Source organism: Lithobates pipiens, unplaced genomic scaffold (assembly GCF_037356315.1).
Source record: "Lithobates pipiens isolate NorthernLeopardFrog02 unplaced genomic scaffold, aLitPip1_a1.2 Scaffold_28, whole genome shotgun sequence".
In the NCBI taxonomy this organism is placed as follows: domain Eukaryota; kingdom Metazoa; phylum Chordata; class Amphibia; order Anura; family Ranidae; genus Lithobates; species Lithobates pipiens.
In genome coordinates, this window is record NW_027507789.1 from 29,524,375 (window position 1) to 29,668,553 (window position 144,179).

Sequence of the window (144,179 nt, forward strand, 5' to 3'; positions counted from 1 at the left end):
CTATACAGAAGTCGTTTTGCAAGTCGCCGCTGAAGTCGTTTGCAGGTCGCGTCTGTGAGTTGCGCTGCAAGTCGTGACGCCCCTGTGCAGGGCTCGAGTGCTGCGGGAACGTATGGGAACGGCGTTCCCGTACTATTTCCACAGCGGGAACGCCGTTCCCATTAGCTGTCTGAGCCGGGCTGAGGCTATGCAGCGCGTAGTCCGCGCCGCTCCTCAGCCGCCGAGTGACTGGTTGCTAGGCAGGGGCCGCTCCACATCTAGCAACCGGTCACATGACTTCGGCCGTGCACGTGGGCACGCACTGGCGCGAGACCGTCAGTCAGTGTGACACACGCTGCGCGCCGGACTGTCCTCCCGCTCCCCTCTACCCAGTGCCTCCTGTTGCCACAGCCGCTGCACTTTTCAAGTTTACTTCTTCTCCCCCCAGAACAGAAGGGAAGAGAATAAATACCAGGAGGTCAGTCATTAGTGTGTAAGTAAGTTGCATTCTGCAATACCCTGCCAAATTGCCAATACTCATCCATACCCTGCCAATACTCATCAATACTCTGCAATACCCTGCCAATACTCTGCAATACTCTGCAATACCCTGCCAATACTCTGCAATACCCTGCCAATACTCTGCAATACCCTGCCAATACTCTGCAATACCCTGCCAATACTCTGCAATACCCTGCCATACTCTGCAATACTCTGCAATACTCTGCAATACTCTGCAATACTCTGCAATACTCTGCAATACTCTGCCAATACCCTGCCAATACCCTGCCAATACCCTGCCAATACCCTGCCAATACCCTGCCAATACCCTGCCAATACCCTGCCAATACTCTGCAATACCCTGCCAATACTCTGCAATACCCTGCCAATACTCTGCAGTACCCTATCAATACTCTGCAGTACCCTATCAATACTCTGCAGTACCCTATCAATACTCTGCAGTACCCTATCAATACTCTGCAGTACCCTATCAATACTCTGCAGTACCCTGCCAATACTCTGCAGTACCCTGCCAATACTCTGCAGTACCCTGCCAATACTCTGCAGTACCCTGCCAATACTCTGCAGTACCCTATCAATACTCTGCAGTACCCTATCAATACTCTGCAGTACCCTATCAATACTCTGCAGTACCCTATCAATACTCTGCAGTACCCTGCCAATACTCTGCAGTACCCTGCCAATACTCTGCAGTACCCTGCCAATACTCTGCAGTACCCTGCCAATACTCTGCAGTACCCTGCCAATACTCTGCAATACCCTGCCAATACTCTGCAATACCCTGCCAATACTCTGCAATACCCTGCCAATACTCTGCAATACCCTGCCAATACTCTGCAATACCCTGCCAATACTCTGCAATACCCTGCCAATACTCTGCAATACCCTGCCAATACTCTGCAATACCCTGCCAATACTCTGCAATACCCTGCCAATACTCTGCAATACCCTGCCAATACTCTGCAGTACCCTATCAATACTCTGCAGTACCCTATCAATACTCTGCAGTACCCTATCAATACTCTGCAGTACCCTATCAATACTCTGCAGTACCCTATCAATACTCTGCAGTACCCTGCCAATACTCGGCAGTACCCTGCCAATACTCGGCAGTACCCTGCCAATACTCTGCAGTACCCTGCCAATACTCTGCAGTACCCTGCCAATACTCTGCAATACTCTGCAATACTCTGCAATACATACCCTACCAATACTCTGCAATACCCTGCCAATACACACCCTGCAATACCCTATCAATACTCTTCAATATTCTGCCAATACTCTGCAATATCCTGCCAATACTCTGCAATATCCTGCCAATACTCTGCAATATCCTGCCAATACTCTGCAATATCCTGCCAATACTCTGCAATATCCTGCCAATACTCTGCAATACATACCCCGCCAATACTCTGCAATACATACCCCGCCAATACTCTGCAATACATACCCCGCCAATACTCTGCAATACATACCCCGCCAATACTCTGCAATACATACCCTATTAATACTCTGCAATACCCTGCCAATACTCTGCAATACATACCCTGCCAATACTCTGCAATACCCTGCAATACCCTGCAATACCTTGCCAATACTCTGCAATACCCTGCCAATACTATGCAATACCCTATCAATACTCTACAATACACACCCTATCAATACTCTGCAATACATACCCTGCCAATACTCTGCAATACATACCCTGCCAATACTCTGCAATACCCTGCCAATACATACCCTGCCAATACATACCCTGCCAATACTCTGCAATACCCTGCCAATACTTTACAATACATACCCTATCAATACTCTACAATACCCTGCCAATACTCTGCAATACCCTATCAATACTTTGCAATACCCTGCCAATACATACCCTGCCGATGCTCTGCAATACTCTGCCAATACTCTTCAATACATACCCTGCCAATACTCTGCAATACCCTATCAATACTCTGCAATACCCTGCCAATACTCTGCAATACTCTGCCAATACGTATTCCTGTTTGTGGGATATTTTCTAATGGGCTGTGTAACAGAATTTGGAACAGGGTGTATTTGTGGTAGAAATTCCCTGCGAGGGAAAGATCATCACCCATTGTGTTGATTGTTTTGTTTGACACGTTATTTTGTTTTTGTAAACTGGCACTTTACAATAAATGTTGTACTGTATTTTCTGTGAAGTATATATGCATATGAGCGTACCTTTTTTTTTTTTTTTTTTTTTTTGGTGGGGGAATGGATCTTGGGTGGGAGTTCCCACACTTTTTTTCCCAGGACTTGACCCCTGCCCCTGTGTGAACCGAGCCTAAGTGAGATTTATTTACAATGAAACAAAATCTATCTAAACAAAATCCATCCAGCTCACAGCAAACATAAACATATAAATCAGTAATTCTCAACCAGGGTTCCTCCAGAGGTTTCTAGGGGTTCCTTCAGCATTGGGCAATTTCTGCCTCTCGGATAAGTTCCCACCGACACCATTGATCTTTTTAGCTATCTGTAAGGAGGCAATTCTTCCCAATGACCACAAGTGTAAGGACCATTCTTCCCACTGACCATCACACTAATGTATCATGAGTTGTAGATTTCAAATTTTTAGCAAGGGTTCCCCGAGACCAGAGAACTATTTCAAGGGTTCCTCCATGTTGAAAAGGTTGAGAAAGGCTGATATAAGTGTACCAAAAACTCAGTGACAGAATACCTAACTAAACAACCAAACAGAAAACGTAACAAATAACTATATACAATATGTACAAAATCGGGAACTCAAAATAGCAAGGGAAAACTGGAGGTGTAGGGAGCAGATTAGAAAGGGGAACCAAAACTGGGATAAGGAATAAGGGGGAGCAGGTACAAAGCAGCATGGTAGAGATACAGGGCAGGAGCACAATCAATGGCAAACAGAATCTGGCAGCAGCAAGACACTGGAGCACTAGTAGGGGAGGATCGAGATACTCTCCCAGCAGCCAGCATCAGGTGAAAACTGATAACTGGGATTTGCTAGCTGCTTGGAGACACCCGCTGGTGAACACCGAAATGACAACACTTCTGTTCTGGGAAACAGTGCCACCATCAGGTGATCCATGTCCTCCTCGTGCACTAGAGGGAGCTCTCAATGTCTCCGTAAAATTATTTAAACTTTATCTTAAAGTGAAACTTTACCTAGAAATTAAACATTTTCGAGGCAGGCTTTATATTGCAGGAGAGGTATGCCAGCTCTATGTAATGAAGCCTTTGTACCTGTCTGCAATCCTTTTCACAATGTACACTAATCTATGCATACATGGGAGTCATGTCATCCCAGGGCAGCCATTCCACATGGCTGAAGATCCCAAACCCAGAAGAGGACCAAGTGAAGATGTTGGCACCAGAGAGTGAACTCATGAATAGTACATTGTTGCAGGGGGTTAAATATATAATATACAGTAGATCGAAAAATTATACATACAAAGGAAGTGTTTAAAAAAGTTAATACGTAGACTTGAGGCACAAATTTTGAGGAAAGATCGAAGGGTGCTGTCTGAATACGTACTCTGCCATTGGTGACAGTCTAAAAATGCTAGTTCCCTGGCTGTTTGTGGCTTTAGTATGTTGAGTAACATACCAGGAAATTAGAACAGTGGCGCTGCATACAGTACTTCTGATAGGTCAGGGACTCAAAGCAATGGAGTGTTGTTGATCATTATGAAAGTCAGGCAAATAGCATTTTCTAAGGAGAGATCAGTAATGGGCACTTCCATATATACTTTATTCAGTGCAGGTTTTCTTAAAAAAAAAAAAAAGAAAAAAGGATTTGACCATTTCATATCATTAACACTTCTCCACTGATGGTCCAGTGAATGGTTACATGCAAACAGTGATGGCGCCAGCCATTCATTTCTACAGGTTACAAATCTGACAGCCACCGCAGACAGCTGCTGCTGGTTGCACACAGCGTGTGCATGCAGCGTTTATTACCACCAGCAAGAATACAGTGAATCTTGCAGGTGGCCGCATGTGCAAATATATCTTTAGTCTGTGCAGGGGTGGCTGCAGAAAAAATGTTTGTGTGTTGGTGCTGGGAGTATAAGTGGGGAGCTACCGCAGCGCAGTGTGTCACTTTCACCATTTCTATAGACAAATTAGGGCCTGGGGGCACAGTAAAGACATTTTGAAGTAAAAAAAAGCCCATTTACAGCAATGATAACCCCCAGCAAGCGCCTAGACCAGCTCTCACCCCCTGCAAGTTTAAGAGTCAGCAATAACACTCAGTATGTGTTAGGGCAAGCAATAACCTCCAGCACAGCATAATAATTAACCCCTGGCACGGAACAAAAATTAGCACCCAAGACAGCTAAATATCTAATCCCCAACACAGCACAATAATTAGCCCCAAGCATTGCACAATAATGAAAATCCAAGCACAGTACAATAATAAAACCCAGCACGGCACAATAATTGAGCATTAGCGTGGCACAATAATAAACTGCACAATACTTAACCCCCAACATTGCAGAACAATTAACCCTTTTGTATGGCACAACAATTACCAGCATGGCACAAAAATAAACCCCTAGCACGCACAGCAATAAACCCTCAGGAAAGTGCATTTTTAATCCTAAGAACTACACATTAATGAATCCCAAACATTCCATAAATAACCCCCAAGCATATAGCAGTCAGGGTGCCCCCATCATTGTGACACATAATTAAAGTGTATAGAGTGAAAAGCTCTGTACTATGAAGTGTATAGTGTGTGGGGGTCAGGACTGTGTACAACATTACTTTCTAAGTGTGCCCTCTGCATACTGGTGGTCAGCGTGCCCCCTGCATACTGGGGGTCAGTTACAGCAAACATTTGTTTATAATTTGGGATAAAGGTTTTACATAAATAAATAAAACTAATCATTTTAATTACTCCTGCAAGTGTTAAAAGAGAAGCATGGACAAAAAACAAAACAAAAAACTATTTATATACTTGCCTAGGTGAATGCAGCATTGGTCTAATGCTGTATCTATCCCCCTTGGCTCTGCACTGATAACGGAGCGATCAAACACTGCTGATTGCTCAGTTCTCCCCTTGCTCTGAGCAGAGAAGCAGCTTTCTGCTCCGCCCCTCCAGCGCTCACTGGAGCACAGTGCTGTGGAGGGGGGGAAATGACTGGCTCAGGCTCCCAGCAGTCTGAGCCAGGTGCCTGACCAGGCATCTGGAGAGGAACCTGACCATATGTCTGGGATCGTTTCCGCTCCTGGACTGGCTGAGTGACATCAGCTGAGAGTAGACTTTAGCCCACTCTCCACTGAAAACGGGTCACAGGTGTGCAAAACAAAGTGTACTCCTGTGACCTACAGGAGAAATATAGCTTTGGACATACTTCTCCTTTAAGTGTTTTGTCTCATAAATGTAAACTGATACATTCTGCTGCAGAGCTTGAGAAAAACAGACTTGCTGACTAGATCACCAGATGAAAATAGAAGAAAGAAAATCTAAAATAGAAAAAATGAATGCAGCCATCACATCTAAGCATTGTTAAGCTGCAATATAATACTGTTGCTTTTGAGTATAATACTACTGTACTTTAAAGCAGAGTTCCACCCAAAAATGGAACTTCCGCTTTAGGTGATGGTGACCCCCTCACATGCCACATTTGGCATGTCATTTTTTTTTGGGGGGGGGGGGGTATACCATCCAGCTCCCACTTCCTCCCGGGGCTCCGGAAGGAAGTTCACCTCTCCCCCTTCCCTCCCTCCCTGCAATCTTCTGGGACATGTCACAGGTCCCAGAAGATTGCCCAGCCATTCACAGCGCTGCAGCGTGGCTCGTGCATGCGCAGTGCGTGCCCTGCTGTGGCTTCACAGTAAGAATGGGGGCACTGTGGAGAGGAGCGGGGCTCCATACGCTTGCATCGGTGGACCCTGGGACAGGTAAGTGTCCGATTATTAAAAGTCAGCAACTACACTTTTTGTAGCTGCTGACTTTTTATTATTATTATTATTATTTTTTATTTCTTTTTTTACGGTAGAACTCCGCTTTAAGTGCCAAAAGTCTGCAGATTGGGCACCAGAGATTCAGACACGTTCACCACAAGGTGGTAGTAGACACACACACATAAACCGTGACCTTTTCAACTAAGCCCATCACCAGATATACAGATCCATTTTTATAAAATGTGATATAAAAGAGCAAAAGTCAAGTGATAAAAGCACTTGTTTTGCCATTTTACTGCAGGCATAATTATTACTTTTTCTTGCTTGTTTAAATAAAAATATTTTTATAGTTAAAATGAACCTATATTATGCAAAATCAGGGTAAAGCAACAGGCTCCTGCAGCAGATCATTCTACCTATTCATTATAATTGGAACTTACACAAGGCATAGAGATGCCCAAGAGCCCAATAACCAAATACCAGTCACGATGATGAAGATGATGATGACGAAGAGTCACATGGTCCGCTATACATGGAAGGAGATAATATATTTCTTCGCTGCCAGCAGCCAAGTGAAGGGAAGGCGAAAATAAAGTTTTGCAGGGGCCAGTATTAAAATAGCATGTTGATTTTTCTTGCATAGGCAAAGCACTGGTTCACTTCGGCTACTTTCACACTGGGGCGAAGAGAGAGTCGGCGGTAAAGCGCTGCTAGTTTTAGTGCCACTTTAGCTGCACGTTTCTGCCGCTAGCGCGCCGCTTTTAACCCCCGCTAGAGGCCGAAGAAGGGGTTAATACTGCCCATGTAGCGCTGCTCCTGAAGCGCTTTGCAGGGGCTTTGGCAGCGCTGCCCATTTCATTTCATTTGGGCAGGGTGGTTTAGGAGCGGTGCTTGCAAGACCTTTTCTAGCATCCTGCAAGCGCACCGCTCCAGTGTGAAAGCACTCGGACTTTCACACTGGAGTAACAGGAGAGGTGCTTTGCAAGTGCTATTTTTAACTCGAAAACGCCTGTAAAGCGCCTCACTGTGAAAGTGGCATTAAAGTGATTAGAAGTTTTTTTTTTTTTTTTTTTTTTTAAATAGCAAACATGTTATACTTACCTTCTCTGTGCAGCCCAGAGCCTCCTCTTTTTGGGTCTGATGCTTTTGCCTCCTCCCCCTGTCGGGTGCCCCCATAAAGCAAGTGGCTTGCTATAGGGGCACTTGTGCCCAGGGCTGTCATTAGAAATCTTGCCCCCCCCACCCCAAAAAAAAAAAAAAAAAAAAAAAAATTAAATGAAAAGAAAAAAAATTCCAATTAAAAAATAAAATAAAAAAGTGGTTACAAAAAAATTGTCACTTTAAATGATTTTTCAATATATATATTTTAAATGCTGTTGGGGGGCTTGGATAAAATATCAGGGGTCTGCTTAATTTCCCCTTTGAGAGGAATTAAGAACACATATTCTTCAGTTCCTTTCTCTGTAGCCTCAGCTTCACTGCAGATGAAGGAACAGGAGACAGATGCTTCCTGTTTATTCATAAGCTGAAGCATAGTAAGTTTGCTATGCTCAGTTATCAATGGACACAGTAGCAATTGGTACCGATCGCTAATGGTGTCCAGTTCAGGAAGGGGCCAGTAAATTACATGTTTACCAGCCCCTTCCACCACTCTCCATCTGCCTGTGCACCCACACGTATGGTATCCCCCTGCTTGTGGGGGCTCACTCCCTAGCTGGGTATGTGTCCAATGACACACAGAGCACCGCTCAGACCTGCCCCCCCTCTCTGCTCACAGCAGCTGTAGCCAATGGCTTCCTCTTCCTCCTCTATTTCCAGTGAGGAGAGAGAGAGAGAGAGAGAGCAGAGAGAGCCACTGCTCTAGGGCAAAAACACACCTCAGCCTTTACAACCACTTTAAAGAGGAATTGCCACACTAGTGCTGCCGCATAATCATGTGTTTTTATAGCACATTGCTATGAGTTTTAATGCTTGCTTCATGATTTCTTTTTAGTGTTGACTGGTTGTCAAACACAAAACCTTGCCAAAAATGCAAGTGTGTGTGTTTTTTTATGTGCTTCCATTGTAGTTAATCTGGTGATGTAAATGGTAAAAATAAATATTATTTGAGGGTGGTTACGGATTCCCTCTATTTATTGCATATACGTATTAACTTGTCTATTCCCATAGTTAGCTAGTCTATTAAAACTCTGAAAAGCACAATGATATAGGGTTAGCTATGAAAACAAACACACTGCTTAGTAAAACAATGTCTTATTTATTTCCCCCAAGACAATAGGAATATAAAAGTTCCTTCTATTGCTCTCAGTCTCCTCCAGATATCCAAATTACTTTTTACTGCTGCGATCAGACTTCCTGTTAGAGGGTAGCTACATTCTTTCTTCATTGTCCCATGGTCCCCCTGGATGTAGGTACGCAGCCACCCTGTCTTGCTTGCTCCTGAGATTGACTATGGATTATGGGATTTGTAGTGTGCATATAGCAGTGCACATGTCTGCAACTAACATGCACTGCTCATTCTAAGCAAAGGTAAATGAGTAAGTGAAAAAGAAGAGAAGAGCTCATAGAGGAAGATACAAGGAGGCAAAAAAGCACAGTAAGAAACAATTTAAATTTCAAACTGCAAGACCAGCACCCAGTAGTTTATGAAACATCGCCTTGGGTAAGGACACCGCTGGATTCCTGGACACGTAGGTGCTCTAATATTAAAGTGTTACTAAACCCACAGCAGCAAAATCAGTCTGTATATGCAGTAAAACATGTTTGTTAAGCCCCGTACACACTATCAGATTATCTGCTGAGTTTTTCCTTCAGATTTACCAGCGTATATTGATTGGTTTGCGCAAAAGTTATAGCGTTTACAAAATAGGGAATAGTTTTATGGCTTTTTTTATTATACATTTTTTTGATTAGTAATGGCGGCGATCTGTGATTTTTATCAGGACAGCGACATTATGGTGGAAACGTCGGACAATTTTGACACATTTTTGGGACCATTGGCATTTTTACAGCGATCAATGCTATAAAATTGCATGGATTACTGTAAAAATGTCACTGACAGTGAAGGGGTTAAGCACTAGGGGGCAGTGAAGGGGCCAAATGTGTCCTAGTAGGTGTTCTAACTGAAGGGGGGAGGGGACTGTGCAGGGGATATGACAGATCATCTGTTCATACGCTGTATGAACAGACAGACAATCTGTCTGTTCTGCCCTAAGAGAACCGGAAACTGTGTTTTTACACACACAGACCCAGTTCTCGGTATGCCCAGAGCGATCGCGGGAGCCCGACCGCCGGGCACTCACATCGACTCCATGGGTGAGCAGGAGGCACGTGCCCCCTAGTGGCTGTCTATGTTACCGATGATTCCCGCAGCCGAGCCATGTTGCCGCAGTACAACTGCAGCGGATAGTTGGCATGCGGTTAATTAACCTTTTTTTGGTTAATTCTCCTTTAAGGGGGTGTGGCAGGGGGCGTGTCCTATGTCTACATACATTTGCTAGTAGGTGTCACACATTCCCATCTCAAAATGTTGAGAGATGTGTGTATGGAATGACATTTTAACAAAATCAACCAGCCGCCTTAGCCAACGTTCTCCTCCTCAGCAGCTGCTAGACACCACCGACAGTCCACATCCATTTAAATGCAATAGAGGTATGAATGTAAATCATTGAAAAAAAGCACATATGAGTCAGAGCACTTGATCTGATTAAAATAAAAATCAATAGAGACTTCTATTTTAAAGAAGCTTTTCATTTTGTTAATGGCTCTGGGGGTAATGAAAAATGTGGGTGGCCTTGAGATGACAGGGAGCTTTATTAAGCACACAGAAGAAAGCAATGCATGGCTCCTGGAATGCAGCCACTTGCTTCCTGTATCTGGTGCAGTTAGATGAGTACAGGGAAATGCTTTCACTTTAACAGTAACTTTTTAACTAAACTCTGCCTATATACATATCTGATGGCAGCATACTTCCAAACCTTTATAAAAGGGTCACACCTTCTTAAAATTATATTAAAGAGGAAGTAAACCCTGATGGGTTTACTTCCTCTTTGTCTCCCTGCAAAGGTAAAGCATAATGGGCTACTATGCATTGCATAGTAGTCCATTATGTGTCACTTACCTGACACAGGAGCCAGCGATGTCACCGCTGTCCCCTGTAGTCCGGAGCGTCCATCTTCTTCCGGGTATCGCTGCACCGGCCACTCACAGCGGTGGAGCAGCGATGACATCACTCCCGCACGGGAGCCGCCACTAACGGCATATTGCCATTAGCAGCAGCATGCTGCTAACGCCGATAGTGCGCCTGCGCGCCGTAGACAGTGGTGCCTGTCTTTTTGTAAATATCTCCTAAACTGTGTAGGTTTAGGAGATATATTTCTTGGACCTACAGGTAAGCCTTAATCTAGGCTTACCTGTAGGTCAAAGTGGTTTGTAAGGGTTTACAACCACTTTAATCTTATTTTAAAAAAAATATATAATAATCCAGACTATGACCTGACAGCCAATCCAAATATGATCCTATGCCCAGATCGTGCGCACTAAAGCATTTCATAAGGAAGCAATAAAAAAAACTTTGAAACAAGCTCATTCCTCTCTGTATCAACAGTGCCTTGAAAAAGTATTCATACCCCTTGAAATTTTCCACATTCTGCCATGTTAAAACCAAAAACATAAATGTATTTTATTACACACACATTCATTTTAAGAGGGAAGTTTTAGGAAAAAAATGACATTTTAAATAAGCAACTTTGAAGCAAAATAAAAGGTCAGTGCCCATCTGCAGCCTCACCATTGCCATCAATGGAGCAGCCTCACCACTGCCACCAATGCAGCAGCCTCCCCACTGCCACCAATGCAGCAGCCTCCCCACTGTCACCAATGCAGCAGCCTCCCCACTGCCACCAATGCAGCAGCCTCCACACTGCCACCAATGCAGCAGCCTCCCCACTGCCACCAATGCAGCAGCCTCCCCACTGCCACCAATGCAGCAGCCTCCCCACTGCCATCAATGCAGCAGCCTCACCATCGCCATCAGTGCAGCCTGATCAATTCCCATCTGCAGCCTAGAGGGGACAGGGAGGGGGGTGGGACGAGCGCCGACAGATTACATACAGTGAGAATCTTCTATGATAGACAGAACAGTGGTCCAATGGTGGCCCAGGAGTCGGGACTTCCTATTACAGAGGCCGCCGAGTAAACAGGACATTCTCACTGTATGTAATCTGATGGCGCTAGTCCCGTCCCCCTCCCTGTCCCCTCTGAGGCAGCTAAAATTGAAGTATTGGCGTATAACACGCACACACTTTTTGCACCCGATTTTCACCTGACTAGAGACAGAGGCTCTAATAGGCTTCAAAATAGGGCAGAGCATTGCGTTTAGAGCCCACCCAGGTGTGTTAGAATAGCGAATGAATATTCACTATTCTCACACTAAATCGCCTCTCTGCCAATCAGGAAGCGTAGCTCTGAGACACGTTTTCTGATTGGCTGAAAGGAGATGCATTCCAATTGGCCTAGGATGAGGAGGAAGGAGGAGACTCACAGCAGAAGTCGCTGTGATACCGAGATGGAGAGCAGGGGAAGACGCCGCAAGTCAGGATGCGCTGCCTGCCATAGAGGGGAAGGAAAAGACACAGTGAGGACAAGGAGCAGAGCAGGGGAAGGAATCCGTTGCCTGTGGGAAAGCGCTGCCCACTATAGATGGGGTAAGTGCCAGGCTCCTAACCGACCAGACGGGGGGGTTGCAGGTTACTTGATCTACGCCCCCCAAAAAAATATTACAACCAGCCGCCACTGGAAACAGCCAAGAGGCCCTTGGTAACTCTGGAGGAGCTGCAGAGATCCACAGCCCAGGTGGGAGGATCTGTCCACAGGACAACTATTACCCAGATAGCAAGGATAACTTGCCACACATTTGTGGCAGTGTTTAAAATGCAAGTCTGTCAACTTGCTGCACATTTTCGCTGACAAATTGTACACTTGCAGAGCACTTGAAGTACAAGTTCTAGTTGACACATCTCCAATTTGTAGCAAATTTGTGAGGCAAGTCTTTAGCAAGAGCAAAAGTTGCAGTGGCGAGTCTACAGCAAGAGGTCTGCAATCTACAGCATGAAAATTCAGCCACAGTGACCCCTGTGGTGGGATGACTATTACGCAACATAATTGAACCAAAATTTGCAGCAGACTTGCAGAATGTTTGCAAAGAAAGTTGATGTAATGCAGACTTGATGCAATCGTGCAATAAACTTGTGAAGCCTGTCAAGTCTAGAAATTGCTTAGCAAGGCATTTTCAAACTTGCAGCACAATTGCCCGCTATCTGGATAATTAATCGTGCACGCCACAAATCTGGCTTTTAGGGAGGAGTGGCAAGAAGAAAGTCATTGCTGAAAGAAAGCCATAAGAAGTTTGCAGTTTGCGAGAAGGGGACGCAGCAAACATGTGGAAGAAGGTGCTCTGGTCAGAAGAGACCAAAATTGAACTTTTTGGCCTAAAAGCAAAATGCTATGTGTTGGAAAACTAACATTGCGCATCCCCCTGAACATACCATCCCCACCGTGAAACATGGTGGTGGCAGCATCATGTTGTGGGTATGATTTTCTTCAGCAAGGACAGGGAAGCTGCTCAGAGTTGATAAGAAGATGAATGGAGCCAAATACAGGACAATCTTAAGCTGGCCATACACCTATAGATTATCTGCAGATTTTCTATGGTTAGATGGAAAAAGTGCAACAGATTTCTCCATGTTCGCTAAATTGTGTGGCTTTTTCCATCCAACCATAGAAAATCTGCAGATAATCTATAGGTGTATGGCCAGCTTTAGAAGAAAACCTGTTAGAGTCTGCAAAACACTTGACACTTGAGCAGAGGTTCACCTTCCAGAAGGACAACAACCCTAAACATACAGCCAGAGCTACAATGGAATGTTTTAGATTAAAGCATATTAATGTGTTAAAATGGCCCTTTCAAAGTCCAGACCTAAATCCAATTGTTGTCACTCTCTAGATGTGCAAAGCTGATAGAGAAATACTCAAAAAAGACTTGGAGATTGATTTGCAGTGAAATATGGTTCTACAAAGTATTGAAACAGGGGGGCTGAATACAAATGCACCCCACGCTATTCACATATTTATTTGTAAAAAATGTTGAAAACCATTTATCATTGTCCTTCCACTTCACAATTATGTGTACTTTGTGTTGGTCTATCACATAAAATTCCAATAAAATATATTTATGTTTTTGGTTGTGACAAGACAAAATGTGGAAAATTGCAATATTGTTGTGTTGCTTGTAGCGCGAAGCTCCAAAAACTTACATGAACCTGTTTGGAGGAAGAATCTCTTGGTTTTGACTTTAACAGAAGCACCCAGGAAATGTGTTGGGGGCATAGAGTGCAACAGTCAGGATATCGCAATGTGCAGCTATAAGGAATATTATAACAGGGCCCCTTACATTGCCGGTCAGTGGAAGGTAAATATGCCCCAGTGTCAGTTGTTGGGGGGGGGGGAGGGGTAAGGCCTACTGTCATTGGGAAGAGGAGGATTCCCTGGAGTCGTTGGTCCCTGGGAAGAAAAAGTGCCCTGAGATCAGTGGAAGAAATAAATGCTCAATATTGGTGGCCAGAAGAAGAAAACAAATGGATGGTGTAGGAGGAAAAAAATGGCCACCATTAACGGTCAGTGGGAGGACGAAAGGCCTGGAAAGGGTAGCCAGTAGAAAATAAAAAAAATGCCGGTGTTCGTGTCCATGGGAGGAAGAATGCCCTGACATCAGTGGTCAGTCAGGCAAACAAAAATGGCATTTTTGTGCCAACAGGGCATGGTAGGGTCATTGGTGCTCAATGGGGGCGAAGGGGCAACACTGATGCTAAAGAGGAGTTAGGAGCACAACTGTGTTGAGCGGGTGGTAGGGGAAACTGTAGACAGCTATATCACTTATTTCTTGTATAGTGTAATAGAGAGTTGTCGTTACCCCCCCCCCCCCCGCACCAGAAAAAAAAAGGCTTAAATTAGGCTTTAAAAGTAGATGTAAACCCCATCTCCATCACATTAAAGTGGTTGTAAACCTCAGACATGAAATATGAACAAAGCTCATCTCTCTATAGTGTGTACATGTCTCAATTAGGAACACCAAGTGTCATTTCTATCTGCTGCTTCCTTCCTCTGTTATCAGCATGAATCACTTTTGACAAGTTTTCCTGACACCAAGAGAAAAATGGTGACGGGAAGGGAGCTCCAGCTGACTGACAACCTCAGCTCTGTTCCTGTGTGAAGGGAGTGTGTCCTTTCGCTGCAAGAAATAATTTCCTTAAAAATAGATTACAGGTCCATTAAAGCGGAGTTCCGCTTAAAAAAAAAAAATTAAAGTCAGCAGCTACAAATACGGCAGCAGCTGACTTTTAATAATCAGACACTTACCTGTACCAGGGTCTAGCGATGCGGGGGGGAATGAAGCCCTGCTCGTCTCCCCCCTCCTCTCTGCGGTGCCGGCATGGTCACTGTGGGCCCCCGGCTATGGGTGCCCGGCTGTGGCCCACGCACGTGTGAGCTGAGCAGCATGCTGTGACTGGCCAGGTAATCATCTGGGACCTGTGACGTGTCCTAGATGATTGCCGAGAGGTGAACTTACTTCTGGTGCCTCGGAGCCCCGGGAGGCAGTGGGAGCTGGAACCCTCTAAAAAGAGGGTTTCCGCCCCCCCCCCCCCAAAAACAAAAACCACTGCCCGTGTTTTTTCACCTTAATGCATATGATGCATTAAGGTGAAAAAAACACGAGGGTTTACAACCCCTTTAAGCAGTAGATGTGCATGGATTGTTCTTGGAGAATAAGGATCTCATTTAAAACAAATGTTGCATCCGCCATCTCAACATGCACAGATAAATGCAGCAGCGATACTCTGGTCACATTTTTAATCAATAACCTTTGAACGTCCAGGCTCTTAGTATAATTGACTTCTCGGAGTTGATTTGTACAAGGGCTCCTCTGGGAATGTGGCCAGTGGAATACCAATAAGGTGGCACATGGCCAGGACTTTACTAAGGTGAGCTGTGGTCGGTGGCTTCCAACATTTATTACAGCTAACCCAGCAGGATGGTAGTTACACTCCTGTATGTGCTTGGCCAATATTTAACTAGTAGCTGACAATTAATATTGAGAATGTCAAAACAACTGAAAGAAAATGCTAGCCTTGTCCTCCTGAGTGATATCCGGAGCCGGATTACCATCATTAGATCCTGCAGGCACACAGCATTGGAGCTCAAACAGCCCTCTATTAGAGTCACCCCTCTTTGCAGGGCTTTTTTTCTCAGGGAATAGTTGCAAGAACTCCCCCTTTCTGAATAAGACCCTTTTCTCTTCCCCCTACCCACCTCCGTGCACCATTCCTTGGTCACCCCCCCCCCCACCCACCTCTGAGCACCATTCCTTGGTTCCCTTCCCACCCACCTCTGAGCACCATTCCTTGGTCGCCCCCCCCCCCCCCACCCACCTCTGAGCACAATTCCTTGGTCACCCCCCCCACCCACCTCTGAGCACCATTCCTTGGTCACCCCCCCCCCCCACCCACCTCTGAGCACCATTCCTTGGTCACCCCCCCCCCCCCCACCCACCTCTGAGCACCATTCCTTGGTTCCCTTCCCACCCACCTCTGAGCACCATTCCTTGGTTCCCTTCCCACCCACCTCTGAGCACCATTCCTTGGTCACCCCCCCCCCACCCACCTCTGAGCACCATTCCTTGGTCACTCTCCCCCCCCCCACCCACCTCTGAGCACCATTCCTTGGTTCCCTTCCCACCCACCCACCCACCTCCGAGCACCATTCCTTGGTTCCCTTCCCACCCACCTCTGAGCACCATTCCTTGATTAGGGCCCGAGGCTCGAATTGGCTTCAAAAAAGATGGGCTCTGGGCGCAGAACACTGTGTGATAATAGCGAAATAACATTTGCTTTTGTCTCCTGCTTCTCCTCCCGGCCAATCCTGGCTCGGGAATTGGGTCCTGAGACCCGATTGGCCGAGAGGAGAAGCAATCCAATTGGCCGCCGAGGAGGAGGGAGGAGACGCAGGGGAAGCCACGCCACCGTGAAGCCGAGGAAGGAGGAAACGCAGAGGTCTGCCGCACCAGAGGAAGCCCCGACCTAGAAGGTGTAAGTGCTACATCAAATCTCAGTGATGCTGCAAAGGAGGCGATAGTGAACCGCACATGTGCTGGGGTTTAAGAGCTTGCTCCTGTGATGGTGGGGGTGAGTAATGGCTGGGAGTGTCTTAGCAACATCCTAGCAACAAGGATGCCACCTCTGGAAATTTTTCAGGAGGCATGTAAATGGCCTACACCTATAGCAAGGACATTATTCAACTTTAGTCAAAAGCTACAGTTTTGTGCTCATATGCTTACATTCATTAAAGGCACAGGGGGTGGGCCTGGCGGCATGTCATCGGAAGCTGGCTGCCGAAACACAGAAGGTACCGCCTCCTCCTGATGACTAAATGGAGGAAGGAGGAGACACAGGATCCAAATGATGGCAGCGGAAATGCAGATTGCGATAGAACAATGCTGGATTTGCTAGGTGGACACATGTCTGAATTAAGGACAAGCCAGCATTAGGTAAGCAAGGATTAAAAAGAAAAATGTGAAGTGTGTGTGTGTGTGTGTGTGTGTGTGTGTGTAGGGGGGGGGTTCCCTTTTAACATGCTGGCATCCCTATTATTTATGAAAGAAAGGAGTCTTAATTTACATGAGCTCCCTCTTAATCCAGCAATGTCTGTGAAAGCTGATCTTCTCCCAGGTCTCTCATTCCTTATTGGCTGTGATAGCAGTGGGAGCCATTGGCTCCTGCTACATTTAATCACAGCCAGTGAGCCAATGAGGAGGCAGGTCGGTCCAAGCTGCGGCTCTATGTGTCTTATGGATGCATAGTGTGGGGCTTGGGAGCGAGCACAAACACCAGTGCCCCCAGAGCAAGCGGCTTTGCTATTGGGGGCTCTGGCTTAAGAGGCATAAAAGATGACATCCAGCTTCATCTAGCACTTTCCTAACCTTACTGTCCCTGGCCTGCCCTTTTCATTCACTGGATTTTAGTTCTATCATGGAAGCTCAGTATTACATGTGGGCATTACCTTGAGTTGTTTACATGCCAATGTAGCCTGCCTTGAACACCCACTCCTCCAGAATGACAACAACCCATCAAGGCAAAACTTCTACCAAGAGCCAGCCCACAGGTTTGGCGGCTCTTAAACGGGTGGTAAACCCTTGTTTTTCCTTTATATATTTTAAATAAAAATAACAAACATGTTATACTTACCTGCTCTCCGTTTTGCACAGAGCAGCCCCGATCCTTCTCTTCTGGGGTGCCCCCCTAGCACTCCTGGACCCTCCTTTTCATTGGGGCACCCGTGCCGGCCGGCCCACTGCAGCGTCCATTGATGCAGACAGCTCGACTCAGCCCCGCCCCCCCCCCCCCGCTCCTGTGTCACTGGATTTGATTGACATCAGGCTCCTGCTGCTATCAATCTGTCCAATGAAAAGAGAGACAGTGGCTGGAGCCGCTGCGCTTGTGCACATCTCTGGATCGGATCGGGCTCAGGTAAGGAAGGGGGGGGGGTGGAGCTGCAGCACAGAAGGCTTTTCACCTTAATGCATTAGGGTAAAAAACCTTGGGGATTTTCAACCACTTTTTATAGAGTACTGAGACAGGATGCTGGGATGAGGTGGGGGGGGGGGGGGTGGTAAAAAAAGGGGCTGCATCCACCTATTTTTACCACTTCCAAATGGAAACTGACCTGTATAGATATGTTTCTCTTCTTCCATTTCTATTATTTACTTTGCCTTGTAGCTGTTCTGCATGTACTTGTCTTTGGTAAACATTTGTATTGGAACACATACCTCTATTTGTATCACTTTGTACAGAACCACAAAAGACAATCATATAATGTAACTTATGAAGGATGTGAATGTGATCGTTTCTGTGCTGACATCTACGATATAATTGGAGGACTGTTAGCAGTGACAGGTCCAACGCTGGATCACAATTCTGCAAAAAGGGTTAAAGCCGAACTCTGGGCAGTTAAAGTGAAACTCTTCTCCCCTCCACTTAAAGTGGTTCTAAAGTCAGAAGGGTTTTTACCTTAAAAAGTGTTACTAAACCCACAACAGTAAAATCAGTCTGTATATGCAGTAAAGCATGCAACCTAAGGGGTTAATCCTCCACATTGTGTAAAAAGGCTGTTTGATTCTGGCTTCTCTGATCCTGCCCTTCTGCCACAGTCCCCAATCCATCTCCTGATAGAACAGAGCCTTGGGGGGCACAGGCTCAGTTTGGTGTGTATTTCTAGAGAGGTTTTTTTTTCTTTGGAGACTGCATGTGATCGGCACAGGGCCAATCAGCACTGTCCAGACAGAGGATCAGGGGTCCTGCAGCCTCATAGGACAATCAGTGGAGAATGAAAACCCCTCCTACAAGCTTTAACCGGACACTGATAGAAGTCACAAGACTGCTCTATACTGCTGACGAGAAAAGGTATTTAGCAGTTTATATCTACCGTACTAAAATAATTGCATTTCCATGTTCTGTGACCAGATATAGTGAATGCAGGCTCCTGGGTTTAGTAACACTTTAGCATTAAATGCACTGCTTTCTTTCTCCTCATTGATCCTAATCGCAGCCAATGAGCAGCAGTGGCAGCTGGTGTTTATTTGTTTGGGGGGGGGGGGGGCGGAAAACAACCAACCCTTCCCCACCTGTGGCACCTCAAACCCCCTCCCCCCCAGCACTTAAACTCATCTAGGTGGCAGGGATCAGGCAGCGGCAGGCACATCGGGCAGTGGCAGGGAATGGGGCATCAGTGGACATCAGGCTGCATCAGGGAAGCAGCTTCTGTGTCTTCTCTTCCTCACCTCCGCCACGCGTCTCATCTCCTCCCCTTCTAGTAGACGTCCCATAGGATGGACTGTCCTTTCGGGCCAATGGGGTGAGGGGTATCAGACCCACTTCCAGATTGGCCTCAGAGGAGAATCAGTGTTGCAACAGCAAATATTCCTTACACTGTTTCAACACCTGGGTGGGCTCATGGGGCAATGCTCTGAGCCACAAGCCCACCCTATTTGAGCCTCTGGCTGTAATCAGGTGCTTAAAAAAAAAAAAAAAAAAAACACCCCCGCCGCTGGAATGCCTGCCATCCTATAAGGGGCCAGAAACATGCATAGGGGGTAGTGGCCGTGGATCATAGAGAATTATGATGTTGTGGCTGTGGATAGAGGGGGCACCCCTAATGGACAGGCAGTCACTGGTGAGCGGGGGGGGGGGGGAGGGGGCAGAGCTGGGCTGTGTGTGTGTGTCAATGGACAAACACAGCGTGGCTCGGGAGCAAACACACATACATGCCTCCATAGCAAGCGACTTGCTATGGGGGCACTCAGTAGGGAGGGGGGAGCCAGGCGTGCCAACAGGGGACCTGAGAAGAGGAGGATTAAGGCTACTTTTACCTTTTCACTTTAAAGTGTCGCTAAACCCCACGTCATAGAAAAAACTAAATCGATAAATGGTGTATTACACATTGTTCATACTCAGTCATTAGGGGATTCTTTTCTGTATTCTGCAAAAAAACTGGTTGATCCTGCTGCTCTCTATCTCCCCCTTCTGTTCATGTCCCCAATTGAGCTAAGGATTTTGCAGCTGTGGTGGCAACTCTGCACATGCTCAGTTTTCAGTGAGCTTCTATGCTAAGCATTTCCTCCCTATCACATCTCAGCATGCGACTATAGAGTCATACATGTGAGGGTACACACAGTGGTAATGACAGCCCACTCCCTCTCTCCTCCTTCATGACCACTAAGCAGCTAAACACAATGGGGGTGGGACATTACATGTAGATTAACGGAGGCTTCATCTCCCTGTTATTCTAAGATACAAGTTGGAGGGTCGTGACACAGCCTGTGACTGCCATAAATCCGTCCCAGCGTTGCCAACCGCCCGTAGATTTACAGGCAGCCTGCAAATTTAATCCCTTTTTTGGGCTGCCCGTTAAAGTCTGTTACGAGCATCGGTGACCGTAAAAAGGTTGGCTGCGAGCCGACCATGTAACTGCCCATACGCCGTTCCGAAGCTGGCCGGTCTCGGGAAAGCTCGTACATGCCCTGGCGGTGCAGTAACGTAATGGCGCCCCGCCAGGCGACATTTTTCAATAAACGATCAAGACCACAGCAGCCTGGCGGCTTGTGCAGTGCACTCGCCATAGGCAGGTGAGCCAAACAGGGGAGGAGGAGGAGGAGGAGGAGGAAAGTGAAACTGTGGGAATATCCTAGGAAAAAGGAGACAGAGTGAGAGGAGGACATTACTGGGAGCTGGGAGGGTTAAGCAGTGGCATGCAGGGGGCAGAGACCAATGTGCTCTGTCCACCATCATCAGTGTGCTGTGTCCTCCTCTCCACAGGTCAGGGCAGCACTGTGCAACACATAGCAGTGATGGTGAACCTTGGCACTCCAGATGTTTTGGAACTACATTTCCCATGGTGCTCAACTACACTGCAGAGTGCATGAGCATCATGGGAAATGTAGTTCCAAAACATCTGGGGTGCCAAGGTTTGCCATCCCTGACAGAGTTTCCACCTCATCCCTTTAAACCCGAACACCTTTGAATTACACAGGTTCTAAGGCTAATTAAATGCAGATAAGTGAGTGCACACGATCCGAAAATCGGACGATAGATTGTCCATGTTTTTCTTTGCATGCTAGTCGTAAATCGAACCTGAAGAGTTCACCAAAGTTATGAAAATTCTCGTACAACAGAATAAAACAATAACAAAAATATCAGAAGTGATGTCATGTGTTGTAGTGCATTTGTATTGTATTTTTGGATGACAACTGTATTGATTAAATGAAAAATCGGACGATCCGATATCATACAAGGAAAATTTTCATGCATGTCATATATAGTAATATCGGATGAACTGTTGTGATAGGCTCTTGAAAGCTCCGTACTAATGATCCGATTAGTGTACGATTGCGTCGAAAGCGGTATTTTTCGCCCAATTTTTGGATCGTGTGTGTACGGGCCATAAGTGATGGAAAAGGGGACACCTTTACTAGTCAAAAAAAAAAAAAAAAAAAGAACAAATAAAATCCGTGACCATATGTTTTGTGTACACAGCAGAGGTGACAGATAAGTGACATGTATACACAGATCTGTCAGATTTCATAGAGGCCGCCACACCCAGCAGGGGCAGTGCGCTCCTCCGGACACTAGGCGGCTCCATAGATGGCGGCGCTCAGCTCTTCCTGTAGCAGGCGGTGTGCGGCGCCCAGTAGAGGAGGAAGCTTGTGTACAGACAGAGCCCGGGCTCCGCTCCCAGAGGACACGGTGTCACCGCCGGCTCTCCTCATCCCGGGGACACTCCTCACACACAGGACATGACCGGACACTCCGCTCCCAGCACTCCCTACTCAGCATTGGACCTGTAGAGTTCAGTCTTCTCCCAGCAGGATATTCAGGGACTGAACTGACATAGAGGAGCATTGTGTGCAACTGCTAGGTGACATCCCCAGGACCCAGAGTGCCCCTCCATTACTTGCAGTTAAATAAAGCAACTATTTTTCTCTGTTGCATTTTTTTTTTTTTAAAGCACCTGTTCTTGTTCCCCTTTTCATTTCTATAGCATTTATTTTTCTCTGACTTTTCAAAGCAGCTGATTTTCCCTGTTGCATTTTTTAAGCACCTGATATTTTTTTTGCATTTGTTTTCTGTTGTATTTATTTTTCTCTGAATTTTTTTTCATGCCCTCTCTTCTCCCCCCCCCCCCCCCCCCCCCCCACCCCAACATATTTTTTTGAAGCAACTGGTTTTCTCTGTAGCATTTATTTTTAATTAGCCGTCTTCTGCAGCTATACTTTATTTAAAAAAAAAATAGCATTTTTTAATCACTCATTTTTTCCCTGTTGCTTTATTCCAGCATTTAAATTTTTCTGTTGCACTTTTAAACCACCCTATTTTTCGCCATTATATTTCCGTAACAACATTTATTTTTTCGTTTTTATATTTTTAAGAATACATTTTCCTAGGTTGCATTTCTATAGCATTTTTTTTTCCTCAGTTGCATTCTTTAAATCACCCATTTTTCTCTGTTTTTTAGTGTTTGTGTTTTTTTTTTTTCTCACTTCTGTCACCTTGTCCGTTATTCTCGGAGTTTTACCTTTTGTCAGCTTTTTTTTTTTAAGCACATTTTTTTTTTTTCTTAGGTTGCATTTCTATAGTATTTTTTTTTCTCAGTTGCATTCTTTACCTCACTTATTTTTCTCTGTTTTTAGTGTTTTTTTTTTCCCCACGTCTGTCACCCTTTTGACACCTTGTCCGTTATTCTAGGAGTCTTGCCTTTTGTCAGCTTTTTTAAAGTACATTTTTATTTCCTAGGTTGCATACTTTTCTCTGTTTTATTATTATTATTATTTTTTTAAACAGCAATTCTTCATCTGCACATTTTTAAAGCAGCTGTTTTTCTCAGTTGCGTGTTTTTGCTCACCTCTGTCACCTTGTGATTTGATAGTAGAGGCGTATTTTTTTATTTTTTTGGTGCTTCATCCATTCTGCGGAGTCTTACCTTTGTTGGACTTGTCAGTACTGTATAGTCATAATGTCGGCTCCTGAGATCTTCCCTCCACCCCCGGAGGTCTCTGCAGGGGCTCACATCCCGTCTTTTGAGAAGTATCAGGAGATGTACGAGAGGTCGGTGCAGGAACCCAATGGTGAGTAGAAGACCTTTTTAAAAGGGAACGTTAAGATTTATTTTAACCACTTCAATACTGGGCAATTTTAACCCCCCCGCTTCCTGCCCAGGCCAGTTTTCAGTGCTGCCGCACTTTGAATGGCAATTACGCGGTCATGCAACACTGTACCCAAACAAAATTTTGTATTTTTTTTTTTTGAGACCGATCTTTATTTTAATGGTATTTAATAGGGATGAGCTCGGGCGTGTTTGCATACTCCACGTGCAGAGCCCGCCAGGAAGTTGGCGCAGCACTGCGCTAATCACAGGCATTGAGACATTGCCTGATCTCTGCAGCTGCACATCCACCTGTGATTAGCGCAGCGCTGCGCCGACTTCCTGGAGGGCTCTGCACATGGAGAATGTGAACACGCCAGAGCTCATCCCTAGTATTAAATAACCACTGGGTTTTTATTTTTATTTTTTTTGCTAAAGAAACCTTAAAAAATATATAATTTAGCAAATAAGTATTTTCTTCTTCACTGATGGGCTCTGGCAGGGCGGGGCAGGACGGCGCTGATATTTGGAACACTGATGATTAGTGTTCTAAATATTGGTGTAAAGAATGTACTGAGAGTCTTGCCGTTTTTTATTGGCACTCCTTTCCTCCCCATGTGATAGACGGCAAGTCTGTGTACCTGTGACAAGCTGTGATTGGACACAGCTGATCCCGCTTTAAAAAAAAAGGCCCTTTACCGCGATCAGCTGTGTCCAAAGGACACGTCGCTCCTGGCCCCTCCCTCCAGCCCGTTGCTCCCAGAGCAAGCTTGAGTCCAAGCCCCGCCCCTCTCTCTTCATTGGCTGTGATTGACAGCTGTGTGAACCATTGGCCAATAAGGAGGGCGAGTCCTTGGAGAGCTGAGGCTCTTGTGCACATTGCTGTATCGAGATGGGGGGGATAAAATGCATGACGGTAAATAACCTTCAGCCTGTACAACCACTTTAACCCCCTTCTGATCACTCCCGTCATCCAACTAGTGTCGTCAGTACTGTATTAGCACTGATCATTGTATTAGTGGCACTAGTGATGTCAGTGTTCCTCCCATCCAGTGTCGGTTAGCTCCAGATTGTCCGCCACGCTTTTAAGTTGCTGATCACTGCCATTACTAGTATAGTGATATAGATACGGATCAATATCATGATCAGAACTATACTAGTGTCCCCAAAATTTATTTATTTTTTTACCAAAGACAAGTAGCAGAATACATCTTGGCCTACGTTTATGAAGAAGTTTTATTTTATTGGCTATGTTTTATAACAGAATTTTTTCTTTTTTCGTTTTATATAATAATAATAAAAAAATAAAAAAAAAATAAAAATGCAGTGGTGATCAAATACCACTAAAAGAAAGCTCCATTTGTGTGAAAATAATGATACATTTATTTGGGTTTATTTGGGTTGCATGACCAAGCAATTGGCAGGTAAAGTAGCGCGGTGCTAAATAGCAAAAAAAAAGAAAATGTCCTGGTCATGAAGGGGGGGGGGTAAAACCTTTTGGAGGTCAAGTTAAAAATACATTTCAAAAGCAGCTTCTTGTAGATCTGCCTGCTGGCGATGTGCGTTTTTTCTTCCCCCCCCCCCCCCCCTTTCAATTATTTGTACTCCAAAATCTTCCTCAATGTGAACTCGGAAAAAAGGAATTGTCAGTGGTAAAGGTCTTTCCCAGTGGTTGCTTCATAGAGCTCACTCACCGTATCACACGTGACTTGTGTTAATGCAATGTGCGGTTCACTGCAAAGGTAATTGCAGCCCAAGGGACATCTGCTGTAGTGGCCATGTGTATATTTCTATATGAAAATGCCAGTTGCCTAGCTGTCATACACGCACACAGATACAAACTTTCCCCTGTGCGGTAGCCAGGCAATTAGCATTTTCGGAAAGGTGGTCAGCAATGGTTTGACTGATGTATGTTTTTAAGCAGCCTTTCACATTTCTCAGCCTCATCCTGCAACCGGGGGGGGTTTCTGATCTTGGTGTAAAAATGTTGAACACAAAGTGTACAAAACTTGAAATTCACATCAATCATTACATGTAGGAAAACTTTACAGAATATTTCATAATATACTCACTGAGATCACTCCACTCCACCTCCTTGTTCATGTGTCCAGAGCTGGGCGAGCCCCACCTGTAGGGGGCAGACACTCCCATCAGGGTAATTGGGAGCACCTGCTAGGGAAGGGGGAGGGGCTGACCTGCTAAAATGTGCTGTACCTGTGATGAGACCATACCCTCCCCCCTACAACAGTGGTTCTCAATTCCTGTCCTCAGGACCCACTAACAGGCCAGAGTTTAAAGGGGTTGTAAACCTTTGTGGTTTTTCACCTTAACTGCATCAGCCCTGGAAGATTTTACCCCCTTCCTGACCTGAGCACTTTTTCTGATTTGGCACTGTGTCACTTTAACTGACAATTGCGTGGTCGTGCGACATTGCACCCAAACAAAATTGACGTCCTCCCCCCCTCCACAAATAGAGCTTTCTTTTGGTGGTATTTGATAAACTCTGCGGTTTTTATTTTTTGCGCTATAAACCAAAAAAAAGCAACAATTATGCATAGACGCCGAATGCAGGACTCGACCCCGGCGGGCGTGTCATTGGATTTGATTGACAGCTGCAGGAGCCAATGGCTGCACTGCTATCAATCTATCCAGTCAACAGCTGAGAACCCCCTTGCAGAGAGAAGACGCGTTCTCGTGGGACAAGTTCGAGGGCTCAGGTAAGTAAAACGGGGGGGGGGGCTGGGGGACCAGTCACTGACGGGTGTTTTTTCACCTTAGTGCATAGGATGCATTAAGGTGAAAAAAAAGAAAACTTTTACAACCCCTTTTAAGGCTATACAACTACTTTAAGGCCCCTTTCACACTTGTGCAACCTGAAAGTCGCACAATTTTTGCTGCGACTTGAAGCAATGCCTGTGTAATCTTGAGGTCTCTGGACCTCAATTCGCATTAAAGGAGGACCTAAGTAGTGCAGGGATTACTTCGTAGTCGCACAGATATGAATGATACTCATTGGAAATCATGGGGTACTACTTGTCATGCAACTTTGCAGTTCCAAGTCGCAAAAGTGTGAAAGGGGCCTAAGGGCCAATTCACACCACAGAAGCGCAGTCCAGAATCCAGATGAGTTCTAGGTGCATTTCTGCATGTGTGATTTTGATGCATTTTTAAAGTGTTCCTGTGTGTTTTACCTTTTGTTCTTCTCCCCTTTTTAATGCAATGCATTTAGGTGTGTGTTGTGTGTTTTTTTTTTTTTTTTTTTTTTTTTTTTTTTTTTAAGATGCATTCCAGTGCAGGTCTTTTACAGAAAAAAAAATGCAGAATGCACTGCAATAATGTGAACTGAAATCGTTGTAACCTTACTGCCTGTGTGTTTCTCATGCAGAAAAAAAAAAAACACCCGAGACTGCATGTGGTGTGAACTGACCCTAAGGCTAGGTTCACACTGTTGCAGGAATGGGACAGACCCTATTCCCACACCTGCAGCCAAGATGCACTGGGCTGTCATTCATTCATAATGGCACCCCCCACGTATGCTTTTGGTTGCTGAAAAGTGCATAGTGCAAAAGCACCAGATTTCCCTGTGGCTGCTTTTTTAAAAAGACGCAGGGTCCTTTTTTTTTTTTCCTGCATTTGTGGCAGTGCCCATGCAAATGCTAGCTGTAGCAATTACATAGATGTAAACCTAGTGTAACGCACTGCAACGGTGTAAGCTTGATGTTTACCCGTGCATGCATGTATGAAGTATTTCCCCCAAATGAAAAGTATTGCATTCAAGGAATGCAACATATGCGCATGCATGGGTAAGTGCCAGTGCAAAAAAGTATCCGTGTTTACACAAGTACAAGTGTGCACAGCCATTCAATTCTTCTGCGGGAAAACAATGGGATCTTTACAACAGATCCTGCATGCGCCTTCAACCATCCATGAAAATGAGGACTTGTAGATTTAACCAATCGTTTTGTGCGCTTTAATACTTTATTGTCCGTGTCGCAAGGGGTGTGATGGGTGTGTTTCCTTCACCTACTGACTTTGTACTAGGTAAGATAAGATCAGATCCAAACAATACAGCCCATCTGAAAGCCATGGTGGTCCATCTTTTGTGGGAAAAAAATAAAAATAAATAAATACATCCACATTGAAAAAAGAAAAGAAAAATTAGCATTTATTCATTTTTTTTCCATTGGAGTCTGCAGAGCATTGCCACTTTCCTCCTTAGAGCCCTGCAGGTGCATCCGCTGATTGAGAATTATAAAATCTCAAACAGATTCACTTGGACACAGACAAACCAACAGCTATTCCTTCTGACATATGCAACAAAAGGTAGGAATCTGCTACAAAGTTTATTAAAATCCCTGTGATGTACACAGGTTACCCAGAGGGGAATGTATTTTTCTCTATTTACTCTTTAAACAAATATGCATATTTATGAGCAGTAAGGAGCTCAGGAATGTTCGCACCTGCTAGCTAGAGCGATCCCACCAAGAAGCTGTCAAAGTCAACAGGCAGAGGAAGCATTACCCACAGGTATACACGCCCCTTGCATATGTCTGTGGGGAAGGGAATGCCTCCACTGCCTATGATTGGCTGTTGGTTTCGATAGCTTCCTGGCTGGATATCTCAGACGGGGTCAGACTTGTGTACCAGCACACCTGAGCTCACCTCTACTTATTAGCAATTTTCTGTAGCAGGTAGGACCCATAGCTTGAGTAGATTTAAAGAGTAACTCCACCTTTGTTGAGAAAAATACATTCCCCTCCGGGTGATCTCTGTACATTGCAGGGATTTTTAACAAACTTTGTTGCAGATGCCTACCTTTTTTGTTATTCTGAAGCTGTTTGTGTCCATGTGCATCTGTATGGGAGTGATTTTATAATTGCCAATCAGCTGCTGTGCAGGAAAAGTGGCACGGTCTGCACCCCTTTTAGATATTCTTTCCCCTTTGGGAGTATCTCGCCAAAAATGAAACTTTTGTTGCTGGGGATGCTCAAAATCTGGCTTGTATCTTAGTGCAGACTTCTGCAGAAATCGGTGAGCCAATCGCACAAGCAGGAAATGACATACCTAGGGGGCGTTGTGTACAGAACACCTCCAGTAGCCATATTGCCTTTTACAGAAAATGTCAGAGATGCAGATTGAAAAGGAAAAGTAATTTTTAATAACGTTTAATTACAATATGACTTGTGCATGCAATATCATTTATTTTTCTATTTGCTTTTTTTCCCCTCCAATCAAAGTGGAGTTACCCTTAAAAGCTGGCCACACAGGTGATTGATGATTGTACAGGTACCTTTCAAACAAGGCGCAGGAAGTTCCTTTAACCACATGCCGTCTTCCGCATGCCGATATACGTTGGCACGATGGCAGCGGTGGGCAGATGGGTGTACCTGTATGTCCCTTTTAATTGGCGTGCACGTACAGCATGGCCGTGCCCGCAGACTCTGTTTGCCAGTCTCCCGGCGATGGTGTCACGGAGCCGCAGAATGGGGAGATGCCTATGTAAACAAGGCATTTCCCCGTTCTGCCTAGTGACATTACAGAGATCACTGCTCCCTGTCATGTGAGTTGTAGCCCATCCACCCACAGTTAGAATCTCTCCCTAGGACACGCGTAACCCCTTGATCGCCCCCTAGTGTTTAACCCCTTCCCTGCCAGTGTCATTCACACAGTAATCAATGCATTTTTATCGCTGTATAAATGACAATGGCACCAAAATAGTGTCTGCCATAATGTTGCAGATCGCCGCCATTACTAATAAAAAAAATAAAAATAATAATTATAATAAAAATGCCATAAAACTATCCCCTATTTTGTAGACGCAATAACTTTTGTGCAAACCAATCAATATATGCTTATTCCTTTATTTATTATTTTTAGTAATAAAATGTAGAATACATATCGGCCTAAACTGAGGAAAATTGTGTGTATGTGTGTGTGTGTGTGTGTGTATATATATATATATATATATATATATATATACATTTTTTATTTTATTTTTTTAATTGTCGTTCTTTTTGTTTATAGCGTAAAAAATAAAAACCGCAGAGGTTAACAAATAGCACCAAAAGAAAGCTCTATTTATGGGGGGAAAAAAAAGGACGTCAATTTTATTTGGGTATAACGTTGCACGACGGCTCAATTGTCAGTTAAAGTGAAGTTCCACACAAAAATGGAGCTTCCGCTTTTCAGAACCCACCCCTGGTGTCACATTTGCCTCCTTTCAGGGGGGAGGGGGGGTGCCTATATCTGTATAATACAGGTATTTGCACCCACTTCTGGGCATAGACTCCTGCGGGGGGGGGGGGGGGGTCTACATCACGTCCCCGTCCCCCATTGTCTGCGGACGCCCTGGACAGGTAAGTGTCCTTATTTTAAAAGTCAGCAGCTGCAGTATTTGTAGCTGCTGACTTTTAAAAATAAAATTTTGGCGGATCTCCGCTTTAAAGAGACGCAGTGCCGAATCGCAAAAAGTGCTCTGGTCAGGGGGTAAAAGACCGGTCACTGCTGCTCTCCCTCCTTATACAGGGTGACTGGTCTTGTCTCCGTCCCCTCCTGTCATTCGCCTGTGGTGGGCGGCGCTGGCTGGGTCCTTCCGCACATTTCTGCTCTCTGCACAGGCTATGTTGTCACTGCTACTTTTACAAGCTAATATCACAAAGTGGAGGATATCCTTTGTAGCTGTGGGAGGGGGATGAAAGTCTGTGCCCGGAGTTCAGCTTTAAGCCTCTTACATATTTTGCTTTACTGAAATCGGCACGCTTTTCTTGCACCCGCTTGGTGTAACGATGGCTGCCATCAGAATTGCCGACCTGGAACACTGGATGTTTATTAAGGCTGTAGCAATAAATTATGATTTAGGTTCTGTGATGTCTTCTGTTGTGCCATCCATCACCGGAACATCATCAGAATTATTCTGCACCAACCCTACAGAAAAACAAATGACTCCACACAGACTCAATGTCGCTCCTGAGTCAGTCGTACATCTTCTTAAATCCTTCGTCTGGCAGAACATTCATTTTACAGGAATTGTTTCGCGGATTTGACGCGTCTTATGAGCGGTGTACCAGTTATGGCTGAATGAGTACTTCACGCTGTTTACTGGTGACCTGGGTGCAGCGAGGGGAAGTCCACCCACAACTGCCGTTGGTGTTTTGGGCAGATGCCAGTGAGCCGAATGTCTTAGGACTGCGGCAGTGTTTCGAATTGCTCGGTTCTGAGACTTGAAATTGGCGTTTCTAGTTTTAGTTTTGCACTTATTTTACACTATATGAAGGGAACATAAGGGGTAAAAGCTCAGGGTAGCAGGGATAGGAAATGCTCCTGTCCTATCTTAAAAAAAAACAAAAAAAACAAAAAAAAACAAATTTAAATAAAAATTTTAAAACAAGTCTGTAATGGCACCATATTTTATCTTGGCAGGTTATCTTTCTTAAAGGGGCAAGAGACCTAAACGAGCAATGCTGCCAGGGAGGTGGTATAATTCCTGACCTGAATATTTGTTCTTATCCAGTGAATAAGTGGTGGGGCAGAAAAAATAATACAATGTCAGGGCTTGCACCTTCGGGGTCCATTCACACCATTGTATTGCAGTAGCACACATTACCTGTGTTGCACTGCCATGTGTTGTGCTGGCATGCAACGCACCTTAAAAACGCATGTATGATGCAGCATCGTACAGCACCGAGTGTGCTGTGTGTTACACTGTGGGAAAATGCAGCTTGTCCAATTTTGTGCAATTTAGCCCATTCACTTGGGCTGTATAGGGAAATGCAATGTGCCTTAGTATATGATTGTGCAGTACACAGCATTATGGTGTTAATGGGTCTCTGAAGAAATCTGGACATCAGCTCCCTGCAGGAGCAAAGCCTTCATACTCACCTCTTTGGTGTCTACATGTACGTATAAATAAAAAAGTGTTGCGCTAAAATGAAAAACATATATATTATGTGTAAATATCACACACGTGATAAATATATATGCAATGACAACACCAACACCCTATGCAGGTGTAAGCTTACCGACTTTCTTGAACCCAAGCGAACATACGATCCGAGGGTCAATTTTGCTTTAATCAGAAAGGACTGTGAGGCACCTAGGGCCACCCACGTTGGAACTTGAGATTCAACACCAGAAATCACTTCCAAAGCCAGGCCGTACACAAAATTAGTGTCAAACGATCTCAGAACAGGTCACGCTTCCCAAGAAGGCCATAAAATGGAAAAAATAGGGCCACAAATAGCGTAATTCCGTCAAATCAATTAGTTTATTAAAAGGTCATCAAACTTACATTTCAGCAGTTGATACAAGCGCTTATCACATAAAGAATGGCAGCAGTGGAGTCTGCCCGACGCGTTTCGTCTCCTTAGACATCGTCTGGGGTGTGCCTACGTGTGTGTGTGTGTGTGTGTGTGTGTGTGTGTGTGTGTGTGTATATATATATATAACACATACATGCAGGTACACGCTAACGGCTCCGGGCGGAGCCACTAGTACAGCGATCTCCCCCATTAAGCATGCTCATCCGACAGAAGCCAGCCAAATGGCAGGCTTCTAGTGGACCGGCTGCCATACACACTGGCTGAATGTCAGACAGTTTTTATTGAACGGGCCGAAGTCGCCCCAGGCATTCGGCCCATATGTAAGGGGCTTAATTGTCCTAGGTCAGTGACCTAAAGAGTACTGGGACCAGTGGAACAGAGAATGAGATCTTACTGAATGAATCTTGGGGTGGTGGGCAGTGAATAAAATGCTGTAAGCTGCTGGGCATTTTAATGGTCTGTTTTCAGCAAATGTAACCTTTTTGTGAGAAATTTAAATTTTACTCAGAGTTGTGCTAATGTTGTTTTTTGTTTTTCTGCAGCATTCTGGGGTGAAATTGCAAATTCTTTCTACTGGCGGGTGCCGCCTTCCCAGCCGTTGCTCAGGTACAATTTCAATATCACTAAAGGGAAGATCTTCGTGGAGTGGATGAAAGGCGGCGTCACCAACATATGCTACAATGTGCTGGACAGGAACGTGCAGGAGAAGAACCTGGGGGACAAAGTGGCCTTTTATTGGTAAGCTTCATCACTTCTCCTATATGCCGCAAACTATGTTGGAAGAAATTTGTAGTGAGAAATCCGGAGACGGGCAGTGCTGTTCTTCTAAAAATACTAGTTGCCTGGCCTCCATACTTTGAGTCACAGGTGGCCCGGTGCCAGAATTATTGCCCTCGCTCTGACGTTAGCGACGACCCCTCACATTTACTTATGCATGCTCGCTAAAGTCCGCTGTCGGCTGACGCCACTCGGCTGGTCCAGGTGCTGGATCGATCCCGACTTTACAGTTGGGATCCACCGAGATGCCTGGACCGGCAGCTGGTACCTGCTATTGCGATTTGGATGAGGAAAACCAATAGCAGGTCAAAATCTCCTGCGAATTGGATGAGGAGAACCCGCATCCAATTAGCGATTTAGCAATGGTGTGAACCCAGCTTAAGACTCCAAATCCCTCCTCTGCACCTAAAAGCATTCAAAACAGCAAGATCAGTATTTCTGAATGCTTTTGATTTTCAAAAAATGGTGCATGGTTTCTGATTAAACCGGAAGCGATGTTGTGTTATCGCTTTCTGGTTACTATTACGAACAGCCGATCCTGACATTGTTTGGCAGTCCAGCCAGCTTGGTGGAATGAGAGAGGAAGGGGGCGGGGAGGGGATGTCTGCCGCTGCTTGCAATAGCAATTGAGCGGCTTGGCTAACCGCTCCGGTTGCTATTACAAGAGAGCAGACTGCCTAGAGTACAAGAGAGCAGATACCGGGGTGATGCCTATGGCTGCACGCATTGTCCCGGTATAACCAATGAAAGTCCAGCAGCATGCCTGTACATCGCTGGATGGGAAGTGGTTAAGTGACTGAAGTTCTGCTTTTAATAAACAGTTACAATTTTTACAGTGACTAGAGCCAAAATACATAATGAAGCCGTGTAAGTAATTTGTGTAAGCGAAGAAACCGTTCTGCATTCAGTACAGTGCTAGAATTGTATGTGCTCCCTGCGGATGGCGTATTAATAATGGCGGTGGATCCAGCTGTTGCCGTAATCTATCATCTTGTTAGATTCGGCCAGCTATCCATTTGGCAGACAGTGACGTTCAGCTTTGATTTAATCAGCCGGCTCTGCGGGCATCTATCAGAGGTAATGAAATTGTGGCACAATACGTTCCTCTACAGATCCCTAATAGAGGTTATATATAGATGGCCTTGCAGCTTATAATGAGCCAGGTCTGGCAAAATTAGGAAGAGTTTTCATTCAGAATAGTGACTAAATGATAGATAGGAGAAGAATTAGCAGTGATTGGTTGGCTGCCTGTTTTCTATCCAAAGAAGAATTTTATTTCTGAAGCTTACTGGAGAATATCTGCCAAACTAAAGGTGCTTTGCTCCAAGCATAAATGAAAGGCAACAATTTTTATAGTTTTGGACATAGCAGAGAGGAATTGGAACACCCCAGCTGTTTTTATTGCTGCTTGTCCCCATTAACAAGATTCACCCTCTCTATTTGTCCTGTTTAGTTATTGAAAGTAAAAGAAGATCCCACATTTTGGGTTGTCCCCAGAACCGTAATAGAGAGGAAATCCTCCAATGGTGACAATCGAGGATTTCCCTACTTTGCAGGGATTTCCTCTCATTTCCTGTTGTGGCTATGGAACAGGAAGTAAAGGGAAATCTCTCCAATGGGACAACAATAGCAAATAAAAACCTGACGGTGGGTATAACCCTCCCCTTACTCTATCCAAAAAAAAAAAAAAAAACTTTTGCTTATAGTTCTACTTTAAAAAGGAAGTAAAGGCACATTTTTTTTATTTTTTTTTAAAAGCACACCCTGTAAGGCAAAGGCATAATGAGCTAGTATGCTATGAATACTAGCTCATTATGAATAACTTACCTGAGAACGAAGCCCCCGAAGCGGTCCTCCGTCTTCCTCTTCACCGCTGCCATGCATCCCGGAGCAACTTCCGGGTCTCGCGGCTCCGGCGCTGTGAAAGTCTCTCTAGCAATACACACCAAACTGAGCATGTGCAGCCTGACTCTATCAGGAGTTGATTTGGGGACTGTGGAAGAAGGGGGGGATCAAACAGCCTTTTTTTACACAATGCAGAGGATTAACCCCTTAGGTTCCACGGAGAGTATAACAAGCATGCTCTTCTACATATACAGACTGATTTTTACTGTTGTGGGTTTAGTAACACTTTAACAGAAGTCTATGCGAGTCACATTTTTTTTTTTTCTGGAAGATTGTTACACTTTGGGGGGGGGGGGGGGTCTACTAATACTGGATACTGGAGCACACAGATTCTGGTGCATAGTAACCAGTTGGCTTCCAGTTTTTATTGTTTCTTTGCACAGCTGCCCCAGATTCTGTGTGCACCAGTTTTGGTAGCGCCCCCCCCCCCCCCATTTTTAAGTCAGGGGCAAGTGCGATTAAGGTATTCACAATTCTCATAGATTTTTTTTTGTTAGGGGTGCCTAACCAGTGGCCCGTGGGAACCTCTGATGTGGCTCACGACCTCCATTTCCGAGATGGTGGGTTGGCAAGCACAGATTGCGTTTTGCTATCCCAGTGCATCAGTGTTATGAATGAAGCCAATGCTTCCTGTATAGCGCCGACTCCTGTCACAGGCATGGCACCAAATGTACTCTGCCTGGCACAGCAACAGCCAGCAATACCTGAATGGAAGACTGTTATCAAAGGTAAGTTGATTACTAAAATCACACTGTATATTTGAGCAGATCTGCTCTGCAGTGGTTAGTGGGCTGCTTTGAAACTGATCCGCAGGTGCAGTACAGTACAGGTGCAGTACAGAACACGGGTTACCTGCACAGAGCCATAGACTTGTTATTACCTGCAGGTTTGGTGCGTTTTCAGAAAATGCACTATACCTACAGGATATAATAGAAGTCTAGGAAAGCCACAGGTGTCCATTTACACTCGCCTACCTCCAATCTGATCCGCTAAAAAAAAAACACAGAAGGGGATCCGTCCCCTTTTTTGTCTGGGCGGATCGGATCTGAGGACCCATAGAGTAGAGTGGGCCGTGTCTGCTCTGCATATGCAGCGTGGACATGGACCTGTCATCTGCCCGCTCCGCTCATTGTGGCCCGTGACCAGTTACCAAGTTGTTTAAGTGGCCCTCGCTCTTCACAATGTTGGGCACCCTTGATTTGTTTTCTGACAGCTCAAGATCCTTCCAGTGGTGGATAAGATAGATAGAATATGTATGAGTGTGCAGCGCGGTTAGCGGACTCGCTAGGCTGCTTCTTGCAACACGCTGACTAGCAAGGTGTAACCTTGTACACTTCTCATCCAGCAGAGTGCTGTCATCTCCCTGTCAGTGCAGTGAGGATTACTGGCGGCGGTATTTGCGTTTGAATGTAGATTAGTTATATAGAAAAATATTTAATTTCTTTAAAATGTGTTTTAGATACCCGGGGGTCTAAATCTGCCTCCTGATGGTTTGATATACGCAGGCACCAAGAAAATCAATACTACCGCTATTCCTTATTGCTTTCAGGTGTGTGTGTTTTTTTTTATTGGTTTTTTTTTTTTTGATTAGTTGTGGCTTTAACAGAAGAAAAAAGCTTTATTGGGTCAGATCACCTAAAAACAAGATAGAAGGCGAAGAGGCCTGACCTGCACAGTGGAATGATTTTCATTCTTGCTGGGAACCGGTACCAGTATCGGTGCCGATACCGAGTATTTTCACAAGCTCCGTTGTTTGAGCTGTCGGTGGGTCTCCTCTGTTGACAGCTGAAGTGTTGATGTCCAGTAATTGGACTTGTCAAAAAAAAAAAAGCAGCCTGCAATGTTTATTAACAACATTGCTCAGCCCTGAAACACTTTTTCCTGCCTTTGTTTATTAAAAAAAAAATGTAAACTTCTTTTTTTTTTTTTTTTTTTTTTTTGATTTTGTTAGTGAATATTTTTACACATGTATATTAACATATTTTCCTGGATTTCCAAATTAATTGCCGAGCACTGAAATATTTGTTTTGGGTGGAAGAGTCATTGTTCATGGCGTTCCGGCCTTGTGATCTCTCTAGGCTCAGGCCTGCTGGGCTCATTTGTAACACTAGACCTGCACACTATGGCACACCCCGGGGTAAGTGGCAGATTTGTACTTTTGTGGCTGTTTACATAATAAACTTTAATGATTGCTCACACAGCAAGTCTAATCCTGTCCTCCTCAGTCCGGACAATAGAGATGTGTTCATGTCCGCTGTATGCATGTAATATTTCTATATTTACAGTATACAAATGACTGAGAGTGATGGGTGCAGCCATAGTGGTATATGCTGTTCTACGAGAGCCGTCGCATATTCCAATGAATGAAGCTGTGTAGAAGATCCTCTGCAGGGGGATTTGTCCCTTCTTTGTTCAAAATGTTATATTTGATCAGCCCTATTCATTTATCTTTGATGAAGAATAAAAGGGAAATCATCCAAAGGGTACAATTGTCCTGATAAATGTCACTTCAGAAAGATTTCCTGTGGTATCTCTGGAATAGGAAATAAAGCCAAACCTCCCCTATGGGACATTGGGGGAGGGGGGGGGGGTTATTGGCATTACAGAGGTTTCAATCACTCGCTACTCAATCTAATAATATAAAAAGCTTTAAGGCTGATTTTTAGGAATTTGGCCACTTTGCAAAATCTGTTGGCTTGTTGTGGGGTTAGGTCCAGCGAGATGCATGTCACCTCCTGGACTTATCCCTTTTATTTATAACTGAGCTCTGGTTCACACTTAGAATGCAGTGCAGGATACCAGGAATCCGTGATCGTTTTCCTCACTGTGTTCAAAACACACTGGCCTTGCAATCTGCAGTGGGTGTCAGTGCAATATGACACCCCAAATGTAGTAGGTTTGCCCACACCGGATCTCCTGTAAGGGGATGGAGCGCATGGTACAGCCTTGCTGTTGGATATCGTGGATGGTACAGCCCTGCTGAAGGGTGAAGCTGATGGTCTTGCTGGAGTGGATAGTATTTCCTTGTTACTGCAAAGTGGCTACTTTAGACTATGCAAAATCCAATGGCATCACAACAAAATAAACTGATTCCCACAGTCTGAATAAGAGAGTCCTATTTAGGTTGTTGCCACCCATCTACCCGCAGGACATTGTGGGCAAAGTGACATACCCGTACATCCAAGGTTTAGGGCACGCACGTGCGTGCTCCCCACCTGGCTCCCGCGGTGGTTGTACAGATTGGGATCATGTCAGCAAGTCCCAGCCAATGATTCGCGGCCAGACCCTGCTGATATCAGGCTGTGTGCAATCGCAGCCCAAAGCTCTTGTGTTGGTAAACACTATAGAGCTCTTTAGGAAGAGAACGATCTGTCAGTTTCTCATCTCTGCAAAGCAGGGATGAGAAACTGAGAGATCAATTAGTAAAAGCAGCACATTTTGCATACATTACACATAGTTAGGCACCCCCATCAAATCATTCACTGCATCTATTACCTTTTGTACCGCCACCCTCTCCCTTTTAGAATGTAAGCTCTATGAGCAGGTCCCTCCTGTCCCTATCACTGATACCTGTATTAAGGTGATGTCAGTCGCAGTTATTCCATTTCCCCCGGCACCAGTTAGTGTCAGATTGACCGATGCACTATCCCAGTCCCGTTTTTACATCACCGATCGCCACCTTTCTTAGTGCAAAAAAAATAAAAAATGACATTATATATACACCATGGTTTGTAGGCGCAAACCTATCCATAAACCCTTATTATTATTATTAATAATAATAATAATAATTATATATATATATAATTTTTTTTTTTTAAATGTAGCAGAATAAATTTTGGGCAAAATCGATGAAGAAATCAGATTTTTTTTTTTTTTTTTTTTTTTATTGGATATGTGTTATAGTCTTTCTTCGTTTTATATCGCAAAAAAATAAAACCCGGTGGTGATCAAATACCACCAAAAGAAAGCTCTATTTGTATGAAAAAAAATGAATAAAATGGTACAAAGTTACATTGAGTACATGACTGCACAATCACCAGTTAAAGTACAGCAGTGCTGAATAGCAAAAAAATGGCCTGGTCATGATGGGGGGTAAAGCCTTCCTGAGCTCAAGTGGATATATTATATACAACCCTAAAATGTAGCCAGTGAGTAAATGTAACTGTATCTTGCACTTTGTAAACAAATAAGATGTCTGTGCCCATCTCCTCCTCAACACTTTTACGCTGTTGACATGCCATGAGCAGTGGAAGCGCAGATTGAAGAACACCACTGAGATGGTTCCGGGTGACGCTTAGCCAGTCAGGATATTGATGTTGATCTTAATTGTCTTGCAGGGAAGGTAATGAGCCGGAGGATGCTACGTCCATCACATATGCAGAGCTCCTGAAGAAGGTGTGCCAGTTCGCCAATGTTCTACGTGACCAAGGTACACAACTGAATGTTACCGCCTGCTTCTTTATCAAGCATGGAAAAATGTGTTATATTTGGAAATATTTACAGGGAGAACTGCTTTAAAATCATTCTTAAAGTGGGCCTTGCAGTAAATTTATATATCCCCCAAGCTGGACCAATGTAAAGTATACCATGCCTGGAATTCGTCTTTAAAATTCTGTGACATTACTGAATTAAACAGAATGATTGATTTCGTTATGATTTGTATTTTTAGGTTTCTGTGTGAGCAGTCTGACATGTAGTAATCTGTGGCAATAATCTTATTTTGCTAGGTGTTAAAAAAGGAGATCGTGTATCCATTTACATGCCCATGGTGATCGAGTTGGTGGTGGCAATGCTGGCATGTGCGCGAATCGGGGCTATTCACTCCATAGTTGTGAGTTCTTTCTTGTGTGTCAATGAATATTTAATTCTTCCCAAATACAAAATATTTTGACTTCTTTTTTTTATTTTTTATTTTTTTTATTCTAACTGCTGTTTTAGTCATTGACTACATAATATTACAAATACAACTATGTTTTCCAAGCACTCAACAGCTGAAGATCAGCTCCAAGGGTAACAAAACCGGGGCTGTCAATATACATTCTGGAAAATGCAGCAAAGGAACACAAAGATTTAGACCGCACCCTGAGAGGTAGAAAGATGGACCTGAAGGTAATCGTAAAAATGAAGGAGCTCTGGTCAATCCATGAGTGGAAAAAAAGGTTTATTGTCCTTAATATAGGGGGAAAAAAGGGGTAAAAGACTGATACCAAGCTGGGCATTGATGGGCTAAGGTCGTCCAATGCAGTGAAGGGGGCTACTGAAAGACGCGAATCCAGCAAGCCCTGGGGAGTGGATTCCGAGATGCCGGGCTGGGGCGGTGGAACACAGGCGTGTCTTGTTGCTATGACAATGCGTTTAGTGCACATGCACAAAATCGCTGGCGTGCAAAACCCATCGCTGCAGCAACCAGATCACCTCCATATTGGTGATTCCGCCTGTCAGCTCCCTTTGACGTCACCTGGGCACACTGGCGCGGCATCTTTAGTGATTCTGCTTCCACTCCCCAGGGCTTGCTGGATTGGTGCCTCTCTCAGCAGTCTTTGCGGCATTGGACGACCTTAGCCCATCAATGCCCAGGACCAAGCTTTGTATCGTAGTCTTTTACACCCCCGCCCCCCCCCCCCCCCATATTGAGGACAATAAACAGATTTTTACATGAATTTACCAGCGCTCCTTCGTTTTTATAATTGCCTTCAGTCTTCTACAGTGAGCTCTCAGGGACCGAGTGCTGTCCAAATCTTTGTGTTCCTAATAATACAAATTTTTAATTTTGTAGCCAGCAGGTGGCTAGTATGAGGCTAGCTAAGAAAGGTTTCAGAGAGCTGATTTACTACTTTGAGGTGAATAGACCTGCATAGCAGTATAGATTACACAAAAGCATCAATGAGAAGGGACATGCACCCTCACTCAGTGCTAGCAGAAAGCTCTCTAGTTTTTCTGCATGCCAGAGCAGTCATCGTGTACAAAGCTGGTGCTGGGCTCTTTTGTTCAAAAGTCCAGGTCGCTCTGCAACTAAAGTGACACACAAGCTCCCTCTATTTAAGTGATATTTAAAGAGCTAGTAAAGTCAGTTATTACAAAACTCGCTGACAGGCAATGTTTTTATAACAGAAGAGACCCTCAAGGTCTCTTATGTCATAAATCTTCCCCCCCTGCCTGTCGGCAAGTAATGTGATCTGAGCTGCACATGAGCAGCTCAAACCACGTTTACGGTCCAACCTGTGTGCGGCTGTGATGTGACTCTCGTGCTCATGTGTGGGAGTGACATCACCACAGCACAGCCAATCAAGCGGCAGAAGCTCACGAACCCGGAAGAAAGACCAGGCGAAGATGGAAGCTGCCAAGGACAAAGGAAAGCGTTGAGGGCACAACGCTGGAGGGCTGCGTTTGTAGGCAAGTCTGTCATATAGGTTGGAGTGATCAGCACAAATTTCAAAAAAATGAGATTAATGAATCAAACGTGCTAAAACAATTTAAACAGTGAAATAAGTGGTAAAAAGTCCAAAATATCCCAAAAATTTTTTTATTACCTCTACTCTTCTAAGAGGTAAAAGCAAATTCTTCCTAACAGAAATCGCAAGTTCGCAAAAACTTAATGCTCACAGAGCCCTTGCCTCCGTAAAAAGTATAATCCGCCTCATGGATCTCATATAATGGAAACAAGCTCACATCTGCAGATCTCCAATTTGCAAACATGCTGGGGGTTCCGATTCGGTATTTCACTGTTTCAAGAGGAAGTAAACCCTGATGGGTTTTACTTCCTCTTTGTTTCCCTGCAAAGGTAAAGCATTATGGGCTACTATGCATCGCATAGTAGCCCATTATGTGACACTTACCTGCAGGAGAAGCCCGCGATGTCCCTGTCTTCCTCGCTGGCAGCGAGCATCCATTCTTTTACCCCTCTTCCTTCCGGGGGCCAGAGAACTCCAGCTCTGTGACAGGCCGGAGTCGCACATGCGCGTGGGAGCCGCCAGTCACGGCATGACCCGAGCTAGAAGCGGCACAGAGTGCCCTTTTTAACTCCAGCGCATGGGCAGAATAAATCGCCCTACAGCGATTTGCAAATATCTATCTCCTGGACCATATAGGTCTAGGAGATATTTCAAGCACCTACAGGTAAGCCTTAATCTAGGCTTACCTGTAGGTTAAAGTGGTCTGTAAGGGTTTACAACCACTTTAAATTGTTTTAGCACATGCTTGATTCATCTCATTTTTTAGAAATTTGCGCTGATCACTCCAACCTATATTATTCACTTTTGTGCACTGTGTACACTTTAAGTTAGCAGCAGCTTTCCATTATCATTTATTTTATCTAGTTAGTATTCATTCACTTAGTAACATGAGGGACTATACTTTTTATAAGTCTGTCATAATGCCTTAGTGTGCAGTGCATACTAGTACATTATGGCTTATAGCTGCCGGGGGACCCGTTTTTTAACAAAACAGTATATAGACTTTACTAGCACTTTTAAAGCTTCAGGATTTTTTTTTTTTTTGTATTAAAATAATAAACATGTTATACTTTCCTGCTCTGTGCAATGGTTTTGCACAGATCCTCTTCTGGGGTCCCCTGTGGGCGATCCAGGCTCCTCCTCTGTGGCGAGGGACCACATAGAAAGCTCCCTGCCCATACAGAACAGACATCGGTGCGCACACGTGTGTGGGCCTGTGTGAATAAGCCTTTATTACTCATAGCCGTGCTTCTAGATCTTCCCAAAGAAAGAGCTGTCTGCTGGCGGATCAGAAAATCCAAAAGTGCAAGGTTCCCCGATCTGCTTGAAGGTATACACAAAGCTCTATGTAAATTGTTGGCACTTTTATTATCAGCGCTTGTAATACATTTATTATAATATGTGAGCGAGATCCTATTAATGAACTGCCCATAACTTTTCCTTCTTTCTCTCTGTAATTATCTTTTCTTGCTTCTATACTTCTTATTCTTTGTGTATGTATGACTGTTTCTTACTCTCTCTCCTCTTGTCTGTTCCATGCACACTCCCGATATGTTATTTGCACTACGTTTTTCTTTTGCTTTTTTTGCCTTCTTCCTTCTTTTTTTTTTTTTTTTTTTTTTTTCTTTCTGCTCTTTCTTTCTCTCTATATGGTTTTCCCCTCTTGTTTTTCTTCCCTGCCCCTTCTTTTATTGCGTGCACTCTCTCGTGCTCTCTTTCTCATTGCACTCCCATTTTTCACTCTCTCCCTCGCTATTTTTTCTCTTTCTTAGTTTGCTGGATTTTCAGCTGAGTCTCTGTGTGAGAGGATCCTGGACAGTCACTGTTCTGTTCTAATAACTGCAGGTAAACTGAGCACTTAAAGGCAATGTTGTTGACGTTCAGTATATAATTTGCTTAAGACTAAAAGAAAATTTCTGTTCTTTTTAATCGGGTATGTGTGACATGTATGATTTGAGAATAGCTTTAAACTTAATTGTGATGGAAATTTAGTTTTTAGAAATTGGTTGTTTACTTCAAACTGTCACTGATTTTATTTATTTTCATGTTCAAAAAAAGACGAACCACCACAAAAAAATAATTTTGCTTATATCAGACACTGCAAACAATAGCTATAACCTATATATATATATATTTTTTTTTTTTTTCAAAGCCCTAGAATGGGCATGTTCACAGTAAAACGTAAAGTGGAACCTATCTAGCCCTGAAAAAAAAAGTTCAGTATACATACCTTTTCTGACCCGATCTCCAGCAGCAGAAACTCTGATCCCATGCTGAGCTTTCAGCTGTGGCTTTGATGTAGAGGCGGGTGCAGAGGACACGGTCAATGGAATCCCCATAGTAACTCTATGGGTGACATCACTTCCTATTAATTTCACAGCCGCTATCAGCCGTGTCCTCTGCAGAGCTTCTGCCACGAAATCAGGTCGCATAGCCTGCAGAAAAGGTTATGTATGCTCCTTTTTTCTTCGGGGTTAGTGTTAGAATGTTGGTGGCTATAGATGCAGGGATTATAGTATTGGCATGGACTTCCACTTTAACTTACTGCAAATATATATTTTACACCATCGTGCAGGAAAATCTCTAGGTTACTTTTTCAAAAGCCTTTCTTCCAACCTGGTGTACTACTTCCTGGGAGATCAAATGATCACAGTGCTCTCTCCTCTTTCATGCCTGTAGCCAGCAGAGACCTATAGAAGCCTTACCTCCTTATGTGAACAGTGCATACTCTATATCACACACTGCAACCATATCAAATGCAAAAATGGGTATTCATATTCATGGCTCCAATCCAGGCTTAAAAAAAAAAAAAAAAATGGGCTCGGTGAAACTGGTGGAGGATGCTATACGGCCTGTGGGATATCTGTCTCAATCTCTAAAGGCATCTATAATCCAAATAAATAGCCGTGCCAATGTTACTACTTTATTCAACAAGCTATATTTGTTTCACAGCAACAACATCATACTGCATGTCAAAAATAAAATAAGAGGTTCTGTGCTATGGACAAGAGCTGGAAATAAACGATAAATATAATCTTAAAGCTGCTGCCTCCACTGAAACTATCAGGGTAGAGTCGGGGTTATATCGGGTTTATGAAGTGGATGTGACACTGCTTGTTTAGTGCGAGCGCAATTATCTACTTATAAAATTAACATGCTAATAATGTGACAAGTGCCCAGTTAATCCCTGCTCAACAAATTAAATTCATGAATGTGCAGGCAAATATATAAAATATGCAAAAACGTTATAAAGCACAAGCAAATATATAAAACAGTGTGAAAAAGTGTAAATATAAAAAGGCAAAAATAAAACTAATACAACAATGGAAATTTAATTCATATAACACTGCAATCAACTAACAAGTGTAATCAGATTGTATCTATATGTAAAGCAATATTTGAATATGCAATAAAGTGAAAAGTGCTGTATCCAAAATGGCTCATTATCCATAGTAGAAGTCAGAAAAAAAATTACAACTGCTAGCAAATAATATAAGTCCATAACATAGTGCTGTGTAGAATCACAAATCATGTGGTGTGCCAGTGTCTGTCAGGGTGGATTTGATTTAAATCAAGTCGATTTAAATCACTAGTAAAAAGGCTTGATTTAAATTACCTCCAAAGTTTTTAAAGAGCAACTGTCATCTCTGTCCCGCAGCGGCTCCTCCTCTGACCCGCTTTTGACTCGCCGACAGTCCCATTCACTTTAATGGGGCGGCTGGTGATGCGGCAGTGACGCAACAAGGAGAGGGGCGTGGCGGCAGCAGGTGAGCGGATGCCCGCTAACAGGCACTGATGGATCTGAAATTACAGGTGCTCTTTAAATGTAAGGACTCATTCTTGCTGGTAGTTAGAATTTTTAATATTTGCAAACGAAATGAAGGTTTACTATTTAGAAAAAGCTGTCAAGGTTAGTAAAACGGCCATATCAGAATAGATTTTTAGGTTAACCGCACATTAGTTGGAGAAATACTCAAATTCTTTTAATTAAAACAACATTATATTACATATTCTTCTATTTGCTTGAACATCAATGTTCAGTAACCGAAGTGCATAAACAAAATTTCTTTGAAAAAACAAACTTAAACAGAATATATCAGCTGGGTCGACGTAAGAAAAAAAAAAACTTCAAACGTGGTCCTTTCATCACCGCACGTCTTCTCATGATGATTCATTCAGGCCACCAGGTCTTGCATCTCTTTGTTGCATTTTGCACACATATCTGCTTTACCCATAGAGAGGGGAACGTCATTAAAATATTCCAAAAATAGTATCTCTTTTATTGCCATTTTGCTCCTCAAGGGAGGAATAAAGCACTTCGAGCTTTGTGCAGAAAGATCACAAGGTTTATAAGCTGCTTACAAGGCTTCACTTTTTCATTTTTGCTGCTTGCCCTTCCTCCTCACACTTAGAGCCTGACACAGATGCATTTCTCTTCAAACAATCGTACAGTTTGTAGTGTACATAGATTTGCAAAACAATGTGTTAAAGGAATATTCCTGAACTTTGGTTTATCTCATGGTTACTGTGAAATTGTGTGAATGCATCAATGCAGTGCATGTTATCTCGGCTTGCAGAGCTTGGATTCATTGAATGTTTACCAGAAATGAAAATATTGCAGAATATACAGCCTCATGCTACATAACCAAGCTCCATTTCATGCTGAATAAACAAAATTATTAGGTTACTTTTTAAGATGCATTATCTTTTAGATATAGATTTTTACTCCAAATACATTTTATTAAAATACATTTTAGAAAAATCTAAAAAATCTGATCAGATTTTTTTGGTTTAAAAAAAAAAATGGTTATCCACCCGGGTGTCTCCTTGTGTGCTCCTCCTTTTTTTCCACACTGACCAGAAACCTTTCCCCTTTAAGGGGTAAACGGCATTCACAGCACACTTTGGCTGTCTATAGGATCCAGATCCAAGGCCGTCTCTCCTTCCTCCTTAGCTCATCTGCCCATCAGCCTCGCTCACATGCAGAGATAACCATTAACAAACCCCATAGTGTGAATCTGTTTGATCATTTATTAAAACGTGTACTAAAATGCACTTCTATGTTTCCAAGTATCAGTCAGCATGAAAAACAGGAATTGCGGGACGAGATGCACTTAATGGACCAAAACCGAAAGGAGCCTTAGGCCTCATTCACATTGGCGTGTTACTGCAACAGCTGGCACCACACACTACTTGCGATGGCGCAGTGCCATTCATTCTGAATGCCACCTCAATATACCTTGCAGCGCTCTGTCAAAAAAAAAAAAAGTCCAATTTCTGGACAGCAGAGCCGCATGAAAGACCATTTTGCAGCACATGTTGATGTGCAAAAAAGTGTGTGCTTCTAATGCACTGCACATCAATGGTAATGTGTGAACCTAGCCTTACTGAAAGCATTTAACTTTTTTTTTTCTTCTTTTTTTTTTTGGGTGTAGGATCTATGAAGACATGTCTGACATTTTTATAAAAATTGCTCTTTCTCTATAGATGGATTTTTCCGTGGAGATAAATTAATTAACCTGAAGGTGATCGCAGATGAAGCACTAAAAAAATGCGCAGAAAAGTAAGTAATGAATCTAAAGTAGAAGTCTAGTCAAATACTTCATAAGCTTAAACTGGCTCCTACCCCCAAGCCCTGTACTAACTGCCCTGTAAAGGAAAGATGTCTATACTTATTCTAATGGGTGCTTCGGTCTGGTCATGTGATCAGCTCCCAGGGACGGCTTTAGTGTACAGCAGAGACAGCCGTGGATGCGTTCCCCATGGGAACTCATTGTTGTAGCCATTGTCGGTGAAGCTGGCTGCTGGGGAGGTCGCGTGACTGGACTTGAGCTCCTTCAGAATAGAGAAGTATAGACATCTTTACAGGATGGTTTATTATAAGGCTTAGAATTGAGGTGGGAGCAGGTTTAGGAGTAGCTAGTATTTTGACCAGACTTCTACTTTAATCATATGCTTGATGCATTTAAGAGGGTCATGGCCAGGCTTGTGCATTTACTGGAATCTCCATTGTTTTTTTATATATTTTATTTATTTATTTTTTTATCAAGTAACAACCATGGAAAGGAGAGGACAAAGCATCCCAAGGTGGTTATTTGATCAAAGTACATAACATAAGGCCCGATTGACCATCCAACATCGAGGGTGGTAGAGACGGAGGTGTCTACTACATGGTCATGAAAACATAGCCATATCACCATTAGTTTGTCTCTAGCCCCGCTACCATACTTAGCGGTAGTAATGAGCAAACACCACTGATTTTGCCAGAAACATTAGAGCCCAGATGGCAGACCGATAAAGAAAACGTGTAACATTTAAACCAAATAACAAAAATAAAGGAAAAGAAGAAAAGTGCTCTATTAAAATGTACTAGCAGTCATATCAAATATCTCAGATGGTCAAGTCTATAACATTTCTGACAGTTAAACTCCTCCCACAGGAACGGTACCCGTTTGTGTGTTTTGTGTGGGCCTCGTCTACATAATGAATCCGAGTGGCCCAAATTGCATACCATTTATCATGTCTGTCCTTACATTTCACCATCCACTCCTCTGCAGCCCTAATTTCGTTCACAAGACAAATCCATTCCGAGCGGTTTGGAACTAGACTGCTTTTCCAGTAGATGGGGATCAATTGCCTCGCTGCATTCAGGAAGTGAGGCAGTACAGCCTCTCGATTAAAGGCTGAGAGGGATAGTGGGGACATGAAGGAGGAAACCCACTGGAGAATCAGGGAGGTCCATGTTCAAGATGAGCCTGTGATTGACAGCCTCAGCTCAGTTTCTGTGTGCTGTGTAAAGAGGGGTGTCTCCGTTCCTTCAAATCGGCTCTCAGAGCTCTCCTCACTGAGCTCTGCCATGTGTAATTTTTAAGCTGTCCTGTTTGACAGCTCAGGCAAATTCTTTGAATGGATGAAGAGAAGACTGCAGATAAACAGGTATAACTTATGTAGGAGGATTAATTTAAACTTGTGTATCACCTGAGGCCAGTCACTTCACTTATGTAAGGGTTTGCAACCTTTTTAAGTTTGGCCATACAAGCAACACGACTTCGGAGGATGCTAAGTATGGATGAACATGAGTCTGAACCCACCTTGGCTATCCCACTGAGAAGCTATCAAACGTGTACAGCCAATAATAAGTGAGGGATAATAATTCCCTGCCGTGCAGTTGCACATCCGCAAGGGGCGTGTATAGGTGTGGCTGCCGGCACACTAAGGCCTTATAGGCTGAATCGCGTCAACCTTTCTTATTTGCGTTTGGTCACTGTGGCTTGTTAATAAATACTATATTTTGTTAAGAGCAATTACTGGAGTGTGGATCATCTTTTCCTCATTTCCCTACTCAGCCAACGACTGAGGATCGAGCACCTGGGAGCTCTGCTATCTATGTGATGTATGGGTAGTAGCACTGACTTTTTTTTGTTTATATCTGGGAAATGCCTCCGCTGCCTATGATTGGCCGTCCACTTTGACAATTTCCCAGCGGGATAGATCAGAGGGGTTAGGACCTCATCCCTGATGCTGAACTCTAGAGGGATCAATCAGTGCTCTGGCCCTAGACTGGGAACTTTGGATTTGTGCATCCAAGGTCAGTACCTACAATAGAAAATGTAACAGCTAAGTTTTTGGTATAAACACACACACACACACACACACACACACACACACACACACACACACACACACGCGTTGAACTGGATAGACTGGTTTTTTCAACCTTACCAACTATGTAAAGAAGAAATGCATGTATATATTTTTGCAGGGGAAAAAAAATATGCATTAACTGTTTTTTCCTACAGGAGCCGGTAAACCATTGCACCTGCGATCAGTGGACTAATCAGTGCAGGTTTCCGCACACTCTCCCTTCAGCTTTGTGTCTGTACCTCCGTACCCGCTTTCAGTTACCAAAGCAGAAGGAAGAGTGATTTGACTACAAGCGCTTGCCATCATCCTTGCAGTCCATTAAGAAGTGCATACCGTCCGCCACATTGGCAAACAGGATTGTAGTTTTCTTCATTCGCAGATTCCTCTAAATCAGTGATGGGGAACCTTGGCACCCCAGATGTTTTGGAACTACATTTCCCATGATCATGCCCTCTGCAGAGCAGTCAAACATCATGGAAAATGTAGTTCCAAAACATCTGGGGTGCCAAGGTTCGCCATCACTGCTCTAAATGAATGATGCAGCTGTGTGGGCGGAGCCCCACTGATTTGTGTTGGCGGGGCCCCACTGATTTTGAAATGTGACAGCGGGTGCAACAGGTGCAGTGCTCGCTGTCACAGTGGAAGGGGTGAGGGGGTCATCAGGGGGCACAATACAGGTAACATTCTAGAGGAGGACTTGGCCTTTAATGACGGGTTTATTTTTTGTTTTATTTATGTATTCATTTTATTTATGTCACATTTATTCTTAAATGTTTCTGGCTCACACCCCTTTGTCTGAATGTTTATAATTCCCATACTAAACACTATCTGAATATTTTACTGGTGCATCTTTCTAGGAATTACCCTCTGAAAAAGTGCATTGTACTCAAACATCTGGGCAGAGATGATGTTTTTTGTGATGGGACAAGCAATGCATCGCCACCATGCAAGAGACCCTGCCCGAATATGCAGGTAAAGAGTGGATTTGGGTGTGGTGCAGCTGACCCAGCATGTTTATTTTTTTTGCAGGTCTGGTAAATACCTGAGTGGTTTTTAAATGATAGCAGCACTGCTGCCCACCACACTGTTCCCTGCTGCCTCCTGGTGTAAAATCCTGGTCCTTCCAGTACCGCTGCCCTCACATAATGCAGTACCCAATTGAACTATTGCCAGGGCCAAGCCTTGTCACGTGGAAGGGCATACCCGCTGTTGTTCAAGAGTAGACTTTCAGAAAATGTTGACTTTTGCAAAGGATCTTTGCAGGGGCAAAGTAGAGTGATGGGGCATACGCAGTAGCCCCTTAAATGGCACAGGTTTGTGCCTAATATTCCGTGGGGTGGAGGATAGGAAGGGAATTTGGTTGAAAACGGGTGTCTTTTGTGGAGATTCTAGCACATGGTGGCCCAATTGTCATGGATATGCAGTAATGTTTTTCAGACTACCTCTCTGTGTGTTCAGCTTAAGAGGCCAGCCACTCTCACCTGGCTGCTTAAGTAATCTTTCCTCAAAGCATGGCTCTACCCCACCCCCTGTGGGCATGAGCTGGGAGGCCCTAGTGGTCATGACCTGGAGCCAGACTGCAGCTAAATCCATCCCCACCACTAGGGGCCTCTGGTGAACACCCGCTGGCTCTTAGAATCCGTGCCCTGGGAAATCTCATGCTCTAGCTCCCAGTGTCATCCATCTTGGTACTACAGAGTACCTGCTCTCCTCCATCTGCAGCAGTCAGCTGTAGTGTCCACTACCTTTGGGGTGCATCTGTCACCTGGACTCGGGTGACCTGACACCAATATAGTGTCACTGGACCCATCTTGTGTAGGCAGGATGTGAGTTCAAGAAAACTGTGTATTTAGGGGAAATTTTAGTGCATTTTCATTCCACATTTTGTGCAGTTTTTATAAGAGGCTATAAATCTTTTGTGATTTCTTTCTTTTTTTTTCTTTTTTTTTTTTTTTTTTTTTCTTGTTCACATATTTTTGTTTATTACATCAATAGGAATACATACATGATTATTTATACATTTTTTATATATGGATGTTAATGGCATACAACCATAGCTAGGCTTTCTGTTTCAGCAAAGGCCATATGAGTGCTTTAAGCATCCGGTAGGTGAGGCAGTAATTGACCAAATCGTTTTGTAAAGATTAGCCAAATCATTTGTCAAGATTTAATTTGTAAAGATTAGCCAGACTCATACATACTCAGCTGCATATAGTAATGCCATTGTCCTGACCTTTTTAATAATTGCCTTCTCTTTTGCAATGCTTTGTTGCCATTTAAGAGCTGTGTTGAAGACTTAAAGTAGAAGTTCACTCTAAAACTCAAATCTCTAAATCGACTAACCTATCTAGCCCTGTAAAGCAAAAATTACTATACATACCTTTTCTGAAGCCGATCTGGTCCGGTCTCCAGCAGCAGAAGCTCTGTGCAGAAGACAACCAACAATGGCTGGGAAGTGACTTCACCCATAGAGTTACAATGGGGCTTCTGTTGGCTGCCTCCCCTGCACACTCCCACACAGAGAAGTCGCCGTTGATAGCTTAGCGCGGGAGCGGACGGAAGGGGCTTTAGAAAAGGTATGTATAGCGATCTTTTCTTTACAGGGCTAGATAGGTTAGTCTTAGATTGTGGATGCAAGTAGATTTTGTTTTTTAGCTTTAACTTATCATTTAAAGCCCAACTCCATTTTTCTGATAATCTCAGCATCGTGAATATATTCATCGACATAAGGCAGAATAGATATGATGCAATTTTTCTTTCCGTTGCAGGAAATAAAATCGCTTGATTCCCCCAGTCAGTGTTGATGTGGGACGGGAGATATTATGTTCTCCTGGCAGGGGGGTGAAGGAGTCATCCCTGCTGGGAGAACACAATGATTATTTCTAATGGCTATAGCCTCTGGCGATAATCGCATGTAAAGATCTAGCTTGCGAACGGTACTCATGTCAGTCGATGGATGGATCGACTTGGGTGCACAACCAGCCTGCCCACAGATTGTGCAATTCTCGGCCAGTTCCTGCTCAACCGACCAAGATTGGAACCATCTATGGCTGGCTTAAGTCTTCCATATGCTGCAGCCTGGTCATTGAATTGATGAGGTAGGTTAGAAGACTTGCTGAGACCTGAGATGAGCAGAATAGGAAGTGTCTGCTTGCAGGCTCTTGTCTCCTCTCCAAGCATGCTAATTGCAACAGACCTTGCAGGTTGTTGGAGCATGCTGGTCATGTTTCCTGCCCTGAGGCTGGCTGGAGCAGATTAAATCTGTTAAAGTGGATATAAATTGGGAAATGAACGTATGCTATTTTTCCCACAGTCTCCAAATTAAACAGATAAAAGAACCTCTGGATTTCCTATTTTTTGGAAGGTTTGGTGGCTCCAATCAGCTGCCTGTGCTTGAGCAGCCAATCGGTGCCTCTGCCTGGTCACAGCTCCCACCCCATGCCACATTGGGACTGGAGTCAGAAAGAAGCCCCAACCTGTAAAAAGGTGGGCATTTTAAAGGAAGCAGCAGGGCAAGAGGGCTAAGGTTTAAATCTTGGCTTAGGTCTGCTACATTATATTTCAAAGGGAACCTGTGAGGACAGAAAAACGGGAGCTGCCATTATTGACCACCTCCTACAAAAATTCGAGTTACTTGGCCTCCACTTATTTAGTTACTGACCAAAAACAAGCCGATAAAATCGGCGTGAGCTCAGAACTCCTGATATGCAGGCATGCCACAGGTTAGTGGCTCAGATTATTGAGGTTATTGGATCAGCATGACAGCCAGGTAACTAGTATTTTCAGAAGAGATACGCTGTAAACGCCCATAGTTATCCCTTTAAACTAGTTCCGTGTAAGGGAATACACCACAGAATGCATGCTATTGCCTCTATTAGCTAGAAAGGCCTCCCCTGTGCCCCTCTGATTTAGTGTCGCTTGTTATCAGGCCTGACTTCATTGCTAAGCCCCACTTTGTGCTTTTCCATTGTCCAATGAGAGCATCTCTGCAGCAAGTAAGAGTACTCTGATTAGACAGGGGGTGGTTGCTGAACGTTTCCCTAAATGGCTTCTGGAACAGATTCTTATTCCCTGCCATGCCATTGCCTGCGAATACTTTTCTATCCAGTAGTCCAGTATAAACTTTGTCTTCAACATTTGCCAATTTCTGATGTACTGTAGCTGAATCCCTTAAACCCCCAAAACTCGGAAGCGTTTACTAATCATCACTTACTAACCATTTTCTGGACTTTACACGTGTCTGTCACTTTTATCCTTTTTAAAGGTTTAGTTTTCCTTTTCAGAAAAAAATTTAAAGGATAGCTAACATGCACCCTCCTCACATCCTGGTCCTTACTGTACTTACCTCTGTTGGGGGTGAGCGATCAGTGCCCATGCATTTAGTACAGTGGCTTGAGGATTTGAGGTCCCCACTTCCAGGATGGGTTAGAACAATGCTTTGTGCCGATGTTCTATGGAATAATGCCCTCTGTCAAAATCTGCTCTCGCAGTACGGAATGGCACTCCAGCTGATTTCTCGATCGGCTGGCGTGATGTCACCATAGCGTATGCGCACACCGCAGGAGGCATTTTTTGATGGCCAGAATTGAAAGCTATGCAAAAGGCGGAGGGAGGACCGTAGTTGCCTCACTGTTGCAGGGTGGGTTTGGTGTGTTGAATGGCTGATTTTACTGGTGTCTAAGGGCGGGATTGCAATACAGACAAAACCCACTGTTCAACACAGCCACAAGTCGCCCTGCAACAGCGAGGCAAAATCTGACAACTACTGTCTCCCTCTGCTGTTAGCATTTGACAGCCAGAATTGAAAGCTATGCAATCTCCAGTCAAAAAATGCCTCCTATGATGTGCTCATGTGCCATGATGACGTCACGCCAGCTGATGGGGAAATTGGCTGCAGTGCTGTTCCGTACTGCGCATGCACGGGCATTTTTTTCGGCAGAGAACACTATGCGATAGAATACCGGCACTAACCAATTAAAGTTGCCATTTGTCTCAAAGTGCTGCAGAAAGAAGAACAGGTACTGCAAAGAAAGAAAGAAAAGGTCTACTAATAATGTATGTTTACATGGGATTGTCCTCTAACCTCTGTCATGTAACATCTACCAAAAGTATAGGTCCCTATAGAATGGTGACCCGAAGAAAAATGAGGCTCACCGAGGAACAAAACACCATGAATCCAAAAAGTATAACAATTATTGAAAATTGTAACAAAAAAATTCATTTACTGCATTATATACCTATAATTCACTAAAACACACTTAGAAAAACAGGTCACTATTGGCATAATCCTACTGCGTCTGCTGTAGTTAAATCAAACCTCAATATATACTCCCAGCAGGTACAGACGAAGAGGAAACATATACACAAAAAAATAAAAAATAAAAAAACAGTATTTACAAAAAACATATATAACAAAAATGTCTGGACGCCAGTAGGGTCTGAAACTGGTCCATTCAGGGTGCTATTAATAAGCAACCACTGTGTGCTAATGGGCACTATAGGGCCAGTGTCAAACCCCGCCCAGTGGCTCGAGCCAAGTAAGAAGTAAGGGATAGAGATAGTCAGGAAGACAGCCTAAAATAGCAGGGTCATAACAGGATTCTCAATAATAATGGTGAAAAAAATCCTTATCCACTGATGTCCTTCAAGTAAGGGAAAATCCTAACAAATCTTGATCTCTATTTCTTGAAGGACAACACCTTCATGTAATGCAGTCAATTCGTTATTACAGCCGCGCAATCGGTGATTGATAGATCCAGCGGAAGCACAGAGAGTCTCCAGGGTATTATATTACTCAGCATAAATGTTCATATTAACGGCTTCCCGTTTTAAGCCATCTGCGCCTTTCATAATAATAGTAATGAAATTGTACATCGGTTTCTGGAAACACCTCTCGTGCTCCAGAGTGTATAAATGTGCCAACCGTGCTGTTCAATGCAAAGTTCAACTTGGGCTCTTATTATTCGGCTCAAATAGTAAATATCATGCATGATAAATGTCATATTGCTCTGAGGTACCTCTAACAGATTTAATTCGATATCTGCTGGTTCCGTTATTCTGCTATTCACCAGGAATAAAATCACCAGCAGCCTCCTGTATATTGCCGTCAGGCTCGTAGCCTAATCGGGGATCCTTACCGCTGCGCCGCAGCGTGGCGTCCAGGCAGAAATGACGTCAACGCGTTTCACAATAAACAATGTGTAGCTTCATCTGGACGTTTTTTGTAAACACTGTTTTTTTATGTTTCCTCTTCGTCTGTACCTGCTGGGAGTATATATTGAGGTTTGATTTAACTACAGCAGACGCAGTAGGATTATGCTAATAGTGACCTGTTTTTCTAAGTGTGTTTTAGTGAATTATAGGTATATAATGCAATAAATTAATTTTTTCGTTACAATTTTCAATAATTTTTATACTTTTTGGATTCATGGTGTTTTGTTCCTCGGTGAGCCTCATTTTTCTTCGGGTCACCATTCTATAGGGACCCATACTTTTGGTAGAAAGAACAGGGAGTGCACTGACAGCTCATCACCCACAGAGGTAAATACATTGGGGTAGGGGGGAGGGTGTTCACTTTTTATTTATTTTTTATTTTTATTTTTTTACTTAAAACTTAGTTTTAAAGATGTGTATCAATACAGAGAAAGCTAAGCTGGCCATAGAATATATTCGATTTCCTTATGTATATTGATGCATGGATGGAGTATTCTCCTCCGCTCTCTTTTGTCATCCAGCACCTGCGACTGTCTGAATACTCAAAACCGTTCCTGCACCTGATTAGATGCAGCAGCTGTTTGGCTTAGTTTTGGACAGTGCATCAGAAGCAGTCTGAAATTTGCTCTGTGTATGGCCAGCTTAAAGGACTCTATGGTATGTGTTCTGTTTCCATGCGGCAGTAACCAGAGTCTGAACATTTCTCAGATGTGCTGCACTGGCTGTCGTCAGTAAGGTGGGGTTGGGCTAAAATATTCATAAAAATATACCAAAAAATGTTTGAGCTACTGACTCAGAATTTGCTTCTTGTCTTTTTGATGGCTTTATTTTCCTGATTTATTTTTACATTTTGTTATAATGCTGCTCAATACATTTGTCTGTCTGGGTCTTTGACAGGAAAACAAGCAAGAGAAACAAAAAAGATCTCATCCCCAGGTATTTCTCTGTACCTGCAAGACACTGTGTTTACTGACTGTTTCCAGAGTCCGACTAACAGCATGGCGGTTCTGTCTGTCCTAGTCACTGGGTGTGCTATTAACTCTGAAATGTCTTGTGTAGGCGTAGATCAACACTCATGTTTAACATTAACTCTGTTTCAGAAGGATAAGGGTCAAGTATTTGAAGGGTGATTTTTTTTTTTTTTTTTTTTTTTTTTTTTTTTTTTTTACAGGATGTTTTCACCTTGAATTGATCCGTTTTTTTGTTTTTTTTTCTTGATTCTGACATGTGCAATTACTAATCCCCTGTTAAAATTAAACTTTAAAAAGCCCCCCGTCACCAGGCCACTTCAACAGAAATCTCTCTTTAGCATTATACAGGGATTTACCATATTTTTTTGCATGCTATTTACCTGTAGAAGCCTCCCTCCCCACCCAAAATCCCAGAGATTGCTGTTCGGCATCATATTGGCTGCGACAGCAATCCAGCGGAACCCGAGCTGTCACTTAAATTACACTCTATAGCAGTGATGGTGAACCTTGGCACCCCAGATGTTTTGGAACTACATTTCCCACGATGCTCATGCACTCTGCAGTGTAGTTGAGCATCATGGGAAATGTAGTTCCAAAACATCTGGAGTGCCAAAGTTTGCCACCACTGCTCTTTAGCATTCCCTGCACTCCTTGCCCAGGCGTTACATTAAAAGGTTATGCCGGGCATGCGCGAGCCTGCGTGGCGCTCTGCGACTGGCTGCACAATCATCATTGACATGTGACGTGTTCCAGATGATTGCCGAGAGGGAGGGGGGAGAGGTGAACTGACTTCTGGAACCGCGGAGCACCGGGAGGAAGTGGGAGCTGGAACCCTCTAAAAAGAGTGTTTCCTCTCCCTCCCCCCCAAAAAATGTCAGGGGGATCACCTTCCCTTAAAGCGGAAGTTCCATTTTTGGGTGGAACTCTGCTTTAAAAAAAAATCATATTTTTTTAATTGTTGGTACTGTAGGGAAGAATTAGTACCTTCAAATTACTTGAATGAACAGGAAGTGTGGGGACATACTGGCAATAAAGACCTGTCAAAGGGTCTAAACAAGCTCTTACTAAATCTTAAAAAAATACATTTAATTGGAACTTTCCCTTAACTGATACGCTAGTTTCACTAAAAATGTTTCCAGCCTACTGAATAACTTCCTCTTGTGTGTGTATATAGCAACAGCTAAGGAAGGAATATAAAAAAAAAAAACAAAGGCGTTTGCAAATCATCTGCCATTTGAATAAAACGACCCAGCGTTCTGTGTTACTGAAGTCAAATTTATTTTTTTTTCAATTTAAAATAACAAACATGTTATACTTGCCTACTCTGTGCAGCGGTTTTGCACAGAGCAGCCCCGATCCTCCTCTTCTCGGGTCCCTCTTCGGCGCTCCCGGCCCCTCCCTCCCTGTTGCGCGCCCCCACAGCAAGCAGCTTGCTATGGGGGCACCCGAGTTGAGTCACAGCTCCTTGTGTCCATTTAGACACGGAGCCGTGGCACGACCCCGCCCCCTCTCTCCTCATTGGCTCATTGACTTTTTTTTTTTCCCTTTTTTTTTTCCCTTTTTTTTTTTTTTTTTTTTTTTTTTTTTTTAGAAAATTATTTTTATTTTGTTTTATACATATAACAAGCCACACAAAGTGGGCTGCAACCGGCCACAAACTTGGAGGTATACTACAGAAAAACAATACAACATAAACGTTATTACAGAAACTTGTGATACTTTGCACAGACAGGTACACAAATGTTCTTACCATGACACAAGGATACAGTTCTGTGGCTCCCCTGTGGTCTATTAGATATCCTCCGTGGGATGGTTACAGTCTCTCCCCACCCACCTCCCCCGCTGCATAGTGACATGGCTAATTAAGGAGAGTTGCCCATCCCCAACTGTGGAGTGTGCAAATTCTACAATCGCTCACTAATCTTTTAGCCCTTCAAAATAAATCGCCCTTCAGTGTGACCATATCTACAAAGGATCTTTGGTTATGTCCCAGTGTGGTTTGGCTCATTGACTTTGACAGCAGCAGGAACTAAGAGGAGGGAGAGTCCCGGACAGCCAAGTCTCTCTTGCAACATTGCTGGATCGAGATGGGGTTTAGGTAAGTATATGGGGGGGCTGCTGCACACAATGCATTTTTTCCTAAGATAAAAAAAAAAAAAATAATAATAAAAAAAAAAAAACCTTCTGCCTTTACAACCACTTTAAGGGTGGGATTATGGATGAGGTTCTGGGATTAGTAACGTAGCATTAGTAGCCAACATTTTATTGTTTGGATCATTTGAAATTCACTCCTTTTTTATTAATGTGTGAATTTTTTCAAAAGGTAGGTATTTTCCATTGTGGCTTTGCAGTTGTTTGACATCCATCTTAAACAAAGTAGCTTTCTGCTGAAATCAGGCTTGCAGTGGGAGTGTCAGCTCTGGCAGCCAGAGACGAACACAAGATTAAAGGAGGGATTCAGCGCAGTGTCATCAGAGTGGTGATCACTATTAGTCCATGGAGTGTTCAGTAGGTAGGGCAGGGACACAAACTCTTTGAATTGCAGGCTCTGGAAAACATTGTCACCCGCTTATATTGCATGCTGTAATATAGTACAGTAATGGTGGAGGATCACATTTGTAAATGCACCACTTTAGCGCTTCCTATTTGTGTTTTCACTGGGTGGAGTTCCTTTTTTAAATTGCTCAGTTTGTGACTTAGAAAATGTCTGTCTGTATTGTCTGATCACCGATGTCTTGTATCACATTTTCCTGCCATTAATTTGCAGTGTTGATCTTGTTCTTGTAAATGAAATAGAACTGTTGCATATCTTGTTTTGCATATGTTTTAATTTTCCTCCAACACAGTCTGTCCGGTGCTTAGCAGCAGCTCTCTGGCATTGACTGCTCACCATTAAGTTTGTGGACACCTAACCATTACACCTATATGAGCATTACACCTATATTGTTTGACGTCGCCTTCCAAAACAAAGTGCTTTACAATGAAGTTGCCCCCCTCTCAATTATGTGGCTACAGCAGCCCCCACTCTCCTAAGAAACTTATATTTAAAAAAAAAAGTGTGTAGAAATTTTGTGCCCTTTTCAGCCAAAGGAGCATTTGTGATGTTGGATGACCTGGCTCCATTTCTTTTTAAGGGTGTTCAGGGTTGTGGTCAGGGCTCTGTACAGGCCACTTAAAGCACCACTATTTTTTTTAAAAAAATTTCATTCTTATTTTCGCTTTGACAGTTACCCATTCCCACTTCTGGTCGAATCACCGTGGTGCATCCATCGCAAGTTCTCATACCTCCACCCGCAGCCTTCTGGGACACGTCACTGTTCCCAAAAGGCTGCCGGACCATTAACAAAGCGCAGAGTGGCTCTCGCATGTGCTGTGGGCAGCCGGCTGTGAAGCTGCAAGAAATCACAGCTGGCTGCCCACAGTAAACATGCTGGCACCAGGGACCCAAAGGCTGGTGAAGAACCAGTTCAGGTGAGGATGGCGCATGACCCATGGACAGGTGAGTGTACTTTTTTTTTAAAAGTCAACAGCTACAGCATTCGCAGCTGCTGTTTATTTATTTTTATTTTTTTTAAACGGGGCAAATAACCACTTCTCACCACCCCAAACTCATCAACCCATGTTTCATGGCTCTGTGATACAGGGGCACAATCATGCTGAAATAGAAAAGGGTCTTCAAACTGTTACCACAAGGCTGGGAAATGTGTTTGTGTAGTAGCATCAATAGTACTCTTCACTGGAAACTTTCGAACTTGGTAATTTGGAGGAATACCCACATACTTATGGCCATTTAGATAGATGGGATGGTCAGGTATACACAAGCTTTGGCCATATAGTGTATCATTTGAGTTAAAATATTGTAATGGATTTAGGGAGGAAAATTCTAAGGAATTCTAATCTGAAAAAGTATGCTCTCGTTGATGAGCTTTTGTAAAAATGCTGAATGCCTGGCCTATGAACCTGATCCAAAGTCTTCAATACTCGTCATAAACCCTAAACATGTATGCAGATCAGAAGGTCTGAAGTTCCTAGCTGCATGTTTGTTGAGGGTCAGTAAAAAAAGTATTTAGTCCAGAGATGGCCTTTTTCAAGCATGAAGCTTGAACCTGTATAAAAGACAATATTGGCCTCTCCTGCTTGCTCGCGATACTAAATGCTGTGCTTTTGCTAGGAAATAGTCCCCCAAAGTCTGTTGGGAAACTAACTTTCCCTTGATTGCCAATTTCCTGGGTTCCCAATCCCAGCTGCTCTCTCTGGTTTCATCTACTGACCGCCATGTCACTACAGATCAGCAGGAGGGACTAGTGAGAACTGCTGGTAATCCACAAGACCATTACTCCCAGAAATGATGGCTTGCCCGTGCAATTTGGGATTTAGGCAATGGAGTGGTGATCAGCTGTGTGAGCGGCAGAAGAGGTAAGTATTGTTTTTTCTTGTATGCAGATATCGGCTCGGTTGAGCCTTTTTTTTTTATTATGCGATAGGGTCACTTTAGGGGATTGTGTCGGCGGGCTTTTGTTCACATTCCCAAATCTTTGGGGATATGCAAAACCTACTTGAAGGAGGTGAGAAGCAAGTCATCTGCAGGTCTAATGTGCCTGTAAATGAAGTTTTAAAAATTTAAATGATCCTAGAATAATCTCAAACTGATCCCATTGGCACAGGCCCAAAGGTTCTGTGACATTAGATGTCCACTGTGCAATACCTGAACTTTGGTAGTGTAATATTCCAGATAACTGTAGGGTACAAATTACATCTTTAGTGCACCAGCAAGATAACAAAGTTCTATTGCTTGGGCTTGAGTAGGCAGAATTTTCATTGTTTAGCGCTGCCAATATAGAGCTAAGCACAATGCCAGGTGTCATAGCTTGTATATGTTGATTTGTCTAAGCACCAACCTGCACCCATGGGATAATATTTGGCACTTTCATTCAGTTGTGTGTGTAAAGTATACCTGCCATGAGGGGTATGCAGAGGGTGTCGCTGACCACTTTAATTAAAACATTTGCCTTCTGGCCACTGACTTCACTATATACCGTAGCAAGTTTTGCCATTGGGAAAGTCCAACAAAATTCAGAAGTCCCTATCTGTATGCCTGTTCTGGTCAGTGGCTCAGAACAGCCAGATGCATAGCATCTTCAGTTGACACTAGCAGAGGCAGCAAACCTTGACAAGTTTTCTTTCAAACCAGTTTTGATTGGTACACACATGGGATGTGATAGAAGAAAAGAGGCCACAGTTTGGCATAAGGAAATGGGTTTTATTTTAATGCCTTTTATTTCTCTCTGCAGACCCCGTGGAATCCATCGGTGGACCTGTGGTGGCACGACTTGATGAAGAATGCCAGCATGGATTGTGAGCCAGAGTGGTGTGATGCTGAGGATGAGCTGTTTATTCTGTACACCAGTGGATCTACCGGGAAGCCCAAGGTGATCAGTAGTATATCACTATGCCAGTATTCGGAAAATCTGAAAAACAAGGCCGCAACCATGCCTTACTACCCAGATAGCAAGCAATTGTGCTGCATGTTTGAAAATAATTTTGCTAAGCTATTTCTAAACTTGCCAGGTTTCATAAGTTTGTTGCAACAAGTCTGCATTGCATGACTCCAGATCAACTTTCTTTGCAAACATTCTGCACGTTCTGGTTATCTTGTGCAATAGTCATCCCACCACAGGGGTCGCTGTGGCTGAATTTTCATGCTGTAGACTTGCAGAGCTCCTGCTGTAGACTCACCATTGCAATTTTGTTCTTGCTAGAGGCTTTCCACGCAAATTTGCTGCAAATTGCAAAAGTGTCAATCAGAACTTGCTTCAAGTGCTCTGCGAGTGTACAACTTAAATGTAAACATGCAGCAAGTTAAGACTTACAATTCAACATTGCCACAAATTTGTGGCAAGTTATCCTTGCTATCTGGGTACCTTTCATTGTTGTCCCTGTAAAAGGTATAAGAGGAACGTGGGGGACCAGATTGTTTAGTGGTGTGTAAACTGGTGTTTGGAGCAGATTGCATTTGGCAAGTTTCACATATGTGTAGTGCAACAGAGCATAGGCGTGTATACGTTTATTTGCTTGTTATCAATCATACATTGTGGTAGGGCAGCCCATTCCTTTGAGTTGGTTGTCTACCACATCCAAATCGCACCAAAGGAGTGTGTGACACTTTTTCGTGTTTTTTTTTTTTTTATTTTTATTTTATTTGGGCCATTTTGTTATTTGGTACCAAATTTAGTGGGCCCTTTGACAAGTTGCAGTGGGGTGCCCTTTCAGAATCAATGGCACCACCATGTGCCTGCAAAAGGAATGCACGTTTTTTTTGAGCTCTGAAGGACAAATGCAACTTTGTTTGTGTTTCTGCTTCAGAAAAATATAAACCGAGCCTTAGATCTTATGATACATTGCCCACCAAGCAACTATAAATCACTCTAGTGTACATTTTGTTTTCGGCAGCAATTGCCAAGTCCTGATGAAGTGGGCTTCTCGCACCTCTGAAATACGTTGGCTGTTGGACTTCATTCACTGTTTGTATACTCAGAGGCAGGATTGTGCTGCACTGCGTTCTGTAAGAAGATATAGGAGGTTACATTGTGATACAGAGGAGGATATTAACACATCTGGTGTCTTTGATGGAGTTTTGGTCAGTGGGAGTGGAAAGCTGTTATGCAACTTCAGAACCCTAAAAAAAAAAAAAAAAAAAAGTTGGAATTGTTTGGCTACTTACCCATTGTTCACTGTGCAGTAAAGCTAAGGGGTGCCTATATAGTACCCTTTGTTGAAGCCATTTTTTTAAAGAGTAACGCCACTTTTGTTGAGAAATGAATCACTCCCCTCTGGGAGATCAATGTACATTGCAGGGATTTTAACACCTTTGTTGCAGATTCCTACCTTTTTTTTTGCTCTTAAGAAATAGCTGTTTGTGTCCATGTTTAAAGTGAATCTTATGGGAGTCATTTTATAATTATCAGTCAGCTGCTGCACTTCCTGAGCTCTGAGAAAAGTTGCAGGATCTGCATCCCTTTAGACGCGATTTCCCTTTGGGAGCATCTCACTAAAAATGAAATTTTTATTGCAGGGGATGCCCAAAATCTGACTTGTATCTTGGTAGAGATTTCTGGGAAAATCAGTGAGCAAATCGCACACAGGAAATGAAATTTCTGGGAGGCGTTCTGTACAGAGGGCCTCCGGGTTGCCATATTGCATTGAATTTTACAGAAAATTACAGCTCTGTAGATTGAAAAGGAATCATTTTGAGAACATCCAATTACAATATGAATTGTGTATCAATTGTATATGCAATATTACTTAAGGGACAGAAAGTGCCACCTCACACATACACACCTTTTTTATACAGTTTTTTATTTCTTTTTTGTTTTTTTGTTTTTTTTTCATTATTCAGCAGGTGACACCTATTTTGTCTATTACAGGGAGTAGTGCACACTGCTGGCGGTTACATGGTCTTCACTGCCACCACCTTCAAGTATGTGTTTGATTATCACCAAGGTGACATCTATTGGTGCACAGCTGACATTGGATGGATCACTGGACACTCCTACCTCACCTATGGACCACTAGCCAATGGGGCAACCAGTGTTTTGGTATGTTACTTGGCAAAGATAACACTGGGCAGAAAGTAGATCCGGCTGCTATGCGCAATACTGACCTTCTAGTGTGAGACGCTGTAAATTTAAACCTGCTGTGAGAAAAATAAATAGCAAGCTATCACTAAAAAAAATACTAATTGGCTGTCATGCTGATCCCTGGCTTCATTACTTTGACCCGTTTTAACCCAGGACTGGTATACAAATCAGGAATTTTGACTTTATTTCCTCTGTATTTGCTCTTGTAAGGCCTCTTTCACATTACTGATCCGCCCCGTGAAGATCCGCTCGCTCAGCGGGGATCGCTCCGTTGTTCCCACTGAGCTGGCTGCGGACAGGGCGGTCTCCGCACACTGTGCGGGGACCGCCCTGTCAGCTCTCCATTCTCCTCTATGGGGATCGGATGAGCACGGACCGTGTGTCCGTGTTCATCCGATCCGCTCTGCAGACGGATAGAAAAATAGGATTTTCCTCCGTCTGCAGAATCGGACTGTTGCGGAGGCGGACGAAATCGGGGGTGTCTGCGGATGCTCATCCGCAGACACCCGCTATCCCATAGGGATGAATGTATGTCCGTATTTCATCCGCAAACGGATGGATGAAATACGGACATACCGTCCACATGTGTGAAAGGGGCCTTAGTGACTAGAAGGAAATTGAAGCCAGAGAATTAGCATGGTAGCCAGGGGATTCATTTTTATAAATGTGACCTTTTTATCATGGCTAATACAACATCAACGATTTGGACAGTAGGACGCAAGCTGTTTATTTTCCATAGCAAGTAATTCCAGCGTAGCATGAGAAAATGAAGGGGAGAATCTGATTGGCTATTATAAGGTTTAAGGATTCTGTATATACAGGGTTTTTTTTCTGTTTTTTTTGTTTACTTATTTATTTTCCTATTGGTTACAGCGGAGTTCCACCCATTTAAGTCAGCAGCTATAAAAAGTGTAGCTGCTGACTTTTAATAAACACTCACCTGTCCCGTGGTCCAGCGATGCGGCTGCCCATAGCCTCGCTCCTCTCAGGGGCGCCGGCATTGCAAGTGGGGGTAACCGGCTGTAGCTTCACAGCCAGACACGCACTGCACATGCTCCAGCCGTGCTGCGTGTTATGAATGGCCGGATAATCTTCTGGGATAATTGGGGGGGGGGGGAGGTGAACTTCCGCTAGGCATGGTGGCGCCAGGAGAGGAAGTGGGAGCTGGGTACCTGTGAAAACTAGGTACACGCCCCCCCCCCCCCCCCCCCCCCCAAAAAAAAGACATGATGCCAAATGTGCTCACAAGTACTTAAATCAGAAGTTCCACTTTTGGGTGGAACTCTGCTTTAACCACCTGACCTCAGGAAGCTTTTACCCCCTTCATGACCAGGCCATTTTTTTTTTTTTGCTATTCAGCTCTGTGCTAATTTAACTGGCAATTGCGTGGTCATGCAACATTGTATGCAAATTAAATTTGCCATTTTTTTTTTCACACAAATAGAACTTTTTTTGGTAGTATTTCTTCACCACTGGGTTTTTTTTTTTTTTTGTTTTTTTTTCCAATCATTATGAAAAAAGGCAGAAATTTTTTAAAGAAAAACAAACAATTTTTTTTTATTTTGTGCTATCAAACATATCCAATAAAATGTGTTAAAAATGTTTAAAAAAAAAAAACTAATTTCTTTATGAATTAAGGCCAAAATGTATTCTGCTGCATGTGTTTGGTGGAAAAAAAAATCCCAATAGGTGTATATTATTTGGTTTGCATGAAAGTTGTAGCGTCTGGTATAGATACTGCGATTTATTATTATTATTATTATTATTATTATTATTATTTTTTTTTTTTTTACTAGTAATGGTGGTGATCAGCAACTTATTGTTGGACTGTGAAAGTATATCAGGCAAGCTTACGCTGGCTGGGGGGTACACTAATGCACTGACATCAGTAGTGACACTAATATAGTGGTCAGTGCTAATACTATACACTGTCACTGTACTAATGACACTGGCTGGGAAGGGGTTAACATCTAGGGGAGATCAAGGGGTTAAATATGTGCCTAATTTCGTGTAATGTGTGTGTTATGCGGTGCTTTTACTTAGCGATCTTGATTGTTTATTTCCCTGCTTTGCTAGGCTTCTTCACAGTAAGAGCTGTGAAAATGTGGAATAGACTCCCTCCCAGAGGTGGTTCTGGCCAGCTCAGTAGATATCTTTAAAAAGTCCTGGATTCTTTCCTAAATGTACATAATATAACTGGGTACTGGCATTTTATAGGTAAAGTTTATCCAGGGAACATCAGATTGCCTCTCAGGAACGATTTTCTTTTTTCCCCCTGCTGGAGCAAATTGGATCATGCTTTGCTGTTTTTTTTTTTTTTTTTTGCCTTCCTCTGGATCAACTGTGGGTATAGGATTGTGTATATAGGATTGTAAAAAAATAAAAATTAGTTTTCCCCTTTTTATTGGTTGAACTAGATGGACTTGTGTATTTTTTAATTTTTTTTAACCAGACTAAATATGCAACCAAGCTGCCTGTCACTGTTCGGAGCTCTGTGTTTACAACACAGAGCTGCTTTTCACAAAATAATGGAGCCGATCACCGGGTGCCAGTGGTCCATCATTGGCTGGCTCCCGCTGATTGGCTGGTGCTGTGACAAACGACAATACAGCCAGGGGGACGGGTGCCGGTCTGCCTGTCACCTACACAGAAGTGCTGGATCACATATCAGATGCATGATCCAGCACTGCAAGGCAGATTTGCCGCCGTACTTCTAGGTGATGCGATCGGCAAGCGGTTTTTGCTAGATGGACTTGTGTCTTTGATCTGTCCATTGGGGATGAGCTCAGGAGTGTTACGATCTGTCTGAACCCACCTGAGTTATCCTGCCAGAAAGCTGTCGCTGCACAAAAGCCAATCCTAAGCGGTCGAGGCAATCCCTGCCCCACAGCCTTACATATACAAGGGGCATGTATATGGGTGGTAGTTGGGCGAGGCAGTGATGGCTTCCTGGTGGGATAGGTCAGGTTGTTTAGGACTAGGATCCTGACACACATGAGCTCTTTCCTGCTGTCCATGAGATCCATTGTTGTGTGGCTTGTGTCTCTAATTGTTTTATCCATTCTTGCTCCAGTTTGAAGGCCTCCCTATATACCCAGACATCTCCCGCATGTGGCAGATCATCGATAAGTACAGCGTGAGCAAATTCTACACCGCACCAACCGCAATCCGGCTGCTAATGAAATTTGGAGAGGAGCCAGTCAAACGGTAATCTGCCTGGGTTTGATTCAGTTCTTAATGGGTTAATAGACTTCTCACTTGAAAGAACCTTTTTGCTAGTTCCCCATCATTCCTTATCCTAAACTAATATAATGACTTCTGTTATACACAGCTGGGAGCGCTTGCTGGTTGCCATTGTTGCCAATTACAAGCTGAGTTTTAGAGCAATCTTTAAATTAACTTAGGTGGAGGTTGGGACAGAAATATGAATCCCTTGACCGTTAACCATACTGAAAAATGTAATCGGCACAGTCGCAAATTTATAGGGGGAAAAAAAAAAATGTTAAAAAATTGGCGGTTGCAAGCTTAAACACCATCACTGTGATCTCACAATACCACCCCAAAATCAAACAGATATACATAAATGGTGTAGCACAACCTCCATGAGATTTATCACAGATAATATAAAAGAAAAATCAATATACAATCAGTGGTGCCAGTCACTGATGTGCAAAGTATCGCACAACTATTGTGCCATGCGTGCATCCACCACATGTAACAATCGAATGGCACCTCCATTTCTGATCTCCAAATACAGTATCTCACAAAAGTGAGTACACCCCTCACATTTTTGTAAATATTTTATTATATCTTTCCATGTGACAACACTGAAGAAATTACACTTTGCTACGAAGGATGAGCTCAGGTGTGTTCGCAAACAGCATATGCAGAGCCCGCCAGGAAGTCGGCACTGCACAGCGCTAATCGCAAGCGGTGAGACGTTGTCCCGATGCGTGGCTGCACAGATCGGGAAAGGTCTCGCTGCTTGTGATTAGCGCTGTGCAGTGCCGACTTCCTGGCGGGCTCTGCATGTGCTGTTTGCGAACACGCCTGAGCTCATCCTTTATTTGCTACAATGTAAAGTAGTGAGTGTACAGCTTGTATAACAGTGTAAATTTGCTGTCCCCCTAAAAATAACTCAACACACAGCCATTAATGTCTAAACCGCTGGCAACAAAAGTGAGTACACCCCTAAAGGAAAATGTCCAAATTGGGCCCAAATGTCAATATTTTGTGTGGTCACCATTATTTTCCAGTGCTGCCTTAACTCTCTTGGGCATGGAGTTCACCAGAGCTTCACAGGTTGTCACTGGAGTCCTCTTCCCCTCCTCCATGATGACATCACAGAGCTGGTGGATGTTGGAGACCTTGTGCTCATCCACCTTCCATTTGAGGTGGCACCACAGATGCTCAATAGGGTTTAGGTCTTTAGACATGCTTGGCTAGTCCATCACCTTTTTACCCTCGGCTTCTTTAGCAAGGCTGGGGTAATTTTGGAGGTGTGTTTGTTACTATGTTGGAATGCGGCACAGTCTCTGAAGGGAGGGGATCATGCTCTGCTTCAGTATGTCACAGTACATGTTGGCATTCATGATTCCCTCAATGAATTGTAGCTCTCAGTGCCGGCAGCACTCATGCAGCCCCAGACCATGACACTCTCACCACCATGCTTGACTGTAGGCACACATTTCAGTTCTTTGAATCATGGAGGCCCAGCATCACTTGTGAGTGTTACCTAGGCCAGTCTGCATGCAAATGCAGCCTGCCTAGGAACTATCAATTCTCAGTCTAGACTGACATCCACCAACCATTTTGATATCTGCATAATTCCTTCCAAGAACCAGCCCACTGCTTGCATTCCAGCTGAGGACTCTTTAAGAGGAGTATTGATGCAGGATGCTGTGATGTTTTCAAGAAGGTATGGACAGCACCCTGCTGGCTCCCCCCACCGGCTATGATTTGCCTGCATTACATAGGAAATCTATGACATCACTGGGCCTAACATAAGACGTGTAATAAAAATGGTATTATTAAAAAGCATATTAAACTTAAAAGTGGTTCTAAAGGCTCAAAGTTTTTTACCTTCGTGCATTCTATGCGTGAAGGTAAAAACCTTCTCTGTGCAGCAGCCCCCCCCCCGATACTTACCTGAGCCTCATCGCAATCTAGCGATTGGCTCCCGCTGCTGTCAATCACAGCCAGTAAGCCAATGAGCGAGAGAGGGGTGAGCCTGGCTGCAGCTCTGTGAATAGATACGCAGGGCAGCAGGTCGGGAGCGGGCACCAGAGCAAGCTGCTTGCATTCGGCAGGAGGGAGGGCCAGGAGCGCTGGCTGGGGACCCGAGAAGAGGAGGATCGGGGCTGCTCTGCAAAATCACTGCACAGAGCAGGGAAGTATAAAAACATTTTTGCCTTTTAATATTTTAAATGTTGGTGTAAATAATTGGAACATAATCTTGCCCCTGTCTAAAGCTTGGGTACATACGGGCGGAATGTCTGGAGACATTTGCCAGCTCCAAAAAAACGTCAGATATTGGGGCCAACTTCTGTCGGACATGCATGCTTTAAAACCAGCGGTTGACTGACTCCCAATCGGCGATCTCAGCCAATGGCAGGAATTGCTGATCGGAGTATTCTGGCGGGGGGGGGGGGGGGGTGATTTGGAGGTCAGCAGGGGAAATCTCTGTACTAACTTTCCAGAATTAGTATAGCAGCTCAGACCAGAGCTGGTAGTTTTTTACCATTTACTGAAGAAGAAAAAAATATTGTGTACCAGGCTTAACTTGCAGCCAATAAACCTCTTCTTCACAACCTTTTGCACAATGCTATAATAATAAATGCAAACCCTGAAGGAAGCCATCAGCTCATGCATTACTACAACTTGCAGTCCAACACAAACCTGGATATGTAAGCTGAGATAATATACATACAATCTGGTGATTTTTACAGTTTGTGATGATGAGCTTCGATGTACAAATGCAGCTTGCTTTCTGAGACATCAGTTTCAGAAGTCTTTGAGGTTGTTCAGAACTCATTGCAGGTGTGGTTGACTTGCTGTTGACCTGCTTCAGCTGCTTTTCCATTCCCATAGATTGGTATGGGGAGAGAAGCCGTTCAGAAGCGAATAAAAGACCATCGACACCGGCCCTTATACCTGGATTTCCTCTTCAAGGGTGTGTATTATTTGCTTTTACACTCTAACAGAATGGTTCCAAGAATAAATTCATTTTATTTGTTGACACTTGGCAGGTATAGCAGGAAGTCTTTGAAGGTTTTAGGAACAGTTGGGGAGCCGATTAACCCCGAAGCATGGCTCTGGTATTACAACATCGTTGGAGATCAGAGGTGCCCGATTGTGGACACGTTTTGGCAGACGGAGACGGTAAGAATGTCGGGTTTAATTTTATTAATAATTGAAGGTACTCTTTTAGCTGTCAAATTGATCAAAAATAGTATTTCACTAAAAGTATCTGAGAGTATTACCTTGTGCCTTAAAAACTTGCTTTAAATTACAAAATATCAAATTTATATAAGGTATTCTTACCCCTAGTTATACTTTTATTTTTAGCACAATTATTACTCCACTTTTAAAGTGTAAGTTCACCTTCAGCAAGACTTCCATAAATTCCATATCCTGGAATAATAGTAATAGTACATGCCATAACAAAATTATTTTAAATAATATTTTTAAATGAATAGTCTGGCGACAAGGACTCTTTAAGCACTACAGACTGGTGGACTGGCATGGGGTGGCATAGGTATAAGGTGTATGAGATATAGGATATGCTGACCTAAATCCACTACTTTCTAAGTTAGGTTTATCTGTCTGTTTTATCAGGGAGGTCACGTGTTAACTCCACTTCCGGGGGCCACAGCAGCAAAGCCCGGCTCAGCTGTAAGTATTGCCTCAAAATTCAAATGCGGTTCAGTAAGTCACACTTTAGCATGATTAAATCGTGTTATTACTGTTAGTAAAGGCATGCCTTTTTTTTTTTGCCATGTAATAAAAATGCACCTAACTTATATCCTAGGCAGCCTGTATCACATGGTCTTTGGCAACCAGGAACATTACGGGGGTTTCTTCCGGTAGACTTTTAGTAAACGAGTACGTAATGGGCAAATATGGCTGCTCCCATATTTATTAGAGCTGCACAATTAATCGTCAAGAATCGTTATCACGATCTTGAATAAAGTGTTTCACAATTCTTTCTATGCAAAGAATTCTCTCTGCTCTTCTGAAGCCACATCACTTAAGGCTGGGTTCACATTGCAGCGGTTACGAGAACTGGATGTGATTCGCACCACACCGCACTGCAGTGCAAATCAAATCCGATCTCTGTGCAATGCGAGTTCAGCCATACAGATAGTATGGCTGAATTCACATCGCACACGGCCCAAACTCGCACAGGACCCTTTTTTGGTCCGCAGCAGAATCAGATCAAATGGGTGTTCACACCATGCGATCCGATTCCTGTCCGAGTTTGCAGATCGCACTGCGATATGTGAACTGATCTGGGGGTGTCATTAACGTTTCACTGACACTCCCAGCAGTTTGCATAGGGCAGTGTGAACTGCCGCCGGGAGGTATGCGATGCGGGAACCCGCCGCGGATTCGCAGTGTTCCCGCATCGCTGCAATGTGAACCTAGCCTAAAAGAAAGGAAGAGAAAAACTGGGCAGTGTGACAAGAATCTAAACATTCTTTATCAGTTGAACTTGAGTATAAACATTGTAACAGTTTGTCAGTGGAATAGACTTTGTGTGTGTGTAAGTGAAAAACGTTTAACCGCTTAAACACTAAGGCCCCTTTCACACTGGGGCTGTTTTCAGGTGCTACAGCGCTAAAAATAGCGCCTGTGTAGTGCCTGAAAAAACCGGGCCCTTTCACTCCAGTGAAAAGTCCTGCTAGCCGCATTTCTGTAGCGGCGAAGGAGCGGTGTATTCACTCCTAAACCACTCCTACCCATTGAATCAATGGGGCAGCATGGCTATACCGCCGGCAAAGTGGTATTTTTATATATATATATATATATATATATATATATATATATATATATATATATATATATATATATATATATATATATATATATATATATATATATATATATATATATATATATATATATATATACACATACACATACACATACACATACACATACACACACACACTAATATAAATATATATGTGTGTGTATATGGATATATATATATATATATATATATATATATACATTTTATTTTTTTAGTAGACACCCTAGAGAGTAAAATTAAGAAACCCCCTAGAAGTGGGACTTTCTTGGTACTGCCATAGTCACATACGTAGGAAAATATATATAAAAATACATAATTACAATATCACAGAAACATATATATAATCAAGGATGCATAACAATATCCAAAAAATCATGGATAGGTGTAATGGAGTAACACAAACCCAACGACGTTTCAGAGATGAGTCGTATTCTCCTTCTTAAATTGTTTTGGATGCTAGAATGTACCTATCTAGTGATTAGGATGTAAGTATATGTACTGTGCTATCAAATGGCATTTCTATCCTTCTGGGGATGTGGTACACCTTTTTATAGCAGATTTATTTCAGATAGCTCTGTTTCATTAGAGAATAAAATGGTGGTTGTTGCAATTTTTTATGTCACACTGTATTTGCGCAGCGGTCTTTCAAATGCAATTTTTTGGGGAAAAAATGTAATTATTGAATAAAAAATAAAAAATAAAAAAACAGCACTAACCAGAAAAGTTATCCCTTTATTTTTATTTTTTTTATTTTTGTATAATGTGAAAGATTTTACGTTGCGAGAATCGTGATCTTTTTTTATTCTAAGCAAAAAAAAAAAATTGTGATTTTCTCATTTTGGCCAGAATCATGCAACTCTATCCCATATACATGTATTACTTGCCTAGAAACAGGGTTTACTAATATAAAGCTAATCTCCAGTGTAAAAAAAAAAAAAAAATATATATATATATATATATATATATATATATATATTTTAGAGAGATATATAAAATAGAGAGAGAGAGATATAGAGGTATCTATCTCTATATATCTATCTCCATTTATTATCAATTAAAAATAATTAATTAAAATAATAATATATTGCAGACCCTATTCATTGCTTTAGTTTCCTTTTTTCAAAGAAGAATTAAGCAGGCATCGAAGTCGATTTACTAAAGGCAAATATACTGTGCACAGCAAGAGCAGTTGCTCCAGAGCTTTGATAAATCTGGTAAATCATCTTTTTGCAGATATCACATGCAAGGAAAAAAATAACTAATTTTTGCTTCCACTTGACTGGATAATAGAAATCCGTGATCATTTACTAAGTTCCAGAGCAACTGCACTTACAGTGCACAGTATATTTTGCCTTTGGTAAATCAACCCCATTGCATGTCTCTTCTACAGTAATGTGCCGGACTGCTCACATTTTTTTTTAAAGTAAGTCTTTAGTTCTGCTTTAAGTTTAAAATGGCTGCATGTGCACAACAAGTGTTAATGTAATTTCAGAATGCAATTACCGTAGTTCAGAGATGGCACGGTGACAGAAGCAAATTTGTTTGCTTAGGTTGTAGAACAAAGCTTGCTACTCATTAATCTTTCTCCTCTGTATGGAGGAGATTTCTCAATTAGAAGTGACTGTAAAGGCAGAATAAAGCATAGGCCTTTTATTTTTTATAGTTGTATAGTATGCGTTTCATATTTCTATTTTTGTGTTGAAGACGTTCCCTTTTTTTGGCGTTGTTCCTGCTATCTTGGACGAGGCTGGCGAGGAGCTTGAAGGAGAAGCTGAAGGTTATCTGGTAAGCAGAAATGTTCCACTGAGCAGACACTGTCATATCTACTAATAATGTGCAATGGGTAGCTTTATCATGTAAGTGAACCTGACAAAGCTCTTCAGTGTCCTGTGTCGCCTTCCACTGCTCACTGAGTTATAAATAATCACCAAACACCAGGGAAGTCCAGTTCTGTAAGCTGTCCTATACTCCTCCCTACCTTTTAGTGTATGGTATGTGTAAAGATGACCTTATTGGGCAGGATCCAGAAACTTTAAGCCTGGTACACACTGGCCGAATATTGGGCAGTATTGGCCTGTTCAACAGAACCTGGAAAATATTCAGCCCGTAATTACACTGGCCTGTCCGACAGAAGCAGGCTGAACAGGCATGCTGGAGAACCAGAATCCGATTAGTGCTGGCAGCCAATGGCTGTGAGCACTGACCAATGTGATCTGAGTGGAGGGCAGTCCCCCTGTTAGAACACAATAGCTCAGTGGGGAGATCGCATTACTAACATTGGATAGTTAGTACAGCAAGCTCATAATTTTTTTTTTTATTTTTTGTTCAGCCCTCAGGGTTGAACAAAAAAACTAAAAAACCGATAGTGTGTACTAGGCTTAAAGTGATTGTATGGGTTCATTTTTATTTAAAAAAATAAATAAAATGACATGCTTGCTTCCACTGTGCTGCTCTTCTGGGGTCCCTCTGTGCCTCTCGCGGCTTCTCCCCACATCAGATAACCCCCTAGGAGAAGCACTGTCCCATGGATTATCTTGCAGTCACGCTCCCGAGGCCAGCATTCAGTGTCCATAGCTGCCGAATGCAGGGACTCGGCCCCACCTCCTGGTGCCTGTGTCCTTGGATTTGATTGGATTGACAGCAGTGGGAGCCAATGGCTGAGCTACTATCAATCTTTCCAATCAAGAGCCGAGAAACCTGGGCAGAAAGACAGCGCGTCCCTGTCGGGTCAAGCTCTAGGGCTCAGGTAAGTAAAACGGGGGGGGGGGGGGGGCGCGGCGCGCTCTGTGATCAGCGAGTCTGAGTCTCGCCTGATCACGGATCGGAGCAAGGGGTCGATCCCGACCCCTTGCCACGTGATCAGCTGTCAGCCAATGACAGCTGATCATGTGACACAACAGAGCCGGTAATCAGTCCCGATCACGGCCAGCTTATCAGTGCCCACCTGCCCCCTGCCAGTGCCACCCATCAGTGCCACCCATCAGTGCCCACAATCTGCCTCAACAACAGTGCTTCTCCCCAGTGCCACATATCCGTGCCCATCAGTGTCATCTACCAGTGCCACCTATCGGTGCCCATCAGTCCCATCTATCAGTGGTACCCATCCGTGCCACCCATCCGTGCCACCTTATCTGTGCCTATCGATGCCACCTTAACCGTGCCTATCAGTGCCCACCAGTGCAGCCTATCGGTGCCCACCAGTGCCACCTCATCAGCGTATTTCAATGAAGGAGAAAAATGACCTGTTTGCAAAATTTTATAACAAACTATGAAACATAATTTTTTTATTTTGCATCTTTTTTGTTTGTTTAGCAAAAAATAAAACTCCCAGCTATAATTAAATACCACCAAAAGAAAGCTCTATTTGTGGGGGGAAAAAATGATAAAAATTTCATTTGGGTACAGTGTTGTATGCCCGCGCAATTGACATTCAAAGTGCATCAGCGCTGAAAGCTGAAAATTGGTCTGGGCAGGAGAGGGGTTTAAGTGCCCAGTAAGCAAGTGGTTAAGGTGAAAAAACAAATAGGTTTACAACCCCTTTAATCCTGGGTTCACACTGATGTGATTTTGGATGCATGGTATTGCACAACATGTGAAATAACATGATTTTCTGTGGAGCTCATTCTTATATATGAAGTCCGAATGCAATGCAAGTTTAAAAAGGGTCCAGTGCATCTTCGCAGCTGAACCCACATCAAGTCGCACTGCACATGATCATTGAAATCGCACCGCATCATTGTCAGCACCAATTGGGCTTGGTTCACATTTCCTCTTCCAGCCTTTTTTCTGGAGTGCAGGGGATTGTGGGAAGCTAACAGGAAAATAAGTCTGGTAATAATTGAAGCAATATTTATTTTTTTACGTTTTTTATTGAAATTTTTTTGTTTTTAGCATACACAGAACTGAACAAACATAACCAACATAAAATAAGACAGAAATAATAAAGAAAAAGCCAGTTCCAAAAAATTACGGTGTAAAATACACCTATTAACATGTCGCATGCTGATTCATTATGTAAAAAATGCAAATATCCAACCATACATTATCATAGTCTTAGTCTCACACCCAAATACATACTACTCTGAAAGCACTTATTTAAGGTTGCAGAACAGCATTTGTTATTTAGCATCATGTCTGTCTCACCACAGCCTGCCGGTCTCCAAATTCTCTACCTCCACCGATTTATACGACTCAGAATGACCCACCACAATCCTCACATTTTGAGCAACCGTCTTGTAATTGTATTAAGCAACGTGTTTCCACGTAGTTGATTGGTGGACTTTTGAGAGAATAGCCCGTACCCATCAATATAGACCCTATGCATTCACCACAAACCCGCTTAATCATCCACTTTGCAGCAGCGTTGCCAACCTACCAGATTGAAATTTACTGGCAAAGCCAAGTTTTTACTGGCATTTCCAAAAGTTACAAAATTACAGTTTTAAGTGCAAATTTCAGTATTTAGTCTACAAATAAGTACAATATGCAAATAGCAATGTGATTTAAGGTAGCTATTAAGGCAAAAAGCATATTTTCTTATTTTATTCTTAATATATTAAGTAAGCGGCTCAGGGATAGAAAATTTGAATGGCTGACACACGCCTATGAAATGGACTCTCACAGTGTCACTCACAGCAGTGTGCAGCAGCACAGATTACTGACACGTCCCGTCCTGAGTCACAGTGACACTCTCTCTCCACGCCAGGTGGTCCTCTCAGTCCCCTCCAGTCCAAACAGCACTGACGTTCCCGCTCCCAGTTTGCCTTCCTTCTGTCCCACAGACCCGCACGCTCTGCTCTGGTCGCTCCGCTCGGCTCCCTTACACCATGACATCAAATGACATGCTCGGGCACTGCCTCCGCCAGACCCCCCCCGCCGGTACCACCTAAGCACACTGTAGCAGGCACTTGCATGGTTCTGGCCAGCTCCGGACCCGAGCTGCGTATGCCCAGTTCCAAGCCAAGCATCGCAGCCATATTTTTTACTGGCAGGAGTAAAGTGCCCGTTTTTTTAATGGCTGCCAGTAAAAATACTGACGGTTCGCAACACTGCTTTGCAGTAATATGAGAGAAACCAGTGCAAATAGAACCAGTCCAGGAGCCACTAGCCATGGCTCCCAAAGTTTTTGTAAAATATATTCGGTGTGCCCCTTTTTCTATAAACCTGTTGTTCTTTCCAAAGAGTATCATTGACCTGAATACGCCATTCCTCAGATGATGGAGGGCTAGGTGATAACCATTTCTAGGCAATAAGCTTACGCGCTATGAACAGCAGTCTATTAATAGGTACCAGTGTCCCAGGCAAAAATAGTTCCTCATCCAAACAACCCAACAGGGTTAACTTGGGGTCTAGATCAATGTAAGTAAGAAAAGCACTGTTGATCATAATTGAAACAATATAACAAATACTATACGGCGTGTATTTGAATAACTATGATGCATTTTTTAAATTATTTGTGCAGAGTTTCTTTAATGCGATCTCTCCTCTTTCCCTTCAAAGGTATTTAAACAGCCCTGGCCTGCATTAATGCGCACTGTATATGGGAACCATGAAAGATTTGAGACTACCTACTTCAAAAAGTTCCCAGGATATTATGTGACCGGTGATGGTGAGTAACTGACTTTTCCATGTAGCCATCTATACCTCTTATGTGGTTATTTGTACTTCAGGTTTTGTCGTGAGCAAGGCTGCCCAAACCTCAGCCTAGTCTACTGGCCTGACCTGTCATTTTCACCTTTGCATCATTTACACAACTGGTAACAACTTGGCTCGCAGCCTGCATGCTTTTTGTAGGTCAGTAACTCATGAAACAGTGATGTGAGGGTAAGGATGATGGATCTCACACCTTCAAAATTAAATTGGCAATGGCAACTTTGTCTCGACTTTTGTTGTATTTGGGGTGTTCCTAAACTCATAAGGAAGGAACAATAGTTAACACACATCACCACAGATCGAGTTTAGATCTGCCTGAATGCCACTGCCACCCAATCCTTGAAAGTTTCTCAGAAAAACGTGACCTAAAGAAAGGAACAAAGTAAAATGCGAAGGGGAAAAAGAAAAGACCTGAGAATCTTACCTCCTACAGACACTAAACAAAGATCTAACAGCTGGGGTTCAGGGGATCGAGCCCATTGTCAGATTTTGTTTGTCCTTTTTCTGTATTGTCTGATGCCCAGGCTACCTAGGTCGCATGGTTTCTGGCTACAGTGAGTATTGTTTGTGTTTTACTACTCTTGCCCTCTTGTACCAGTTAGGCTCCCCTTAACAGTGCTCCCTCGCAGTGCCTATCGCCACTGCAGGCTGCGCTGAAATCCAAGGTGCTGGCTGGTTTTAGGCCCTAAGGAGAGCAGTGACATCACTTCCCTGATCATTTACTAATGCTCAAGCCTAGAGATGGACTACTTGACCTAAGAAGTGTCACATTCAAGGAGGTCACATGCTCCACCATTACCAGAAGAATCTAGAATTGTCACAAGCCACACAGGTAGTAGTGGCAGGGAGCACTGGAAATATTTGTAAATCTGGATTGGAAGGAACACAAATTTTGTCGATTTACTAACACTGGAGAGTGAAAACTCTGGTGCAGCTCTGCATGGTAGACTATGTGTTTTAACCACTTTCAGACCGGACCATTTTGCTGGTAAATGACCAGAGGTCTTTTTACACTTTGGCACTGCGCTGCTTTAACTGGTAATTGTGCGGTCATGCAATGTTGTACCCAAACAAAATTTGCGTCCTTTTCTTCCCACAAATAGAGCTTTCTTTTGATGGTATTTGATTGCCTCTGCGATTTTTATTTTTTGCGATATAAACGTAAAAAGACCGCAAATTTTGAAAAAAAATGATATTTTCTACTTTTTGTTGTTAGAAAAATCCAATAAACTCAATTTTAGTCATACATTTAGGCCAAAATGTATTCAGCCACATGTCTTTGGTAAAAAAAAAGTCAATAATTGTATATTTATTGGTTTGCGCAAAAGTTGTCACATCTACAAACTAAGGTACGTTTTCTGGAATTTACGCAGCTTTTAGTTTACGACTGCCTATCTCATTTCTTGAGGTGCTAAAATGGCAGGGCAGTACAAAACCCCCCCAAATGACCCCATTTTGGAAAGTAGACCCCCTAAGGAAATTGATAAGAGGCATGTTGAGCCCATTGAATATTTTATTTTTTTGCCTCAAGCGATTGAATAATTTTTTTTACACAAAGTTGTCACTAAATGATATATTGCTCATGCATGCCATGGGCATATGTGAAATGACACCCCAAAATAAATTCTGCTGCTTCTCCTGAGTACGGGGATACCACATATGTGGGACTTTTTGGGAGCCTAGCCGCGTACGGGGCCCCGAAAACCAAGCACCGCCTTCAGGCTTTCTAAGGGCGTTACAGTTTTGAAGGCCATAAAATGCCAAGATGGCACAAACCCCCCCCAAATGACCCCATTTTGGAAAGTAGACACCCCTAAATTTAGGGGTACACTAGTGAGACTAGGTAATAAATGGCGGGTGCCCTGAAACTATAAAAAAATAACTAACCAACCAGCGTCACCTGTAACAGTTATATGGTGATCACTGGTGAAAGGGTTAACTAGGGGGCAATCAGGGGGCTTTATGCGGTAGTATATGGGGGTCCCTGGCGCTATAAAAAGCTGCAGCGAACCTAAATACCTACCTGCCTAACTAGCGTCACCTGTGACACTAATACAGCGATCAGAAAAACGATCGCTTATTAGGCTGGGTTCACACTGGAGCGATGCGGGAACGCCACGAATGCGCGGCGGGTTCCCGCATCGCATGCCTCCCGGCGGCAGTTCACACTGCCCTATGCGAACTGCTGGGAGTGTCAGTGAAATGTTACTGACACCCCCAGATCAGTTCGCATATCGCAGTGCGATCTGCAAACTCGGATCGCATGGTGTGAACACCCATGCGATCCGATTCTGCTGCGGGCCAAAAAAAGGGTCCCGTGCGAATTTGCGGCGGGTGCGGCGAATGGCTGAACTCGAATCGCACAGAGATCGGATGTGATTTGCACTGCAGTGCGGTGCGAATCACATCCGTTCTCATAAACCGCTGCAATGTGAACCCAGCCTTAGTGACACTGGCGACGGGGGGTGATCACGGGGTTAAACCTTTATTGGGGGGGTTAGGGGGGTACCTTAGAACTAAAGGGGGCTAATCCTAACTGCCCTAACAGTTATTAGTCACAAATGACAACCGCCGGGTGATCAGGGGGTTAAACCTTTATTAGGTAATAAATGGCGGGTGCCCTGAAACTATAAAAAAATAACTAACCAACCAGCGTCACCTGTAACAGTTATATGGTGATCACTGGTGAAAGGGTTAACTAGGGGGCAATCAGGGGGCTTTATGCGGTAGTATATGGGGGTCCCTGGCGCTATAAAAAGCTGCGGCGAACCTAAATACCTACCTGCCTAACTAGCGTCACCTGTGACACTAATACGGCGATCAGAAAAATGATCGCTTATTAGGCTGGGTTCACACTGGAGCGATGCGGAAACGCCGCGAATCCGCGGCGGGTTCCCGCATCGCATGCCTCCCGGCGGCAGTTCACACTGCCCTATGCGAACTGCTGGGAGTGTCAGTGAAATGTTACTGACACCCCCAGATCAGTTCGCATATCGCAGTGTGATCTGCAAACTCGGATCGCATGGTGTGAACACCCATGCGATATGATTCTGCTGCGGGCCAAAAAAAGGGTCCCGTGCGAATTTGCGGCGAATGGCTGAACTCGAATCGCACAGAGATCGGATGTGATTTGCACTGCAGTGCGGTGCGAATCACATTCGTTCTCATAAACCGCTGCAATGTGAACCCAGCCTTAGTGACACTGGCGACGGGGGGTGATCACGGGGTTAAACCTTTATTGGGGGGGTTAGGGGGGTACATTAGAACTAAAGGGGGCTAACTCTAACTGCCCTAACAGTTATTACAGTCACAAATGACACCAATGCAAAAAAAAAATGACATTGGTGTCACTGTGACTGGGGGGCAGGGGTAATTGGGGGGGTGATCGGGGGGTAAAGGGGGGGTGTGAGTGTGCCTGGCATGTTCTACTGTGTGTGTAGAGTGTTGGTGCAACTCACCGATCCGCTCTCCTCCGTGTCGGAACGAAAAATACCGACACGGAGGAGAGAATACATCACTTCCTCTCCTGTGTTTACATTACAGGAGAGGAAGTGATGTCACGGGGGATTTCTATTCGTCGGGAGCGATCGCGAGGGGGTGGCCATGAATGAATGGCCGCCCCCTCGTCCCGGATCGCTCCCGGACGAAAACCGACCGCCGCAGGCACCGGGCGGGGGCCCGACCCGCGGGAGGCAAGGGACGTACATGTAAGTCCTTATGCCTGCCCGTGCCATTCTGCCGACGTACATCGGCGTGCGGCGGTCGGCAACTGGTTAATTAAAGTATACCTGAGCCCCCCCCCCCGTTCACATCGGAGCAATTTAACATGTCAAATTGCAGCCTATTGCCGGCAGCGGCGCCAACTTTGCAGTGACGCACAGATTTCCAAAAGTAGTTCCTGCACTACTTTTGGTGTCTTCGAGGGTGATTTAAATGGATATCTGTGCACGAACCCGCACAGATGTCTTTCAAATCGCCCCCAAACTCGCACTGAAATGCAGGTTTGAAATTGTGTGCGTTCAGCTGAACTCGTAGGAGCTCAAACCCGCCTTCAGTTTGAACGAGGGCCAAAGGCAAAACTTTTTTTAGTTTTGTATAGAGGGAAGAGGGATTATTTATTTATTGTAGGTATTTATATAGTGCCTTCAATTTACACAGTGCTTTACACATATTAGTTATACATTCACGTCAGATTAGATCCTCTGTCAGTTTTTATTGCCATCTGTGCTCCCATTAAGGAGATTTACCCTATTTGTCCTATTTATCATTGAAAGTAAAAGAAAATCCCAAATTTTGGATTGTCCCCAGAAAAGTAATAGGGGAAAGAAAGAGGGGGCGTCTTCCAATGGGGACACTAGTTCTGGTGACCTGGGGGGTCCCCAAGGAGTTCTTTTTTAATTTGCAGGGATTTCTTCCCACTTCCTGTTTGGCTATGGGACAGGGCAATTTCCACAATGGGACACAGATGACAGGAAAAAAAATCTGACGGGCTATAACCCTCCCTTGCTCTATCCAAAAATGGGCGGGGGGAAAGTTTTGTCAATAGGTATACTTTAAGCTTTGACAATAAAAACTGGAAGCTGATTGGTTTATCTAAAAAGCTGCGCCAGAATTTGCATGCACCAGTTTTAGTAAATCTCTCCCATTTGCCATTAATAAAGTGGTGTCACATTTAAAGCCTGCTCAAAGCAGAACTACAGTGCCTTGCGAAAGTATTCGGCCCCCTTGAACTTTTCAACCTTTTGCCACATTTCAGGCTTCAAACATAAAGATATAAAATTTTTATTTTTTGTGAAGAATCACCAACAAGTGGGACACAATTGTGAAGTGGAACGAAATCTATTGGATTTTTGAAACTTTTTTTTTTTAACTAATAAAAAAATGAAAAGTGGGGCGTGCAAAATTATTCGGCCCCCTTGCGTTAATACTTTGTAGAGCCACCTTTTGCTGCGATTACAGCTGCAAGTCGCTTGGGGTATGTCTATAAGTTTTGCACATCGAGAGACTGAAATTCTTGCCCATTCTTACTTGCAAAACAGCTCGAGCTCAGTGAGGTTGGATGGAGAGCGTTTTGTGAACAGCAGTTTTCAGCTCTTTCCACAGATTCTCGATTGGATTCAGGTCTGGACTTTGACTTGGCCATTCTAACACCTGGATACGTTTATTTGTGAACCATTCCTTTGTAGATTTTGCTGTATGTTTGGGATCATTGTCTTGTTGGAAGATAAATCTCCGTCCCAGTTTCAGGTCTTTTGCAGACTCCAACAGGTTTTCATCCAGAATTGCCCTGTATTTGGCTGCATCCATCTTCCCCTCAATTTTAACCATCTTCCCTGTCCCTGCTGAAGAAAAGCAGGCCCAAACCATGATGCTGCCACCACCATGTTTGACAGTGGGGATGGTGTGTTGAGGGTGATGAGCTGTGTTGCTTTTACGCCAAACATATCGTTTTGCATTGTGGGCAAAAAGTTTGATTTTGGTTTCATCTGACCAGAGCACCTTCTTCCACATGTTTGGTGTGTCTCCCAGGTGGCTTGTGGCAAACTTTAGACGAGACTTTTTATGGATATCTTTGAGAAATGGCTTTCTTCTTGCCACTCTTCCATAAAGGCCAGATTTGTGCAGTGTACGACTGATTGTTGTCCTATGGACAGACTCTCCCACCTCAGCTGTAGTTCTCTGCAGTTCATCCAGAGTGATCATGGGCCTCTTGGCTGCATCTCTGATCATCTCTGATCTTCTCCTTGTCTGAGCTGAAAGTTTAGAGGGACGGCCAGGTCTCGGTAGATTTGCAGTGGTCTGATACTCTTTTCATTTCAAAATGATCGCTTGCACAGTGCTCCTTGGGATGTTTAGCTTGGGAAATCTTTTTGTATCCAAATCCGGTTTTAAACTTCTCCACAACAGTATTACGGACCTGCCTGGTGTGTTCCTTGGTCTTCATGATGCTATCTGCGCTTTCAACAGAACCCTGCGACTATCACAGAGCCGGTGCATTTATACAGAGACTTGATTACACACAGGTGGATTCTATTTATCACCATCAGTCATTTAGGACAACATTGGATCATTCAGAGATCCTCGCTGAACTTCTGGAGTGAGTTTGCTGCACTGAGAGTAAAGGGGCCGAATAATTTTGCACGCACCACTTTTCAGTTTTTTATTTGCTAAAAAAGTTTAAATTATCCAATAGATTTCGTTCCACTTCACAATTGTGTCCCACTTGGTGATTCTTCACAAAAAATTTAAAATTTTATATCTTTATGTTTGAAGCCTGAAATGTGGCAAAAGGTTGAAAAGTTCAAGGGGGCTGAATACTTTCGCAAGGCACTGTAAGGCCACTATACTTGCCTCCTAACAGTCCAAAGCCTGGGAGGGCTACCTTGCTGGAATTGTCTCCCCAGCTCCTTCCTTGGCCGGTGGGGGGTGACGCAACGACTGTGCGTGTGCAGAAGTCAGTCATGTCAGCACACAGGGATCTTGCTGTTGATGTAAACTGAGCTGTTGGCTAACATTTTTTTTTTTTAAATATGTATGTTTATGCTTCTTTTATTGTTTATTTTTCAGGCTGCAAAAGAGACAAAGATGGCTACTATTGGATTACCGGGCGGATAGATGACATGCTTAATGTTTCAGGTAAGAACTACCTTGTAGTTATTTTCAAATAAAAATTGAGTTTTCTTTCTGCACACATTTTGCCTTTTATCTGACCAATGGAAAGAGGAAAAGTGCCTGGAGCTGCTCCAAACATGCACTATAGCACTAAAAAGTCTAGGACTATCTCGGTACCCAAAGATTGAACCAGTTAAAAGGACAAATTAAACAATTTATTAGAAAATAGGGTTAAAAACAGTTGGTACAAAGATACATACATAGGTCCTAATACAAGAAAACGTATCCTGACAGTCCTCTACATCAGCCTTTCTCAACCTTTTCAACACAGAGGAACCCTTGAAATAGTTCTCCAGTCTTTGGGGGGGAACCCCTTCTAAAAATTAGAAATCTACAACTCATGATACATTAGTGTGATGGTCAGTGAGAACAATGGTCCTTACACTTGTGGTCATTGGGAAGAATTACCTTCTTACAGGTAGCTAAAAAGATCAATGGTGTTGGTGGGAACTTATCTGAGAGGCAGAAATTGCCCAATACTAAAGGAACCCCTAGCAACCTCTGGAGGAACCCTGGTTGAGAATCGCTGCTCTACATGTTTTGCGGTATCCACCGCTTCTTCAGGAGGGGTCAGTCTTAATCATCTGCAAGGGTGAATGAAGGGAGGGGAGAGAAGGGAAGGGACAAAGAGGACGGAGAGGAGAAGGAATTGAAAGATGGCGGGGTCAGGTGTTGAAAGAGGGGACAAAAACAAAAAAACACAACCATGCACCATAGATATAACAACCATGTCCAGTTCATTAAACGCCAACCCACCTTGTCAATCACGCATGTTCTATGTATATGTACCAGGGGCAATATGTAGACAGAGTAGGGTAGTACGTCCCAGAAATGGGAAGGCAGGCTGTAGCAACAATGGAACTGGAAGTGCTCCAGATGAGTCATTCGCAATAAAAATAATATGCTGTAACATAGGGACAAAAGTGCATGAGGATTAGAATCATGACAGCTAGGGACAGTAAGTCAAACATTGGCCGACAATAGAGTACAGATCCCCATATGCACAACAGCATCCAACCAACACCATGGTGGAGGATGCCGCTAGCATATGTCACAACTTGTGTACATTGGGCAGTAGACTTACCACGGCCAGCCACTCTGCCAAGTTTGCCCCCGGTTGCAGCCTTCTGAGGGCCGCTCTGCGCGCCTTATAAATGTCTCCAACCCGGTCCATGCCAGTGATGCCATCTGACCAAGAATTATTTTAACATTTTATTTTAAAAGCAGTTTGATACAAATGTGAATTGTTGTAGTTTCTATATAGACTTGTAGGATTTCTCTCTAGTGTGGCTTTCTGTAAATCCATTTAGCATTTTAGCATCCCCGCAGCACAGAACTGCTGAGGTAACAGGACAGGCCACATTGACATTTTCAGTGAGCTTAAGCATGATTGCAGCAACAAAGATCCATGTATATGAGATTGGGTGACAGTTCTCATGTCTTTGGGTAGCAGAACATGGTTGATCGTTATCAGGAAACTTGTAATTTCCCATGGACAGGTATAAACATGTGCTATCAGCTGATCCAAGTGATTGTGTTTATATTGCAAATGTTTACAAAGCTATCAAGGCAGCACATTATACCACTTTCTAAGGCAGGCCACGTTACAATCAGATTGTACAATTGTCTCTAAATTTACCAACATCTTTAATGCAAGGACTTGCCTATGTGGATCGAAACTGAATTGATTGCTTGGGTAGGCCCTCGCATAGCTTAGATGCCTATAAGTCTAAAGATTGTAGTCGGCCTTAAAGTGGACAGCCTGTATTAAAAAAAATGTAAAGACTTTTAAATTTAAGGACACTTACCAGGGAGCCCGCAATGTCGGCACCCGAAGCCAACCCGTCCATCAACTTCGGGTGCAGGCGCCGGCATCCTTGCTAAGGGAAACAGGAAGTTTTGTGGCTTCGCAGCCTGTTTACCTACTGCACATGCGTAAGTCGCATGGCACTTTCTGAATGGTCCTGCTGTCTTCTGTGGGCCGTGCGTGTCTCCCAGAAGGCGGGGGGGGGGGGGGAGAGCCGTAAATTACAAAGATTGCCATGGTGCCCTTCCACTTTTGGGTAGCACTCAGCTTTAAGCACAGTCGCTATGGTACTCTAGTTAGTGGGAGGCCCAGGGACTTCAAAAAGATTTCTAGGAACCAAAAGCCCCTGCTTTTATACATGCACAGACACCTGCAAACTACTATTGATATAAATGTTATAAAATGGCTTTAATAAAGGAGAAGTATCGCCAAAGCTGGTTTGGCTGTACTTCTCTTATGGATCACAGGAGTGCAATACGTTTTGCACTCCTGTAACCCATTTTCAGCATACTGCAGGCTGAAGTCCGCTCTCTGCTGATGTCACCAATGTCAGTCCAGGCACCACATCACCCTGATAATGGGAGTCTGTATCTGCCAAGTGCCTGGACTGACACCGGGCTCAGCCTCTCCACAGGCTGCTGAGAGCCTGAGGCGGCTGCTCCCGCCCCCTCCACAGCTCAGCGCTCCAGTGAGCGAGGAGGGAGAAGAGCAGAGAGCTGTGACTGACAGTTCGCGGCTCTCTGCTCATGGAGCTGTGAAAACCAAGCGATCGATGGTGTTTTATTGCTCGGTTCTCAGTGTACAGGTCGGCGGGGGACAGGTGCACCATTGGACCGATGCTGCATCCACCTAGGTAAGTATTAATCTGGAAAAAAAAATGTTTCCTTTACTTCTCTTTTTTTTAAAGACTTCTAATGCCCATTAAAGTCCAATGAAAGCCTCTCTTTTTACTTGTTATGCTGTTAGGATGCACAACAGCTATACTGCATGTCAAGGTAAAAAAGGGAGGCAGTGTACCTTTCACTGTCCTGATTTCTGTTCATATATCTAGTGCTTTATGACATGACCAGTTTCTTATTCCATCTCTACCTGTCCAGGTCACTTGCTGAGCACGGCGGAGGTGGAATCTGCTCTTGTTGAACACTCCTCTGTAGCCGAGGCTGCCGCAGTAAGTCACCCACATCCGGTGAAAGGCGAATGTCTCTACTGTTTTGTCACTCTGCGGGATGGACACGAGTTCACCAACACATTGATGGATCAGTTGAAGAAACTAGGTAACGCTCTTTAAGAACTGACTTTTACAGGAGTTGAGGGCTTATAGCGCCTTGTCGGTATATTGTTGATGCAAGGGCATGGTCATTTCACAGACTTCTGCTAGGTTTTAAAGAGCCAATCCATCCAAACTGATGTTTTAGTTAGATGCATAAAAGTAGTTGGGAATCACCCGCTGGCTCATAGGTCTCTTGGGAGTCTCGTGGTAAGATTAAGGGCCCTTTCACACGTGTGGACCGTTCAGATCCACCTGTTCGTTTTTTCAGGTGGAACTGAACGGACGCTCCATACATATCTATAGAGCGATGGATGTCAGCCATGACATGTCCGCTGACATCCGATATGCTCTGCTAAATCCAGATGGATGGAAACCCTATTCTCCCATCCGCCCCCCCCCCCATAGAGGACAGCAGAGATCTGCCGCTACGTACATGTGAGTCCCGGCTCCATTGAGAGGCGGTCACATTCACATCAAGTGAATTGGATGCAGTTTAAAACACATCCACTTTGCACATATGTGAACATGGCCTTAAAGTTGTTGTAAAAGCACAAACTTGTGTGAATCAGCCTTCCCAGCCCCCTAATACTTACCTGAGCCCCCTCTCAATCCAGCGATTGTCAACAAGAGCCTTGCCTCTCCGGGGACTCTGAGTCCTGATTGGCTTTTGGCAGCAGCTGGAGCCATTGGCTCCTGTCAATCACAGCCAGCAAGTGAATCAGGAGTTGGAGGGGACAAGGATGAGCTGCGGCTCAGTGTGTGAACGGACACACAAAGCCACGGGTGGGGAGTGCACTTGCTTGGGTGCTCCCACAGCAAGCGTCTTGCTGCGGGGGCACCCGGAAGGAGTGTGAAGCCAGAAGCACCGGTGTTGGACACAAGACTAGGAGGATCCGGGCTGCTCTGTGCAAAAACACCGCACAGAGCAGGTAAGTATAACGTATGTTTGAAAAAAAAAAAAAAAAACCAAGGCTTTAATATCACTTTAAGGATTAATGAAGGGACTTGCAGGTGTTCCTGCAACACAGAGTTTGCCATTTGGTTGTATTTTTTGCATTTGTTTTATCCCTTTAATCCATCCTTACAAACGTCAAAGTGGGAAAGATCCAAGACCCCCAAAAGCCAGACATACAAGATGTTAGTTAATATAATAAAATTTGTATTGTACTTAAAAAGTGCTGTCTACCCAAATGTCACATTTTCTGTTGTTTTTCACTCCCAGTAAGAGAAAAGATTGGACCAATTGCCACTCCAGATTATATACAGAATGCACCTGGATTGCCCAAGACACGCTCAGGTGAGAATACTTTATTTTTATCTTTTATTTATTTTTTTCTTTGTCAGAATGTGTTCTCTGGAAGACAAAAAGCATGATCTTCTATGAGCTTAATGCTGAACTCTCCAGGCAAATATTAAAGAGATTGGATTAGAAGGAGCTTTGTTAAATAAATAAAAAAACAAAGTAGTGATAAAAAAAGAAATCGGTCCATAAAGCACAGGTGAATGTGAATAATCTTGGTGATATCATTTAAAAAGTTTTATTAAAAAGCAATATCCACATGTTGGTCTTTTATGACAAGCATAAAAAAGAGCCGTGCAATCCGCGGTTTGCGTTCCAGAATCCAGGAAATGACGTCAGAATGACGTCGCCAGAAGTCCCCGTACTTTGGCAGGTAAAATAGCTTTTATTTGCATTGCATCTGTTTATTCGACTATTTGCCTGAATATTCAATCCTTAGGCCCATTTCAGATGAGCGGTCCTATGGAATGGTGGATGTAAACAGACTTAAGTCCATCTACACCCACCTACCTCCAATCTGATCCGGCAAAAACAAACAAAAGGGATCCCTTCCGTCTGGCCAGATGGGAGGACAGTCGTGTGCATCCAACTGTCCATGGAGCAGAGTGGGCTGTGTTCGTGTCCATCACGGACCTGTCATCTGCCCGCTCCGCTAACGGATCTGGCTTGCGTGAAAGGGGCCCTAAAGAAAACCTATTATCAGCACACAGTATACTTCATCAACTGGAAAACAAAGGCGAGAAGGAAGGTCTCCAAGGACTGACACAATGCATTCGGATACTGTGCACCTTTTTACAGCAGTATGCTGATGACAGGTTCCCTTTAACATCAACCAGTGAAAGTTTTCTGTTGAGGGTTGGGTTTTTAGTCAAAAAAGAGGGTTATGCCAACCCCACTGTTTATTTTTACATCATTTCCCGCAAGGGAATTGCAGTTACCAGAATCCTTGTGACCACTCACAAGTTGATATAACAGCACTCGGGAGAATCTCTGTTCTTTATCCACTTAACCACTTTCAGACCGGACCAATTTGCTGGTCAAAGACCAGACCACTTTTTGCGATTCGGCACTGCGTCGCTTTAACTGACAATTGCGCGGTCGTGCGACGTGGCTCCCAAACAAAATTGACGTCCTTTTTTTTCCCACAAATAGAGCTTTCTTTTGGTGGTATTTGATCACCCCTGCGGTTTTTATTTTTTGCGCTATAAACAAAAATAGAGCGACAATTTTGAAAAAAACGCATTATTTTTTACTTTTTGTTATAATAAATATCCCCCAAAAATATATAAAAAAACATTTTTTTCCCTCAGTTTAGGCCGATACGTATTCTTCTACATATTTTTGGTAAAAAAAATCGCAATAAGCGATTGATTGGTTTGCGCAAAAGTTGTAGCGTTTACAAAATAGGGATAGTTTTATAGCATTTTTATTAATATTTTTTTTTTTTTTTTTTACTAGTAATGGCGGCGATCAGCGATTTTTATTGTGACTGCGACATTGTGGGGGGACCCATCGGACATTTTTGGGACCATTGTCATTTATACAATAATCACTGCTATATAAATGCAGTGATTCCTGTGTAAATGACACTGGCAGTGAAGGGGTTAACCAGTGGGTGGCAGTGTAGGGGTTAAGTGTTCCTAGGGGTGTGTTACTAACTGTGGGGGGGTTGGGCTTTCATTTAGTGAACACTGATCTCTGCTCCAATCACATGGAGCAGAGATCAGCGTCACTAGTTGCTAGGCAGAATGGAGAAATGTTGTTTACAACGGCATTTCTTCATTCGGCCGCTCCGTGAGACGATCGCAGGTATGCCCGCGGCGATCGGGTCCCGCGACCGGACTCACGGAGGCGCGCTCCCGATGGCAGGGCGGCAAATTTAAAGGGACGTACATGTACGCCCATTTGCCTGCCCGTGCCATTCTGTCGACTTACATCGTCGCGCGCTGGTCGGCAAGTGGTTAAGGATCGCCTCCTGCACATATATGTTGGCAGAATGGCACAGCTGGGCACAATCGCGTACCTGTACGTGGCTCTTTACGTGCCCAGCCGTGGGTCGCAAGCGCACCGCCAGCTGTGCAGTCCCGGTCCTGAGCTCCGTGACCGCGGCCACGGGACCAGCGGACCCGATTGCCGCTGGTGTCCTGCGATTGTGTCACAGAGCTGAAGAAAAAGGTGAGGTCTGTGTAAACAAATCTCTCCCGTGCTTCCTACTGTGGCTGTCACCAATCGTCTGTTCCCTGTTATAGGGAAAGACGATCGGTGACGTCACATGCCAGGCCACTCCCCCTACAAAAAAAAAAGCATAACGTCACACATAACCCCTCCTCGCCCCCTAGTGGTTAACTCCTTCACTGCCAGTGTCATTTACACAGGAATCGGTGCATTTAAATAGCACTGATTGCTGTATAAATGACTAATCCCAAAAAAGTGTCAAAAATGTCCGATGTGTCTGCCATAATGTCGCAGTCACAATAAAATCGCTGAGCGCCGCCATTATTAGTAAGAAAAAAAATATTAATAAAAATGCTATAAAGGAAGGACGCCAATTTTGTTTGGCAGCCACGTTGCACGACTGCACAATTGTCAGTTAAAGCGATACACTGCCGAATCCCAAAAAGGGGCCTGGTCCTTTGGTCCAGGGCTTAAGTGGTTAATACCCATTATATGTCACGCTGTGTCCTGTCCTCCGGCAGCCTTCGGTGCCCTCTCACAATATCCCGTCTTCAGTGCTCCATGTTAGTACTGAGATTTCCCCCAGCAGCAGTGTACAAAGATACAAGAAACTTCCTCATTTATGTTTATTTAAAGCAGGGGTGTCCAAACTACGGCCCTCCAGCTGTTGCAGAACTACACATCCCATGAGGCATTGTAAAACTCTGACATTCAAAGACATGACTAGGCATGATGGGGATTGTAGTTCCTGAACAACTGGAGGGCCGTAGTTTGGACACCCCTGATTTAAAGCATTATAGCAGAACACACAAAAAAAACTGCATATGAAGCACCAGCAACAATCGTCACATTTTCTCTGTCAGGGGCTTCCCTTATATATAAAAGTCAGTTGAAATGCAACGTGTCATGTATGAGACCACGTTAAATTCAGGTATTATTGAATACAGAGCTGCATTAAGTTGATGACTTTATTTGCCTGAAGTTCAGCTTTTACAGATCTTCATTTTCATTTCATATATAAATTAATTTTTTTTTTAGGTAAAATAATGAGAAGAGTGTTACGAAAAATTGCCAAAGACGACCATGACCTGGGAGACATTTCTACTCTCGCAGACACCACGGTCATCCAGCAGCTCTTCAGCAATCGATGCAAGACTGTTCTCTAGGACAGAACTGCAGAGTTCACCTAGACAGGAATGTCATGTTAACTGTGAATCCAACAGACGAGTTAACACACTTCAGATACTGCAGCCATATAATTCTGTGTATATTTTGTGAGACTTGCCTGCGTTTGAGTATTGTGACTATTGAGCAACTGTTTCATATCTCATGTAAGTCAAATTGTGGTGTCGGTTGCAGAAGCTGATGTAAGAATCTGATCAATGTCTTGAGCTGTCCGGTCTTTATCTCTGTTTGTGACCCCAGTGGGGATATTTTACCTAACTTCCTGTTCCAGGACAGGAGGAAACAGACAGCGATAAAAACATTGTCAGACGCTTTAATCCTTCTCACTCTACTAATTATGTGTTTTAGAATATCTAAAGAGTTTTGACGGGACTTTTAAAGTGCAAAGACAAATCAAAATATGAAAAATATGAATTTTAATAAGGATAAAATAGAAAAGTGAATACATATTTCAAAGAATCATATGACAAATGGACCGCTACTATTGTCTCCTAATATAATCTCTCTCTCTCTCTCTCTCTCTCTCTCTCTCTCTCTCTCTCTCTCTCTCTCTCTCTCTCTCTCTCTCTCTCTCTCTCTCTCTCTCTCTCTCTCTCTCTCTCTCTCTCTCTCTCTCTCTCTCTCTCTCTCTCTCTCTCTCTCTCTCTCTCTCTCTCTCTCTCTCTCTCTCTCTCTCTCTCTCTCTCTCTCTCTCTCTCTCTCTCTCTCTCTCTCTCTCTCTCTCTCTCTCTCTCTCTCTCTCTCATCCGTTCGTTCTGTGAATATCATCTCTTCATTGAATACACAGTGATTACATGCGTAACGTCTGATATTAGTAGTTCTCCTGAGGAAGCCCAACTTTGCAAAGCTGATTAGTCTCGACATGTTTCGCCATACAGTTATCTTTGTGTACTCAGTGATTGATTCTTTGAAATATTCTATGTATTCACTTTTTGTTTTATCCTTATTAAAATGTATATTTTTTTCATATTTTCATTTGTCTTTGCGCTTTTAAAAAGTCCCATCAAAACTCTTTAGCTGTTCTATTTATCAAGGGCTGTGGCGCCAATAATAGTTTCAGTAGTTCAGCTCTTTTCTTAATGATGTGTTTTGTTGGTGAGATTCCTCATGTCTTGCCCTCACAGGAATTGAAGGGAAATCTGCTTCTCTCTTAAGCCCCATACACCCTATTAGATTTTCTGCTGATTTTTTTTTTTTTTCGTTCAGATTTACCAAAACCATATAATGAGGTCAAACGTTAAGAGTTTCAATTTGTATGGAATCAGGCCGGCCCTTGCACTACATGGTTTTGGTAAATCTGAAGGAAAAAAAATAAGCAGAAAATCTGATAGTGTGTATGGGGCTTAAGAGGAGGTGGTGCACAGAGTATACTTTTTCAATGTGTGTGGTCAGCTCAAGTTTTAAACACTATATCTTTAAAAAAAAAAAATTCTGCTATTCTGGGTGCAGTTTCCTGGTCAGCTGTGTTTTAGGGATGGCCACCATACCAGAAACATAAGCTGTAAAAAAATAAAAATAAAAAATGAAATACATTGGTTGTATTTGGAGCATAAGGCCCCTTTTCATACTGGTGGACCAATCGGGTCCGCCTGTCAGTTTTTCAGGTGCAACTGACTGGACATTGCTCTCTATTCAGCGGCAGATGTCAATGGACATGTGTCTGTTGACACCCGCCAAGATCCAATTCGTTCCCCATCCGTCCAGTGGATCGGATGACAGTCAGATGGAAACAGACAGGCGGTGGGCTGTGTCCGTTCTCATGCAGACCTGTCATCCGCCTGTTCAGCAGGGATCAGTGGAGAGATCCCTTGCTGAGCTGGTGGACTCCCAACAGTGTGAAAGGAGCCTAAAGCCTGGTACCCAGGGGCAGAATGTTGGGAGATTTTTGCCAGTACAAAAAATACCAGCTGACATCCTGCCCGTGTGCACTGTATGTCAGATGCCCTCCCTGTCAGGACACAACAGCTCAGCGCTAGAGATCAGTGCATTAACCTTGCATGGGTAGTACAGCGGCTCCCGACCAGAGCAGCCTGGTTTTTCTTTTTTGTGCAATAGTGTGCACACGGCTTAATGAATGGAAAAGTTGGTCTTTATTAAGCTTTGTTTAAAGAATTGTTTATTGTTGCCAGTAGGAAGCAATTCTGTTTTCCTGTTGAGGTATGATAAGCCAAAATGGGTGGCTAAGTGGTTTACACTTTTGCCTTGTAGTCCAGAGGTCCAAGGTTTTTGTTTTAGCGTGGGCATTAATTGCATACAGTTTATGGGTTCTTGTTCAGATGGGTTTTCTCCTGGTTCTCCTTTTACCCTCCACTGCTCAGACATACTAGCGAGTTAGCTGGTGTCTGGCAAACTGACCATTGGATTGTTTTAATTTAATATGCTTTAACTTGAAGACCTATAGCCAGCCACAGTTACTTTAAAGCAGGGGTCTCAAACTGGTGGCCCTCCAGCTGTTGCAAAACTACAAGTCCCATGAGGCATTGCAAGGCTGACATTTACAAGCATGACTCCTAAAGGCAGAGGCATGATGGGACTTATCGTTTTTGCAGCAGCTGGAGGCCGCCTGTTTGAGATCCCCTGCTTTAAAGGGCAAATTCACGTTTTCCCAGTTGCAGCCCATTTCCTTTCCCCCCCAATCTAGTGAGCTTTCCTCTGACTTGGTCTTGGCTGGCTCCTCTTCACATTCAGGGATTCAATTTAGCCCTAATGGGTAAGCTGTACGAAGAGGGATCACTCTGACTGCCGTGAGTACAGCTTTACCAATAATTATAAATGGGCTAGAGGGTAAATATGTAGTATGAAGAGGAGTCGGCGAGGAACTAAAAGTGAATTTGTCCTTTTACATTGCAACTGGCTTCTATAGGCATTCATATATTTGCATGTAACTTAACTTTCCTTGCTGCCCTACATAGGCACTGTCAAGCAATTCGTCCTGCAATAGAAGCACCAAAGGCATTTCAAATTGTTCTTTCAGCTTCCCCTCCCAGCAGTGACTCAGAAGCTTGCCGTAAGGTTAACTGTCTATTTCACTTCTTTAGTGTGAATATTACACATATTCCAATGCAGAATCCCTAAGGCTGGATTCACACACACATGCATTTTGCAGATTTGTGCTACAGACCGTGTTCCATAGGAAACCATTATAAATGGACTATAGTGCAAATCTGCATAGGTGTGAATCCAGCCTAAGTCTGGCCCATTGGGACCAGGACTGCATGTGTGATTAAAGAAAAAAAAACTGTAGTGATGAATTAGGAGGTATTTAGTGCTGACTGAAAAACACTAGTTCTGTGGCTATCCTGCTGATCCAGGGGTGCAAGTGACTGACCTGGCGCAAGTATTCAGGGCCAGACTAACCTGATCCATGTACTTGTGCCAGATTAGTGTATTAAAGGGACACTGTCACTACACCCCCTCCCCCCCCCACATAGTAATGTTTTGCTTATGGCATCTTCTGTTGGAGCCTCTGCTCTTTGGCTTCAACCAAGTGGGGCTTTAGGTTATGGAAGAGCCTTTCCCACATGGCTGTACTCAGAATGTAGTGGCCAGTCCCCAGATTCAAGCACTTTTAAAGTGGGAAGTGGAGTCATCCAGCCCTGGAGCTTACCCAGGGTGGACTTCTGCCACAGGTCAATGTGGGTCTAGCAGTAGACGCTGGCACTTTGCATAGAACTGAGAAAGTCAGGACACAGACTACACAGCTTGATGCAGCTTTCTCTTAGCCTTTAAGGCGACATTCAGCATCTGTTTGGAAAGGTCCTAATGAGTGTGCTGATTGCCACTTTAAACAAGCTTCAGGCTGGATTCACACTAGTGCAAATTGGATACGTATTTCTTCCGCATCCAATTCGCACAGCAGGAGATTATGACCGGCTCTCTATGGAGTCTGTTCACACATCTCCAAAGTGGCTCTGTTTCGATTTGCACTGGGGTCCTGTGCGTCTTTTGGTCCGTTTCAGGTCTGAATTCAACCAAAAGTTTGAGCTGAAATCAGACCTGAACTAGTGAACGAGCATGCACCGGACTCCTGCTGTGCTATGCTCATATGTGAACCCAGGCCTAAAGGGGGTTGTAAAGGCTTGTGTTTTTTTTTTTTTTTTTCACCTTAATGCAGTGGTCATCAACTGCTGTCCTCAGCGCCCACTAACGGGACAGGTTTGCAAGAGAACTGAAATGCATCACAAATGATATATCATTTGCCGCTCACAGTATTCTAGTCTGCATCTCCCCAAGGTAATACATAAAACCTGGCCTGTTAGTGGGCCCTGAGGACAGGGTTGATGACCACTGTCTTAATGCATCCATGGTGCAAAAACACCTTGCAGTCACTGCCCGCCCTGCCCCCATTTTACCTACCTGAGCCCCAAATTTCCATCAGCCTGTCCCCACTGTCCCTCTCGACGTGGGTTCCCGGCTTTTGATTGGATAGATTGATAGCAGCTCAGCCATTGGCTCCTGCTGCAGTCCATCAGATCCAATGATGCAGGCGCCAGGACCAAGTCCTGTATTCAGCCTCTATGGAGGCTGACTGCTGGACTCGGGAGAGTGCTTCTCCAATGCGGGGAGGAGCCACCCTGTGCAAAACGAGCTGCACCTTGGAGGTATGACATGTTTGTTGTTTTTTTTTTTTTTTTTTTTAATAACTATCCTTTAGTATCACTTTAAGCAGTGTTTATACAAGCTGCTAGCAGGCATCAAGTGGCAAATCAGTGCTTCGATTAGGACTTGTGATCAGCAAAATTAAGCCTGTGTGAATGAGGCCTGAGTTAGCAAGGCTATAGTCTATCAGAACATCATTTGGTCAGTACAAAATTCTTTAATCACCCAGGTAGCCCTAGCGTTAAACAGCAGAGCTGACATTTACATTTTCAGGTTTAACACTGTGGAATAGGCAGCAGATGACTGCCAACAGTGAAGTGGTCTAGTCATGAGAATCTCCATGAAATGCAGGAAGCCAATGGGATAGCTCATCCTACCAATCTCCATCCAACCAGACTTCTCAACTTTGACTGGCCCGGTCAGATGGTGTAGACAGTTTGATTGTTAAAATTCTCTTGTATCCTTGAAAACCACGTATGTATGTTGTGTTAAGTGATTTTATTTGGAACAGTGGGATAAAAAAAGGACGACTTTTTTTTTTTTTTTTTGTAGAAGGAAAAATAAAAAAATATAAATGCAAATCAAAAATTTGTGAATAGTTTGTGTATTTGACATCATATTACTGGCAGAACTATACATGTAATATTGAGTATTCTAATTTCATTGCTTTACAGATCACTAAAATGTGTGAATAACAACAGGTTTGTAAGTTCAAAAACCGTTACTGAAAAAGGAACGGAGCTACTCCTCTGAAACATGTAGGATAAAAAGGTGCAAATTTTATTTGACATCTTTTACCCATTTCTATACAGGCTATGACTGCTCCATCTTTGTCTCAGCCAAGCCATTGCCTTCCTGCGGGATTCCAGCACAATGGCTTGGGCATTATCCGCTCTCACTGTACAGAGGATCCACAGCCAGACCAAAGAGGGCAGACTGAGACACGGGAATTTAAAGGGAGCTTTCACGCTGGTGGACCAATGAGGTAAACATGTCCGTTTTTTTTCAGGCAGATCCTCCAATCTCCTCTATGGAGCGTCGGCGTCCACTAATATCTGATCTTATCCGCTAAAAACAGACTGATGGGGATCCGTTCCTAATCTGTCTGGTGGATTGGATGGCAGTTGGTTGTAAACAGACAGGTGGTCCATTTACATCCGAATGCCCATAGAAGTGTGGCCTATGTCTGCACTGTATAACTGGAGCAGACGTGGACCAGCCATCCGCCTGCTCAGCGAGGATCAGATTACCTGCTCAGCAGGTGGACTCCAACATATACATGGGGCAGGCTCAGGGGCTTTTTTTTGTTGTTTAACTCAGTGGGCTGAACTAAAAAAAAAAAAAAAAAAATAACACACACACACTGACAGATCGCTGTACTAACACAAGTGATGTTAGTACATCGACAGCTGGCTGAGCTATTGTATGTTGACAGGGGAACCACCCCCACCAGAATACTGATCGGCACTCAGCCACTGGCTGCAAGTGTGATTTGGTTGCTGGCTTGCGAGGTCCATAAAATAAAAAAAAAACGCTCATTAGAATGGCTTTAGTCGGGCAGGCCCCTGTACACATGGCTGAATGTTAACCAGTGAGTACCGGTCTTTAAGCTCATATTCTGTCCTATGCAATGACAGCCAACCAAACATGTGAGAAGATTACATTATTATACTCCAGCAGAACTACACTCTTGCATTCACTGTAACTGGGTTCATGTCCAGCTTGCCATTTGAAGGTCCATAAAACAAGCTGGTGGATGGCCACCTTCCAGTAAAAAGGAGGAGTACTAGTTTTATATATGTTCATCAATAAAGGCATCATTTTAATGAAGTGCAATTATCCACAATTATTCATTGTTTGCTGGTATTTATCTATCCCTAGTATCCACATTTCATAAAAGAATGTAATACTCAGACACTTTAATAAAACATTTATTTTTAAATCACATTTCTGCACACAGAATTATAATTTTAAAATTAAACTATTGCAATATATTAAGGGTCCCATTCAATGGTGTCATTGAAATGCACATTACATGCTGCCATGTACTTTTAATGGCACCCCACATACACACCCAACTAGAACAGCCACAACTTGACCAAATAGTTACATATGCCAGAGAAAATCTTTAGCACTGCCAGCGACTTCACTGGCAGCCCTCTGACCTACATAGTGGCATCTCCTGAGGCTGCAGACGCTTGAAAACGCACATCTGTAAGATCACCATCAGAGGATGAGGACATCATGTAGGACACTAGAGAATGGGGGGGGGGGGGGGGGTTCTTTTAGGTCACAAGGACTAGGCAGTGTGGGTACATATACTATGTATTAAAACTCCTTCAACCCTGACATTGCCTATTTTTATATTTCTACACACCCTATTTAATGAGCTTCTCTGCCAAAAACATATAATCCAGTTTTTCAGTTGGCACTTTAAATTGCCCAATAGCTATTAGATCCCCCACAGTCTTCAAGTGAAAAAAATCAATCAATCAATCTGGCCCTCAGTTGCCAATAGCATACCCAAAAGGTATGCGAAAGACCGTTTTTTAGATGAACTGAGCCATAAACATATCATCAGCTTGCTGAGGTCTGTCAATTATCTGGTCCTAAAGATTCATTAAATATTCTAGTAAAATTATAAGTTATAGCAAAACTCCACAATTGGACACGAGGCCACAAAATCTGTCTGTGATACCAACAACAGAACACTATGGCCTCTTTCACACTGACGTCCCGTTCAGGCCCGCCTGTCAGTTTTTCAGGCGGACCTGAACGGGTGCTCCATAGAGCTCTATGGAGCGTCGGATGTCAGCGGTGACATGTCCGCTGACATCCGACCCGCTCCGATCCGAAAAAGTGTAACGGAGGAAAAAGCTAGTCATCCGATCTCCCATAGGGGAGAGCGGCGCTGTGACAGGTCTGTCCCTGCGCAGTGTGCAGAGACAGAGCTGTCATCTCCCTGCTCAGCGGGGATCGACGGAGTGATCCCCGCTGAGCAAACGGATATCCACGGGGCGGATCAGAACTGATCTGCCCTGTGTGAAAGGACCCTAAGGAGCGTATTTATAAAGCAATGAAAGTGACATTCATTGGTAGTGAATCAGTCACTGGGGGGTTATTTACTAACGGCAAATCCACTTTGCACTGCAAGGGCAATTGGAAGTAAAGTCACTGTAGATCCGAGGGGGACATGCAAGGAAAATAAACAGCATTTTAGCTTGCACATGATTGGATAATAAAATCAGCAGAGCTTCCCCTCATTTCAGATCTACCCCTCAGATTTACAGTGACTGCATTTTCAAGTGCACTTGTAGTGCAAAGTGGATTTGCCTTTCGTAAATAACCCCCATTGTCATTTAACCACTTAAGCCCCGGACCATTTGGCTGGCCAAAGACCAGAGCGCTTTTTGTGATTCGGCACTGCGTTGCTTTAACTGACATTTGTGGTTGTGCAATGTTGCACCCAAACAAAATTTACATCCTTTTTCCCCACAAAATAGAGCTTTCTTTTGGTGGCATTTGATCACATCTGCGTTTATTTTTTGTGCGATAAAAGAAAAAGCGACAATTTTGAGGGAAAAAAAACTAAATTTTTTTACTTTTTTGCTATAATAAATATCCCCCAAAAAATCTATTTAAAAAAAAAATTTCCTTTGTTTAGGCTGATATGTAAAAAAAAAAAAAAACATCGCTACTACGGCTCAACACAGGATAAAACAAGCAACTTCACAGATCTATATTAGCATGTATGAAAAATGCTGCACTAAATACAGATCAATCCTATCCATTGCATCAGATCACATATTGCATCCCCATACTGTGTATCACTGAATGCAATAATACATACAGTATCACATACACAATTTGTTGGTTAATGTGATAGACTTTTATGTATTATTGCATGGTGATACTATGGAGACTACGATTGGCTGAGACACAGCAGCACCACCACTGGTTAGCCGACTGACAGCAGTGGCAGCCAATCATGAGAAGGAAGGGGGGCAGCAGCGAGGCAACGCTCCGTGTCTGAATGGACATAGAGCTGTGACTCGGCTCGCAAGCTGCTTGCTGTGGGGGCACTGAACAGGAGGGAGGGGCCAGGATCTGGGCTTCTCTGTGCAAAACCATTACAACAGAACAGGTAAGTAGAACATTTTTTTTTTTTTTTTATAATCGCTTTAAACTCTCATCATCCGATTTTGGTCCAGCTCTTTCTGTTATGCTATAGTTTGACCTCACTTTTTGATACTTTTGAAGACCCAGCCATATAAAAAATAAAAATATACGGTATGCAAAAAGCATTTTTGATTTCACTTTCTTGACCTGCAAACTTTCTGGGACAGTGAGCTCAATAGGCTGGATTGACAGCAAAAGCAGCCCCATTCTATTGGTTTACTGAAGGCTGGATTCACACTAGTGTGATCAGACATTGCGTGCGATTCACAACGCATTGCTGTGCACATCACATGCAATGTCTGTGCAATGCAAATTCATCGTATTTGCCCCAAAATGGTGCAGGATCCTTCTTTTTGTCCACACTGGAATTGGATCGCATGGATGTTCACACTCATGCGATCCGATTCCTGTACCATTTCACAGTTCGGGCTGCAATCCGATCTGCGGGTGTACTTAACATTGACACCTGCAGGGATGCGCAGATGTCCGTGTGACCCACCTGCGATGCGGAAACCTTCGCAGGGTTTCCCGCATCACACCAGTGTGAACAGAGCCTTTATCATGGCTACTGCTTTTGGAAGCATGGGTAAAGTCTAATACACGTGGGCAAAATATTGGCTGACATTTGGCCCATGTGTATGGCAGCTGGGTTGGCTTCTGTCAAAGGAGCATGTCCGAAAAAGGTCTGCCGATTGGCTGATGAAAACATCTGCTCTCAGCTCATGGCTGAACGCACTAGGTGGAGTGTCCTGGTGGATGTCCTCCTGTTGGAACACAATAGCACAGCAGAGGAGATTGTACAATGACTCTGACCTGAGCTGTCAGTTTTTTTTTTTTTCAGTTCAACCTACTGGGTTGAACATAGCGGGTACCAGGCTTAAGGCGCAGGAACACCCCTTTTAATTTATACAGCATTAACAATAGTTTATCCAAATAGGGAAATTCAGTTTCAAGTCCTACAACAATTGGGAGATTTTTTTTTTTTTTTTGTTTTGACAAAAGCTACTAATAGTAGTGACAGGTACCCGCCCCGCTCCTCCTTGTGCTCGGATCCCTTAGGTCAGTGATGGTGAACCTTGGCACCCCAGATGTTTTTGAACTACATTTCCCATGATGCTCTGGCACTCTGCAGTGTAGTTGAGCATCATGGGAAATGTAGTTCCAAAACATCTGGGGTGCCAAGGTTCGCCATCACTGCCTTAGGTGATCCCTCTCTGCAGTCTTCTGGGATAAGTCACAGCAGTGCTGTGGTTGGGATTTGAACCAACAACCCCAGTGCTACGAGGTGGAAGTGCAAACCATTTAGCAACTGTACTGCCTGACCTGTGTACTTTTCCCACCTAAATTTATTATACCATAATCTGCAAAAGCCCCATTACTAGACCCGATTCTAGTACTTGGAGGACAACTACCTGCATGTAACCATGGAAGTATATAACTGTCCAGTCAGAAAGCAGCAATTAAGGGACATGGATCTTCACTGGAAGGCTGTGAGGGTGTATTCCTCCAATGACCAGCAGGAGGAAGTAGGCACATTGAGAACTTCTTGTTCCGGATTCCCATTTGCTACACAAGATACGGGTTGTCCAAGACTGCTACCCCAGCCGCTACACCGCCATCTGCATGCTCTGTGGCTTTTGTCCTGAGGAGGTGACCCACTCGCTCATTGAGAACCATCTCTCCACCTTGCCTAGGATAACAGAGATAATATTCATACATTAGAAAGCAACTTGATTAAAATAGTCAAAACATCAGAGAAATGAAGGATCCAAAAATTACACTTTATTTAGGACTTACAAAAGGTGTTTCAGCAATATATGTACACCAAATATAGCAGTTAAAGATCTGTCCTGGAATCAACCTCCTGAAATACCTAAAAACACACTATTGGGGGGAGGAGGGCTGCATTACTCTTTTGAAAAGTAAAACAAAAAAATAAATAAATAAATAATCCACACAGGGACTCAGAAGATAGCTGACATCAGTAGCATGCCTCCTCCTCCGTACACGTTACATCCTGGGCAGGAGCAACACTACTAATGTCACCCACAGCTATCTTCCAAATCCCTGTGCGCATTTTTATTTTTTTTACTGAGTGCTCATATTTTGCACTTCTCAAAAGTGCTGCATTTGTAAGCAGATTCCTTCTTGTTCTTTTTAATAAAGTGAAGCAGTGAGCAAACGTTTGTCTTCGGTTTATTTGTATGCATTTATCAAATCCGATGGATCTGAGGAGTTCCTAATCTGGATGTGTGGCTAGCTCTATCCTACGTTATACTGGTAACACAAGTCATGTTTGACCATCTGGTTAGCTCAGGGGTCATACTTGTAAAGGTGAGCTGCTTGACTTGCCTCTGGCTGATGGGAATTGCACTTTTCACATCTAAGACTACTTTCACACACAGGCGCTATAGCGCTAAAAATAGCGCCTGCAAAGCACCTGGAAAGAGCCTCTTCCTTCACTCCAATGTGAAAGCACTGGAGGGGTGCCCTGGCAGGACCTTAAAAAAAAAAAAAAAAGTCCTGCTTGCCGCATCTTTGAGGCGCTGTAGGAGCGGCGTATACACCACTCTTAAAGCGCCCCTGCCCATTGAAATCAAAGAGCAGCACTGCAGAAAGGCGTTAAAAGCACCCCACTATCAGGCGAATAGCGCTGCAAAAAAAAAAAAAAAAAAAGACAGAATAGCAGCGCTTTACCGCCAAACGCTGCCCGCGCTCCAGTGTGAAGGTAGCCTTAGTGAACTACTTCACACAGTGGTTTCCATCCACTGGCTGTTATTCTTTAAAAAAAAGAGTTCTGAGACACACACACACACACACACACACACACACACACACACACACACACACACACACACACCCCCCACCAAAAAACTAAAAGTCAGCAGCTACAAATACTGTAGCTGCTGACTTAATATTAGGACACTTACCTGTCCAGGGATCCTGCACTGTCGGCACCCCTTCCCATCATCTGACGGGTGCTGCCACTGCCATTCGTGTTAAGGCTGCTTTCACACTGGGGCGGGAGCGGCGTCGGCGGTAAAGCGCTGCTATTTTTAGCGGCGCTTTACCGTCGTTTTAGCGGCGGTCTGCGGGCGCTAGCGGGGTGGTTTTAACCCCCGCTAGCGGCCGAAAAAGGGTTAAACCCGCCCGCAAAGCGCTTTGCCGGCGGTATTGCCGCGGTGTCCCATTGATTTCAATGGGTAGGAGCGGTATACCTAAGGGAAACTGGCAGTGAAGCCTTTCCGCTTTATAGCCGATTCCCCACTGTACATGTGCGAAGCAGGCTGTGCTTGCCAACTGGCTCAGCGGGGGGGGGGGGGGGGGTGGCGTACTAACGAGGAACTTCACCACCACGAGGCCTTCCGGAAGTGGGTATCAAGACCCAAAAGGTGCTAACTGTGGCAACGAGAGGGGGGAGGAGGAAGCAAACAAGCAGAACTTTAAGGAGTTTTATATGAATCATAATATATATATGTGTATATTTTATTGTGCTGCACTTTATGACTTGAAAACATATAGTAGATATTAAATAATGAGCCTGCTTCAGTGATCCATCATATTAATGATCATACACTGTGTAACACTTCATTGACCACTATATAAAAAGTAATAGCATATAAAAATTTCAATCTCATTTATATATTGATAATACCTCAAATGCATACATAATCTTCAAAAAATAAAGTCCAAATGTATAGCAAGTCTCCAAACGTCCAGACTAGGCAAATTTTCCTGTGCAATAACGAAGACCCTCCCTCTCCACAACCTGTTCGACCTCCACCAAATAAAATTGATGCTTGTAAACAGTTGGGACCACCAAATTATAGGTAGGTCAAAATTAGTGTTATTCTGTCAAGAATACAGAAGGAATAAAAACATTTTCCAAATAGGCACTGGACTAGCACAGATGATACATCTACCATAGAACTGCATCCCATGACCGGTAATGTAAATGGTACTGTGTCCACTCTCACCACACCTCCAGTATGCACAGCACCAACGGCTTTGTGCACAGTGATGTCACAACCCCTCCCTAGGCGCTTGTTATCAGCCCTACCCAGTATACCTATGTGGACTACTGATTCCTCCTCTTTTTGAGAGCAGAGGTGAGGTGTTCTTTAGTCCTATCCTGTGGTGAGATGGCTGCTCATCCATAGGCACAGTATGGTGGGTGAGTGCAGTCACCCAAAGACAGGAAGAGTGTTACTGGCAGGATCATCAGGGAAAAAACAAAAAAATAAAAATCCACGCAGCTGCCATATCTAAGCACTGGCAAACTATAATGTAATGAAACGTCCCACATCCCGCTTGAATGCTTTCATCATATACTGCTTCCTTCAGTCTGAATATAGATGTCAGATATTCCAAACCGCTGACAACCAAGAACTAGACCGTACTCGTTTTGGCTGCTGAATAGGAACCGATTTGAGATCTCACACAAATATATACAGCAGGATGACAATACAAAACTGTAACCAGAAACCTAATTAACATGAGCAATTAACTAATCATTTACCAAGACTAGGCGACTCAGATATGAGCTTTCAGGTCAGCCTTGTCGTCTCCTAATTCACAACTTACAATACACAGAAGTCGAAACACATCCCCCAATAGTTTGCTAGGAGACAAAAGGTGTGTTGAGCACAATTAACAATGGGTGAAAGACCCTCCAGACTAGTACACAGGAGACCCTGGGCTTTCCAGATCTCAATCAGTATTCCTCTCACATACATCTGCTGCAAGTCCCACACTGGCAGAGACCTTCATGGCCTTTTGTAAGAGGCTAGTATTCAGTCCCCTCCAAAAGCCCGTGTCCCGGTGAGTCTATAATATAGAAGAAGTCTTTTTTGTTCGGTTTATATACACTTTTTAAATCACAAGCCGACATTTAGGCTGGCCATACACTATACAATTTTCTTGTTCAACTTTCCTTTAGATCTACCAAAACCATATAATATAAAAAGGTCAAACCTAAACCATTTCAATTTGTATGCAATCAGGCAAGCCCTTACACTACATAGTTGAAGGCAATTTTAAAAGGAGGTTGAATAAGAAATTGTATAGTGTATGCCCAACTTAAGATTTCCTTTTTAAATTAGCCTGTAGGGCCCGTTCACACCAGATGCAGTGGGGCTATGCTAGCAGTTATTTTCAATGTAGCTGCAATGTATAGACAAGGCAAAATGCCTGGGTTCCCAAGGAGTTTGTTCACACACCAGTGTTGCTGTGGTATATGCTGAAAAAAGGTAGCACATGCAGTATTTTTTTTTCAGAGCAGTGGGTTACAACATGAACCACCACATTACTACCCAGTTGCTTTCGATAGAACTGCATTGAAATATAATGTAAATAGCACAACATTGGGTCGCACGGCACACAAGCGTTTATCATGGTGTGAATGAGCTCAAAAATAAAAATAAAAAAATGAATGAATTAATTAATTAATAGGATTAAACAGGCATGGACAAGGAACACATACCTGACATAGACCCCAAACATGCCCAGCTCACTGATACACTCAGAGATTTGAATCTGGCCGTTTGCTTTCAGAAGACAATTCCTAACCGGCTTAGGCTTGATCTTGTCCATCAGTATATACGAGGTGCGCTCACTGGTGTTTCTAACCTTTTCCAGGACTTCTCTTATTTCATCTCCATAGATATTGTTTCCTGAAACAAGACATGGAATAATGATGGTAAACGGCAGGTAGCACAGTGGCTTACTGGTAAGCACTATTGACGTTCAGCACCGGAGTCCTTAGTTCGAGTCCCGGCAAGGATATTATCTGCATGGAGTTTGCATATTGTCTGTGCTTGTGTGGGGGTTCTGCGATTTCCTCCCTCCCACATTACAAAAAGATACCTTGGTAGATTAATTGTCTCACGTCTAAAATTGGGCTACTATTTACTCAATGTAAAATTTTTCACATAAAAAAAAAATTAAAAAAAATAATAATTTGTATAAATTCATGAAAGTTTTTCTCCCAAAAAAAAAAAAAAAAAAAAAAAAAAGCATTTGAAAAATTGCTGCACCAATACCATGTGACAAAAAATTGCAACAACCCCTATTTTATTCCATGTCTCACTGCCTGCGATTAGCGCTGTGGAGTGTCAGCTTCCTGGCGGGCACGGGGAGTTGCTAACACGCCTGAGCTCATCCTTAGTTCAGAGACATTTTCTGGCAAATATATATATATATATATTTTTTTTTTTACATGTAGGAGAGAAGTGCCAGAATTGGCTTGGGTGGCAAGTGGTCAAGTTATATGAATGGGGAAATGTAACAAAGTAGGTGTTAGCCCAAAATGCAAAAACGGAAATACAATTTAAAGTGGTTGTATACTAAATTTTTTAACTTTTACCTACAGGAAAGCCTATAATAAGGCTTACCTGTAGGTAAAAAAAAATATCTCCTAAACCTGTACGGTTTAGGAGATATTCCCCTCGGTATGCGCCGCTGACTGCAGTGGCGCATCCACACAAGGGGATTCTCGGCCTGAAAATCCGGCAGTGGCCGGCCGGCCAAAATGAAATCTCCCGCGCGCATGCGCGGGAGTGACGACATCGCGGCTCCGGCCACTCACAGCGCCGGAGCCGCGATACCCGGAAGAAACGCAGAGGGAACATGTCAGCTCCCTCGGCGTGGATCGGGCCAGATGTCGGGGCCTCGTTCTAAGGTAAGTATTTCATAATGAGCTAGTATGCGGTGCATACTAGCTCATTATGCCTTTTGCTTTGCAGGCAAAAAAATTGCGGGTTTACTACCGCTTTAATTAACCACTTGCTTACTGGGCACTTAAACCCCCCTCAGTCCCAGACCAATTTTCAGCTTTCAGCGCTGATGCACTTTGAGTGACAATTACGCGGTCATACAACACTGTACCCAAATGAAATTTTTATCATTTTTTTTCCCACAAATAGAGCTTTCTTTTGGTGGTATTTAGTTACAGCTCGGAGTTTTATTTTTTGCTAAACAAACAAAAAAAGATGCAAAAAAAAAAATAAAAAAAAATAAAAAATCATGTTTTAATAGTTTGTTATAAAATTTTGCAAACGGGTCATTTTTCTCCTTCATTGAAGTGCGCTGATTAGGCGGCACTGATAGGCTGCATTGGTGGGCACTGATGGGCTGCATTGGTGGGCACTGATGGGCTGCATTGGTGGGCACTGATGGGCTGCATTGGTGGGCACTGATAGGCATAGTTAAGGCGGCACTAATAGGCACAGATAAGGCGGCACTGATGGGCAAAGATGGGCACAGATAAGATGGCACGGATGGGTGGCACGGATGGGTGGCACGGATGGGCACTGATAGGTACCACAGATAGATGGGACTGATGGGCACTGATAGGTGGCACTGCTGGGCACTGATGGGCGGCACTGCTGAGCACTGATGGGCGGCACTGCTGGGCACAGATGGGCGGCACTGCTGGGCACAGATGGGCGGCACTGCTGGGCACAGATGGGCGGCACTGCTGGGCACAGATGGGCGGCACTGCTGGGCACAGATGGGCGGCACTGCTGGGCACAGATGGGCGGCACTGCTGGGCACTGATGGGCGGCACTGCTGGGCACTGATGGGCGGCACTGCTGGGCGGCACTGCTGGGCGGCACTGGGGTGCAGCACCTTTGAGGCAGATTGGGTGGCACTGTGGGGTGGCACTGTGGGCACTAACGGGGGGCACTTACTTTTGCTTTTATTTTACTTCAGGATGGCACTGCGGGAGGCAGGTGGGCACAGGCAGGTGGCAGGTGGTCCCTTGTATTGATGGCCGTGATCGGGACGAGGAGGAATAATAGCCGATTACCGGCTCCGTTCTATCACATGATCAGCTGTCATTGGCTGACAGCTGATCACGTGATAAGGGGTCGGGATCGACCCCTTACACGGATCGGTGATCAGGCGAGTCTCACGGACTCGCCGATCACAGAGCGCGCCGCGCGCGCCCCTCAGGGGGCGCGCAGGCCGCTCGTAACCGGGACGACGTCAATAGACGTAGTCCCAGAAATGTAGGTCCGCGCTAATGCCGTCATTTGGCAATAGCGCGGATCTGTAGTGGTTAAAATAACTATTGTTTTATAACATGCTCCGACGTGGTGAGCCTCATAGCAGCCATCACTGGAAAAACAAAAACAAACAAAACACACACACATCATCATCATCATCATCATCACCTCCTCCTTCTCTTTGTGGTTTTAGCACATATTGCTCTGGGTTGGCAAGAGCAATTTTTACAGTCTGATCCCCTTCTTCACCCTGGGCATAAAGAGAAGAAAAAATGACATGAGAATGGCAAACAAAATATTAAAGAATAAGTACACTTTATTAGTTATTACAGGTACTTGCATAGTTCTATCAATTTATGCAGCATTTTACATATACATTGTACATTTAAGTCAGCCCCTGCCCTGAAGGAGCTTACAATCTAAGACCCCTAACTCACATTCATACACATATTAGGGACAATTTAGACAGGATCCACTTAACCTATCAGCATGTCATTAGAGTGTGGAAGGAAAACTGAGTACCCGGAGGAAACCCACGCAGGCACAGGGAGAACATGCAAACTCCAGGAAGGTGGTGCCATGGTCAGGATTCGAACCAACGGCTCTAGTGTTGCTATGCAGTAGTGCTAACAACTAAGCCACTGTACACTTTAAAAAATAAAAATAGATGCACTTTTTTGCAGGTAAAAAAAAATCTGCATCCTTTTTTGGTTTTCTTAGGAGCCTGCAGAGCACTGCACCTGTGATCAGCAGATCCCAGGTGCAATGCAAGGCTCCTGTAGACTCTCTGCACAGCTGTCTGCCCATACCTCTAGTACAAGCAGACAGATACTGGATAGCAAAAGAATCAATGAACTTCGAGGATGCTCACCAGCAGACAGTACTTGTAGTTCATGACACGGCTGTGTGGGTGGAGCCCCACTATTTTTAAATCATGACAGTGGGTGCGAGGAGAGGATCCTCCACCCACTATTACAATGGGGGGGGGGGGGGGGGGGGGAATCAGGTCAGGGTGCTTTATGAATATGGGTCTAACACAGGACAGGCAACCTCGGCCCTCCATCTGTTTTGAAACTACAAGTCCCATGAGACATTGCATGACCCAAACAATCATAGGCATGACTCGTAGAGGCAGAGGCATGATGGGATTTGTAGTTTTACCCCAGCTGAAGGGCCAAGGTTGCCTACCGCTGGTTACTTAAAGTGTACTTATCCTTAAGTGTGCCTTACCCTGCCATCATGCTCGCTGCTGTGGTCCACGCGTGTTCCAGCCCACCCTCCTGGTCCACAAACCGAGCTGGCATTTGGTCCTAGTTGAGCAACGATATGACACAGCCAGAGTGGGTGCAGACTCACGGAGGCAGGATGTTTTTACCCTACTTGAAGCGAGTTGTTCTTATATTATTTCCCTAATAAATGTCATACAGTTTACGGTTAGGCCCCTTTCACATGGAACGGGTCCGTTGAACGATCTCTCCTCTATGCAGAGATCGGATGAAAACCGCCTGTCCATTTTCACCCGATCCGATGTATGCATGCATGGCGAACGTATTGCCATCTGTCTCTTTTGACATCCGCCTGCCTATAGAAGTCAATGGATGGCCTGCTCGGATCCGCCTGAAAAACAGACAGGCCGATCGTGTCAAAGGGTCCTTTGAGGCACCTCTGTATTTCTTCTCTCTTCACATGTCCGTGGAGTGCATTTCTGCTCCCCTGAAAAGGCCTGCCCCGAGTTGTGGACTATTTGCACCACCTTTAGGACCCGATAAGTGGATGGACTATTTCTTTATGATTTTATGTCACTACCTCTGCACAGGACTAATTAGAAACTGATGGTTTCATATAACAGCAATAACTATAGTGTGCCATACAAGTATGGTACCAGACGACAATAAGGTTTAGTAACACAAACCCCCCCCCCCACGTACGATATCCAAAGAGTACAAGCCCGCAAAGGTCTCCCGAATTCGGGCAACAGCCTCCGGAAAGTCAGGCAAAAACTTCTCCAATATATGTGGGCGGCTCAGCTCCTGCTGGACCTTCTTGGTGCCGACAAGCTGGGTTGCTATATCTGGGCACTTCACAGCCATGGATCGCTCCATCATCAGACGAGCTTCCCAACCCTAAATGAGGCAAAGAGTTCATTAGAATAACAAAGGGCACCGATCATCATACATGCCTCAGACACTCAGGGCTATTTCAAAAGACGTTAATGGACTTGTATCTTTTTTTTATCATTTTATAACTTTTACTATTTTTAGTGGGGATTTTCAAAGACCGAGAACAGCATAAGCGGTTTCCTTTAAAACTCCAGTTTCTGATTACATATTCAGATAAGGTCTTGGGGAGTTTCAAACAGAAATTGAGAAGGAGGGGGTGAATCACCCTCTGAATCATTTAGCTAAGAGTATATATATATGTCAGCTTTGTGATTGCAGTTGCTTTGGGAGGGGGGCCTGTGGAAGCCAGAACCCCTTGGAGAGGTTGGGAAACCCTTGTTTCAGCTCTCGGGCCCCTTATATAAGTCTCCCTGTGTCTATTAGGGGCACAGGGTGACCAAGGCTTGACACCATCTGAACCAAATGAGTTTATCTTGGTCTGATCAGACCAAAGGACATGGTTCCAGTAATCCATGCCTTTAGTCTGCTTGTCCTCAGCAAACTGCGGGCTTTCTTGTGTATCATATTTAGAAGAGGCTTCCTTCTGAGACAACAGTCATGCAGACCAATTTGATGCAGTGTATGGTCTGAGCACTGACAGGCTGACCCCGCAGCCCTTCAACCTCTGCAGCAATGCTGGCAGCACTCATACGTCCATTTCCCAAAGACCCATTGGTTGACCATGGCGAGGCCGGTTCTGAGTGGAAACTGTCCTGTTAAACCGCTGTATGGTCTTGACCACTGTACTGCAGCTCAGTTTCAGGGTCTTGGAAATCCCCTTATAGCCTAGGTCATCTTTATGTAGGGAAACAATTCTTTTTCCCAGATCCTCAGAGAGTTCTTTGCCATGAAGTGCCATGTTGAACTTCCAGTGACCAGTATGACAGAGCGATAACACCAAATTTAACACACCTGTCACAAGACACCGGGGATGGAAAATGGCTAATTGGGCCTAAATTGGACATTTTCACTTAGGGATGTACTCACTTTTGTTGCCAGTGATTTAGACATTAATGGCTGTCTGTTGGGCTATTTTGAGGGGACAGCAAATTTACACTGTTATACAAGCTATTCATTCACTAGTGCAGCTGAGGCTACAGAGAAAGGGACTAAAAAATAAATAAAAAGGTATGTCCTCATTCACTTTCAGACAGGGGAGGGGGGCCTGTCAAGTAGTGTGTATGGTGCCCTGTGATTTCTAACAGCAGCCCTGGGAGTATCACTGTCTGCTTCATTTCATTTTCAGCTTCCAGGGACATTGACCAGGTATGCAATATGCAGAGTTACATTAGTCCAACCCAGGCCAATGTGTACAAAGTAGCCATACCTGCAATTCTTCTTTAAAGTGGTGGTAAACTCTTTACTACCACTTGTACCCACAGGTAAGCCTATAATAAGTCTTACCTGTAGGTACTGTGACTATCTACTAAACCACAGTTTAGGAGATATTCAGTGTGCATGCAGCTGATGACATCACCAGTGCATGTGCTCTGAAGGTCCGGCTTACAGTGCTGGACCTTCAGAGCCCGTGACGGAAACTGCGGCTTCCAAGAGATGTCATTGTGGCCCCCGGAGGTTCGCAAACCCAGAATGACCAGGGGAAGATGTCAAACGCCTCAGCAGTGACGTGGCGTGGGAGGGCTTCGTTCTAAGGTCATTTTCTCATAATGTGCTAGTATACGATGCATGCTAGCGCATTATGACATTGCCTTGCAGGAATTTTTTTTTTTTTTTTTTTTTTTTTTAAAGCACCAGCGGTTTACAACCGCTTTAATGTCCAAAGCTTGGTAAAACCTGACAACACTGAAAGGCAGAATGATAAAACAATGTAATCCTATGTGAATGATGATGTAACAGACCTGTTCATTGTAATCCTGAGGCATGTAACCAGTTCTGAAATAGGCAACCGCAACCTCGTATCCATCCCTACAAAATGACATTACACTCTTGTTAGCTAGATATGAATACCCATCAATGACAAATACTTACACCAACCCATTCTAAAAAGGCATTATTAAACACACAGGAGCTCGCCCCTTCATTCCGAGTAGCAGAACTATGGAAATTGGAAGGGAATACCTAGGGCTGCTCCAAACATGCCCCCGGGAAGGTGGCCATCCGTTTCTTTGGAACCACCTGTACCAATGATGCATGGTTGTAATCAACTGTTTATGAACTTATGTACCCACTGTTATTTTTTATTTTTTCTAATAAAGGACATAATTAAAAACTTTTTATTATAATTCTGTCCTAATCCTTGGGTACGGAGATAGTCCTAAATCCTCAATATACCAGGGGCATGTTTGGAGCAGCCCTAGGTATTCCCTTCCAATATCCTACTGCAAAAGGATGATGGTACCCGCCCTTATTTTTAGACCAATTTGACTGAGGCAACCCCTTCCATTCTAGAACTATAGAAATACAACAAATGTCTTTATACCATATAATCTCATTTTAAGTGAGGCCGTCTCTGAAATTGCTTGACCTTATCCCTTGTCCTGTGTGTCTGTCCTGAACCATTTTTTTGGCCTTGTTAGTCGCATCTTGCTGCATCTACCCCCTGGCTGACCCATAGACCAGCTTGGATTATTCTCTCCCGGGTGACCTGGTACCTTGCTGTGAGACCTATTTGGCACAATGTTTTCTGCAACCACTCAGCTAAGACAAGACATCTTCCCTAGGACACTGGTAAACCTAAATCATCACTATACAAATCATGTTTCTGGATGAATCCCTTTAGCCAGGCTTACAACAAATGGCAAGACAAGGCGTAAGCCAGATTTGTACATTATTGGGCACCCCTGAACCAGAAAGCCATTAAACTATTGTTATGAATAGGCTATTCTTTCATTACGTGGACCTCCTGGTCCACGTTTCGGTATTCCTCAGAGTTTGCTGGGGTGGACAAATTAGGTCCACCCCATAGTCTTGATGGAGTGTCTCCTTTCCTTTCTCTCTCACCTGGATACTTATTCTCTGTCTTTCTACCTCATCATCTTATATGTGCATTGCCCCCCTTTATATATGGAATGAGTTGAGATCCTTCTAGTATCTACTTTTCCGTTTTGTAAGACTCCGTTATTACATATCTTATATATAATTATTCTGTTTCAAAAACCATCCCGATCATACTCAGGATGATATTTTCGGTCTACATATGTTGTATCCTAGTATACATTTCTTCACGTTTCACTATGCAATATGGCTAAAAACCAAAATGAGGCCTACAAGATAATGGTGAAATTGTTATTACTGTATCTCATGTAACCATTATTTTTTTATTACTACCTGTTCAGTGATCACCAACCCTGTCCTCATGGCCCACTAACAGGCCAGGTTTCATGTATTACCTTGGGGAGAAGCAGACTAGAATACTGTAATCACTGAGCAGCAGATGATATCACCTGTGATGTATTTCAGTTATCTTGCAAACCTGGCCTGTTAGTGGGCCCTGAGGACAGGGTTGATGACCACTGCTGTAGAAGGTCTTTTTCAATTAAAATAAGATTGAACTAAAAAGGCTATTCATTTTATTTCTAATAATTATTTTTTTCAAATCAGATTGTAAAGCATTGCAACCGCGATCTCAGGTGCAATGCCAAGCTCCCACAAAGTCTTCAATTTAAACCAAGGTAGGAAGTGTCAGTGTTTCATTTAGAAATACAAGTCCCGGTGGCAGTAGTTCATACATTCACATTTCTCACACAGCCACACAAATTTCAATAGTGACAGAGGTTGCAGGGGAGAAGAACCCCCACACACTGTCACAGGGGAAGGGGATCCCATTTGTACCATGTTACAAGTGTAACATGTAAAATGGTGCAAAAGGTGGCATTAAAGATTTAGGCAGCTCCCTAGCCCCTTTTACAATTTGCAATGATCATTTAGATGTTATTTGAATAACAAAATATTATTGAAACACAGATACTTACACATATAGGTGCTTCTTTTCATCTAAGATTCCCCTTTCATAGACATCTGTAAGACGCCTTCTGATGACTTTGATATTTCTAGAAGGCAAAAATTATCTTTAAAAAAAAAAAAAAAGAAAAGAAAAAGGGGAAGAGGAAGGAACTCTGACTATGTCTAAAAGCTGAACTTCAGGCAAACTGTTAAAACACAGATGAACATAAGAGATTTGTCAAAGTATTTGTATTGCTGTGCATGCAGGCCTCAAAATTACATAGCTCTGCAACACAGCACAGGCCTGGATGGCAAGACAGGAGACTGGTTTTTGCTCTGCTGCATTTAAAGCCAAGTTCCACCCAGATTTTTCACTCCTCACCATGCAGCACTAATGTGCATCTTTAAAATTCAATGGCAATTTATTTTTTTCCCACTCACTTACCATATTTATGCCTATATCTAATTTCACTTCCTCCTCTAGGGGGCCGTGGCTGCAGACATTTCTGGTTTTGCATTGGCTTCTGGGAGTTCTTAATCAGCTTGGCATGGCGTCTATGGAAATTCTTGGCCAGCTTGGCATAACGTGGCTTCAGTAACATTTAACATCGGTGTCTCTGGAAATTCTTGACCAGCCTGGCATTGCACAGCTACAGTAACATCTAACATTGGCGTCTATGGAAAATCTTTGTCAGCTTGGCATGGCCAAACAGTGCCAAGCTAACCAAAATTGCACCGCACAAGATCAGCAGGTGCATGCTGGATAGCCAGCATGCCCAGAATCCAGGAAGAAGCACACTGTGGCTTCAGATGCTCACACTGGTGATGGCCACACTGTGCAGAAACTTCACAAAGTAAGAAAACAATGCTGCACAGATAGAAAACTGGGCGTAGTTACAGCATACCTGTGTTACATTGCACGAGGCATGAGTATTCTATTTACCTTAAAAGTCCATTTCGGCAGGAAATACGCTTTAAGCAATGCTTACAGGTCTTCTCTCCCAACCCACTCTGACTGGACAGTGAAAGGAGAAGCAGCAGATTGATTAGCTCATCTCTCTAACCCTGCTCTCTCTTCTGATCAGCATTGCACTGCAACACAACTGACTGGCTCCTTGTTTTGCTTTTCCCTCCCAGTCTGAGCTTTGTCCTGGGTATTGGCTTCTTGCAGTCTCAATACAGCAAACATCAAAAGTCAGATTTAGGGTTCATTTATTTATATATCACAGAAAATGTATGCAATGCTTTACATAATGTCCCATTTACATGAGTTCAGCCTCCAAGGAGCTTACAATCCAAAAGGTCCCTGATCTCGCATGCATTTATACACCTATTGGGGCCAATTTAGACAGTAGCAGATTACCCTACCATCATGAACTGGAAGGAAAGAAACTGGAGTAACCAAAAGGAAACCCACCCAGGATTCAAACACAGGAACCCAGTATTGCAAGGCACTAAGCCAACATGCAATCTCTAAAGCATCCTGGGGGTCCAGGGTTTCCTACTGCATAGCATCAAAGGACTACTCCTCCCCTGTAGTTTTTAGCCTTTAGTGGGTGGTGCTCTGCTGTCTGCGCAGGATGTATAGCAGTGATAGTGTCACTGCTGCATTAATAAGGTAATAACCAAGTCTACAAAGTCTTAAAACCTCAGTGGCCAATGGGGGGATATATTCTAATGACTGTTTTGGTATTAATAGTGCAAATGGGAAAAAAAAAAAAAAAAAAACAAACACACACACACACACCAGATGTGAAATATTACCTGCTCCACAGTTCATTCTCAATGCATCGGTGATCAAATATGTTCCTCTGCACATTTTCAACCAATAGCATGACAACAGCCCTGTGACCAAAATAAAATAATAATTAATAAAAGGGGAAGAATCAAATAATTTAAATGCAACGTTATATGAATCTGAACACGTATGCGATGAGGCTCTGATGGAAGCATTTACATGCTAGTTCTGGGGCAGAGAAACCAAACTTGCTCATATTGAGTCACTGCCCTAAATCCATTAAGGGTCACATGTGAGGGAAAGACTCCCATCACAGCCTAATCACACAGAGGGTTTAATCCCATCAATGCGAGAGGGAGAAGGGAGGTGGACTGTCAGTGCAGCCTCTGGGCTGTATGAGAGAGACGATCTCAGCTCAGAGCCCTGCGGTCAGCAACCCCACTGGGGCCCCTCTACAGTGGCGGAACACCAGGGCCAGTCACAAACCTTTGTGACCCTGGTAGTTCCGCCACTGCCCCCAGGGCACTCTGTTCCCCAGTACACCCCCACCCCCCCGGCAGTCTGCTCCTCAGTACAATCCCCCCCCCCCCCCCCAGGACAGTCTCCTCTGCGTGAAGGTCCCCTGGAGCATAGGTCCATTTGCGACCCCTGTAGCTATGCTCATGGCCATAATGGAGAACTCAGTTTTGGGTGGATAGATCCTTTAGCATTACAAGGCTTAGAGGAGACACTTACTTCTGTGAGCCGTACAGTTCCCAGGCCTTGGCAATACCGCGGGATATCCCAAGGGACGGGTTGTTTGACAGAATTTTATTGGCTTCCTCTGACTTCCCAAGTGTCCTCAGGACATGTCTAGGGAGAAAAAAAAAAATTAATTAATAACAAATAGAGAGGTTATAAAAAGAACTGTCACATACATTGTGCATAACACATTATGGCTAGAGTCAGGTGTCCATTTTTTATAATATATATATATATATATATATATATATATATATATATATATATATATATATATATATATTTTTTTTTTTTTTTTTTTTTTCACAGTCGCTTGCACACTATACAATCTGATCATTTAATCACCTTTAGGTTTACCAGAAGCTGTGTAGTATGAGGGCCTACCTAAAATCTATTTAGTAAATAGTTATGGGTACTGCATGCCCCATGCCTTTTTTTAAAGCTGAACTCCAAAATAAAATAAAATAAAAAACAGCTAAGCACAGCATTAAAAATACACATAAGTGAGCAATCTACTATGTGAAAATGTAGTTGTATTGAATACAATGATCTGATCTGCTGAAAGGTTTATACACCTCTGGCAGAAAGCACAGCCAGAGTGTGACCCCACTTTAAGGAATACACTGGTGTCACCTCCTCCCCCAGGGCCTGCAAACTGGATAGTGAAGAAACAGCAACACAATGATAAGCCAACCCTGCCATCTCCTCCTGTCAGCAGGTGTAGGTATCTGAGCTCTGAATGGCTCCTAGTGCTGCCCCTCACTCTGGGGATGCAGGATTCAGGTACTTAGGCTAGAGGCATGTAATAATACCATTTAATTTACCTTTAAAAAGGAATAAAAAAAATGTAATTGTTTATTTTTAGCTGTTTGGTTTTTAGCTTTAAGACACTTGACTACACAAGAAAGGAAATGCAATATAATTGTATAATCTTTTGTTTTGTTTTTTTTGGAGTTACCAAAACCTAAGCAATCTATTCAATTCATATCAAATTAGGTAGGCTCTTCCACTACACAGTTGATGATAGAAATTGTACACTGTATGGTCATCCTTATTCTTTATGGAGGCTTAGTTGGGGGCAAAAACAGTAGCCACTTCCTATGCACCCTCTACGGCATTCCTTACTGATGAACAGCAGGTGTCCGTGAGGAGAGGCCTCCGAAACTAGCAGCGATGGTATTAATCTCGATCTGCTTCAGCGCCGTTGTCCCATTTTCTTTGCAGTCAAACATATAATCCGATCGATTGATGCCTAAAAACACAGACTAAAGAAACAGAATAGAGACAAGATTTAGATACACAAAGTGAGAAAATGGATAGACTACCAAATATGCAAGTTTTAGAAACTGGTAACATACCTGCGACAGACCATCGTCCAGCACGTGTCTGTAGACTTTAAAAAGCCGTTCGATAAAATCATCCACTTTCATGGCACTGGAAGACACAATAAGAAAATGTAAAAAGCAAACATGCCTTTTCTTCCATTATCTGTTTTATCCAATAAGTGAAAGGCAATGTACAAAAGATCAGCCTTCAGCATCCAATCAGAATTAAGCTAGAACTATTTTGACTTTAGGTACCCATGATCTGTTTGGATCTTACATGCCTACTACACTTGGTATACAGTATGGTCATACAATTGTGAGCTCCTTTCATTTGCAAAATGACAGCAAGGACGCAACAACGTCATAATTGGAGAAAAATAAGTCATGTTCCCAACGACAGATCACGTGTAGTGCGTATACTGTTTACATACATGTGCCTGCCCTAATGCATGCGTTTACATTTGTGGATGTGTGCAGGACAGAGGTTGCTTTTCATTTTTTTCTAATTTTTATTAGAATCGTATGCATTTGTTTTCTTACCAGTTAAAGTGTTACTAAAACCTGCATTCACTATATCCAGTCTCCCACAGAACATGGAAATGCAATAGTTTTAGTAATTATAAACTCCTAAATACCTTTTCTCATCAGCAGTCTTGTGACTTCAATCGGTGTCTGGTTAAAGCTTGTAGGAGTTTTCATTCTCCTCTAACTGTCCTATGAGGCTGTATGACCCCTGACCCTCTGTCTGGTCAGTGCCGATTGGCCCTGTGCTGATCACATGCATCCTCAACAAAAAAAAACCACACACCTCTATAGCAATACAACACCAAACTGTGGATGTGCAGGGTGTATTGGGGGCACCCAGCACATCCACAGTTTGGTGTTGTATTGCTAGAGAGTTTTTTTTTTTTTTTTTTTTTTTTTAATACACAAAACCGGCCCACCAGTGCACTGTAAAAGTGAGCGGGCCACTATGCAAAGGCCTGGATCACTTTTACATTACACTCAGGTGGCGACTGATCAAAAAAGTAACAAGTTGGCAAATGATAGACAGCATTCCCTCATCTTGACGCGTTTCACAGAATGAATCCACGTCTTTAGGAAGGAACAATGAAATCATTCACAGCCATTGAGGGTAGTGGCGGTGGTGTTCCAGTTGGTGTCCGCAGTTGCAGCTAGGTCTGCCCAGGAGCGGTTTTAAAGCAGTTCTAGTTATGATACACACATACAGTATGACACTACAAAAATGTGAAGGATTTCATCCTTTCCGTCCTGCAGGTGCAAGTTAAAGTGGTTCTAAAAGATAAAAAAAACCTTCTATCTTAGTGGATTCAAATGCATTAGGATAAAAAAAAACCTGTGTGCAGCAGTTGCCCTCAGACCCCCCCCCCCCAACACTTACCTGAGCCACATCTCGATCCAGCTGTCCGGGATTCTCCCTCCTGATTGGCTGAGACACACAGCTGGCACCATTGGCTCCCACTGCTATCAAACTCAGGAGGGAAAGGGAGGCCACAGTTCTGGGTCTGAATGGACGAAAAAGAGCAGCAGCTTGGTGCAGGTGCCCTTATAGCAAGCTGCTTGCTGTGGGGGCAGGAGGAAGGGGCTGGGAGTGCTGGCGAGGGACCCGAGAAGAGGAGGCTCTGATTTGCTCTGTGCAAAACTACTGCACAAAGCAGGTAAGTATAAACATGTTTAAAAAAAAAAAAAAAAAAAAAGAGGACTTTAGTATACCTTTAATGCTGCAAAACTCATTGAGGTGAGGAAATGCCAGTGTACAATTTACCATAACTATGCCGGAAACACTAAAGGTGTGGTTATTATAAAGAGATGTAAAATCAACATCGATCTAGGCAATAGTTTTAGGCATACCAAATAGAAGCTAAACTTATAAGCAAATGCATCAACGATGTATTAGCGTGAAACCTTTCGGTAGTCTGTGTTGAACTTCATATATTAACCACTTTAGCTCTGGAAGATTTATCCTCCTTCATAACCAGGCTGTTTTTTTGCAACACGGCACTGCATCGCTTTGTGCGCACAGTTGTGCGACACTGTACCTAAAATTGATGTCCTTTTTACTTACAAATAGAGCTTCCTTTGGTGGCATTTTATCACCTCTGTGGTTATTTTTTGTGCTATATAAGAAAAAAAGAAAAAAGAAAAAAACACCCCCAAACACAATATTTTTTACTGTCTGCTACAAAACACACCCAATAAAACATTTTTAAAACTTAAAATTACTTCATAAAATTTAGGCCAATATGTATTCTGCTACATATTTTTTGTAGGGAAAATCCCAATAAGGGTATATTGATTGGTTTGTGCAAAAGTTATAGCGTTTACAAACTATGGGATATATTTATGAATTTTTTTTATTCATTTTCTTTAATAGTAACGGTGTTATAGCAGGACTGAAACATTGTGGCGGACAAAACGGATACTAAGCAACACTTTTTTGGGGACCAGTGACACCAATACAGTGATCGCTGTTAAAAATTCGCACTGTCACTGTACGAATGACACTGACAGGGAAGAGGTTAACATTAGGCGTGATCAAACGGTTAAATGTGGGAAGGCAGAGATCCGTGTTCCTGCTTATCAGAAATACAGGATCCCTACCTTCCCTACTAACAGACCGCCGTTCTGCCTTTCTCTGGAATGATCGGCGGGTTTGCCGGACCTGCTGATTGGCTTCCACTGTGTCCAATCACCTTACTGCTGTATATGTACAGTTTACAATCGGCAAGTGGTTAATATAAAACAAATAAAGTGATTTTAGATAAGTATTAATCCCCAAGTAGTGTAAAATCTGAATATATGAGAGATCTTCAAAATGTTTCCCCACTTTATTTTTGTTAGAAAAAAGGTGAGGGCTGGAGGAGTAGTACCGTATTTATTGGCATATAACACACACCTTCATTTTAAGAGGGAAGTTTCAGAGAAAAAAAAAAAAAAAAAAAGTTATAAATAAACAACTTTGAAGCAAAATAAGAGAGTCAATGCAGCCCAATTAGTGCCCATCTGCAGCCTCCCCATGTCTCATCAATGCAGCCCGATCAATACCCATCTGCAGCCCATCAATGCAGCCTTATTAATGCCCATTTTCAGCCTCACCATCTCTCATCAATGCAGCAAAAAAAATAAAAAATAATCGAACCGTCATCTCCTGCTTACGTGGCTCTCAGTGGGCAGTCACACACAGTCCCTCCTCTGTCATCGGCATTGGACCATCTCCTGTGATAGACAGAATACTGGTCCAATGCCGGAGGTGGAGGCGGGACTGTGTGTGTGAATCCTACGTGAGAGCCGAGTAAACAGGAAATGGCGGCTTGGCGAATTCCGGTGGCACTTGTCCCCCTCCAAGGGACACTATCAGCATATAACACGCACCTATGATTTTCCCCCTATTTTCGGGGGTGGGGGGGGGGGGCGGGGTGGTAGAGTGCATGTTATCAACCGATAAATACGGTAATTGGTTGTCCGAGAGTGTCATGTGACTAGTCTGTCTGGCAAGGCGGCTGACCTCGTAGTTTAGTATAAGATTTGTCTCGCTGTGATGAGGATGGCTGTGAATATATATATATATATATATATATATATATATATATATATATATATATATATATATATATATATATATATATATATATATATATATATATATATATATATATATATATATATAATAAAAAAGGAGCGCAGAAACTTTTTGAAGAACCCTTTGTAAATGGAGGAGCAATCTTGACCTGCCTCAGTCCTCACGCAGACCCTCCACTATCATTCATTATAAGAAGGTAGAATTTGATGTACCTGTTGAGCGTCTGTTCCAGGAATGTGGGGTTCTGACTGAGCCGATCCACCAGGAGATTAAAATCTTCCTGTACAGACTTGGCTTGTTCAAAGAGAGATCTGGGCACTGGGGACGGGAGCAGAGTGAAAGGGGCAAAGTTCACAACCTAAGAAAAAAAAATAAAAAAGTAGAAAAAGAAACAAACTATCAATAAGTCAAGAACATATCACAAACTCATTTGTATCCCAACCTACAGCAATCACATTCCAGCCTTATTGGCAAAGTGTAATTTAGCTATAAAAAAAAAAAAAAAAAAAAAAAAAAAAAAAAAGGAAGAAAGAGAAAGATAAAAACAAATTATTTTTGTAACAAGGGTTGATATATTATTATACAGGATTTATATAGCGCCGACAGTTTACGCAGCGCTTTACAACATTGGGGTAGACATTACAATACAATTCAAGACAAGGGGAATCAGAGGGCCCTGCTCGTTAGAGCTTACAATTTAGGAACAACATGTTATGTTACTAGACATGACTTTCACACCAACATGTGTCTTTGAACTTTTCATTATTCAGATGTATCCGAATTTCCAAAGCACAGCAAATGATTGAACTGTAATGAATTTCAACAACTTCTCCAAAATAAATAATGAAATAAAATAAAACGCATGGGAATAACTAATTGGAGAAAAATTCATTTGGATTCCAAATGGAAAGATGTTGCAATAAATACAGTAAGGTATAAAAGTGAAATATAAGAATAAAAAGAATGTAGCAGTCTTCTAAAATTCGAATCAATTTGAAAAAATAAATAAATAAATAAATAAATAAATAAATGAATATACTAATTAACTTAATCTTAATATTCTAAAACTAAATTTTGAAAAACGAAGCATTCTAATGTAACATATGACAAAAACAAAATTAATTAATTTAACAAACAAATCTGAAAAAAGCTAAATTTTTCCATCATGCACATCTCAATTTGCTCTAATACAGGCTACAGACGCCACTTACATCAGAAGAGTTCGGACTCTCCTTTGTCCTCATAAGAACGCCCTGCAACAAGGCGGAATCCACAGCGATGGGCGCCACCTCCTCTAGCAGCTGTGCGTTGCAGAAGACATCCTCCCATAAACCGGACATTTTGGAACTGCAAACTACAAAATAATTAATATACTAAAAATAAATAAGAAATCAATGCATAGTTAATGACAAGATACTTGTGTAGAAGAGAAAAAAAAAAAAAAAAAAAAAAAAGGTTATTCCTCCCTCTGTTTAATCTGCACTCTTTTTTTTTTTATATTTCTTTATTTTTGAAATTTTCATAAGGTTACAAACAGCTATAATTCCTATGCAGACCATTTCACGTGATCCTAGATACAACATCATTTCTTATAAAAATTAACTCCCTTTACCCACCCTCCCCCCCCCCTACCCACCCCTCTCTCACTCGATCCTCCTCCGTGGGGATCCTTTCAACTAGGATTCCACCATCTTCAAATAATTTTCAGTTTTAACAAATAATACCCAGAGACGCCATTTATTCTGATACCTTTCCTCCATATTATCCAGTTTGTACATTGACTCCTCGATAATTCGTATCCTTTCTAATCTTTCCGCCCATTCCCTCATCGAGGGAGGGTCAGATCTTTTCCATCTTAGCGGTATCAATGATTTGGCAGCATTCAATAAACAGGGAATCAAGGAATACCCGTACTCTCTCTCTCCTTTATCTATATCATGAAATAAGCAAACCCACGGATCCCTTCTAATCCTTTCCCCTGTTATTTCAAAAATAAATTCAATTACTTTATCCCAAAATGTCTGTATCTTAGGACACAACCACCATATATGAGCAAATGACCCCACCCCCAAGCAGCCTCTCCAGCATGACCGAGGGGTCGCGCTGCATATTTTATTTCCTTGTTGTGGGGTTATGTACCATCTTGTTAAAAGTTTATATGACATCTCTCGAGTCTGTGCATCTACGGCCACTGAATAGGTTCGTCTTATTATCCTATTTCTATGATAGTCATCCCTTAGAGATCCAATTTCACTTTCCCATTTTTCTAGATAGGGGGGGTAATTTTGCTCTACTCTTTCTATTAGGATTTTATAAAGTTTTGAAATCCTTTTTTCTAGGCAGTGACGGTTCACTAATAGCTTCTCCAATGGTCTTAATTGTTCCTTACCCCGTAATGGCTGTGATAAAGAGTGAATAAAATAATATAATTGATAATATCTCCATTTGTCTAGTGGTTTATGACCCCATTTCCCTATAATTTCCTCATATGTGCACATCCTATTACCTTCCATCACCTCCTGTAATTTAATATTGTTTTTCTTAACCCAACTACTATAATATAAATATTCCTCTTGACCTGGGATAAAAAAAATTGTGTCCAATAGTGGCATTAATGGTGAGTTGTGTTCCCAGTTATGTCGCTTATTTATTATATCCCATATCTGAAATAAATTTTTTGTGAGTGTGTTTGTGCTAAGACCTAATTCTCTGTGTTTTGCAGGAATCCATACTATTTCCCCTAATTCCCTGCTACTTAACTTAATTTCTAATTCAACCCAATCCTTTCCCTTTTTATTATGTATCCAATCTGGTATTCGTGAAATTGCTATAGCCTCATAATATTTTTGGAGGTCCGGCATTGCCAGGCCACCCCTATCTTTACTTCTTATCAGGGAATTCCGTGCCACCCTCGCCGTTTTTTTTTTCCATATAAATCTATTAATCAAGATTTTTAAATTTATTTAGGTAGACCTGTGGTAAAACTATTGGGATCATTTGGCATGTATAGGTGAAAATTGGCAAAATGAACATTTTGACTACATTTATTCTCCCTGTCCATGATAGAACTTTATGTTGACACCTTTCCAAATGTTGTTTAATTTTATTTAGTATGGGAATATAGTTGGCCTCAAAAGAGATCACTCATCTCCGAAGTCAATCTTATTCCCAAATATGCCAATTCCCTCCCACACCATCTAAAGGGGAGTTTGGATTGGAGGATACTCTGCTCAGTTATGGGCAAATTTAAATTAAAAATTTCAGATTTAGATATGTTAACCTTAAAATTAGAGACCTTCCCATAATTTGATAATTCTTCCATTATTGCTGGTATGGAAGACCCGGGGTTGGCAATATAAAGCAAAAGGTCGTCCGCAAATGCTGCAACCTTGAACTCCCTCTCAGCAGCCCATATCCCTTGGATGTTTCGGTTCGACCTAATGTTCAACAGCAGGGGTTCAAGCGATAATATAAATAATATTGGGGACAACGGGCAGCCCTGTCTTGTCCCGTTGAACAACTCAAGGGGACAGGACAGGGTCCCATTTACTCTTATTTTAGCCCTAGGGTGGGTATATAGGGCTTCTATCCAGCCCCTCATCCGCTCCTTCAATCCATACCTTTCTAGGACTTCAAACAGGAACCCCCACCCCACCCTGTCAAATGCCTTTTCCGCATCAATTGACATGAGTACCGTAGGGGTCCCCCGTCTAACAGCTTCTTGGGATAACATAATGGTCTTTAGTGTGTTATCCCGACCTTCTCTCCCTTCAATAAATCCAACCTGATCCTGCCGTATCCACTCTGGCACATGCGGTCCTAATCTTTCAGCGATAATTTTTGCAAACAGTTTAATATCTGAATTTAGTAAGGAGATTGGCCTATAGCTTTCTACTGCCGTTGGGTCCTTTCCCTCTTTCAAGATCAGGACCACATGTGTCAAGAGTGTTTCTTCGCGAAATTTTTCGCCCCTCCCTACTGCATTAAAATAGTCGCATAATTTTGGGACTAGCTGTTTTTGGAATTGCTTATAATAGGAGATCGGGAAACTATCGGGCCCTGGGCAGCCTCCCTTAGCTGTATTTTTAATCGCCCACTCAACCTCCCCCCTTGTTATTGGGGCTTCTAGTGCTTCCATTTCTAACTGCTTGGCTCTAGGGATATCTATCTGATTTAAGTAATCCTTTATTTCCGCCCTAACTCGATCCTCTGCCTTATCCTGTTGCTCGATATTGTAAAGGCCCCGATAATATGTAAAAAATGTATTCACAATATCATCTGGCATATTTTGTAAATCCCCCTCGGCATTCTTTACTTTTGGAATGAAAGTTCTATTTTTCTTTTCCTTCACCCTCCTAGCCAACCATTTACCTGATTTATTCCCCCATTGGTACCTTTCTCTTCCCAAAATATGGTAGGCCTATCCTGCTCCAGGCAATCATCTAACTCTCGTCTTTTTGTTATTAAATCTTGGGTATCCCGAATCCCCCCTGGTCGCCCCATCTGTTCCAGTCTCTGAATTTCCTCGTACAATAGGGTTTTCTTCCTCTCCCTTTCTCTCTTTTTCCCTGCGCCAATCCCTATTAATGCCCCTCTAACAACTGCCTTATGCGCTTCCCATAATACTGGGCTAGAGGTTTCCGGGATATCATTCAAACTAAAAAAATTGTACAATCTCATGCTCAATCCTTTCTACTGTCTCTTTATCCTGTATTAGAGATTCATTCAGTCTCCAATTCCTCATCCGTCCACGGTCCCCCCCCAATCTCAAGCTGGATCAGCACAGGTGCATGATCTGACACTGTTCTTATCTTTATTTCTGCCTTCCTAAGCGCCCTTAGAAATGAGTGTTCCAAAAAAATATAGTCTATTCGGGAGAAGGAACCGTGGACCGAGGAGAAATATGTATAGTCCCTGTCCTTTGAATGCAGTATTCTCCAGGTATCATATAACTGATATGCAGTCAGCGCCCTTAAAAACATTCTCTGTTTATGTTCAGAAATCCTGGGGCCCACCCCTGTAGTATCCATTTTAGGGTTCATACTCCAATTGAAATCCCCTGCCAGGATTAGTTTCCCTTCTTTAAAATCTTCTATTTTATTCAATACTTTCTTCAGGAATCTTCCCGTATTCTTATTTGGGGCATAGATACTAACAATTGTACATTTAAGATTAAACAGTTTGCCCTTTAAACACAGGTATCGACCCTCCGGATCCACTAGTCGCTCATCTAGAACAAATTTCATCGTTCTACTAAAGCCTATCGCAACCCCTCTCGAAAAGGGGGATGGGGAATCCCTGTAAAACCACAACGGAAAACTAATCGAATTCAGTCTAACCCCAGAAGTGCATGTTATATGCGTCTCTTGTAGGCATACTACATTTGCATCCATATATTGCAGTTCATCATTTATCCTATATCTTTTCCTTTTTGAATTTAACCCCCTAACATTATAAGTAATAACATTAAGAACTACCATGCCTCTCTACCCCGGGGTAATTCCCCCTCTTTTTTTTTTCCTTTCCTTTCCCCCTCGTTTACCTTTCCTTTTTGAGCGTCTAGTGGATCCAGTGGTGCCCATCCCCGCTAACCCCTTGGGGGGACCGAGTGAGAGTCCCAAAAAACAACCAAAAACCCTTCCCCTCCCTCTCCCTCCCTCCCTCCCCCTCCCCCCCTGTCCTATAACGGAACGTCTCGTAAGACTGGGTAGGACACCCCCCTTCCCGTTAAGCCTATGGCATTGGTGGGCCGATCTTTGTGTTCGCCTCACCCCCATAGTATCCCTGGGGCTCAGACCCTTATCTGCCCGAAGCCCCCACACACCTTCCCTCCTCCCCTCCCCCCCATCTCCCCCCCCCCCCCACACTCCCCCGCTCTCAGCATGGCCTATTAATTCACCTTAATTCCAGTAATCTATTTTCGGCTCCGGCTATTTGGTTGACTCTGCCATTTCCTCCCCTGGGTACTATTCCCCCCGCCCCCCAGTACATCCTCAACTCCCCATTCTATCTTCGGGGCGGGGTGTATGCTTAACTGCTCGCAAAATTCTAGGAGGTCTTCAGGGAAGCGTAGGACTGCAGATCGTCCCTCTTTCTTCCCTATGAGGCATGCAGGAAATCCCCATTGATATGGGATGTCCGCCGCTCTCAATAATTCAGTGAGTGGTTTTAGGCATCTCCTTCTACCCAGTGTCTCACCCGCTAAGTCAGGGTAAATCTGCAGTTCCATCCCCTCATAGACCACCCCAGACTGTGTTCTCCCTCTGTTCATAACTTGCATTTTATCTGCAACATTATGAAATCTCACTATAACGTCTCGAGGTGCTTCTGTTCTAATCCCCCGGGGTCGAGTTATTCTGTGTATTCTATCAATTTTCAATGGGGCTGAATCTTCCTTGTCCAATAGAGGGTTAAAAATCTGTTGGGCTATCTCCTCAAGGGCGGACCCGCTATGTGTCTCAGGGAGACCTTTTATCCGTATATTCTTCCTTCTACTTCTATTTTCTAGGTCCTCCAACTTATATCTGATTATTCTATTTGAACTCCGGAGGGCTGTTATCTGCTCTAAGATTCCTTCCATCTTACACTCTTGAGTTTCCACTCTATTTTCTATCTCCTCCACTCTCCCCAAGACCAAACCTATATCGCTTCTTATTGTTGCTATATCCGCCCTTAAGGAGATCTCCATTCTTGAGAACATCTCAGAAAGCATCTCCATGATTTGTGGGGACTGGGGGGTCTCTTTATGGCTGTCTAAAACCACTTCTTCTGCCTCTCTATTACCCATCTCTACCTCTCCCCGAGGATTATTCTGACCTACCTCTTCATTCTGCGGGTTTACTGCGCTTTTTTTTTAAGCTCACTTGACTTTATGGCAGGATTTTTTACCCCCCTACCTTCTTCCCCCTTCTGCCTACTAGGGCCCGCACGAGTTAGTTTTTCTGTTCTGGGGCTACCCGACCCTTCATCCTCTCTTATACTGGAATTTGCAGCCAGATATTTTTGGATTCCGACCGGACTTGTAGCCGGGGTGATCGTCTTATTTACTTTACCTGCCTTACCCCTCATTTTGGGAAAACCAAAACCCCCCTCTCCTTATCTATCAATCACTAGGGGTTTCTCTTTACTCCTTCCCCCCTAATCCAATATACCTCCCTCCCGGACCATTAGAGATCTCCAGGGGTCTGAAACCACTCACAGTAAGGCCCAGTAAGAACAAAAATACCTACAACGGTAACTAGCTTACTTTCGGGAAAAAAAAAAAAAAAAAAAAAAAAAAAAAAGGAGCAGAGTGGGGCCCAATTCAACTGCGTTCCACACCACAGGTAAATCCTCTGATCAAACAATAACATATATCTCAAGCAGTTTCACCTATAGTGCATAAGCATAAACAGCGTAAGGCTATTAATTATTAATATTATTACAGCTGTGACACTGAGTTCATTTTACATTGAAGATGAATTATCCCACTCTGACACCAAAAAAAACGAAAAAAGCGACAAACAACAAAAAAAAAGGAAATTAATATCAGATATGTCCAGATCTTTAGCTATTAAATGGTGGCAGGCGAAACATTCAAGCAACCAGGGAGAAGTTTTTTTTTTTTTTTTTTTTTAGAAAGTTTTTCCTGCAAAAGGTATCTCTTGCGTAAGATATCAAAAAATCAAGGAGCTTCCGATACCTATTGTTCACAGCCGCACAGCCTTCCTCCTTTGACCATAAAGATACGTATCCGCTTGGTTTTTTGTATTTAAAACAGAAGGAGAAAAAGAAGCAGGGAGGGATTAGCAGATAGAACAGGTTCCAGCGGCAAACAAATTGTTACTTTTCTTTTCCTCTTCTTATCTCTTTTCCCTTCCCCTCTCAGCTTACACCTATAGCCTGGCTACAACCGGATTGGGGTATACGGGAGAGATACTATCCTTCGGGGTGCACATTCAGGAACATCCAAAAACATCCAGGAACAACCTTCTTATTCCCAATAAGGGGGGGGGGGGGGGGGGGTAAACACAGGTAAGCCCAAACTATAGCCAAGAGATATACACCTTCTTATCTGGTATGCTGTCCTGTATACTGTCCTTAGCCGCTTCCAGCTTTGGGTTGCCCCTGCCCCCGTCTGAGCGCTTGTCTTACCGCAATTCCACCATCATGGACCGACCGCAGAATGCCGCCAGGCACATACGCAGCACCACGGATCCACAGCTCCTTTTCTAGCACCACGGATCCACAGCTCCTTTTCTAGCACCAGGTTCCAGAATCAACTGTCTTCTGGTTAGGGGATCTCCCTCGCTGTGGGATAGGCAACTGTCAGACCTTCCACCGATTCACTGCTCCAAACAAAGGCTGGCTGTAAGCGTTCGTCCCAGCGTTCGTCCCAGCGTTCGTCCCGACCGCGCCTGCAAGCTGACTAGGGATGATCTCAGAGACCGCCAGAGCCTAGTTTAAAACGGCGCGGCATTGCTGGAGCTCTCCGTGGGCCGATAGCGTTGAACGTAGCCCAGCATCGAGAGCGCGAGGAGAGGGAGACAGAGCGAGGCTCTCGGGAGATCCGGCGTGCGGCCGCTCCTACGTCATGGCGCTCCGCCCCCCTGTTTAATCTGCACTCTGATTTGGGGGGAGTCTCAAGCCACATACGAGGGGCCGCTGTTTAGGTGACAATTTGGGCTTCCATACACCAGTACACACTATTTGAGATCTACTTTGCATCTGACATTTTTAATCTTCCATGTTACAGTTCTTCGCTAATATCTCACGACTGCATATATACATTAAAATGATCGTAAAGTCTTTTAAATTAAAAATAACAGCCTTGATCCTCCTCTTCTCGGACCCCTCTTTGGAGCTCCTGGACCATCCTTTCTGTTGAGTGCTCTTAAAGCAAGCGGCTTGCTATGAGGGCACCTGAGCCGAGTCATAGCTCCCTGTGTCCATTGATACACGGAGCCGTGGCCCACCCCCGTCCCCTATTCTCATTGGCTGGCTGACTTTGACAGCAGCGGGAGCCAATGGCGCCACCCCATGAGGGGTGTCTGTCTCAGCCCATGAGGAGGGGAGTCCCAGGCAACCGAGACATTCCTACAACAGTGCTGAAACTAGATGGGGCTCAGGTAAGTATTAGGGGGGCTGATGCACACAGGTTTTTTTTTTTTTATCTTGATACATTAAGATAAAAACCACTTCTGACTTTACAGTCACTTTAAGTCATCATTGAGGATTTCATCATCCAATAAATCCCTAGATGATCTATCTTTGGGGTCCTCAGCTCCTTATGCGCCTATGATTTCCCCACAGATTCTCGGTGGGTTGTTGACCATATGCAGTGTCCAATTTCTTTCATATTTGATACATGCCTCCTATAGCTTCCTGAGGAAGTAGTGTAGGTTACAGCAAATTAAGCAACACGGGGAGGACGCCATGCCTAACCAAATACGAGGGAGGGCTCCACTACAGTCCCTGTGCCCATGGGCACAGTTGCTTCTCCTCAAAGATGTTGGGGAAAACAGGAGGTGTTGATGGGGAGGGAAGGTCCCACAAGCAGGGACAGATATGCAACCCCCTCCAGGTCCATTGTCCTGAAATCATGGGGGAAGCATATACTGGGAGGAAACTGAAACTAGCATGAGGACCTTATGGAAAATAAACAATTTCAATGTTCCTGTTAGACCAGAGGAAAAAAAATACTGGAGGCGACTAGGCTCTTTTTATTGGTTATGCGTTTCAGGTTTTAAATAGGCCGAGTCCGTCCGTCAGTTTTGTCCTGAAAGACGATTGGGCTGTGAGCATTTGATCAAATGGCGCCCGGTCCTTCTCCTCCATATTTACTTCCTGGAGGGGTCCTAGTCACTGCCTGTGTTACATGGACATTTCCCATTGGCCAGGCAACAGTGGACCTTCTCAGGATCCAGAAAAGATCTGAAGTTGGACCGAGAGGAATAAATAAGAAAAATGAAAAAGGTGAACTATATGCTGGCCACCTCCCCGGAACCCACTGCACATTAGACCAGTGGTCATCAACCCTGTCCTCAGGGCCCACTAACAGGCCAGGTTTGCAAGATAACTGAAATACATCACAGGTGATATCATTTGCTGCTCAGTGATTGCAGTATTCTAGTCTGCATCTCCCCAAGGCAATACATAAAACCTGGCCTGTTAGTGGGCCCTGAGGACAGGGTTGATGACCACTGCATTAGACCATGATCCCCCGGGCTGCTAGTGTAGCGGGAATCCATCATAATGCTTGCAGTAGCAAGAACTCATTGGTCAGTGCTGCCATGTGACCATACTGATCAATAAGACGTGCATATGAGGCTTTCTTTGGTACCCGGGCCCAGCAGAAAGAATCGCTTCCCACTGGACAATACAGTTGAATTGTCATTCTGACCAATGAGTGCTTGACATTGCGAGCATTATAATACATATTCCAGGGCTGTGTATTGCAGTGTACAGGGTGGCTATGATTTTTGCAGTTAACTCACCTTTTCACTAGTTATGAAAGGGTGAACTTACTATTTACTGGAAGGTTGTGTCAAGAGCCAACTCATGGAAATAGCCACCAGAAAAGGGGAATGACAGGAGAGCCCATATAGTGTAATATTGTGTTAAGACAGACTATACGACAATAATAAGTACGGTGAAGGAAGTGACATGACTTACATCTTTCAAGGTTGTGAGTGACCAAGAAATAGCAGAATCTGCAACATGATAGATCTACTCGTAAAGAATACAGTTGTCTCCACGAAGAAAGGAATGCAGATTCCTCAGAGTGGAACCAATCCTAGGTCTGCTCAGTGATCATCAGAATGGTGAAGACAACATGGTTTCCATTCAAAATGACCCATTGTATACTTGCCGTGTATAGACGGGGCGATGATGACGGCACTGGTAATGACTGCAGGTCATTATAAAAGAAGAAGAAAGAAGAAAGAAGATGAAAAAAGAATGAATAAAAGAAGATGTGACAAATGTTGGTGAGCTTGATGAACCAGTATTTATTAAAAACAAAGACGTGTCCGTCACTTATATTGGTTAATCTTTTATCGTTACTTATGATCCCTACCACTGCTATCACCATCACCTTGTCTATACAGGGGCTCCTCTTCAAGTATCAAACAGTTCTCTTTTGATTGATACCAAGTCTCTTGAAAGTTCAGTTCAGGCATTTGAGTCTGCCAAAGGCACTCCTATCAAGATCTGTACACCACACACCTGAGCAAAAGCGCCTTCAAGAAAGCTGCTTGAGGCTAGGTTCACACTATAGCGATGCGGGAACGCCGCGAATCCGCGGCGTTTTCCCGCATCGCATGACTCCCGCCGGCAGTTCACACTGCCCTATGCGAACGGCTGGGAGTGTTAATGAAATGTTAATGACACCCCCAGATCCGTCCGCATATCGCAGTGCGATCTGCACACTCGCACAGGAATCGGATCGCATGGTGTGAACACCCATGCGATCCGATTCTGCTGCGGACCAAAAAAAGGGTCCCGTGCGAGTTTGCTGCGGGAGCGATGCGAATTCAGCCAGCCATACTATCTGTATGGCTGAACTCGCATCGCTACGGAGATCGGATGTGATTTGCACTGCAGTGCGGTGCGAATCACATCCGGATCTCCCCCCGCAGCAGTGTGAACCCAGCCTGAATGTCAAATGCTGTGTAAATGCTTTCTGAAGTTGCCTAGATTTTACAAGCAAGGATCAGACAATGGCCCTGTGTGTAAGAATTTGCAGCCTTGGCATGGAAGGTAATGGAAAGTATGACCAATACCACCGAGACTGACAGCAAGCCAACAGATGACGTTGTTCCACCAATGTCCCCCTGAACCCGGACATTATGGGATTTGTGTTGTAAGCTTGTTATACAATCATTTTTGGTAAATGGATAGTCAATATCAGAAAGCTAAATATTACAGACTGTTTTTATAACCTTTTTGCACAAAGCCGCTGTTAAGAAAATTGAATATGAGCTTAAAGTGGGGTGCACCCTAAAAAAAAAAAAAAAAAAAAAAAAAAAGGCAGCAGCTGACTTTTAATAATGGAACACTTACCTGTCCCAGGGTCCGGTGATGCGGGGGAATGAAGCCCCCCCTCGTTCCCTGCGCCGTCATTCTTACTGTGGGCACCTGGCTGTGGCTTCACAGCCGGGCACCCACTGCGCATGCGCGAGCGCCGCAGGGCATCGTGATACGCCACACAGTCATCTGAGACACGTGACAGGTCCCAGATGACTGTGCGGTGCGAGGGGAAGTGATGTCACCAGCCCAGGCAAGGAAGAGGCAGACTATGCCCACGTACACACGGTCGGAGATTTTGCCAACCAAATACGTCAGATTTTGCCCGTTGGATTTAGTCCGACGGATTGTGTCTGAAACTGCTACATACACATGGTCGGGCCAAGTTGGCGAAAAATCCGATCTTTCAGAACGTGATGATGTAATTTCATTACGATGGGACTACGTTCAGGCTAGTAGCCAATAGCTTTGATGTAGGAATTTGATCTGAGCATGCGTGGCACTTGGTCCGATGAAAATTCTCTACACATGATCGGATTAGGTCCGTCCGGCCCAGTTGGTCGGGAAATATTTCCAACATGTTGGAAAATTGGGTCGGACGGAGATTCGGACGGAATCAGTCCGATGCATACCACACACAGTCAGATTATCTGACGACACGGTCCGATAAGACTCATTCCGACAGATTCTCCGACCGTGTGTACAAAGGCTATGAGGGACCCCCTAGCAACAGGTATTTAGAGGCGAGTAAAAAAAATTCTTCTTCAATTTTTTTTTTAAGAATTTTAAACCATTTTTTATTTTTTGGTGGCAACACCACTTTAAGGCAAACAGCTAAAACATCTGGTTGAATTAGAAAAATGGAAGCCGTTTCATCTGTCAAAGGAACGGTAACATTTCTCCATCCAGTGCTGGGATTTAATCAGCACAACTGCGCTCGAGACCCAACTTATTTCTACTGCAGTTATGCAACACAGACTGGTCTCCTCCCCAACCCCAGCCTGTGAATGGATAGTGAATGAACAGCAGCCTACTGCCAAGGTCATTACTCTGCTCTCTCTTCCTATCAGCATACAAGCACAGCCCGGCTGTCTGGAAAACAAGGCACAAAGGGGTCCATTTATAAACATTCCTTGGGTGAAGACATGACTGCAGGCTAGACACGTTTTCCCATATTTTTTGTAATAGATGAATTCCTATGATCATCAGCTCCATCTAGTGGCAGTGTCGTTTTCTGAAACACCTCAATGAAAAAAAAAAAAAAAAAATGATACCAGATTTTTCCCACGAGATGGAGTAGACCAGGGCTCGACAAACCCCGGTCGCCAGGTCGCATTTGCGCCTAGATTTCGTGTCCTGGCGACTGGGGCAACGCTGCTGGGGTATCCTGTCTCCATTTGGACCCCGAACTCCGCCGCGCAATTCCATCGTGCCGCGCCGGCCAGTAATTGAGGCCGCGGCTTTGCGGCCTACTAAAATCTTTCGGTAGTCTGGCGCCATCTTGTGGTGGATGTAGAAATTACACCCTATTCCAATAATGATAATTCCTAATGGAGTGAAGCTCCCTGACTGTTTTTCACTGCCCGCCCATTTCCTTCCCCTAATTAAAATAATTTTTTTTACTTTTTACAAAAAAAAAAAAAAATAATAATAATTAAATATTATATATATATATATATATATATATATATATATATATATATATATATATATATATATATATATATATATATATATATATATATAATATATATTATTTAATTATTATTATTATTTTTTTGTAAAAAGTAAAAAAAATTATTTTAATTAAGGGAAAAAAAAAAAATATTATTTGTAATCCTCCCTGCTTGACCCCTTTCACAAGGGCTGTCTGATCAGGTTCACCTGTCAGTTTTTCAGGCGGACCTGATCTAACCCTTAGCGGGGATATGACGTTAAGAAGCGGGAACATGGCGGAAATAAAAGTCACATTCTTTTGTTAACCACTTCGTGCCCGCGCTATAGACAAAAGATGTCTACAGCACGGACACCAATTGCCGGGAGGGCGTCCCTGGACATCCTCCTGTTTACTTCCCCTCTGAACGCCGCCATGGGCGCACATCGGGGAAGTTCTGTGTTGGCCGTGTCCCTTGGATACAGCAAATCACAGATCATGCTAAATGGCCAATCACAGCGGCCATTTAGCACTCAAGCGGTGTGTCCAATGAGAGGTGATCTCATATGTGGGGGGCTGGAGGCTATCTTCCCCTCACTTGTCTCCATGTCAGGCCAGGGACAGGTCCAGATCGCCGTCACGGACCTGGCTCCTAACTTTTTTAGCTGGCTCCCAGATTCCAAACAAATTTGTCAACCCCTGGAGTAGACAATAGGAATTGATCTATTACAGAAAAAAAAATAATAATAATATTCATCCAGCCTGCATGAATGTTTTATAACTAGACCCCAAAGTATCTTTCCCCAAAATGTCCACTTATGACATGTGCTATATTGATTAGAGAGAAATCAGAGGGATCTATAAACAAAATACTGAAAAGGATTAAATCACCACTCCATTCTAAGTGGATATCACAGGCCAGTGCCCGCGCCAGTGCCAGTGCCCACGCCAGTGCCCACGCCAGTGCCCGCTTTGTGTTTGAACACGCACATTCCTCAGATCCCTGGAGCTGTAAAACCAAACTAACAGTTTATACATTTCCTGCAGCAGCAATAAATCTTTGATTAAACCTATGTCTTATTTCTATATGCTATGATGACTTCTATGATGTATGGTGGGGAAATTATTTGAAGCCCTGCAGATTTTGGAAGTTTGCCCACTTACAAAGAAATGAACGTTCTAGAATTGTTATCATAGGTGTATTTTAAAACGATAGAGACAGAATATCAACCAAAAATCCAGAATAAAACACAATACACGTTTTGTTTTTTTTAAATTGAGTTGCAGTTCAATTAGTAAAATAAAGCATTTGATCCCCAAGCGACTTAGTTCTTGGTGGAGAAACCCTTGTTGGCAATCACAGAAGTAAGACGTTTCTTATGGTTGGTTACCAGGTTTGCACACATCTCAGGAGGGAAATGGTCCACTCTTCTTTGCAGATCTTCTTAAACATCCTTAAAGTGGTTGTAAACCCTTACAAACCACTTTGACCTACAGGTAAGCCTAGATTAAGGCTTACCTGTAGGTCCAAGCAATATCTCCTAAACCTATATGGTTTAGGAGATATTTGCCCGAAAACGGGCACCGCTGTCTACGGCGCATGCGCCGTAGACAGCGGCGCGCAGGCGCACTGAGCTCGGCATTTCCAAGAATGGAGCTGTCGCGCGTGTCAACTCCCGTGCGCATTTGCGGGAGTGACGTCATCGCGGCTTCGCCGAACGACAGCGGCGGAGCTGCGCGACCCCACCAACAAGATGGATGCGGCGAACTACAGGGGACAGCGGCGACTTCGCTGGCTTCTGTGTCAGGTAAGTGACACATAATGGGCTACTATGCGATGCATAGTAGTCCATTATGCTTTGCCTTTGCAGGGAATGAAAGAGGAAGTAAACTCATCAGGGTTTACCTCCTCTTTAAGGTTTCTTGGCTGTTACTTGGCAACTCAAAAGGTTCAGCTCCCTCCATACATTTTCTATAGGATTAAGGTTTGGAGACTGGCCACTCCATGACCTTAATGTGCTTCTTCTTGAGTCACTCCTTTGTTGCCTTGGCGGTATGTTTGTCATGCTGGAAGAACCATCATCCGCAACCCATCTTCAGAGTTCTGGCTGAGGGAAGAAGGTTCTCATCCAAGATTTCATAATACATGGCCCCGTCCATTGGCCCTTCAATGCAGCAAAGTTGACTGGTACCTTTAGCAGATAAACAGCCCCAAAGCATGTTTCCACCTCCGTGCCTGACTGTAGGGATGGTGTTCTTAGGGTCATAGTCAGCATTCTCCTTCCTCCAAACACGGGGAGTCAAGTTAACGCCAAAGTGCTCAATTTTGGTCTCATCTGAGCACAGCACCTTCTCCCAATCATTTAGACCAGCCTTTCTCAACCTCTTTACCCCAGGGGAACCCTTGAAATTAATTTTCAGGCCTTGGGGAACCTCTAATAAACCCATTCATTGGGGGTCAGTGGGAATAATGGCCTTTACTTTGGCGGTCAGTGTAAGAATAACCCCCTTACAGAGAGCTATAAAGATCATTGGTGTCATACCACTGGCTCCTCCAAGTGGCAATGGCTCAGAAGTATGTAGGCACCATCAAACAAGAAGTAAATCAGCCGTAGCTCAAGGAACCCCTAGCCACCTCTGGAGGAACCCTGGTTGAGAATGGCTGATTTAGATGTTCATTGGCAAATTCCAGACAGGCCTGTACATATGCCTTCTTGAGGAGGGGGACCATGCAGGTGCTGCAGGATTTCAATCCATGGTGGCATATCATGTTACCAATGGTTTGTTTGGAAACTGTAGTCCCAACTTGAGATCACTCATAAGCTCCTCCCATGTAGTTCTGGGCTGTTCCCTCACTTCTCATGATCATCCTTACACCATGAGGCGAAATCTTGCATGGAGCTCCAGACCGAGGGCGATAGACGGTTATTTTGCATTTCTTCCATTTGCGAATAATCGCTCCAGCAGTTGTCTCCTTCTCACCAAGCTTCTTGCTTATGGTCTTGTAGTCCATTCCAGCCTTGTGCAGGTCAACAATCTTGTCTCTGGTGTGCTTTGACAGCTCTTTGGTCTCGCCCATGATGGTGAAATTTGAATCGAAGAAAGATTCTGTGGACAGGTGTCTTTTATACACATAACAAGTTGTTGTTAGGAGCACCTTCTTAAAGAGGAAGTAAACCCTTCCAAACAACTTGGACCTATAGGTAAGCCTAGATTAAGGCTTACCTGTAGGTCCAAGCAATATCTCCTAAACCTATATGGTTTAGGAGATATTTGCCCGAAAATGGGCACCGCTGTCTACGGCGCATGCGCCGTAGACAGCGGCGCGCATGCGCACTAAATGCAGCAAATCCAAGAATGGATTTGCCAAATTTGTCGACTCCCGTGCGCATGCGCGGGAGTGACGTCATCGCGGCTTCGCCGTATGACAGTGGCGGAGCTGCGACTCCCGTGCGCATGCGCGGGAGTGACGTCATCGCGGTTGCGCCGCTGTGATTCGTCGGAGCTGCGAGACGCCACAAGCAACATGGATGCGGCGGACTACAGGGATCAGCGGCGACTTCGCTGGCTCCTGTGTCAGGTAAGTGACACATAATGAGCTACTATGCGATGCATAGTAGTCCATTATGCTTTACCTTTGCAGGGAAAAAAAGAGGAAGTAAACCCATCAGGGTTTACTTCCTCTTTAAATTGCCACGTGACATAGGAATCAATGTGCATGGCCGGCATTGTCTGCCAGGCGATCGCACCTGAGACACAGAATGGGGGATCTGTCAGTGTAAACAGACCGATCCCCCTTTCTGTCAGGGGAGGAGAGAGATCTGCTGTATCTAGTTATTAGGAACAGCGATCGGTCTCCTCCTCCAAGCAGTCCCATCAGCCCCCCAGTTAGAAACACTAACTAGGTAATACGTTTAATCCATTGATCACCCCCTAGTGTTACCCCCTTTCCTGCCAGTGACATTTATACATCAGTGGCCATTTTTAGCTCTGAACGCTGTATAAATGTCAATGGTCCCAAAAAAAGGGTCAAAAGTGTCAGATGTGTCCGCCGCAATGTTGCAGTCCTGCTAAAAATTGCGGATTGCCGACATTAGTAGTAAAAAAAAAAAAAAAAAAAAAAAAAAAAAAAAAAAATTTATATAATATAATATATTATATATTATATATATATATATATATATATATATATATATATATATATATATATATATATATATATATATATATATATATATATATATATATATATATATATATATATATATATATATTAGACATGTCACTGGAGAAGTGGTTGAGGGGGTGTACATCTCACCTAGGTTGCTACACAGTGTGAGATGGTAAGTCCAGGATGGATCAGTTTCTCAGCAGCAATATGCTGCTGAGTTGTTATTTAATTTTGCCGGGCCTGGGTTTATATGGAATGGCAGGTAGGTTTGGTAGAGGGACCTGTCATTCCACACCCCCCATCCCTTGTTCCAGTTCTGGGTTTTGGATCAGGTGAGCTTTGATCCTAATTAGCCTGGGAAGGTAAAGGCTCTGCGGGCCTGCAGGTGTTTGCTCTCAGCCAGGGAAACGAACAGTCTGTGTGTTTGAGGAAGCTGCAAGCACAGCCACTGCTGGAGCTAAAATCCACCCTGCGATATCCAGGCGAAAGACGCTGTGTTTATAAGTGTCAGATAGGTGAGAAGAACCTGTTTAGTAAGCGCCCAGCCGGGCTAGGTTGTTTGTTTTTTGTTATTATTTTGTTCCTGTTATACACAAGAAGCACGGTGTTGCTGTATATTTTGTTTGTTGGACTGTTTGTACCACGAATAAACGCCAAGGTCTGCTTTATAAAGTCCAAGTCTGCTGTGAACTGTGTCCAAACACACCCTACCCCGGGAAGATCCCTTACAATTGGTGGAGGTAGCGGGCAACACGGTTGCTAGGGGCAACGGTGTGGACAGACTTGGCTACAGCTGCTGATGTCCTGGGTGAAAGCTGCAACTACACTCCAAGAACAGTCCAGCAACATGGAGGAGATGCTGAAGCAGTTTATGCAAGTGAGTTTGCAACAACAGCAGGCTCAGACAGAGGCCAATAGACGACATGAACAGTCCATGGCTGCACAACAGCAGATGCATAAGGAAGAGTTGCAAGCTTTGCGCCAAAGCCAACAATAACTTATCGAGCACCTGATAGTAAATCGAGAGGCGCCTGTGGTTGCTAATCCACCCACAGTGATGGGAGCCGCTCCAGAGATTTTTTTTGGGAGAAGGACTGTGCAGAAAGCGCTGCAAAAGATGACTGCTGAGGACGATGTTGAGGCCTATCTAACAGTATTTGAGCGCGTGGCTGAGCGAGAGAAGTTACCAGCCGCTGAGTGGGCAGAGGTAATTGCGCCCTATTTAACAGGTGAACCTCAAAAGGCCTACTATGACCTCAGTGAGCAAGAGGTTAAGGACTATACTCGGCTAAAAGAGGAGATACTTGCCCGACTAGGAGTTACTACTGCAGTCCGTGCCCGGAGGGTACGCAACTGGAGCTACAGTCTGGACAAATCAGCGAGGTCCCAGATGTATGACCTAATCCATTTGGCAAGAAAGTGGTTGGAGCCAGACACTTCTACTCCTGCACAAATCCTAGAGAAGGTCGTGATGGATCGCTACCTCCGAGCGCTTCCTACTGACCTACAACGCTGGGTGGGACAAGGTGATCCTAAGAATGCAAACGAACTTGTCAACCTTGTGGAGAGGTTCCAGGCGACTGAGGACTACCTCCGTGATGTTTCTGCAGCATCTTCACCTCCCCGGAGCGCCAGATCTGTGCTGTCAGCTGGTAAGAGACTTCCATCTATTGGGGGAGTGTGGAGGGGTGCTGATGGAGGGAAAAGGGCTCAAGTGGTGTCTCAGGGACAAAAGACTGGTGATGGTCCCGGGTGGCTAAGGGGCTCTGAAAAGGACTCCTTGCCAAAGAGACCAGGCCCTATCCAGTGTTGGAGATGCCATGAGGCGGGACACGTGTCTGCCCATTGCCCTCTTACCACTGAACCCATGGAGTGTGACGCTAGCCGGCGTCAGTCGCTGTTTGCGGAACCATCTTGTGCTGCAGTTCCTGGACTAGAGACTGAACCGCAAATCTGCAATATTACCATCAATGACCTTCCCGTTGAGGCGTTAATGGACTCGGGAAGCCTCGTAACCTTGGTGCATGCTAGCCTGGTGGCTGGGGACTTAGAGTCTAAAAAGCATATGAGTGTTGTGTGCATACATGGTGATACAAAAGTGTACCCTATAGTGCTGGCTAAAGTCGGGACTGAACAAGGCACCGTACAAGATGAAGTGGGTGTGGTAAAAAACCTCATGCATAATGTAATATTGGGGCGCGATTTTCCATTATTCTGGGCTCTCTGGGAAAAAAGAAAAATCCCCAAAAGGAGTGGGGATACCTCTAAGGGGGTTGCTTTGTCCCCTGTGAATGATAGAAGTGTGCAGGATGAAAATGATTGTTCTCCTTTGCAGGTCCTGGCTGGGGAGGAGGAGGCTCCTCCCACTGAGCAAAATATACTAGACTTAGAGGTGTCTAGGGATAATTTTGGCGCTGCACAATTACAGGACCCCACTCTCAAAAATGCGAGAGAGCAGGTTGCTGTTATGAATGGGGTACCTCAGGAACCAGATGCTGAAAAAAGATTTCCACATTTTTCGGTGACTAATGATCTTTTCTATAGAGTCAATAAGGTTAAGGATGAGATTGTGGAACAGCTTCTGGTACCTAAGCCGTACCGGCGTCAGGTGCTTGACATGGCACATAACCATGTTCTTGGGGGACACTTGGGGACTGACAAAACGCGAGAGAGGGTTCTCCAGAGGTTTTTTTGGCCGGCGATATATGATGACATTAAAAAATACTGCGAGTCGTGCCCCACATGTCAGGTTAGTGCCCCAGTGTCACATTTTCGCAGTCCTTTGGTTTCGCTCCCTATTATAGAGGTGCCTTTTGAGCGTATTGCCATGGATTTAGTGGGTCCCGTGGTAAAGTCAGCTAGAGGACACCAGTATATTTTGGTAGTCATAGATTATGCGACCCGCTATCCTGAGGCTGTACCCTTAAGAAACACTGCATCTAAAACAATTGCACGTGAGTTGTTTTATATGTTCTCTAGGACTGGGATCCCCAAAGAAATCCTAACTGACCAAGGTACGCCATTTATGTCAAAACTGATGAAGGAATTATGCAAACTATTTAAAGTCTCACACATCCGTACCTCTGTATACCACCCCCAGACGGACGGATTGGTGGAGAGATTTAATAAAACGTTGAAACATATGTTGAAGAAAGTGGTGGGAAAAGATGGTCGTGACTGGGATCATTTATTGCCCTACCTCATGTTTGCTATTAGGGAGGTGCCCCAAGCATCCACAGGGTTCTCACCATTCGAGTTGGTCTATGGTCGTCACCCTAGGGGTCTACTGGACATTGCAAAAGAGACATGGGAGAGTGAGTCCACCCCATACAAGAGTGTTATTGAGCATGTAGCACAAATGCAGGACCGTATAGCCACTGTAATGCCCCTGGTAAGGGAACACCTCCAGAGAGCTCAAGAGGCCCAAAGTAGAATTTACAACCGGTCCGCAAGAATCAGGACATTCAACCCAGGCGATAGGGTCCTTATACTAGTCCCCACTGTTGAGAGTAAATTCTTAGCGAAGTGGCAAGGTCCTTATGAAATTGTTGAAAAGATCAGTGAGGTGAACTACAAGGTGCACCAACCAGGTAGAAGGAAGCCTTTCCAAGTTTATCACATAAACTTGATCAAGCCCTGGAAAGACAGGGAATCCTTGGTGGCGACAAATACTGTTAATAATTTGTCACCACCAATCCCTCCAGTCAAGGTAGGTGATGCTCTATCAGTGTCACAGAAACAGGAGGCTCTGGAATTTTTACAGAAAAACAAAAACAAGTTCTCTGACCTCCCAGGGCGTACCCACCTCATCCATCATCACATTGAAACTGAGCCTAGGAGCAGAGTAAACCTAAAGCCCTATAGGATACCGGAGGCACGTAGGAAAGCCGTATCTGCCGAGGTAAAACGTATGCTTGATCTGGGGGTAATTGAGGTGTCACAGAGTGAATGGTCCAGCCCGATTGTGCTAATCCCAAAGCCCAATGGAACTTGGAGGTTCTGTAACGATTTCAGAAAGTTGAATGAGATCTCCAAGTTCGATGCTTATCCTATGCCCAGGGTAGATGAGTTGATTGAGAAGTTAGGTAACGCCAGGTACATAACCACCCTCGATCTCACAAAGGGCTACTGGCAGATTCCACTTTCTGGCGAGGCTAAAAAGAAAACTGCATTCTCCACCCCTGATGGGCTATTCCAGTATGTAGTGATGCCATTCGGGTTACATGGAGCGCCTGCAACTTTCCAGAGGTTGATGGACTTGATTCTGCGACCACATCGGGATTACTCAGCCGCCTACCTCGATGATGTGGTCATTTTTAGCCCTGATTGGGAAAGTCACCTCTGTAAGGTACAGGCCGTGTTGGATACCATAAGTGATGCAGGGTTGACCATAAATGCCGAGAAGTGTGCTCTAGCCCTAGAAGAGGCCAAATATCTGGGCTACATTGTTGGGAGAGGATTGATTAAGCCACAGCTAAATAAAATTGAGGCAATACAGAATTGGCCTAGACCCCTGACAAGGAAACAGGTTAGAGCTTTCCTGGGTATTACCGGTTATTACCGTAGATTTGTGCCGAACTTTGCCTCAGTTGCTGCTCCACTAACTGACTTGACAAAGGGCGGAAAGACAGCAATGGTCACGTGGACCCCAGAGGCCGAGAAGGCTTTCCAAAGCCTTAAGTCTGCCTTGTGCCAACCACCTGTGTTAGTTACCCCCAATTTCAGGCGAGAATTTCTGGTCCAGACAGATGCCTCTAACACAGGCTTAGGTGCAGTACTCTCACAAGTAGTGAATGGTGAGGAGCATCCGGTGACGTACTTGAGTAGAAAACTAACCCCGGCCGAAAAAAATTATGCCATTGTGGAGCGAGAATGTTTGGCAGTGAAGTGGGCCCTAGAATCTTTAAAGTATTACTTGCTA

The 144,179-nt window shown here is 43.7% G+C and overlaps 2 protein-coding genes across 4 annotated transcripts in view; one reads left to right on the forward strand and one right to left on the reverse strand.

Annotated features, from left to right (window-relative positions):
• Positions 1–22,530: 22,530 nt before the first annotated feature.
• ACSS2 (acyl-CoA synthetase short chain family member 2) lies at positions 22,531–91,682 on the forward strand. 2 transcript variants are annotated; one of them, XM_077458979.1, is made up of 19 exons: positions 22,531–23,143; positions 32,021–32,216; positions 38,498–38,589; positions 38,888–38,991; positions 42,385–42,457; positions 46,100–46,175; positions 49,114–49,228; positions 55,367–55,405; positions 60,732–60,869; positions 62,865–63,035; positions 66,151–66,284; positions 69,326–69,458; positions 69,915–69,971; positions 72,817–72,897; positions 76,612–76,720; positions 83,332–83,400; positions 86,341–86,517; positions 87,736–87,810; positions 91,027–91,682. In XM_077458979.1, the coding sequence occupies exons 1-19, from the start codon at positions 23,032–23,034 to the stop codon at positions 91,152–91,154; spliced, it is 2,079 nt and encodes a 692-aa protein (XP_077315105.1). In that variant the 5' UTR covers positions 22,531–23,031; the 3' UTR covers positions 91,155–91,682. The 2 variants fall into 2 exon arrangements, with proteins under 2 accessions (XP_077315105.1, XP_077315106.1); XM_077458980.1 differs by lacking the exon at positions 55,367–55,405 and having other exon boundaries at positions 22,532–23,143.
• Positions 91,683–97,687: 6,005 nt separating this feature from the next.
• The window catches only part of GSS (glutathione synthetase), a 52,655-nt gene continuing 6,163 nt past the window's right edge, over positions 97,688–144,179 (reverse strand). The window contains exons 2-13 of one of the 2 annotated variants that reach the window (XM_077458981.1): positions 122,639–122,774; positions 121,640–121,785; positions 117,860–117,935; positions 117,627–117,766; positions 116,496–116,612; positions 115,787–115,867; positions 114,052–114,129; positions 111,979–112,045; positions 109,889–110,083; positions 108,129–108,210; positions 105,434–105,623; positions 97,688–101,641 (exon numbers count right to left, since the gene is read on the reverse strand). In XM_077458981.1, coding sequence (XP_077315107.1) covers positions 101,518–101,641; positions 105,434–105,623; positions 108,129–108,210; positions 109,889–110,083; positions 111,979–112,045; positions 114,052–114,129; positions 115,787–115,867; positions 116,496–116,612; positions 117,627–117,766; positions 117,860–117,935; positions 121,640–121,785; positions 122,639–122,767 — 1,425 coding nt within the window. In that variant the 5' untranslated portion in view covers positions 122,768–122,774 and the 3' untranslated portion in view covers positions 97,688–101,517. Of the gene's footprint in view, positions 101,642–105,433; positions 105,624–108,128; positions 108,211–109,888; positions 110,084–111,978; positions 112,046–114,051; positions 114,130–115,786; positions 115,868–116,495; positions 116,613–117,626; positions 117,767–117,859; positions 117,936–121,639; positions 121,786–122,638; positions 122,782–144,179 lie in introns of both variants that reach the window. The other variant, XM_077458982.1, reaches the window with a different exon arrangement.

Coding starts and splice junctions, on each gene's coding strand:
- ACSS2 (XM_077458979.1), top strand. CDS start 23,032: ATGTCGGCTCCTGAGATCTTCCCTCCACCCCCGGAGGTCTCTGCAGGG. Junction 46,176..49,113: donor CTAAAAAAATGCGCAGAAAA/GTAAGTAATGAA, acceptor GCATCTTTCTAG/GAATTACCCTCTGAAAAAGT. Junction 49,229..55,366: donor GACCCTGCCCGAATATGCAG/GTAAAGAGTGGA, acceptor GGTCTTTGACAG/GAAAACAAGCAAGAGAAACA.